Source organism: Salarias fasciatus, chromosome 4, assembly GCF_902148845.1.
Source record: "Salarias fasciatus chromosome 4, fSalaFa1.1, whole genome shotgun sequence".
Lineage (NCBI taxonomy): Eukaryota > Metazoa > Chordata > Actinopteri > Blenniiformes > Blenniidae > Salarias > Salarias fasciatus.
Genome location: NC_043748.1, coordinates 18913510 through 19054228, shown reverse-complemented (window position 1 = coordinate 19054228; position 140719 = coordinate 18913510). Strand labels below are relative to the sequence as shown.

General features: G+C 44.0%; 11 protein-coding genes across 12 annotated transcripts; 8 read left to right on the top strand and 3 right to left on the bottom strand.

Annotated features, from left to right (window-relative positions):
- The first annotated feature begins 30878 nt into the window (after positions 1-30878).
- Positions 30879-51385, top strand: tlcd4b (TLC domain containing 4b). Its single transcript, XM_030089859.1, has 7 exons — positions 30879-31226; positions 37026-37178; positions 43192-43281; positions 47162-47220; positions 49033-49127; positions 49223-49296; positions 50567-51385. The coding sequence occupies exons 2-7, from the start codon at positions 37033-37035 to the stop codon at positions 50889-50891; spliced, it is 789 nt and encodes a 262-aa protein (XP_029945719.1). The 5' UTR covers positions 30879-31226; positions 37026-37032; the 3' UTR covers positions 50892-51385.
- A 10414-nt stretch (positions 51386-61799) lies between these two features.
- cnn1b (calponin 1, basic, smooth muscle, b) lies at positions 61800-72923 on the top strand. Its single transcript, XM_030090465.1, has 7 exons — positions 61800-61956; positions 69006-69127; positions 69211-69277; positions 69638-69775; positions 70007-70123; positions 71214-71360; positions 71449-72923. The coding sequence occupies exons 1-7, from the start codon at positions 61897-61899 to the stop codon at positions 71707-71709; spliced, it is 912 nt and encodes a 303-aa protein (XP_029946325.1). The 5' UTR covers positions 61800-61896; the 3' UTR covers positions 71710-72923.
- A 219-nt stretch (positions 72924-73142) lies between these two features.
- elof1 (elongation factor 1) lies at positions 73143-76038 on the bottom strand. Its single transcript, XM_030090466.1, has 4 exons — positions 75901-76038; positions 74264-74386; positions 74124-74194; positions 73143-73833 (listed from the first exon to the last, which is right to left on the bottom strand). Exons 2-4 carry the CDS (start codon positions 74377-74379, stop codon positions 73769-73771), a joined length of 252 nt encoding a protein of 83 aa, XP_029946326.1. The 5' UTR covers positions 74380-74386; positions 75901-76038; the 3' UTR covers positions 73143-73768.
- Positions 76039-76664: 626 nt separating this feature from the next.
- On the top strand, positions 76665-79907 carry tmem205 (transmembrane protein 205). The gene is made up of 4 exons (XM_030090628.1): positions 76665-76765; positions 78231-78337; positions 78412-78575; positions 78698-79907. Exons 2-4 carry the CDS (start codon positions 78238-78240, stop codon positions 78998-79000), a joined length of 567 nt encoding a protein of 188 aa, XP_029946488.1. The 5' UTR covers positions 76665-76765; positions 78231-78237; the 3' UTR covers positions 79001-79907.
- Positions 79908-83440: 3533 nt separating this feature from the next.
- rab3db (RAB3D, member RAS oncogene family, b) lies at positions 83441-99545 on the top strand. The gene is made up of 5 exons (XM_030089084.1): positions 83441-83679; positions 87454-87690; positions 96223-96341; positions 96931-97055; positions 97133-99545. Exons 2-5 carry the CDS (start codon positions 87454-87456, stop codon positions 97318-97320), a joined length of 669 nt encoding a protein of 222 aa, XP_029944944.1. The 5' UTR covers positions 83441-83679; the 3' UTR covers positions 97321-99545.
- Positions 99546-99710: 165 nt separating this feature from the next.
- epor (erythropoietin receptor) lies at positions 99711-107187 on the top strand. The gene is made up of 8 exons (XM_030089080.1): positions 99711-102060; positions 102311-102446; positions 102676-102842; positions 103690-103841; positions 103927-104083; positions 104171-104258; positions 104331-104418; positions 104654-107187. The coding sequence occupies exons 1-8, from the start codon at positions 101955-101957 to the stop codon at positions 105392-105394; spliced, it is 1635 nt and encodes a 544-aa protein (XP_029944940.1). The 5' UTR covers positions 99711-101954; the 3' UTR covers positions 105395-107187.
- swsap1 (SWIM-type zinc finger 7 associated protein 1) lies at positions 107143-112396 on the bottom strand. 2 transcript variants are annotated; one of them, XM_030089083.1, is made up of 3 exons: positions 112305-112396; positions 108381-108609; positions 107143-108057 (listed from the first exon to the last, which is right to left on the bottom strand). In XM_030089083.1, exons 2-3 carry the CDS (start codon positions 108600-108602, stop codon positions 107497-107499), a joined length of 783 nt encoding a protein of 260 aa, XP_029944943.1. In that variant the 5' UTR covers positions 108603-108609; positions 112305-112396; the 3' UTR covers positions 107143-107496. The 2 variants fall into 2 exon arrangements, with proteins under 2 accessions (XP_029944943.1, XP_029944941.1); XM_030089081.1 differs by lacking the exon at positions 112305-112396 and having other exon boundaries at positions 108381-108655.
- On the top strand, positions 108988-116003 carry znf653 (zinc finger protein 653). Its single transcript, XM_030089079.1, is given in 11 exon segments — positions 108988-109382; positions 110534-110574; positions 110851-111168; positions 111248-111349; positions 111352-111740; positions 112387-112564; positions 113433-113517; positions 113619-113730; positions 113799-113913; positions 114025-114124; positions 114992-116003. Coding segments are annotated over 11 exon segments (1914 nt in total). The 5' UTR covers positions 108988-109086; the 3' UTR covers positions 115170-116003.
- A 3046-nt stretch (positions 116004-119049) lies between these two features.
- Positions 119050-125541, top strand: tspan34b (tetraspanin 34b). The gene is made up of 8 exons (XM_030089928.1): positions 119050-119221; positions 123129-123206; positions 123819-124034; positions 124289-124363; positions 124471-124578; positions 124653-124790; positions 124877-124969; positions 125078-125541. The coding sequence occupies exons 2-8, from the start codon at positions 123150-123152 to the stop codon at positions 125135-125137; spliced, it is 747 nt and encodes a 248-aa protein (XP_029945788.1). The 5' UTR covers positions 119050-119221; positions 123129-123149; the 3' UTR covers positions 125138-125541.
- Positions 125542-127258: 1717 nt separating this feature from the next.
- On the top strand, positions 127259-136151 carry LOC115387551 (tetratricopeptide repeat protein 39A). The gene is made up of 17 exons (XM_030090310.1): positions 127259-127535; positions 128106-128222; positions 128666-128797; positions 128895-128953; positions 129921-129988; positions 130305-130369; positions 131419-131518; positions 132390-132455; positions 132556-132664; positions 132805-132872; positions 133023-133082; positions 133160-133413; positions 134148-134268; positions 135030-135141; positions 135236-135350; positions 135432-135548; positions 135756-136151. The coding sequence occupies exons 1-17, from the start codon at positions 127498-127500 to the stop codon at positions 135862-135864; spliced, it is 1710 nt and encodes a 569-aa protein (XP_029946170.1). The 5' UTR covers positions 127259-127497; the 3' UTR covers positions 135865-136151.
- Positions 136152-136171: 20 nt separating this feature from the next.
- Positions 136172-139020, bottom strand: gadd45gip1 (growth arrest and DNA-damage-inducible, gamma interacting protein 1). The gene is given in 4 exon segments (XM_030090311.1): positions 136172-136741; positions 138620-138635; positions 138638-138715; positions 138718-139020. Coding segments are annotated over 4 exon segments (672 nt in total). The 5' UTR covers positions 139007-139020; the 3' UTR covers positions 136172-136452.
- Positions 139021-140719: the final 1699 nt, after the last annotated feature.

Genomic DNA, 140719 nt, shown 5'->3' with positions numbered 1-140719 from the left:
CGCCGCGCCCCTTTGACCACGCTTCATTCGCAACAATGGGAGGACAGAAGAAAGAGAGAGAGAGAGAGAGAGAGGGGAGGAGGAGGAGGAGAGATGAGGAGAGAGGAGATGAGGGCAGAAGCAGAGCCACAGATTCCAGGATCTAAAAGGGAGGATAAAGGGTGGAGATCGGATCTTTTTCTCTCCTCATTTACCTTCATGTTTTTCTTGCGTAAAGAGAGGATTTTTTTTTTCTCTGGAGGGAGAAAAAGAAAAAGAAAGATAGAGGGAGGGAAAGAGAGATTTGGAGAGGGGGGCGTTTCCCCCTTCTTCTCGTCAGTGTGATTTCCACATATTGCCAAATGCGCCGCCGTCGACTTGAGAGAGGAATTGACAGACTTCCAACAATAGGGTGAGTATATGGAATAAATCCTCCAGAGATATGCTGCTGTTGCTGCTTCTGCCGCCTCCTCCGCTGCTGCTGCTGCTGCTGCTGCCGCCGCTGCTCCTAATTCCGATTCTGCTGCCATTCTTCTCATAATCCGCCTTACTTAAATGCTGTGTAATAGAATTAATGCATAACCCGTAATGCGCGCAGAAAATGTGCGGCCAATATGGCTACAGGGCAGTGTGAGGAGCTGTCAGCTCTGCCAAGTGGGTTTATTCAAATGTTTGACCATCGTGTAGTCTCTCCATTAAACACACACACACACACACACACACACACACACACACACACACACACACACAGGGTGGAGGGAGGAAAAAAAGCAAAAAAGCGCTCAGTGTGTTCAAGGCGCATCACAAAGCCAACACTGGTGTCATGGCACAACCTTGTAAGAACCCCCCCCCCCCTTTTTTTTCTTTTATAATTCATTCAATCTTTTCCAACTTGCATCAAAGCTCATTCTCTTCTCTTCTCTTTTTATTTCTCCTTCTCTCTAAGTCAGATGAAATAGTTGGACGTGACTTTGCTTGTTGCTTCTCTCGGGGCCTGCACGCGAATGCGGATCACTGTGTCTCCCTTATCAGTAAGATTCAGAATTTTAAAGTAAAGTAGGACCCCCCCACCCCACCCCACCCCACCCCCACCTCCACCTCCTAACCCTCCCAAAAAAAAAGTGCCAATTTCCATTTTCTCCTGTTCATTTATAAACTGACCATCATTCAATGTGCCTGAATTTCAGCATCGTCTGCCGTTACATCTGGCTGATATTTTAGTGGATCTATAGTTCAGGCTCTCAGGCCTTCATTTGACATTCTCTTTTATGGGTTCTTTTTTTTTTTTCTTTGCAGCAAACCAGCATAAGTTTCCATGTCAGCATCTATGTGGGCTAAACACTCACAGTGTTAACTCTCCAGAAGCCGCGATCTGCTGGTGTAACGCCACGTCCTCTTCAATTGATTGGTTTCAGCTCACTTTAATGAAATATTCAAGCTTTCTCTTATACCAGCAGCCCCCAATCCGACCCCCCCCCCCACCCCTTCCCCTTGCTCTCTGTGTAATTCAATAATCAGTGAATTATTATTTTAATGTGTGCCAAAGCAAATTCGGCCGATAGCTTGTATTCGATTGGATTTACAGCTGCTGGTTGATTTCTGCAGGTTTGTGTGTTTTCGTGAGGGCATGTGGCGGCTTGGATGGGTGCATATGTGTGTGTGTGTGTGTGTGTGTGTGTGGTGTAGAGAAAGAACATCAATTTGAATGTGTGTGTGTGTGTGTGTGTGTGTGTGTGTGTGTGTGTGTGTGTGTGTGTGCGTGCGTGCGCCTGTGCTCAGCCCCTCAGGCACGTTGGCAAGCATGAACTCCCTGAACTCAATCCTTGTCCATTAAATTCCTATTGATCAAGCAGCAGAGAGAGACATAAAGTTCCATCTCCTCGGTTTCATGTGGGCTCGGCTCGTAGCTGGCGCTCCTTCTTTTAGACCCCCCCCCCCCCCCCCCCCTTCCTCCAACACACACCCCCCATGATGAGGAGAAGGGGAGAGGCAGGAGGAGGAGGAGGAGGAGGAGGAGGAGGAGGAGGAAATACAGAAAAGATTGGTTGAAGCCTGTGGAATCCATTAGTGGAGATGGATGAAGAGGGGAAATAGAAATGAGCTAATAGTTGATTACTAAATTGTTGTTAGAATCTCTCCTGTGTGTGTGTGTGTGTGTGTGTGTGTGTGTGTGTGTGTGTGTGTGTGTGTGTGTGTGTGTGTGTGTGTGTGTGCACGTGATTGTGCTTTAGCGCAGTGTGTGAACGTGCACGTGTGTATGAGTGGAGGAGACTTCCATTTAGTAACGCAGTAAAGCGGCACATATCTCTCCACTGGGAGCTGTCCTTGGTGCTGATCTGTGGCCTATACACTCCCCCTTCCCACTGCCTTCATGCTCCCCGCCCCCCAACACACACACACACACACACACACACACACACACACACACACACACACACACCCTGTTGATTGACACCTACACCCGTGTGTGCACGGGTTGGCGAAGGTGTGTTTTTCGGGCGGTGCAGGGAGGGAGGGAGGGACCGGGCCATCCTCAGAGGGCCTTGAGCAGAGAGGATGCTGGGTAGAAAGGAGAGGAAAAAAAAATAATAATAATAAGAGGGGGGGAAGGAAGGAGTGAGTGGAGGAAAACAAAACATCTGTGTGGTAATTGGGCTCCCCTTAGTATTGTAACGCATACATTGACATCTGTTTGATAATTGGCTACCCCGGCTCCGCCGCGTGTGTCATGCTAAATGCCGGTTTGGTGGAAAGGAAGAAACACGTGTGTGTGTGTGTGTGTGTGTGTGTGTGTGTGTGTGTGTGTGTGTGTGTGTGTGTGTGTGTGACACACACACACATACACATGCACAGGCACACACACACATCCATTTCTCTACCAAAAGGGGGAAGGGATGCTTAGATTTGTTAGTATTGTAAAAGCTCCACAGGTCTCTTGTGCACACATTTACCGCCACTGTCTCTCTCTCTCTCTCATAAAAACAAGCCGTGCAGCTGGGGAGGTGTGCATGCAGGCCCGCGTTTAGCCCCCGACAGATCAAAAAAATATATATAAGTGCTAAAGTGTCAAGCGATTGTTTACAGCCTCTCCCGCTCTGCCTTCTGGGGCTTTCTTCGCCGGCGCTGCTGGTTTGGAGCCACAGACCCAGAAGCAATATTAGCTCGCTTCCGCAATTTGTTCAGAGCTTCGGAAAGGGGAGAGGCCGTCAAATTGCATAGATAAATATGTTGAATAATTGATGCGGCGCATAGTGGGGAGCTGTTTGGGAGCACACCAGAGATTGCCGGTGATGCCTGCTGCGGCTTCGCAGACAGCCGTGTCTGTTTTCCATCCTGCCAGGGTCGAAACATTACAACACTCTACTCTTATCCTCCGAGTGAGATCCGCTCATTCAGACCTTGTGAGACTAACACGCTGAATCTTTACATCATCTTCCAACTCGTATCGCCAAGGAAAGGAGCTACTTGTATCAATAGGATTAATATTTAATCCTCTCTGTGTTTTCGCAGGATAGTTTAATGCTTTAAAATGCTAAAGAATAAACCACGACCAAATAACACAAACCACAATTTGTTGCTTGAGAAGTCTCTAAATTGGATGAATCTTTGAATCAACAATAAAAAAACTGAAAAATGCTACTGAGCACCAGTGTCTTGCTCCATAACGATATTATTGAAAAAAATAAGCATCCTGAATAGGATTTACTCAGAGTTTTTGGACTGTTTCAGCTCAGCAGCAGTTCTCTTCTTGAATATGTGATTGTCATCAACATATTGGTTTAAGAGGAACAGGAGGAGCTGGGCGAAGAGTGAAAACTCCTCTTAGTCGGCCATCACCAGATGTGAGGGTTTAAGCCGCCGCTTTAAAAAAAGAAGAAGAAGCAGCTAATTCCTGGTAATGCCTCATAATACCTACCTTCTTTATAATCCGGCCGATCTATACAAGAGTGTCAGAGCTTATCGTAAATGGGGGGGAAGGATTAATTTGGGGATTTCTCCGGGATGACACGAGGGGAAAGTGGTCGACTGGAGACCGGGCCGAACGGGCCACCGGGACGGCGGAGAGCTAAAGATGTTAAGTCCTCCCGGAACCCGACACGTCGGGGAGGCGCTCCTCCCCGCTCCATCTCCCCGCCTAATGCCGTCTAATGTGAGAGCTTATGGCGAGTGCAATGGGAAGAAAGAGTTGTAAAGACACAGGGATTTGAGATCTCAGGGCCTTCGGAAGATAAGGAGAAAAAAAAAAAACCCACAAGGGTGCGATCAGGCTACAACCTCCTATGAAGAATGCTAACATTTTTAAACCCAGTCTAGTTTTCTCTCTGTCTCTGTGTCTCTGTGTCTTTTCATCCCCCCCACCCCTTTGAAAAAGTGTGGTATTTCACATGCAGAGGTGTTTAGAATAATAGCAGGAATCTCTGCTTTCATGTAGTCTCTTTTCAGTGCAGAGGAGCGCGCGGCGGTGTTCTCCACCGTTTGATTTCCGGGGCCTTGAAGATGCGAGGGCAGAGGGATGTGAAGACTGCTTATCTCTTCCTGACACAGCCAATCATGTCGTAGAATGACAGTCCGAACCCAGCCGATATCACCTCCCTCCTTCCATTTCTTCCCTTCTCATCTCTCTCGAAATTCCTTTGTTGCCTTGACATTTTCCTCATTTCTCCCTTCCTCCGTCCTCTCCCCGCCGCCGCTCCTCCTTCCTCCTCTGTGTTCTCCCTCCTGGCGGAGGGAGGCTGGGGTGGTTTGCTCGGGCTGGCAGCACTGCGGGGGCAGCCCTCGCTCTCCTCAGATGTACGCCGTGCGACTGTGGCGCTCGCTGATAAACACGGGGATGGCAAAGAGCTCCCGTCTCCCAGAATCCTCTCAGTCAGGGGGTGGCGGTGGAGGTGGTGGTGGGGGTGATGGAGGGAGACAGAGGGGGGTACCATGCACTGGAAAAACCAAAAACTTTATTGCACCCCGGTGTGCGGTGACAAAATGACTATTCATGTAAGCGCGGCAGTCCATCACATCCCCCCTCTCTCTCCTCTCCTCTCCTCTCTTCTCTCTGGCTGCTTCTCCTGCTGCAGATACAGACGGCGTGTTGCAGGAGTGTTTACGGCGCTTCGACTGTCGCACTGACGGCGTTTAAAACACAAGGGGATATTTGCACCAATTAGCCAGGACTTTGACACACACACACACACACACACACACACACACACACACACACACACACACACACACACACACACAAAAGACTCACCCTCCGTTTAGACAGATAAAACTCCTCCGTTTTCCTTTTTTTTAATTAGTAATTGCTCAGCATGCAGCATCTCCTAAAACTACTTTAATCTGCCTTTGTGGTTTAGTGATTTTGCCATGGAGATAATTAGATAGGGTTTTTTTTTTTTTCTCTCTTGGAGCTGAAATGATTAGGCAAATATAAATTAGTTTTTCATTTCAACTCTTTAATAAAAATTGTGATGGAGAAATGCCACATGTGAGCATTTCCCACTTTTCTAAGCTGATTATTAGAAGTTCGTCGGTGATTTCAGGATAGAATGCAGCACTTTATGGTAACAGATATTGTATTGTCTCGTTTTCCTCTCTAATGTCCTACAGATGAACAAAAGCAACTAATTAAATGAGGAATTTGTTTTATCCGCTCCAGCATCGTGACTGTACTTAAACTATTTGACCATTCAGTCCCTTAAAAATTGTCCTCTCTAATGTTTTCATGCAGAATCTGTAAAGTTTAGACATCCTCTGAACTTGCTGACATCGGAGCTGTATTTCACCTTATAGGCTGAGATGTTGCACCAATTAATTACCTCTGTGTCTCAAAACGGCCCACAAATCCAACAATGTCAACACAGCCTCTGGAGAGTCGATACTTTTCACTCCCATGAGTCATGCATGAATGAAAAAGAATAAATTACAGATGATTTAATGTAAGAACTGTTATACTTTGATATGTTTGTAAAGCTCCATCCTGTTGTGTCATTATTATGCATGATGCATCGTATCCTGCTGTGTTCTGTCTTGTTCGATTTGTTCCATCAAGCCATCACATCAAGCATCGTGTATCGTGACGTATTGTGGAGCGTTGTCTCATTTCATGCCGTGTGTGTTTTGTCGTGTCTTGTTAAATCACCTCGTTTTGTGTCGTAGCGTAACATTGTATTGTGTTGTATTATTTCGCATCAGATCGAACTGTGCGACATAGTTTTGTATCATCCCGTAGCGCATTACATCATGATATAAGCAATTGTATGGTGTCATCGCACTGTGTTGTCTCACATTGAATTGTATTGTAATACATCATATCATATCCCCCCGTAATGCAGTTTAGCTTATTGTGTCATATTGTATCAGGTATTATATTCATATCAACTCTGTAGTGTATCATGTTGCATTGTAAAGTGTCATTTTGTGCTGAATCCACTGTATCGCATTGTATCACTTCATGATGCATTGAGGGATACTGTGTATTGTTTCACAATATATTGCATTTTGTTGCATGTCATGTCATGTTTCATCAAATTGTATCATTTTAAATTGTGCCGCGCATTGTATTGTATGACATTGTTACGTGTCATTATGCATCATCTGTATTGCAACATATTTTATTCATCATGGCATAACATCACGTAGTGTATTGCGTCAAATCGTATCTTAGAAGTCGGCTTCCGCCCCGTTGTGTCACTATTGTATTGTGTTAACTGTGTCATGTTGTTTCACTCTGTGTCATAATATCATATCGTTTTGTAAAACACTGCATCCTAATGTTGTAAAGTGCTGTTTATCACATTGTGTTTTATCACTTTGTAGCATTTTGCAAGTTGCCACATATCACATAACATTGTAGCATATTGTAGCGTATCGTTTCATATCAAGTCATAGTGCATATCACCGTATTGTAACCTACCGCATAGCATCACGTCATAACCTGCGATGGGAGGAACTGCATTAAAGTAAACGGCGTTACTATTTTAGTTACGAGTAAATTAACTAATTACTTTTCCAGCGTTACCGTTACTGACAATAACATGCTGCGCATTTCTGTTACTAAAATTCACCACATTCAGCTCGGTTTTCACTCCACTGGAGAGCAGCTGAGCCAGTGGAACATGGAGTTTGTGCAACGTTATTGGTGCAAAGTGCATCACGTGACGTGACCGAGATACAGTCATAGAGACACCTGGTCATTCAGAGGCAGCTTTTAAATGGAAGTGTGTATGTATAGATTTCTATGTCATATATAGACATATATCTATGTCAATAGATGTAGAAATTCTATCCAAGGTAAGGTTAAAAAAAAGTAATAATTTTATTATAAAAAAAGGTTCAAATATTATCGTCTTTTTCCCCGTCATTGAAGAAACATTCCCTTCAAGGAGTCTGTCGTCTTTATCAATAATGTCTTCATCAAGTTTTTTTCTTTCAAACTGAGTTGTTCCACGGCAGAACAATGAGGCTGCCAAACAAGCGGCACAACATTCTGTATTTTAAGAATGCGCTGTCAGTCGTGCACCGCCGTGCATGTGTGACACACGTGCACCGCTAGGGCGACACACCTGAACTGTCTAAACTCGCTTTGTCTCTCACAACCTGCACAACGCTCTCTGAAGGGGAGGAAGGAGACAGCGAGTACGTTTTGTGACGTAATATTACTTATTGCACCTTAAAGTTCCATTAAGAAAGGACCCAATTCTTTGACATATTTCAACACATTTTTCTCTAAAGTAACTCAATACTTACTTTCCCTAGTAATTAGTCACTTTTAGAATATTGCAACTCAGTTACTAACTTGGTTGCTTTATTGTAAATTAGTAACTATAACGAACTGCTTTTTAAAAGCAACTTGCCAACACTAATCACAACGCATTGTACTTTTTTACAACATTTCACATCACATCGATGCACATTGTTGCAAATCGCAATGTAACAAATTTCAACATATTGCATCCCGACATGGTGTATTTGGAACATATATTTTGTCACATTGTGGCGGATTGTAACATATTGTGTCACATTGTAAAATATCATATCACACTGTATCTTACTGTAATGTAACATATCATATTGTATAATATATTGCTTTGTCCATATCTTGGCTTATATCATGTTGCATTGTTGCACAACATGCCAAGTTGTCTCACGCCCTGTTGTGTCGTCATGTATCTCAGTTTATTTTAGAGTGTTGTATCCCGTGGCATCTCATTATCCTGTTTTGTTGTCTCATTCTGTCTTATATCGTATCGTTTTGTCTCACATCATATCCTACCTAATGTATCATGTTGTATTGCAGCAGGACACGTTGTGTTTGCCTGAATCCCGTCATACTGTACAGTAACATCTTTCATATGATTTAAATGTGTTTTGCAACCTCATCATGCCGTAATGCATTGTGTTGTATTTTGGACATACAGTGTTGTATGATTAAACTGTAATGCACCATTACAAATGGCCTCAAAACGTCTCATACCATATTCTGTTGTCACGTGTTAACTCATCAGACTAAAAAACTCCTGAGTCGATTATAAAATTAGCATTTCAGCCGCAGTGCTTGATGAAATGACGGAGATAGGAACAATGATCTCATTTCTCTTTGCTGAACGTGGACATATTTGAGCAGATTACGAAATCTTTTGCTGTCTCAGCTTTCCTCCGTCACACAGACATCATGTCTGCGTCTCCTCACAATTGTGTTTCACTGTATCGAGAATCAAAATGACCGACAAGCCGATCGATCGATCAAGACGATGATTACTTTGGCTCCATTTATCTGATGAATCATCCATTTAAGAAATGTTCTCTCTGTCTTTTTCTTGCAGATTATGGACAGTTTGATCAGCTTCCGAGATCCCCACCCTTCCCTCCAGCTCTCTCCTGCTGTACAGCATCGAACCGGGGGGGAGTGTGTTTGCGTGTGTGTGTGTGTGTGTGTGTGTGTGTGTGTGAGGGATGGGAGGAGAAAGCGGAGAGGAGGTGGAGGGGAGTGAGGTGGCGTGACCGTTTGCTCCCGACTCGACCACGGGTATTCTTGGGTTGATAATACAGATGTCGATGTTATTGCTTGAGAATACGCGTAGCTGAGCGGAAGCCATTATCGTCGGCGGCAACAGACGCGAAGGAGAAGCTGTGATGGTGGAGGAGGTGGCGACGGTTGGTCTCCCCGACTCGCTCCTCCACCTGGAGTCCTCTCGGGCCTCTGCAGGAAGTAAGCTCCTTCCAAGCGTGCATCACACACCTTTTTAGCTCTGATTGTTCATCCGCTTGACAGATGCCCTTATCAGAGCGCGTGGTGAAGAGGGGAATCCAATAAGTGCACATGGCGGAGCGGGGTGGTGGTGGTGGGGGGGGATGGGGGTGCAGCCACCCCCTCCTCCCGCCGACCGGCAGGAAGACACGACTCCTCACGACAGGATAGAAGGTCCAGCAGTCGCGGTAGCTGCAGTGGCTCGCCATGTAGAAGGTCACAGTCAAAGAGCAAATCCAATATCCAGACAGGCTGGTGGGCAAACAGGCCGGCGGGCAGGTAGGGGCACGGGCCAGGAACACATTTAGAAAGTCAGAGATAAATCTCAGTCTACTCTCAGCTGTTCTGTGAGCTGCCAGGGCAGGAAGAGGAGGAGGAGGAGGAGGAGGAGGAGGAGGGGGGCAGACAGGAGAACACAGACAGGGACAATAAGACGAACAAACAGGGAGCAGCAGGCAAATACAATATCTGAGAAGAGGAAGTGTCTGGGTCCAGTGCTGGAAAGTCACATGTACAGGGGCATTTTCTCCATTTCTGCACATCTGAAGTACTTTTCTGAAATATTTTTTGACTTCCATGTGACTTAATTTAGATGGAAATGATACCAAGTCCAGTCGGGTTCAAGTCGATTCTCATATAAAAATCAGAAAACTCTCTAGAATGAAATTCTTACTCTACCGTCGACAGTGCACGTGAAAGAAATAATGCAATTTCTAAAAGCTTTGTACAATATGTAGAGCAAAATTAGATAAAGAAGTGTTTATGTAGAAAGAGGAAACAGCATGAGAGCAGCGTGATTCACAGGTTTAATTCAGAACGTCCATTTAAAATCGTATGGATTTATTATTTCTATTCTGATTGAAATATGATAATCACACACCTTCTGTGTCTTACTGCTTTGGTAAAGCTGCACTCATTGTATGCAGTCATGCATTCCTTAAACTGCATAGAGGTCTTTTTTTTAACTAATGCTGGTATTTACCTGCAGAATGGACTCAAAATGTCTTGAAGCACAGTGACACAAATGAATACTACTAAGACTTAGAGCAAGTGACTCCATGCTGAAAAAAGTCAAGAATGCCATTTCTAGGGATTTGTATCTTTTCATACAGGTTTGGACAATTTAATTTACAATACACAACAGAGAATTGAGACAGCTAATTATCAAAGAATTGTTTATTTCACTGCGTTTTTCATATCATTATTGTCACGTTTATACATTAGACACAGTTCACTACTGTATGAAAAGATGCATTCTAAAGTGATCCAGAGCTTTAAAAATAGAAATGCTGAGTCTGTGTCCTCCCCCTTTTTTTTAAAAATTTTGGCGAGAAACCACTAAATATTTTGAGCTTTTGTCTTTTTTTTAGCCACTGTTTAACATGTGGATCTGTGAATCCACCCAGTCTCATTTAACTATTTATTAATCATCCTGCTTCCATTATGTGTAGCAAAACTATCAGTGGCATTGTGATAAATTTCTAGATTGATATAATTCACTAAAGTTGATTTCAAATAATGTTCAAGAGACACAATCGCTTCAAGTATAAAGTGTGTGTTTTGGGCTTACAGTGTGATTATTGCACATTATGTTGATGATTAAATTGCTCCTTTGCTTCTTCATGTTTTCTTTATGCAGATGATTTTAACTATTTTTCTTCGCCGGTTTACATTTGAAGCACAAAGTCCCATTTTTCTTGCATTGTTGCATGAGATAATTGAAACTGAGAGAACATTAAAGCATCCGCACTCGATCATCAACGAGCAGAACAAACAAGCCTCCATTAGATTTTGGTCTCGTCTGTGTGAAATAATGTACTTCTGTTTCTGTGCCTGGAGAAGTTTTCATGCAGTGTTTTTGCACAGCTGCACTGCGCTTCCCACCTAAACTAAAGGCTCTGATAATATCTTCAGCTAATTATGTTTTTAGAGCTGAAATGTTGGTTATATGCACTCATAAAAATGCTACTTCTCTAATGATATTTTCCGGGTTTTTTTTTTTTTTCCTGATTTACTCGCCCCGGCTCCGGTGCCGTGCGGGGTGGTCAAATTGTTCAATTTCCTCCCTCTAGTGTAGTTTGCAGGGCATTGGATCATATTAGTGTTATTGTAATGGGGTGTAATAAGATTATTCAAATCCCTCTATTTCACAGTGGGCGAATGTGATGCTGGGGCTCATCCATGTAAAGGGCCCTTTGACAGAAACTGTGTCTGTGTGCTAAACCCTGGAAATTCCCAGCCAAGAGGATTCTCCACGCCACTCCCCAGAGACTCCACTCACATCAGCGCCACTGTCTCCCCGTCCCCGTGCGTGCATCGGTGTGTGTGTGTGCAATTTTCCTGTCTCTTCTTCCACACAGCAATTAAAGATCCAATTGATTTCCCTGCCTACACTGATTACCTGCTTCACTAGTTTGGTTTTTCCATGATATCTGATTAATAGTGTGAGTGCTTACAGGGAGCCGGCGATGCAACACGGGCGCCTTGCTCTCAAACAGCTCCAAAAATATCACTTTACACAGCTCCTACTTGAGTAAATCTGCTAATTTAGCACAAGTAACATGTTTTCAAGTTGTTGTTCATAACGAATGGGATGTTTTTATTCTAGAAATAATAAATATTGACAAAACAAATATATGGTCATTATTAACGGTGGAGGTTTTAAAGCTTCTATAGAAACGCATTGGATTCTATCCAGTCCTCGCTGGTCTTCTGTTTGATTTTCTTTGCTCAAAATTAAGTCACATTCGTGTGTTAATAGTTTTTTTCACATCTGGATTATTAAGCACCATATTTGTTCTACAGGAGAAGTCAGTGATGCGAAGTTTGTTATTCATAAAGCTGTCTAAGTTCTCAGGATAGTTAATGCAGAACAACTAATGTCAATGTCTCCAAAAGAATGTATCGTCTGCAAACCAAGAACTACTCACTTGAATTAAATGCTCATTCATCCAGAAAAACTAAAATATGCAAAAATGCTGAAAGCGATGTAATTAGCATGCCAGGCATCCAGTTGGCACTGCTTGTTTTTGTAATGAAACCACACACACATGCTGCAGAGAGCAATACATTATAAACTTTAAAATGTTAGTACACAGACATTTAAATGGACAGACGACCAAGTTGGTTTGTTATTACAGGGCCTGTCAACTATAAAGGACCAGCTGGATTCTGTGAAAAACAACTGTAGAAGTTAAACAACCGATCATATAAATATTAGCTCATATTTCAATGATGTGATACCATTAGTTTCCTCTGAAAGTGGGGGAAAAAAAACACAAGTGAAACGATTACAGCATTGGTCAGCCTAATGTTCTGTAAAAGAATGCAAAACACCACTGGTCCGTCAAATGCCACAGGAATATCTAAAGAAGCAAGAACGCTGGTTGACCGAGTTCTCACCAACCAAACCTTTGAACTAAAGCCACTGGTCAGCTGAACGCTACATTGTCAAGTTAGAATATTAATTCACAAAATGTCGCGTGACTGACCCAGAGGGTGGGGCACCGGTCAGACGAAGGTCGTGTAAACATGTATAAAGAAAGAGCTCCATCACAGGTCAGCTGAATGAAACATTACAGAATGATCAAGTTCCACCACTGGTCAGCCGAACTCGACATGTTTCCAGTTATAGTCTGATCAACAGACTGTCTCATGACCGCCTGATCAAGACTGATCTATAGGTCAGCCGACATACCTGAGTGGCGACATCAATCCGTTGGTCCACTGAGCGCCATGGAAACAATAGATTTATTTAATTTGTCAGTGGAATACTGTTCCTGACTAGAGAAGTTAAACCGCTGGCTGATCAAATGCCATATGACTATCTCACAAATTCAAACCATTGGCGAGTTGAAGGCTGTGAATATATGAAAAAATAGTACCACAGGGCAGCTGAATGCAACGCAACAGAATGGTAAAGTTACACCGTTGGTCAGCTGAATATTACATGAATGCAGTTCGTCCACTGGTCAGCTGAGCGCCATGGCAACAATAGATTAAGTTACACCACTGGTGAACGGAGTGCTGCACTACTGACTGGAGGAGCTGGACCACTGATTGACTAAATATCGCATGACTGTCTCACAAACTGAAACCACTGGTCAGCCGAATGCCCTGTGACAGGAAGATGAAGTCACAACGTTGGTCAGCTGAATGCTACATGACTGACGAAGACGTTGGATCTCTGATTGACTAAATTACATTTAACTAGCAAACTTAAACCATTACTCTGCTGAAAGCATTTCTATAGTGTTATGCACACCAATGGTCAACAAAACACCAAAACAGAGGGATCAAACTGCAATAATGGTGGGGCAAACACGATAACTTTTAAATTTGGATCAAATTAAACAGATCTTATTCATCATTTGAACTGGCTGGCCAGCACACTATAATCGTTGGTTCCTGTTTTCTTTTTAAACATATTTAATTCAAACTGCTGCTGCAACACTACCTACACACCCAACACTCAAATCACAGCGTTGTGTGATTTTCATGCAACGCTTCACATATTTTCTATATGCCACAGTAGTAACCCACCTCTGAGAGGAACGCAGAGCAACACGGCTGACCAACAACCCAACGTCACATCTGTGCGGGGACCAACATGGTCAGGTGAATCCTTCTCTCCTCAGTCCCTTCTGCTTCTTCTCGCTCATCCGGTCGAACCCCATCACCCCCACCCACCCCTTATGCTTCCACCGCTGCAATAAAGCAAACACAGACAATAGACCCTGAATGAATGAGTATGTCTTGGATTTGGCCACACGGTGATAGCGGTAATTTCCTCCTCGATGGGTCACTCCATGACAATTACCCTGCAATATTTATCCAGACAAACAAAAGGTCTGGTGCATGCAGGAGTGGCTGCAGGGATCTGATAGAGCGATGGAAGGAGGGAGAAGAGGGGCCGTAGGTAGCGGAGGGTGGATGTCGAGGTGGATGGAGGGACGGAGGGAGGAAATCACAGTGCAATAAGAGCCCTCTCATTAGGGCCTGTCTTTATCACTGTGCAGCTCCTGTGAGACGTGGCAGATGAGAGGAGGGAACAGAAGGCCAGGAGGAGAGCAGGGCTCAGATTAGGATCCTTATTGCTATGATAATCACTGTTTGTCATCCAGCGCGCACGTATCGCACCTGTGCTAAATGCAGATGGGCGAGTTTGTTAGCGCAAGGATCAAGTGTGCGTATGTGTGTGTGTGTGTGTGTGTGTGTGTGTGTGTGTGTGTGTGTGTGTGTGTGTGTGTGTGTGTGTGTGTGTGTGTGTGTTCCCACCTCATTCTGAGAATTAAAACACAACAGCTCCTCTAAGCATGCGTACAAAAGTGACAAAAGTGAGAAACAGAAGAGCGTAAGCGCAGTGTGTGTGTGTGTGTGTGTGTGTGTGTGTGTGTGTGTGTGTGTGTGTGTGTGTGTGTGTGTGTGTGTGTGTGTGTGTGTGTGTGTGTGTGTGTGTGTGTGTCCTTGCAGAAGAAAAGTAAGCGCACATATGAGAGTAACAAAAAGAGTTTGAGAGTGACAACTGTGTGTGTGTGGTGCGTTCGCGTGGTGCACGGTGGGTGCGCACGTGAGCGCGAGCGCGGACGCATTTAGAATGAACAAATAGATAAAGATAGAATTAAATAAATAACAATCACATGCATTGCTCTCGGTGCCTGGCAACCGGATCTCTCCGTTGCCTTGGAAACAGTTGCTGCTGAATGTGAGGTGATTGGCAACCGTGACAACGAGGAGGGAATAACATTTGACCCCGCTTGCTGACGAGGGGAGGCAAGTTGAATGGGGGAGGCTTTGAGGTGGGGTGAAAAAAAAAAAAAAAAAAACCGAGAGAGGGGAGGAGTACAGTGGAGAGAAAACGCAATCAGATACGAGCACGTTTCAGAATTCAGCCTCTGAAGCTGCTTTTACTCTCACTCCTTCCCGAACACACACGCACACGCACACACACACACACACACACACGCACACACTGACTGCAGCACCATGCTTACGGACATGCATGCACGTACACACACCCTCATTGCTTTAACATACCAGCAGCACTTGTGCCAACCCAAAACTCACACTCTGCCACCCACCAGCAGCACACACACACACACACACACACACACACACACACACACACACACACACACTGTTTTCATGCCGTTTGAGGACATTACATTAACTTCCATTCATTTTCTGCAGAGTTTTTCCAGATTCAGCCTGAACGCCTTGTTTTCTCATCCTCTCCTTAAATTAAATTTCACTAAATCATCATGTTTAAATATTCCTTCTGCTAAAATTTGCTGATTTCCTGAATGGTTTCCTCCACAGTTGCATGCAGCTCCTCCAGGCTCGCTGTAAACCGTCTGCACCTGCCTCGTCTTCACCGTCTTGCTAACCTTTAACTAACCACTGTTTATCTTTGGAACTTGGCTTCAACTAAAAATATCACAATTTCACTTGTTCCTCAGTTATTGTTGCCACGGTGACACCACATATATAGGATATCATTCTGCTCTTAGTTATTCTTTGGTTTGGCATGTACACATTATATATAAGTTTGTGCTTCTATTATGTTATCTAATCATGTGATTGGTTTCATATATGTTATATTCGACATACATGTTACTTTTTTATGCCTTCTGTGTAAATTGCATTGTAAATAGTTTTCTTCTGCATGTGCTGCTCAGTAGATGGGCAATAACAATGCTTCCTCCAGAGTGTCATGACTCCCTACATGCTCCCCACATTCTCCTGGATTCGGTAGATTTTGAGTTCAGAGTCACAGAAATAATGCAGCTTACGATGTCTGTGTACTCCCATTAATGTTTAAACTGTATTGTTCTCGTATGTGGATTGTTTATTAAAACAACCAACAGCGCCTGGCACTGCTACACTGTTACTACTACGCCGTTTTCAATATCAACATGTGGAAACAGGCCGTTTTTAAAATGTTTCTGCGTAAATGCAAAAACTTTCCTTTTCAACTGAGACGCTGTCTTGTGAACGGGACCATGCTTTAAACTGATCCAGGTTTGTTTACCTCTAATCCTGACTGTAACCATAAATTAAACCTTAAACATACGTCTTTATTTCTTCATGTGTTCATTTTTGTTTTATACAGGCTCCTTAAAAGGTGAATTTTCTCTCCGCCTGCTGCGTTTTTCATTCATGCATCCATCTATCTATGAGTGCAATGAGGTTGATGTCTCCATCAATTTAAAAGAACAAGGCTACACACACACACACATACACGTACGCACACATACAAAACCCCCTGTTCAGCACACACAACCAGCCAAGCATTGTTTTGCTCTATGAGAAACAGAAGGCGGTGTGAAATCGCAGCCGAGAGGAGAACCCCTTCCTCTTCCCCCATCCCTCCTCCTCCTCCTCACGTTCCCATCCGATTGCACTTTCCGTCTTTCCATCCCTCTCCTCACTCTTCCCCTCGCTCCCTCCGCCTGGCTAAACTAATAAGGGTGTGATTAATGGTCTGCTAATTGCTGTAATCTCAGTTAATTAGAGTGGAGATTCTTCAGTGGTGGAGTGCTCGGGGAGAAATGCATGTTGCACTGATCCTGAGGTACGGAACTGGCTTCGCTCCACCAAGACGGAGCGGCGAATCACAGTCTCACTCCAAGTCTGCTCTTCGCTCATCTTTGTATGAGAGAGATTCAGATTGAGAGGATCTGAAACAACAACGCGATAATGCAGCTGGATATTCATCGCTCTCTGTGGGATGCTTTTTGTTTCCTTCCAACCTCTTCGTCAATTAATCTGCTTATTTCATTAAATTATCCTTTCTTCCTGCTTTTTCCGCTGAAAACTTGAATCGAAGCCATCAGGGTAGAATAATCCAACTAATTCCAACAAAAGAATTTATTTCTTCGAGTTTTTTACCCTGAAATCTGAATTTACGCTAAATTCTATGTTTTTCATGCATGTAATGCAGAAAAAGAGCAGTTTTTCCTGACTCTCTAAATGCATGTTTACTGCTTCAGAACCAGATTTATCAGCTGTTGCTTCTGATTAAGATAAATTCATGAAAAAGAAACTGTGGTTGGCCGTCTTAAGCGAGGGTAGTGGCCTCATAAAGCCCTTTTTCAAGTGAAAACGCAAAACTTTTGTTGTGTTTTGGCGGTAAAATTTCCTCTGAAAAATGGCTCCCAAGGTTAAACTATTAAAAAATGTTTTGAATCAGTCATCATGTAAAAGCTTTTCTGGGAACGCTCATGCTCCATCTCTGTGAAGACGGCAGACACACTTGAAGCGCGGCAGTGTAAACGGCCTCAGTTGGGCCTGACCGGTACAACGATAGTGTAATGACTCTTAATTAATATTTAGTACATTTTTACACCTTTTCAGAGTCAAGTCAACAGAAATTAACTTCTTTGCGGGCATTTTTGACCATATGTCTTATGCCAGTGGTGTAAATATCGATTTCTGAGCCTAAACATGCAGGAAAAAAATTAATTTTGTTTTGTCTTTTTAACAATTTCTTCATTTTTTTTCCTTCTATCTCTGTAGGTTATTTGCCTGTGCACCACTGCACAGAATTTAATTACAACTCACCCAGATGTGTGCAGAACAGGGAGATCCAGAACAGGTCAGAGGGTTTAGAGAGCGACAGTGTATCCAACGACAGGAGCAGGAATCGAACCGGGTATCTGGATGTGACTTACTGCTTCCCCTCCGTGTTGATTATCCCCAGGCCTGATTAGTGTGTGTCTATAAATCACCGCCTTCTGCAGTGTGTTTGTTCCTCTGTGTTCCTCTTTCTGCTCCCTGTTACTCTGTTTGTATTTTTCCAGCTTTGGTTTTTGTTTTCTTGTTCTCTGTTTTTGTTCCCTTCTTTAATAAGTTTTGAGCTGTGTTTCTGTCCAACAGAACGACTGTATCAGAGGTCCATCTCCTCCCTCCTGCAGGCTGAACAGCCGCACTCTGATAGAAACTATTACACGGAGGCATGTCGACCTCTTTGTTCTCTTTTTTTCTGGACATCAACATCATTTGCCGGTGGAGGCTGCAGAGTCTGGAAGAGATCACGACGATACACAACCGACGTGACGCCGAAACAGAAAGAACCCTGCAGACAGGAAGCGGCGGGTCGTCACTGGATGAGTCAGGAGAGCGGCGAGCCGATCATTTGGGCTGCTTCTACTCTGGAACCAATCAAGACCAGAGGATCCCAGGACCAAGACAAGACCAAGTTCGACGGACTGAGACTGAGTCGACTCCAAGACCTGGAAAATGTCTTCTTGAGACCAGAACTGCTTTTCAGTTCTACACCACTTCTCAGAACTGGCAGATAGAACCTGTTTTTTGGATCAATGAGGATATTATTCTCTGTGAGATTGTCATTCGTGTGATAATTTATGAGTATTTAGCGTCATATAAGCTTTTATAGAACTCTCTGTTAATGTTTTATGGTGCTAAAGCAGCAGATTGTCTGCTGGGCGACTGTAATGAACATGAAACATATTACATCTGTGAAGCCTGTGCACAAAATTACCACTTGTCATTCATTACCAAGGTATTTTTTTTGAAAATTGTCCTTTTTGCATTTCTATTTGGAAGTAATTTAAATGAAAAAGCTGAGTTTTTCATTTTCAGCTCATGTAATGTGATGCTATTTTCTGCCTTTGTACCTTTTCGAGCCCAAAACTGATGAGGACTTGCGTGACTGATATTTCGGGCTGCTTGGTGGTGTAGTGGTCGGCACTCTGGCCTCTGAGGGATATTATCTCTGGTTTGAGGTAGTTTCAGTGCGGAATGTGTGAATTCTTCCTGGGTTTTCCAGGAGTTCTCTTCCCACAGAACACAAACCGGTGAAATTGGTGTTTTTAAACTGCCTGTTTGTGTGAGCGCCGTGCAATCCACAGGTTGGATAAAGATGATGAACAGTGAGAGTGACTGTGAGATGAAGAAAGAAAACATTGGGAGCATTTTCACCGACCCATTGAGATTGTCCTCAGTGACTCCGTCCTTTCCAGACTCCAGCACATTCACAACGTCACCGTCTGACAGCTCTCCGTGTCCGGCTGAGGAGGACAGATCGACAAGGTTTAACCTTCACTCCTCTGACTCCCTGTGAGTTGATTTTAATTATCACTCCCGAGGTCAGAGTGGGACCGGCTCCTGGGTATGAGACTGAATGTTTAACGCACCGTGAGTCCCTGAGTAAGCAGCCGTCCTGCAGCAGGTCACCGTCGCTAATTTCAAGATCATGATTAAAAACCAAGGGTGACTCTGTCTCCAAAGGAGGAGCTAAAGAATCAATTTGATTGTCTCTCAAATCTGTTTTTTTTTTCTTTTTTGCCTTGTTTTTCCACTTTATGAATGAGGATTACACCTTGTGGAATAATCAGAAGTCATTATAAACACATCCAAAGAATCAGTCATATCTACATGCATGTGTGCACGAGAAAGTTCATGTGTCTCAATGTTTCTCCACAAAATCACATCAGTAAGAAAAAGTTTTAAACACCAGAGAAATTGTTACATAAATTCTACATGTTGATTTTTGCCAAATTCATATGAGAACCTCTGATTCCCTGTAATGTTTTTATACTATCTAAGAGCTTCAAAACATTCATGTAATTCTTTATTTTCTGAGAAAAGGTTTCTTTTTCAGCTTCGTCTTGCTCTTGTCTCAACATTTTTAAGAAGTGCTGCTTCCAGAAAACATATAATGAGCTAATATTTCAAATGCAATGTTCCCAGAGGCATAGAAAATACAACATTTAGCTTTTTTATGTAGTTTTTTGAAAGATTTGGAACACCTGTCTTTCTTGAGGGACTCTCCATTTCTCCAGAAAGACTCACATTACTGATCTGATTTGGTTGCAAAATGCATCCACTTTGATTTGATCTACTTTATCAGCCTTCAATTTGCTTTTTTTTACAGTACTGCATTACATTCAATATGTGTCTGTTTCTGGGTGTCGTTTCACAGATTTGTTCTTCTTTCTCTGCTTTCTTATGTGAACCTCGTCAACTCTTTTCACACTCATTTACTATACTCAGCCTGTTAGTTGGTTACAAAGGGCTTCTCATGGTATTTTTGTTCGCTTCCTTGCTTTCATTTTTTCCCCCTGCTTTTTTAGTTTTTCTGAAAATGTTTTCAAAACGTGTTGATGTTATCAAATTCAGAATGAACCCACATTTTCTATGCAATTTCCCTGAAAATGAAAAATCAGAGAAGACTTTTCCTAAAAAAAAATTTGAACATCTTTGTATTTCTCCACCTGAGACAACTTCTCTAAAATGTTCCTTTTTAAAGCAGGAATTGGTTTCTCCTGTCTCAACATAGGAATATTCTTTTTATTTAACAGTAAAGGAGAGAATTATTCACGTTGCTGCATCCTGTTTTCATTTGAGGATGAAATTAACATTTGCATTCGTAATTGTGGTAGATATTTTAAAAAAAGATACATATCTTAAAAGTATATTTCTCTATTCCCCGTTTGCTGCTTTTTGAGCTTTAAAATCTCTTTTCTGAGGCAGAGGCTTTGACCCATATAGGCTGAGTGTGACTGCAGTGTGTCTTTCTGGGTGTGTTTTTAACTGAGAGGTGTGAAGACTGGAGCCTCAGCCCCGAGGATACACATGTACCCGGTGTCACACACACACACACACACACACACACACACACACACACACACACACACACACACACACACACACACACACACACACACACACACACCGTCTCGTACACAAAAAAAAAAAACGCAGATGCGTCGTCGCCGTGCACGCGCGCGGCCCCAGCGTCTCGCGCCGGCTCGGCGGAGAGGTGGGCTTGCAGGTAACCCGGAGTGACAGCTCGGTGTCTGCAGGACGGCTCGCGCAGACGTGTGAAGAGCGCGCGACAGCTGGGCCGCCTCTCCCAGATGTGAGGCGGCGGCGGCGGCGGCGGCGGCGCCGCGATTCGTCAAAACCCGCGAGCGCACCGGCAACAACACGCGCCCCAGATGTGGCGGCGGCAGTCACAACACAGAGGGCCCCAGATGTTCACACGTCGAGAAACAAGGAGGACCAGCGCCCCCTCCTCCACCCCCGTCCTCTGATGGCGCCTGTCAAACTCCCCTGGATGGAGGACAAGTGGGGTCAAATCATCCTGACAATAGTTTACCGGCGCGCGTAAAGACTGACAGGTGCGCGTGAATTTCTGCTTTGTTTACTCTCACAACAACCAAAAAGCAGCAGAAGAAGAAAGCCTTCCCTTCTTGTGTTTTCTTATTGTTTTGTTGTTGTTGTTGTTCCAGGAGTTAGTTTAGCCGTGTGTGGGTGTGGAATGGAATAGATTGCGCATGGCACCACACTAACTTATGGCACCCTCCCTCCGTTCCTCACGCCTCCGCGCACACCCTCGCACACATGCTGAGACCTGGTATCAGCTGCTGCGCTGCCCGCTCCCTCCTCGCTGCTTTACATTAGTACCACCAGCATTACGTAATGTGGCACCGAGCTCAAGTTTAACCTGCGCGTTGCACGAGATGGGCTGCGTCCGATGAGATTTCCAAGTTACGCACGCTTCTCTTACTATTTTACTTAATTTATTTGCTTCTTTTCTTTTTTTAACATTTCCCTCCTGTTTTCTTTCTAACAAATGCAGAACATTGAGCTGATGTAACTGCCTGGGAGTACCAGTGGGTAGCATCAAGTGTGCCATCTTGCGTTCATTGTCAGAAGGACAAGTTTTAAAAAAAATTATTTCCTGCTTCTTAACATTTTTACCATTGTGTAAATATGAGTAATACACTACACTACAATATGTGTTTTATTCTCTCTATGTCTACTCATACTCCAAATCAGGAGTGTGTAAAGAGACAGCCCGTTCATTATACTTTGACATTTAAGGGTTTATTTGATTATATATTGCACATTTCATGGTATATTATACTAGATATTGCAAATTTGAAGGTTGTTGTCATATCTTGTTCATGTCAGGGGCCTATTGTATTATATATTGGAATCTTGTTGCTCTGTTTCAGTATCAATCAGATGTCAGGGTCAATCAAGTCTCTCCATTAATCGATCGATGTTACTTATTCCATTACTTTTATCTCAACAAAGGTTTTACTTATTTATCGTGCTTTCAAATAGAAATCCTTGAGCTGTGTTGATGTATTTATTTCCTTTTAAGGCACTGTGATTAGAAGTAAAACCATTAACAATGAAGATGAATTTCTTTTGTTTCCCAAAACAGTGAAAAGAAAACATCTCAGAAGTGTTGTTCTTACTCTTTCATGCGGTTTTGCTTCTTTGAGTTTGTAAAAATATTAGGAATCAATTTCTCCCTCTTTTTCTTTACTACAAGTTCTAAAAAGTGATTTTAAAAAGAGCCTGAAGCTCTGGCTCTGTATCATTAGCGTTCTCTGTTTCAGCCACGCTCCTCTCCGGCTGGATGTGCAGCAGTTTATATTACTCACGCTCCATTAGTTGTGGAAGCACTTTTACTTCCAGGAATCTGTCGCCCGCAAGAAAACCAATTAAAGTGAGCCTAAACCAGTAGAATTTATAGATATATACATTCATATGAATTTTAAATCCCATCCTCCAATATTGCACCCAACATCGTTATTACAGGAAGCCTTTTGGGAGATGTGTAAGATCTGTGTCAAGCTGTTAAACGCTGCACTTAAACCTGAAGAATTCAGGCCCATTATTGAGAAAAAAGAGGCATGTTAGGTTTTGGATCTATGTGTTTATAAAAAGCTCAATAAAGAGAAATAACAGGATAATTATGAGAATTAGATCTAAGCATATACGGCAATGATTTCAAATGAAAACAGGAAATATCGTTGCATTTTGTCCGTCTGTTGACTTGATAGTCCACAGTCATTTATCATGGATACGATTCCTCACATTAACAGAATCCTGCCAAAAAAGACTAAACTTTCAGGTTGTTATCATGCATGTCAAGTTTTTTTTTTTGTAATTTTATTCCATCTTGACCTTCTCCCGCTGCTCAAACTCAACCATTAAACTTAAGACCAAATTAAACTGCATGTTTATTTGTTTGAATAATCGCCGCCCTTGACTTCTCTACCTGCAATGCAGTGCTAATTAGTCTCCTCCAGAGATAATTAAATATTTTGAGCCTTGGTAAGTTCAAACACTGCTCAGAGGGCCCAGGGGAGGTTAATAATTATTGTAATTGACTAAAGACGGCAGCAAAAATGATTTATTCTGCCGAGTGTTTTCCAGGGATTACAACTTCTTTCATTGTTGGAAGAAAAGCGCCGCTTCAAACTCTCCTCACACACACACACACACACACCCCCGAGATTTAAGAGGCATTAAAATGTTAATGCATTTTGTACTCATTCTAATATTTCATGTTGAAAACATGAAGCAAATATATGTATCATGCTGCACAAACACGGCTAATTTGTTAAAATATTTAGGTTTGTAGCCGGAGGCGGTTCGGTGGATTTTCTCAAACAAATTCTCCCAGGAACAGATGGCTCAGTATTTCCTCATTATTCAGAATCTTCATCCACGTCAGATGTGGTTCTCAGCAAACCCCTCATCACTCTCTCCTCCTTCCTCTGCTGCTTTATGCATGCTATTAAGATAATTTCATTATCCTTCATGGCCTTCTCCTGGTGCCTGATTGTGTTTTATAGGTTATCTGAGAAAAAGATCCAATCAGGGCTCCGAATGCCCCCAGACCTCGGGGGCAAAGCCGCTGACATTTCCTGTGAGTCTGCAGCTCTGTTTCATGACTGCGTCGATTTCAGAGAGGGAGGCTGCTGCCCTGCTTTGGTCCATTTCCACTGGAGGAGGGAAAAAAAAAAAAGAGGAGCCGAGACTTTCGATTATTTAACAGTGTTGCATCAGATGGAGAATCAAATCTCAAGCCCCGACATACACCGCATGAGCCTGGCGGTGCAGACACACAGCTGCAGAGCAGCAACCATTTTCAGATGGAGGGTCTGCAGTTTTTACCATTTCATCAAATCCAGAGAGGGCGGAGGAACTGCTCAGATTTAGATCTTTATGCGTACAGTATAAGGCATCAGAGGAGGAATCACAGTTCATGATCACAGTAGATACGAGACGACGCAGTGCCAAGCTACATTTAATCTGATTGATGTTGTACAGATTTAAGGAAATGAAGCAAGAATTTTACCAGAGATAAAAAGGTGAAAGCCTTGAAGGAGGAGGGATTTGCTCAATCATGATAGTTTGGGACACCGGTGTCTAAAGTTTCCAAAATATCTGGCTGGAATCAAACAAATTGGTTTGTCACCTTATTTTTACAGCGCAGCATACAGTGGCGAAGGTTTTCACGTGCCAGAACAGTGGGGACAGCTCGACATCTCCATCCTGGTCTCTTCTCGGTGCAGGCGGAGCACCCGGTCTGGTGGTAGTGCGCACACACCACCGGAACGTCACAAGCAAGTTTCCAGAGTGTCCTTCTTTGTGGCATGTTACCTACTACAACTACGGGGGACGGCTGGTCTAGTGGGGAGCACAGTCCTCTTACAGTCGGGAGGTTGTTGGTTTGACTCCTGTCTCCCCACTATCTGCATGTCGCAACCCCCCAGCTATGGGTAAAATAGCACCACTGCCTTGTGGTTGTCATGGGAGTGACAAAGGCTTAGGGAGACCCCCCCCCCCCCCCCCCCCCCCCCCCCCCCCCCCCCCTACAGAAAAATCCGGAGTGGAGCCCCGAAGGTGGTTGGTTCTCGCATTGCAGCACCATCAGGCAACTCCTGTGGCCAAACTGGTACCAACTGTTAGGGCCAGCGAGGCTGAGAGGGGGACTTAAGCCAGAGAGACACTGAACTGCACGGAGCCGTGGATGCTCTGCTCTGCACTGTTCACCAAAATTGCAAGATGCCCTGGACACACCCTGCCGGCGCTGCTCTTACGCCTGGTCCACCAAAATAGAGCCCTTGTGTTTCACTGGTTCAGTCCCAAGTAGCGTTTTACCCTGAGATTGAGTTGAGAAGCTCTTCTTAGTGTTAAAACTCTGATTTTCAGAAGTAATATTGGATTACTTTAGAGTCTGTTGGAATGTTGCGTCGCGTTAGCATCCTTTAATGTTAGTTTTTGTCAGCTCAGATCTGTTGAAATGGTCGCTTGTGGAGGTGAATATGTTATAAAGTTACATGAAATATTCCCAAAATTGAATTATCTCTTTTGATTAAATTACTTTTCCCAAGTATGGAAGTAGAATTGGAAGATATTACTGATAAAATCTGTACAGCCTGAGTGCTTTTGACCCATTTTGTGAGGCTATTTGGTAACTTCAATGGTGCATCTCAAATTCGTATATCTGTTGAGCCGTTGTCACATTTTCTGAGGCATTAATGTGTTTTCAGAGCTCGGTGTTACCCGACTGATGCACGCAACTTGGAAAAAATTAAAACAATATGCCAGACAGTCTGCTTGACATTATACACTGCGCACATTGAACAAGTGTAATTGACACTAAACATCCAAAAAAGTCCTGTTTGAGACAGATTATTACACATAACAATAAGGCTGTTAAGATCTGCTTTCATGGCACCAGTTACAGCAGAATCCATTACAAACCCAAAAATCTGTGCTTCAAAGAAAGTTAAAAACAACCTCTTGCAATGAGTAAATGAAGATTGTAACTTTGGCCTCAGTCGTGTTCAGGAAACTCAGCAAAGCTGTTTTCAAGTAGTTTAACTCTGAAAAACGAAGCAAACATGAACTCAGTGCTCTGGTGAAGCTCTCCTTTCGCTGAGATTTAGGTCCAGATGTCTTCAGCTGTCAAAAATAGCAACCGGCACAGCTCCTGCACACTGAGGATTGTTGTTTTTTCCCAATGATGTGCATACATGAGGCTCCGCAGGCTGTTTGCTCACTCCGCTGCATCTTCTCCTCCTGCGCAAGCAAGTGTTTCACCGGCTGCCCCTCGCCATAAGCAGAGGCCACATCTGATGCGCACCACACATTTTATATCTCAACTTTATATATATATAACTTGCCAGGCTCAGCATATGGACATCCGCAGCAGGGCTACTAAACCAATTGCCTCTTTGTCCTGGGCGACAAGCCAACCGTCTTTCTCCTTCCAGCAAATGCCCTCAAGGTTGAATATGAAAAAAAAAAAAAAAAAAGAAACACTCCGTCCAGACTTTATGCTTCAGATAAACAGAACCAACAGGAGCGAGGCGGCCTGCAGGCTTCTACTCTGCCCTGCTGTGGCCTGCCCTTCGTCCTGTGATGAGAAAAACCCTCCGGCCGGCGCTGAGATGAAGCAACCCGCTGCCTTAAACCACCCTCATCATTTAATAAACAGAGTCACTGTTGTTCTTGTTACCATCATGATTAAAGGTTAATTACAGGAAGTCATCGGAGATGTGAAGCCTCCATGTTGGGGCTGATTTAATGTCTGTTCAGCTTTTTACAGGGTTCCCCACAAATCCTAACAATTTCAGGACTGATTGTTTTTACTCCAGATGTTGTTCCTTTGGAGCGTTGAACTTTAGACCCCGGTTATACTCTGTTTCAAGTAAAAAAATCAGCATTTTTGTGCTTCCGTTTCAGAAAATTTTCGCCTTTACACAATAACATTTTGAAAACGATATCTGATTACACGATAAAAAATGATGTTGTTTTCATATGAGGCCACTAGAGGGTGCTACTGTTTGTTTTTGTAATGAAACCACACACACAAAAGTTAATTTTTTCCCTCATTGTTAATAAAAGTGCATCAATCAATTTCAAATTCTAGAAGTTAACTTTTGGTTGCAGACAGGAAGGTACAAAGTACGGTGTTCGTACCCTACACTTCGACCCTTTAAGATTAATTTCTGTACTTTTAATTCCTGGTGTGCAGAAGAGTTGGTGTAAGTTGTGTAACCAGGAAGTAAGATAGATGGATGGAAGATGGATTTATATGTCGCTGCATTTTCTTCAAATTCCTAGAAAAGATAAGGAGTTTAACAGTATGTCCTTCTAAATTAAATTACCCAGTGGAGCAGTGGCGGCGTGGAAAATCCCGCCGAGGGAATCAGGTTGTGCCGACCCGAGATTGAAGCAGTCGTGAGGCGATCGCTAAATGAGCTGAATCCATTCTGGATTTGTTTGTTGCATAGTAAACAGCCACCTTCTACCCGTATTTCAATCTGGCATCAAAATAATTCAAATTACCGTCATTTCACACCCGGGTATGAGTCACTCTGGGCAATTTCACAGCCAAACGGAGAAGCTGTGTTTCACACACAATAACACAACAACACAACAGGAGTGAAAGAGACACACGTGGAAAGAATCAATCCAAATAAACTTTAGGGAAGGGTTTCTCTTTTTACGGAGATGGGACGATCTACGGGTCAGCTCTCAAGCTTTTATCAGTACTGAGTGATACAAAATGCTAGCCTCAATTCATCAATCAGTGACTTCATATAACATGAGACAATGAAAATAAAAAAAATATTGTCTCTACATGAGATATTGAAAGCTCGTCTGTTGTGCCTGTTGTGGTCGTGTCCTGTTTGTCAGTCGTCATTTTGTGGGTTTTCTATCATGTTGTGTTTCCTGGTAATGATTAAGTGACTTTTGATCTTTTGTAATGTGTCTCTCTGGAATCCTTCTGTAAACTCTTTGTGATTTTTTTAGGGTTCATTTATCATTTTTTTCCCATTTCATAATTTTATTACAGTTAGTTGCTGTTAGTCTTTTTTATTGCATTTTGAGATTTTTTTTTTTAAATCATTTTTTTGCTTTTTTATTTCACTTTGTAGCCTTTTTTGTGGTTGTTTTGTAACTTTTTTGTGCATGTTTTTTAACCATATTTTATCCATTTTTCTCTCTTCAACAGAAAATTACAAGATTTTTTTCACATTTTTTGGTTGATTCATTAGTTGGTTTTTTAATGTTTTAATTTCTGACTCAGTGTCGATAAATGCAAACAGAAACAACTGAATAACAAAGACTCAGTTTGGCTATTTAGATTTTTTTGCTGTCTTATTTGGTTGTGATATTTACTGCTTTGTTTTTTTTTTTTGTTGGTTTTTGTCACATTGAGCTGTATGCTCTGAAGTTTATATCACTTAAAGGTTTTATTTCATTTGTCACTCTTTGTCTCTGTTGCCTTTTTGTGTCTTTTAAAAGACTTTTGTGTTTCTTTTGCGTCTCTTTGGCTGTTTTATTCCCTCTGTGATTCTCTTAGTGGACATTTTGTCTCTCATTGTGGTGATTTTGCATTTTTCTTTGGTCTTCTCATTCAGAAATACGTCAGCAGCGGTAGCTTTGTGCACCAAATGCACCAATTACCACCAGAAACTTCAGTCGCCTACTAAAACTTGCAGAACGGGCCATTTGTTTGTGTTTGTAAGTGGAGGAACCAGACAGACGGCTCTGATTCAGGCCTGTCGCTCTGAAGACTGAACAAAGAGGTCAATCTGTTTTCATGACTCGGTTGAGAGACTTATTAGCTTCCTGTAATGATCTGGAAGTCTGAGAACCTGGGGGAACCGTGGTGGATCTGAGGGCTCCGCGGCTTTCAGGTGAGCCCATTTCCTCCTGCATTCCTCCGTCTGCCGTCTCCACTGCATGCTGGGACATAATAAGGGCTCCCATCAAGCTGCAGGACTTTCAGATGTCAAAGAATTCTGCTCCACCTGCTTATTTATTGATACTGCAGGTATCAGTCACAGTGATCATCCAGTCATCTCCTCATTCAAATGTGTTTGAGATTAATGGATTGAATGAAACTTTACTTGTCATGAGCACAGATCATTTAAAACATGTTGTCACTGATGGTCTACAGCTCTGTGATCATTGTTGGCTTATAGTGATTATTTTTTTTCCATCTCTTGATCAATTTTGATCATTCGTTTTGCATTTTTGTGGGCATTTTGTTTTCTTTATGGGTGATTTTGTGTTTTTCAGCCACTTTGGGCCTTTTTGTGTTGTTTCTGGTCATTTTAAGGATTGTTTTCCTTCTCTGTGGTTTCTCTTTTGTGGTCATTAAATTATATCTTGTCTTATCGTTGTGTTTTTGAGGACATTTTGTGTTGCTCTGTGGTCTTTTGGGACTTTTTGTGATCATTCTGTGATTATTTTCATGCTCTGTTATTCGTTGAATAAGAGGATTCTCTGTGCATCTCGGTTATTTGTGTATATTTAAGATAATTTCTTCTGTGGTAATTTTGGGCCTTTTCGTTGTGTGTATTTATTTTGTGTCTTTTCCTGTTTTTATCATTGGTCCACATCTGTGTTCATTTTATTCCTGATTAAACTGTTTGTTTTCAGGTACATTGAGGCTGTTTTTGATCACTGGGTTCATTTTGAAATTGGAATTGCTCTGTGATCTTTGAAAGCCTTTTTTGGGGTCTTTGTGGTCATTTAGTAGATTCAAAACTATTTTGGATTACTTTTTATCTTTTTGTGACTATTCAGTTAATTTTGAAGTTGTTTTCGATCTTTTTGTGGTAATTTTCTGAAGACTTCTCTCATAATATTTTGTGGGATTCTTTTTTTATTCCATCTTCATCACTGTGGTCTTTTTGTGCCTCTCTTTTGATCATCTGATCCTCTGGGGTCATTTAAGGAATTTTTTTTTCTGTGACTGGTGCTCACTTTGTATTTTTTATTTTATGGTCATTTTTGCATCTTTCTGTGGATTTTGTGTGATCTCCTTGTTTATGTCTTTGGTTATCTCACAAATATAGTCACTGTGTGTCTCTCAGTGGTAATTTTTTGACTCCTTTAAGCTGATTTGTAACTTTTTGTGGATACTATTTGTGTTTGCATTGTGTTTGTCTTTGTTTTAAGTTACTGGCCCTTCTGGCATTTATGGGGTTTGAGGAAATTCCTATTCAGACAGACCCATAAAAATGTACAGTTTTATTTATTGATTTTTTTTATGTTTCTCACGCTCTCATTTATTATGTAAATTTGAATTCTGGACCTTGGGTAATATAACAAAATATTCCAACATGGGAAAAGAAAGTAGTTTGAAATCTGTAAATGCAAAACAAATTGATGAGATTTAGTTTAGAAACCTTCCATAGGGTTTAATTCTTACAATTCATTTTGTTGTGGATTTGGCGGAACAGTCATGTTTTAAAGTCTTAAAAGTCTTAGTCAGCATGAGGAGTAAAGTCTGACTCTAAGGAACAAAGGTGGTAAAAATCTTTGGGTGAATTCAGTGGATTTAGGATTGGAATTTTACAGGATTGGAATTTTGCAGGTTTGAATCCCACAGGTCATGACTGCGGACCGGAGCGTCACCCTTGACCCCACTGCCCCCTGCATATAGGATAGGTTCACTGCAGAGAAGGAATTTCCCCTGAGAGATGAAACAAGTATGTGCCTAATTTTTATAACTGTAGCAGACTGTGGGATTAAAGAAGAGCACCTGGAGAATATACATGATTGCACAGAGAGAACATGCAAACTGTGTGGATGGACTGATAACAGCGGCAAACAAGGCTTGATTAAAAAATCCCGTTTTGTGTTTGTTTGTTTCTTTCTTTTTAATTCCTTCCTTTTCTCTTTAATGAGAAACGTGTCTGAAGTATTCGCAGCCACGTCCATCCATCCATCACGCTGTTACGTGCTCTTTTGTTCCTCGTGGGTGTCGCCCCGTGGCGGGTGGGCGTGTCGCACGCGGGGGTGGGGGAACGTGTCGACGTCACCGCTGTTGGTCGCGCGCTGTCAAAGCGGAGATATAGACCAGTTTTTAAAAAAAGGGAAAAAAAAATAGAAAAACTTTTCAGTGTGGAGACACATGGCGGCGGAGGGCAGGAGGCTGCGGGCTGTCGCGGAGGTCGTGTGAGCCGCTGAAGGAGGGCTGTTTTCGTCTTTTTTTTTCTTCTACCCCTCCTCTCTCTCTCTCTCTCTCTCTCCACTCTCTCTCTCCCTCTCTCTTTCCTGGGGTCGCACGGGGAGAGGAGCCAGCGGGCTGCTCCTTCACTTTAGCCGACCTGCTAGCTTAACGTCAACTTGGAGGAAAGGAAAAAAACAAAGTGGAGAAGCTTCATCCGCCGACACAGACCTATGCGACGGATAACAGGTAACACCCTGTCCCTGCTTTCACTCCTCCGGGTGTTCCAACCCCCTCCTCCTCCTCCTCCGCTCCCTCTTCCTCCACCACCAGCAGCACCGTGCGGGTCTCGGGACTGCAACAGCTCCCTGCCCGCCTGCCTCGTCCTCGCGGCGGACGCGGCACACGTCGCCAGTCCGCCCCCTTCCTACCTTAACTTCAGAGATCGAACCGGCTTCCCAGACTTTGGCCGCCCGCTCGGCTTGTTTCGACTCGTTCGGACACCTTGTTGTTAAAGAAAAGCGGCGTTTTCTTCTCGGCGACGCTGGCATCCACTTCCCCCCTTCACTCCCCCGTATTAGCTGTCTGCATCGCTTTTATTTATTATGCATGTGCACCTCCACTGCGGCGCGGTTTGGATTTAATGTAGAAAGACGCTGCACACACTCCTTTATTTAGATTTTGTTTGGTTTGGTTGCATGCTTTCACACGATCCTCCACATGCGGGGTGTGTGTCTGCATAGCTGGCACTGTGCACCCTTTTGTTTGTTTTCTTTTTTATTCATCGTGCCATCATGATTGCAACCTGCCTTGCGGAGACTGGTGCCATCAAGCCGGGCTGAGGATCTATGCAGCCACCAGCTCTGTGGTGCGGTGCAGCAATGCGGTAGACAGGAGGCCGGCTTAGATTTCCAAATGAACTGTGAGGAGGAGGAGGAGGAGGAGGGGGGGGAGAGAAATTGAACCGCTATTATTTATGTTTGGTCGATATGTCACGGGGTCATGGTTTGCTGACAGCAGCAGGATCGTCCAGGGGAACAAGGTCAAACGTGGAAGGAGGAGCAGCTCCTCCTGACAGCCCGCAGTGAGGAGGCTCTCCGTGTTGCCTCCTTCCCAAGGGGCAGCATGAACCAGGCTGCCAGGTGAAGAATGCCAATGAATTATTCAGCCACATGCTGCATATGATCAACGTGGCCCAGGAATGTGCAGGAGAAGCTTTTCTGGGGACAATAAGAGGCTCTCAGGGTGGCGTTTGTGGCTTCCCCCTCTTCCCTAAGAAGAATGGACTGCCTCCGCCATCCTTGTTGAACATGCCAGTTTCCAGAGAAAGGGGCTTTGGAAGGCTGAGTGGAGTAGGAGTCACTTTTTAACAAATTCGATTTTGAAACCAGTATGGATAACGTTGGATGTCCTTCCTGTGACGGACTTTAAAGCTGTTTACTGTGATTGTACAACAGGGATGGATGGATGGAGTTTTGGCTGTAAAGACATGGTACGGCCTTGCATCCTCATACATGTGTCTCTCATGAAATTTTGTTTTATTTATTCATTGTGCCAGGTGGTCAGTTCAGAACCAGTTCTCATTTACAATGACGACCCGGGCAAGAGCCAGCATGGAGGCATAAAGGAAAGCACTGAAAAAAATATATACATGCAGTGAAAGAGTGTCACACACCTTAAAATAAAGACAGTGATATACATAAAGAAACAAACTGAAAAAATCTCAAAGCAAGTGCAGTGATCCTTCATTATTGGCTGAGTGGGATTAGAGAAGACTGGAATGACTGTAGAAAGTTTGAAGATCTGTTGCAGATGATTCCAGTCGTTTCCAGCAGAAAACTGAAATAAGGAGCTCCCAGAGGAGGTACAGGCTTTGGGTTTGACCAGACTGATGAATCTGCTGGAATGCAGACAGCAGTTTGTGCTGTGAATATTGACAAGAGACTGTAGGTGTAAAGGAGTTTTCTCAAAAATAGTTTTGTCCATGACATGAAACCGGTGAGTTTGTCTAAGTGCATGAAGAGAAGTGCTGCTCAAAGTGTTTCTAAAAGGATTGTTAAAACCTCAAAAAAGAAGTAAGATGAACATATACACACAGACTCAGGGAGAACATGCAAACTCCATCCCACAAGCTCAGTCCAAACTCCTGACAGGTTCTCACTCTGTTATCAAATAAAGCATATAATTCAGAGTTATATAATAGAAGATGAAATAACAAGAGTTAAAATAGAAGTTGAACATTAATAAAAGAAGAGCAGATGAATGAAACATGAAGGCATAAATTCATGAGAGCATACATTGGTATTGTTTCTGTTGTAGTTATAAAAAATGAAACAACAGCCAGCTCATGTAAGGAAAGCATATTTTCATGTTCTTTTGCTTCTGTTTATCCCTCTGGTTTTAATGCAGAAGCTTCCACCCCGGCTCAAGCAGTAAAAAGGAGACAGGTTTAAAAAAAACACATCAAAGTTGGTTTCATCAAGTCATTAATTTTTCTCACCTTTGAACAAATATAAGAAAAAAACTGCCACAAAAAGCACCAAAACAAACGTGTACCAGCAAAGTTAAGTAGCTTACAGTGAAAAGAAAAAAACAAATGAGTGAACGAAAGGAGTGCTTCTGAAGCTGAAGGGTAAAAACCACTCTGGGAACTTTAATGGCAGCATGTGGATTTTTTTTTTTTCTTGCTCACGGCACATTGTCTGGAGCTCATTCTTCTCCGTAAAGATTCCCTGTGTTTTCCAGGACAGTGTGCACGCATGACATAGGACATTTTTAGAGTAAAAATAGACCTTAATGTTCTGCACATGCCTGAAGTGTCATGTGCTTCGCAGCAGTTAAACCGTCTATTGAAACAGAGCGATTCCACTTCTGATGGTGGAGACGGAGGTAAAGAGTAAGCCAAAAAAAAAAAGAAAAGTACTTTTAATCAGAAATCCTGTGAATCTGTTGGGTCAAGAGTCCAGCACAGTGCAGCGCTGACGCACTATGTTGCAACAACTGATGTTACTACAGAGCAAGTGAAAGGTTGTTATGTTAATGCCGTTCAGTAATCAGTGTTTTTCCTGACCTTTACTAATCTGTTTTGGACTCACTGATTTATCCTGCGAGGTGTTGCAGATATCCGTCATAAAAGTTGTAGCAACCAGAATAGATGAAGGCGCAAAGATAAGTTATTTTTTAGGGCGTCTGTGCACCTGATAATTATTACAGTGAAGAAATATCAGGAAGTTCAAGCTGAGGGCACTGCCCTTCGGACAAATGTAAACTTCCTAACAATTAATTCAACGGTTCAGATCAATAAAACAAAGCCAGTGCAAATATTGTAAAGTAGAAGGTAGAGCCTATGCAGGAGGTTTTTTTTTTTTTTTTTTCATGAAGACTAATTCTGAAATGTGGTTGTATTTTTATTTTTACAAGAGTGCTTAGAGCAGGGGTGTCAAACATAAGGCCTGTGGGCCAAAACCGACCGGCTAGAGGCTCCAATCCAACCCGACAAACCACTTTGTAAAAATGTAATCTTAAACAGATTTTTTTTTTTAACAAATAGCTGGAGGATAGTGAACACAACACAACACTGAGACCTGAGCTGAGATATCAGTAATGCTGCCATGAAAGTTAGCTACCAAGCCGTGCTGTTAGGGCGAGTCGGTAAAAATATGGATAATGCAACTTAGATTATTTTGTTTTGGACATTTCTCTGTATTTTGCACCATTACATTTAGCTTTATGTTGAGATTGTAGTCATTTTGGATGGCAATTGCTTTTATTTTGCAAACATAAAAATATATAAAAATAAGGTACTTTAATCATGTATGCTCTACGCCCACTCAAAATGAAATCCAGTGGTCTGTGGCCCCTGAGCTAAAAATGTGTTTGACATCCCTGGAATAGAGAAACCTGAGCGAGGCTGGGCGCTTGCAGGAAGACAATTGAGGACCATATTTTGAACATCTTAAGGGTAAACTTGCTGCAGCTTCAGGAGTTCAGTATAAATCTGACTGCACATCGTGTTAAATGCTAGCAAATCAACGTTTTTATTGATTTTTTGGGGGGGATTTAGATGATGACTTTTCTGATTCTTGTATGCAGCTTGGTCTTGAATCCTGATGTCATAATGAACTCATGAATGAAATGTCTGTAATGTTTGTATTGAGGCGCTCATTCACGCTTAAAAGCTGTTTTGAGTTGAAATGTTTTATTCACAGGGAAATGGAGTACTAGTGGTCAAAGTTAAGACATTGCTTGATCAAACTGGGTTCATAATTACCCGCAAAAATATATTTTTGAATACCTTAACCACATGTCAGATTCCCACCCCTGCTTGAACCTGGTGTTTCTTACTAAACAGTGTTTGAAAGCCACATCCCACCTGATATCTTATTGCCACTTATTGATTATATTAACTGCTCCAGTTACATTTAAACAAAGGTAAAACTAATATATTCCTGGAGGACTTTGAACTAAAGATCTCAGAGTGCTGGACCTGATCCAGACAGACTGTGGGTGAAGGCCGGGTACAGCCAGTCCATCACACAGCAAACACGGAGAGACAGAGTATCACACACACACACACACACTCACACACTCACATTCACACCTTTAAAGTCAACAATGTCCATCAATTGCTTGTTTTTCAAACGTGTGGGGGGAAAGTGAAGTCAAAAGGAGTCGGATGTTCCGGACTGTTCCTTAGGTCCCGACAGCATTTCAAGTGAAAACATTTTGCATTTTTGTTTCAGAACTGTTTGGCGTTTACACGACAACATTTTCAACTATGTCTGTTTACATGGAAATAACCAAAATGCTGAAAATAATATTGTTAGCGTACCAGACCACTAGTTGGCGCTGTTTGTTGTTGTAATGACACCAAACACACACACGCTGTGGAGATAAGTGCACTATAAACGTAACAAATGGCGAGATATGGACAGGCGAAGACCAAGTTGGATTGTTACTCCAGATGACTGTCATGTGCTGTAGCCGTGTCTCAGAAAGGTTGCGTTCTCCCCTCCGTTTCCATGGAGATGGAATCGGACCATTTTCAAAAAAAAGTTCCACCTTGGGAGCCATTTTCCAAAGTTCTGTTTTCAGTGGATCTGGGGACTGTTGTCATGGAAACGGACGCCCAAAATGCAATGAACGTTTTGCGCATTTTTAAGCAGTCGTGTAAGCTGGACGTGAGACGAGTGGCGGTTCACCACAGACTCCAAAGTTTGAATTCTTGAAGATAAGCAGCTATGAACAGCTGATAATGTGAGTGTCAGAAAGGTCTTAACAACCAGGTGAATAAAGGGGAACAAACCTGGATGATATCAGTTTTTATTTTTAAAAAAATTGTACAAACCAAGGTAATTTTGACGGATCCCCAACGATCTGCACACCCGGTATTTCACTCACTGTTTGCTTATGATCTATAGAGTTTGATTCTCAGTTGTTTAAGTGCGGGTTGGTTAAACACGGCGGTAATAATCGGGGTCGTTGTTGGGGTAAAATACAGTCCCAACACTTGTTGCGCAGCCGTCTGTGTCTCCTGACTCCAACCCGTTGCTCCATCCTTGAAATCCTCTTTTCTTTCCTCGCCCTGGCTTTGTTTGCTTCTCAGGGATTTTTGGTGTGTCCTAAACAACTCACTGTAATCCCGCTTGCAGAATGCGCATAATAATAGAGACCTTTTGTTCCAGTGGAGAATGCCGTGCTGCCGCGGTGTATTCACACCCTGTAACTTCGCTTTCTTTCTGCCACTTCTGTTATTTCTCCCCGATGCCCTCGACTCGACCGCCTCTCATGTGCCTTTCATCTGCCCCCCCCCCCCCCCCCCCCCCCCCCCATGCCCTGCATGTCTAAACCTCTCATGTCACTTGCTTCAGACAGCCCGTGTCTTCAGCTGTGTGTGTGTTGGATGAACCACACAGGGTGCAGCTTCGCCCTCCCTCCCGTCTGACTGACGTCCATCGATTGGACCTGTCTGTGCGCATCACTCCTCGGTGTATCCTCTCCTTCCTGACGGCCTCCCCTCCTCTCTGTCTCCCCTCCCGTCGTGTCTAGGTGAGTGATGGAGACGAGAGAGTTGACGGTGGTAGCTGGCAGCTTCGTGGGTTTCCAGCTCCTCTTCTCGGTGGCCAGCCCGCGGCTCTCCTCCGCCATCACGCCCGGTTATGGACAGCTGCCTCCCACCAAGCTCACAGAGTGGAACTCCAGGTGGGTCCAGTGAAAAGGAAAACCTCAGATCCTCTAACCTGCAAACACGTGACCCTGAATCAACTCTCAGGAGGGGAATTCAGGCTTAAAACAACATGTTTTTATTGTAAATATGTCTTGATACTCTAAAACCAGTCTTTTTTTGATGAATTACACCACATTGTTACCTAGTGGAACTGGAAGTGGAATATTATTGAGTAGAAGTTAGGAAAATTCATTGAGGCCCCCGTTTACACGTCAACGTTTTCACGTGAAAATGGAAAACTTTTGTTGCGTTTTGGCTGTGCAGTGCTGAGAAACACTGAAAACATGACTTTTTGAAAATGGAATTTTTAGAAAATATCCATTTTTGTCTCCGTGGACATGGGAAAATTCACATTTTTTAAAACCAACTATTTTACATTGGTTGTGGAACGGATTTGCATTTAAAAATATGTCACGTAGCAGGTGTAACAAGCATAGGTATATGGCCATAGATATGTATAAGGATTCTGTTCTCCTCTATTGTAATAAAAGGCTGCATTTCCACTATAGCCGAGCGGAACCAGGGGTTTGCTACCCGCACCCAATGCATAAGCGTTGCAGGGTCCAAGGGGGAGTTTTTATCTTGGAACACCAGGTTCCAGTCATCCGTGGCTTTACGAATCCGTCATCTTTCATTTGATTCCTGTCGCCTTGGCTGCCGTACGCGGAGAAAATAGACCTGCTATCAGATCATTTGCAACTCTGTTGCAGCTGCAGAGAGCATCAAGCCACAAGTAAAATGCATGCACTAGAAATATAGCTCATTATTAAAGTGGGGGCTAATGCTAGTAGCTATACACACATCTATGGCCATATGTCTATGTTTGCAGCTCCTGCTGCGTGATGTAATTTTCCGATGCAGATCTGATCCGGATCCAGAGCGGCTGCCGTGCGGCACGTCTCGGTGTGAGCTCTGCTCCGCATGCCGATGTTTCGAATTATCTGGTGCCCGTGTTAACTTGTGACCAATACGTGACTGAAACATGTAGTCGTTCTGGCGAACGTCGGTTATCGACAGTTACAGTCAGTGTGTACGTTTAAAGTGTTTTGTGAGTCTTACTTTAACAACTGCTGTTATCAGCATGTGTTTACACAGACCTCCGCCGTCATTCGTTAACACGGAAACCAGTTAATCCGTAACACCGGCTGGACGATCGCTTGTATTCTGCAATGGAACCAAATCGCGCAACAGCGAGTTGTATAATGGGCCATTTTCACAGCTCCACTACTTCCTGAAATTAACTGTGCACATTCATTTCCTGTCTTGCATTATTGGCCAAAATGATTAATCCAGGTGTGTCTTGTTGCAGCAGTCTAAACCAGACACACCTGGATTAATCATTTTGGCCAATAATGCAAGACAGGAAATGAATGTGCACAGTTAATTTCAGGAAGTAGTGAAGCTGTGAAAATACCCCATGAGCTCCATCTCACCTCTCCACTGTTTTATCTGTCTGGGTTTTTTGTAAAAAAAAAAAAAAAAAAAAGTTTTTCAACCACCGTGGTGTTCTGCTGGGTTTTTTTACTGTCCTGCTTCCCGTTTACTGCACACGTCACTACGTACGAGGGAACGCATGCAAGGAACAAATATTCCCCTGTTTAATCCGCTCCGCTGTCAGGCTGCCTTTATAAGGGACACGGAGCGGATTGTCGATCGGTGTAGACCGCCTCGTACAGTCGGCTCCAAAATACAATCCGCTCCGAGTGAAGCGGATCCACTCGGTCGTTTACATGACACATTTTACAATCTGCTCCACGTATAATCAGCTTATACCCGGTCCATGTAAACGTGCCTGATGTTTGCCTCCAGAGTTTTATGACTCTATTTGATATTCTCCTGGAACTTGGTAGCTTTAAAGATGAGTCATCATAATAACAACCCAACTTTTGTCCATATGAATGTCCGCTTGCTCATAGCTTATTATTCTCTGTGTGGTTTCATTACAAAAACAACCAACGGCAACTGCTCGTGATCCGGCGTGCCAGCTCCCATCATTTTCAGCATTTCTGCTGTTTTCATTGAAACAGGCATCTTTTTCAAAGTGTTGCTGCGTAAGCAGTAAACTTCTCTGAAACAAAACCACAAAAGCGATGCTGTTTTTTAAAGCATGGGGCAGAGCAGGAATAATGTAGGGGACAAGAGGAGGCCTTTCTCTAACATGATTATTCTGCACCCTTTAACAGGAGCAAACTTAGATGAGATCATATTCATCTGATTAGCAAAGTGTAGGTGAGGCGGTGACAGATTGCTCAGATTTGATTTGTTGTCAGGGAGAAGAATCGTAAGACAGTTTCACAAAGCCCCAGATTTTCATGAGCTGGTTCTGTCCTTGCAAAATAATTCTCCCAAAATCGGTCACCGCAAGAAATGATTCAGACCTTTCACATGTTGAAAACCTCTGGTTTCATTGCTCTGATGCAGAATGACTCTTCCCCTTGCCTCAGAGTGAAAGGCACCATGACTTGTTGGATACACGATACTGTTTGTTCAGTGCTGGTTTGTTTGTTTTTCGGCTAAACCTCAGGACAGTTTGACTTCATCAGACTTTTAACGGTCCTGCCATCAACATCAGATATCGCTGTTATCTAGAAAAGCACTTTTGTGTTCGCTGTGGATCGTCTTATGCATATTTTACACACACTACTGTTGTTACTGTAGTATTATGTATGTCCGATTTTACTGCTCAGGACTACACTGCTGTCTTTCTGCAGAGTTACAGTGAAACAACAGCAGTTAAATTGACTCAAAACTATCATTTGAATTAATATGAATTTAGAAAACTCCCCTAAAACAGTCACGTCAGTGAGACAAAATTACAGTGATGATGTCTTTTAAATAAACAGTTTTGTAATGTTTTGCTGGTAAAACCAACACAGTCTTTGCTTACTTGTTTCTTTCTATTTAACATCATTCCTGATTATGTGGAAGAAATTTACTAACTTCAAAGTTTGTGTTTTGGGTGGTTGATGCCAACAGTGTAGCGGAAAAAACATCTAATATAATTGAAAACGTCATGTTTTTTTAAGGCTGTTAAAATATTAATTTCTTTAATTACAATTAACTACATTTTGTTGTGGATGTATAAATTCTGTTATTTTGCAGTTCAAGGCAGTTTTAAGCCCGTAATGTGAAACATTTCCTACCATTGTCTTAACTGGGAATCAAATGAACACAAAGAAAGACTTTCCTTTTTGACCTTTTGTATTTCTGTTTTTCTGCATAAAAATTCAGGTTTTTTTTGACATTTCATTCCTTTCTGTTACCGTATTTTGATTTTTCATTTAAAAAGACCCGAACATATTTCAGTTTTTGAGAAATAAACCTAAATCATCGAGAAACAAATGAATTCGATTGTGAGAAAGAGGAGCTCTTCATTTTTCTGCCAGTAAGATGAGCTGAACCTCATGAATATTTCCCATCCACCAGCTCATTTGGCCTTTGAGGGGCAAAGTTATAGAATAATGAATTTACAGGCAGCGCCTGAAACGAACTGATAGAAACCAGAGTTTGCACGCCGCCCGGAGCATAATTTCCGTCAGATCCCTCCATGTTTTGGTAGTTTGGTGTTTAGCATTTTTATTAGAAGGGAACTTGCGGATTTGCATGCGGCGCTCGACCTCCGAGCCCTGCGAGACGCTCTCCCAGTTGTGTAATGTTGCGGAGTCGTGACATCCAGGAGCGCGCCGACCTCCGTTGAGCAATCACAAAGCGGTGGTGGGTGAAGACGAGCCCACGTGTGCCTCGGGGGCCCGGCTCGTCACTCCACGCACTCCGCAGCCGTGTGGCGAGCCGCCGGCCGAGCACGGGGCGGTTTAAAGTTTCAAGCAGAAAACCTCCGGGGTGAAGTTCAGAGGGCAGTCGTTCCAAGTTGCATAACGTCTCCCTGTGTCCTCTCTCTCTCTCTGTCTGTGCTCAAAGTGAGCCCTTCATGCAGCCACAGTTTACATTAGCCTTTTTGTCCATAATTGCAAAAGTGGAGTGCACTGACCAAGAAGTCCGAAGCGAGTCAAAGAAGAAGGGTGAAAAAAAAAGAAGAAGCCCTGACGGTTCACTTTAGCGTGGTGTGCTGTTACATAACAGCCGGCGCTCAGTGTGTCAGTGTGTTGTTTATGTAACTCAACTTAAGTGCAGGAGTGGAGGGAGAAAGAGCAGTCCGTCCGCACCCAGAACGCCAAGGAAGTCATCTTCCTCTTGTCACTCCGTCGTTTTCTCCCACATCCTTCGTCGAGTCGAAATGACAGTTAATGGGCTCCGTCCGTGGCGAGCGCCGGCCAGAATCCGTCTTCTGGCCGGGCTTGGCCCCCTGTGGAGCGGGACCGTTGTGGCCCGGAGGAGCTGCGACTCTGGCAGAGGGGAGATAAGAGCCGCTGGACCTCTGAGTATCTCTTCACAGGCCCAGATAACCACTCCAAAGGTCAGGGGTGACGCTGTCCCGGGCCTGATAACAGCCAAGTTACAGTCACTGAGGAGGCAACGTGCCTACTGTATGTCCAGAGTCACGATGAGACTGGGGGGAAAAAAAGACCTTTTACACCTGGGATGCCATTGTTTTTATTACACTTATCGTTTTAATCTTAATGTTGTTCTAGATGTGAGATTTGTATCTGCCCAGAACGGGAGATTGTTGCTTGTACCAGTAGAAGAGGCTGAAATTGAAGATTTCCTCCCTTCAGATGCTGTATCTGGTTCTCAGCGCTCGCCGGACTCGTTTTGAAATGTTTTTCTCTGAGTCTTAGGAGGCATTATGTGCTGTAATGAGCTTGTCATGCTCGGTTTTCCATCAGAAGTGGCTTGAATTGGGTTAAGACGGGCTGTAAGGGTCAATTTGACCTCTTTGGTATGCTCTCCAAGCACTCTCTGGCTGGACTGCTCCCCTGCTCTGTCTTTATAGCTTTTTCATTGATTATTACAAGTGTATTTAAGATCAATGAGGGGTACAATATGCTGTGAGGAAGGTTTTATCTGAGCTTGAAGATACAATCTTGAAGCTGGTTGGAAGTGATCATGTAGAGAGGTGTTTTAATCTTGAGATCAAATTAGTTTTTAGATGGATAGAAGAGGATATGATGGGAATATAATTTAATCTCAATCAGAATACAGAACAATAACCTGAAGGGTTTATCTGCTCCCATCTTTTCTCACCTGTTTATCCCCAGACTCTCCTCACAGTGCAGCTGAAGTCGATCTGATGCGGGGTCAGACAGGGGTCACGTTGGACAGGGTTCCAGTGCATCACATCACTAACACACACACACATACACACTCACATACATCAAGCATGTATTGATAGTCCACATGAACCCAGCAGGTGTTTTGGAACTTCAATCAACAAACTAGTTGTTTTTTTTGTTTTTGTTTTTTTTTGTTTTGTTTTGTTTTTTGTTTTTTTTTACATATTTTAGTCCCATATTTGTTTAAACCAAGCACAGAACAAGTGAGAAAGTGCTTCAAGTCTTTATTGTGTTCTTTGGTTGGATAATGCTGTAAAACATGCAAACTTCACACATGCTTTTGAGTATTTCTTCTGTTTAGACACATCATTTTCAAAAGATTGGTGTATAAAAGCGAAACTTTTCTGAAACCGAAACGCAAACAATGTGTTTTTACCTGAAACTTTGACATGTAAACGGGACCTAAGAGCTTTATTCATTGAAGAAGAAAAAAAAGGTCTTCTGCACTCATCCCTTCACCCTCGAGCCTCCATTACACAGATTTCGGTTTGAGCCTGAGCAGCCTTTGACTTCTCTCTAAATGCTGACTTGCATTTTCTTTGCCCTGTGGAAAACCATTTATTCTCTTGCTTTTAACTTGATGACATGTTTCTTTTCATGTGCTGCTCCTTTTTTTTTTTCTCGATCGCATGAAATTTTCTACGCAGGCTTTCCATGCGTTAGAGTCGTCCTGCAGGAAATATGCCTGTACAGTTCTGAATCTGATTCGATTTATATATGTGTGTGTGTGTGTGTGTGTGTGTTTGTCCTCTGCCAGGTTGGTGTCGACTGTGCACGCTTTGATCGTGGGCTTGTTCTGTTTGTACATCCTGTGGTTTGATGACGCGGTCAACGCCAACCCCGTCTGGTAAGAGACAAACGCCAAGTCTTTATTGTGATGCAAATCAAGGAGGGCAATTAAGAAAAAAAAAAGAAAAGAAAAGAAAGAATGTATATATAACATCTAAATATAGACTGACGATATTGTAGAGTTTAAAAAAAAAAAGATGATAGTGTTGAAGCTTTTGGGGAAACCTGAGTTCTCCCAGCTCTCAGGGCGGCTGGAGACAGATGAAGGGACTGCAGGGAGGGAGGGGGGAGGCGGGGGGGCAGCGCAGCATCGTCAGGGTGGGTAGTTAATACCTACAAAGATGGCGTCTGAGTGAAGGAGCGATGTTCGCGGAGCCTCCAGAGAGCCGCACACTGAGCGGATTCAGGCTTTGATTTCTGCCCGCCGCTTTCTCCCTGAGCGTCCTGAAGCTGAGAGAAACTCCAACGTCTCAATCAGACAGTTTCTCCTCAGATCATCCTTTTTTTTTTTTCTTTCCTTCTTTTAAATCTCGCACCGCTTCCTTCCTCGTCTTCCCTCTGCTTGAGTTTCGCTTCCTCTCAAACCGTCTGGTGGAGTCCACAGTCCCGCCAGTAGGACAGGAGTCCTTTTCATAGCACAACAACAGCAGCCTCAGTCCTGAACGCCACCCCCCACCCCCCTAGCCCCCTCCACCCCTCCACTGCCGCACCGCGAGCCTCCTCCTGCCTCCAGCTGCTGTCTGTTGTTACCCCCACATCTCAATGCAGCACACCTCCCTCGCTCCCTTTGTCTCCGGACAGGCATCGCTGATGGAGCGAGAAACTCAAAAGGAGGGGAGGGAGGAGAGGACAGAAAGTGGGAGTGAAGGAGGAGGAGGATGGAGGCTCCCTCCTCTTCACATCCATCTTCATCGGCCGATTTCTCCTCTCCTCCGTTTTTACAAACACCTTTCTTCCTCCGTCCTCGCTCCCGGCGTTGAACTTTTCAGCCGGCGGGTAATCCCAAATCCGCGGCGTTGCAGCAGCGCGAGCTCCACTCAATCTGATTGTGTTACAGCATCATTAAGACCCGTCACACAGCAGCATTGTTCTCTCCCTCCGCTGATTGTTTCCTCCTCGGGCCCTTTTCGGGGCGTTGCTCCCGCTCAGGCTGCCCCTGCCGCCAGCAGCCGCGGCGGCGTGGCCTCAGCCGCTATCGTAATCCACTCAGTTAACAAGCGCCGTGTCTGACGGCCTCGCCTCGGCTGCGTTTCTTGATTGGCTTATCTGGGCTTGAACTTCGCAGGCGAGAGCGGCGGGCCGCGTTGTCAGGGTCGCATCAGAGCTGAGGTCAAATCGGAGGAAGTGTTTTATGTAATTTCTCGTCAGACACTGGACTTCATGACTGAAATGATCTTAGTTTTCAAACCGTTCACCCTTTAATATGTATATTCTCTTCTCTTTTTGCATTTCTCAGGCTGAGGTCCTCAAGTTTCTTATGATTTTCAAAAACTGCTTGAGATCCAGTAAAATGCGTTTAAAGAGAATATTTTTTGTTTTTTTCCCTTCGTCCCAGATAGTAAACGTCTTTGAGCTGCTTCCCTCGGCGCGGCCTGTGTTACTCGTGATATTGTGGTGACACATTAGCTGAGCTGTCAGCACTTCGCCGGTTCACTCTGATGACTGAATCTCTCATCACTGACACAAATAGGAACTTAAAATTAGTTCGGCAGAACGCCGAGTATCACCCAGTGGAGGGGGGCCGTTTTATGAACACACAAATATCCAGTGTTGTGTAAATTACCTTACAATTACTAGATTATTGTTATTATTAATTCATTCCAGATAAAAACATATAGGAAACACTCTCGCCGCATTCATTCACAAACAGGGTAACCCCCCTGAGCTCGTAGAACGATTTCCCGTCCTCTCACAGAGTTTGAGTTGCTGCTGCTGAGTCAGCAGAGCGTGAGGCGAGAGCCTCTTCATCACTTCGTGTCTCACACCTGCAGCTCGCCATCGCTTCCCCGAACACTTCTGTGTTTTATCGCCTCCGTAAATCGTAAATCGGTGCTTATGTGTGTTGTGGTTCGGATGAGGGGGGGAAAAAAAAAGACGCTCTCTTTGATCGTGAGTCGGCGGTTCTCCAGTGAAGGTTGTCGTCGCCACATTCCAGCCAGCTGAAGCATACGTTGAGGAAGCCGCGTGGGTTTAATGTACGTTTAATTCGCCGGATCGGACTGATCTGATCACAGACGAGCCCTCAGACTTCATGACGGCACTCAGGCTATCGCTTCAGCTGGTCGAGATCCAGCCTCATATTTGAATTCCTGTTCCGAGTGAAGCGGTAAAGTGATCCACCTGATCAGCTAACGCGGAGAAGAAGCACTCTCGCGTGCGGCATGATGGGAAATATAACCGGAGAGGAGAAGGAGGAAGGCGCCGTCCGCAACCTGATGGAGCAGAGAGAGTGTTGATTGTTCAGTTCTGGACAAAGATGCTTCCTCATGATGCCGAAATGTCCGAAACATGACTGGACTTCATTGAAAACAGTATAAAAGCTGCATATTATATGGAGAAAGAGGGAAAGTGGAGATGCTTGAGAGTTCGATACCGGCATCACGTTTCAAAATCGCCGGGACAAAAGCTGGAAAACAGCTGCTGGAATGTTTCATGAATCATTAGCTGGTTTTGGCAGCGGCTCGGTAAATTGACTGGGAGTCACAGAGAGGCCGAGTCACTCACAGCGAAGATGAAGGGTTCATCAGTCACCAAACCGGGTCTGATCAGGGACTGGTGAAGCAACGCTTCACATCTTCTCAGGTTGTACTTGTCTGTCGGTGGGATTTAAGAGACAGTATGGTAAAAGCGTGTCCATGAAGTTAAAAATAGACTTAATTGTTTCTCTGTTTGGTTGTTTTCTGCATTATTTTTTAATTTGAGTGCAACAATTTAGTTGTACGTTTAAGTGGCTGTTTCCTCCAGGATTATTCAGCAGACCTTGACTGGATGATTTTGTCAGATTAATTTGAGAGACGACTTCATAAAATACATCCAAACAACATCTGTAGAACCGCAGTGATGTTCCCGGTCCGAGGACGGGGAAGTGATCAGTCAGTGCTGCTCTTTTAGAACCCAGCAGGACCGATGCTCCAGACCCTCGCAGGCCCGGTTCAGCGCTCGTCTGGAGGGATCTGGACTGTTTGCACAGCCAACGGCAGCCTGCTCAGCACCGGACAGGTGTAATCTGTGTGCACACAGGGCGTGCTGCCACCGGGACAATGAGGAATGTTTGCTCTAAACGGATCCTCCTCCGGCGTGGCGAGTCCAGGGTCGTTTGCGGCGTAAGGTGAGCCGCGGTACAGTGCGGCGTGTGTTTATACAGTACGTGTGCCGGGAGGTCCGATTACACCAGCAGTCAGCCGCTCTCCGGCCACACGATACCTGCGTCTGACACCAGGATCGGGTGTCCATCGGCGCGGAGACGCCTCCATTGTTACTGTCAACAGATGCTGTTTGCAAGGACGCCTCGGGGTCGCCGGAGCGGGTCGAGGGTCCGGACGCCGCTCCGCTGATTACTGTTTATTCAGCGGAGGGAGGGAAAGAGGAGGCGAGCCGGCGATGCTCGTACGGGCCGCAGCTGTCAACACGCCAGTGTTTTTAATCAAGACATCACAGCCGGCGCGTCAGACCGTCGACCTCAGACGACCTCAGCGAGGGCGTCTGCGCCGTCCCGTTAATTAGTCTGCAAAATTGCATCATGTTTTCTTCGCACAAGCAGGCTATCGATCAAAAAGAAGCTGTTAAAGCAAGATAATATTTTTCAGATCTCTCTCTCTCTCTCTCTCTCTCTCCCTTTCTCTCGTTCGCCCTCCTCATTCTCTCTCTCCTTGTTTACCTCGGGAATGTTGCGGCTATTCTGAACCGGTCTTTACTTCCTGTTCTCTGCTGCTCCACAGGGGTGACCCCAGCCTCGTCAAGCTAAATGTAGCCATAACCTGTGGCTACCTCCTTTATGGTGAGACCTTTGTTTCTGTTCTACTGCGCAAAATTTACACAAATTCAATCAAATGATATAAAGTGCTTAATATGGTTCACATCATCTATCACAGTTTTTTTTTTTTTTTTTTTTTTAAATACCTACATGAAAGGAAAAATAGATACGAGTCAGTGGAAATTCATGTGTCAACAGTTTAACATGAATATCAGTTCAATGTCCAGGAGACTTTCAGGAAACTTCCTGGACATTGTCAGAATCATTTGAAAACCTCATGAAGAGCGTTGAAAGAGCTTGAGTGCGCCGCACTAAAGGAGATCAGAAAAACATCTGGATCGGAGGTTTCATATCAGTTTTTCTTTGTTTTAGAGCAAGTACATTCTCACAAACCCAGAAAGACGTTTGAGTCCTTAAAAAAGCAAAAGTGCAGGTGTTAACTTATGATTTTAAACAATCTGAATGTTGTTAATGTGCAGTTTCTGCCTTTTGCAGCTTTGAACATGAGAACGTGCAGTTTTACAGATTCACTAAATACTGCTGCACAACAAATAACTTGAGCAATTAGGAAGTGTTAGTGTGCACTCTAATAAAAACGGGTTTTCTCTAGTATTAATAGTCATTAAATTGATTTTTTTTTTCTAATTAAGGCCTTAAATGACATCATAAAGTACCAAACCTAATTCTCAGTGTCAGTAAAAATTCTTTTTGAAGAAAAATATTCAGTAATACGTATTAGTAAAGCTGTAGTAGTTCTAAGCTGTGATTTACCAGACGTTGTCATCAACATAAACATGCAGAACGATGAATTCTTCTGGCTGGGACGACTCCAACATAAAAATCATCTCATCCAATAAAATAAAAACATACTTGTGTCATTTTTCTTGAGTCACGGCATTAAAACTGTACAAGAAATCATTAAATTTGACGATTCCTGCAGAAACCCCGAAAAAAAAGATTCAATTAGATAAAGTGACATTTTCAAGTGGGCCCAGAAGGCCCTTTCAGCCCGCGGGCCACATGTTTGACACCGCTGTCCTAAATGACAGATGTTTAGAGCTCAGTCAAAGTCCTGCTGCCAGATATTATTGGAAGGTGAAACAGTTTCCTTTATGTTGAGATTATAGTCACTTCCTGTCGTTTTAAAGACGTTTTCATCGTGTATGATGAAACAAGGCTGAACTAACTGAACTAACACCCCTACATGGAAGAATATTTTCATTTTGTCTTTTTTTTTTTCCAACAAAAACGAGAGAAAATTGATTATTTTCATTTCAGAAAATGGCTCCTTTTGCATCATTTTGTGAAAATCAGCAGTGCAGTCATTTCTGTTAGGCCACTTAGCGTCTCTCAGTTTGCCCTGATGTGTTTTTTTTTTAGTCCATAACCACGTCTAATGAAACAATATGAGTGAGACATTACTTTTCATGTCAGTCATGAATGTTTCCCGTCTTGCTTTCGACTCGTCTATTAGCCTTGAAAGTCCTCGGCGCTCCTCTTCCAGGGATCTCTGGTCCCCTCTGCCATTAGACTTAATTCCGTCATTTCAGACCGGGCGCATTATCCGCCGCTACGTTAATTAACAGATGTTTCATCAAATGAAAGCAGCGCGTCTGGTTGTTTATGGGGTCGAAGAGAACATTCGGAGTCGGAGCGTCCTGTTCCCGCCGCTTTTTCTCCTCCTCTGGAAGCTGCGCTCAGACTGTTTCAGAAAATTGAAGGTTATGACCACACTTTACGGCTCAGATTACACTTTTCTCCCCGACAACACGATCGTACCAATCCAGCCTTTACGTCTTCTCACAGCTCCTGTCTCTCTCTCTCTCTCTCTTCCAGACCTCGTGCTGCTGGCGTTGAACTGGAGCACAATGGGGGACAGCTTTTTCGTCTGCCACCACTTGGCGGCGCTCTACGCCTACGGATACGTGTTGGTGAGGCCGCCTGTGAACGTCCTGACAGCAGAAAGACTCTGGATGCTGCTCTCACCGCCGCTCCTCAACCTGTCCTGTCCCTTTTGCCTTTGCAGACGCGGGGCGTTCTTCCCTATTTCGCCAATTTTCGCCTCATTTCAGAGTTGTCCACGCCGTTCGTGAACCAGAGGTGAGTTGGCGTTGACCTGCAGTGAGGCTTTACGATGTGAGCAGTGAGAACAAAGCAGTGCCTCCAGATTCCCGCTCATAAAACCTGCGAATCCCCTCTCTGATCTGCAGCTTCACACTGGAGCACAGGCAGACACACACACACACACACACACACACACACACACACACACACACACACACACACACACACTCTCTAAAAGCAGGATCCTTTCAAATCAAAGCGACGTGCTCGTTTCCCTCGGGGTCTCTGACCGTCCTGATGCACCCAGACATAAATCAAGAGGCCGTTCTTCATCATGGGATGAATTAGGACCCGTTTCCATGGCAACAGTTTTTGAAGCCAACTGTCCAAAAATGTTGCTTCTGCACACGTGTGATTAGATGGACACGACTCCCATGATGCAAAAAATATGTACATTTTCACCAATATCAATATTAATATTGTGGTTAATAGCTGATATTTATCAATACTGGTATGCAGAATTTTCTATGATGATTTTCTTTTCTGAAGACCATGAATATGACAAATGTCTTTATTTTCCAGCACTTCAAATAAATAATTGTTAAAACTTGAACTTTGTTCCTCCATGAAACTCCAGTTTAAGTTCAACAGTTTTTAATCATAAATCACAAAATCAAAATACCTTGAAAAGGTTCAACTTCAAGTCAAATCTGTGAAATGGAGGCCAAGTCAGGAATATCAAAACATGTCCTGACTTCTAGATTCTCTCTAATCAAACTAATTGATAACAGACAATGCTGTTGGTGGGAATTTTCCAGCTTAAATTGTAAAGTTAAAGTAAATGTCCAAACCCTGAAACAATGTTTTGAGAAAGCAGCCATGAAGTTCAGACCAAAACAAGTCACATCCACTCTCATCTATGAAACCGCTAAATCAAAAATACAGGAACCATGACTGGACTATTACTTGTTTTGGCACATTTCCCAACTTAAATCGGCTCTAACCCAAACATAACAGTAACAAGACAGAAAAATAAACAGCGCCCACTAGTGGAACAACATGAAAACTCTAATTTTCAGTGTTTCTTCCGTTTTTACTAGAGCTATTGTCATGTAGACGGGGCAGTAATCAAATGTTACTGAGCGTTCGAGGTGCTGAAGGCAGGAGTAGAGTCACATGCAGCCGTCAGAGTCTTCTTAACAGACACCAGCCATTACATTATGACCAGCCATAACATTTAAAATTGATGTGCGCGCCTGAGCCGGGGCTGAGCTGGTGGTGATGTTCTGCCTCCGTCTCTCTGCAGGTGGTTCTTCGAGGCGTTGAAGTTCCCCCGCTCGCACCGCCTGGTGGTGCTGAACGGCGTCGCCATGGCGGCGGTCTTCTTCCTGGTGCGCATCGCCGTCATGCCGTCGTACTGGGCCAGCGTGTTCGCCACGTTCGGCACGGCGGACTTCGAGCGGCTGGGCCCCGGCGCCCAGGTGGCGTGGATCACGTCCTGCGTGGCGCTGGACATCCTGAACACCATCTGGATGTACAAGATCACCCGCGGCTGCTACAAGGTCATCACGGGGAGGGGCGGCGCGCGCAAGGCGGACGGCAAGCACCACGCCAACAACCACACGGACTGAACGCCGGGCGGGCAGACCGCGTCCTCAGGTGCCGCCGACCCCGGAGCTTTGAACCAGCAGCCTCGGCGTTTTGCTCGCCGACGGATCAGCGTCCCGCTGGGCGATCGCTTCCAGTCGACACAGGCAGAGCTCACAAGCACACTTTTATCACCCGCCTCCTCCTCCTCCTCCCTCCCTCCACGCCTCCACCTCCGGTCTCCTCTCACACTTCAGCCAAAGCCCCAATCCTCTGAAGTGCCTGTTTAAAAAAAAAAAAAAAAAAACAAAACAAAACAAAAAAAAAAACAGGAAAGCAATAATGGTGGAGGAGCAGGATCACAACCAAGTTTCATCCCCTCCAATCATCTCGCTCACCGCTGCTCCCGATCCGTCGGAGGCTCCCTCCTCTCCCGCCGCTCCTCCTTCATTTCCGTCCCGCCGGAGGAGACGCGTGTTCGTGAATCTATAGGGCTCTCGTCTGGAACTCATCGAACCTCACTCAGAAAGAGACAGGAAAAACACCACAATGCCTCTTCGACAGTTTCACCTGCTGTGGCCTCCTCGGAACAAGTGGCGCCTACCTATCTCTGTACCTGTCAATAGATCTGATGTGTGTGTTTGTGTGTGTGTGTGTGTGTCGTATCACCAGCCATGCCCCTCCAGCCATCTCTATGATTTGGATGATCGTCCAGTAGAGGAGACTCCTGGGAGACTCTATGCATGCAGCAGATGGAGAACACGCCTTCGTCTTCTCCCAGGACGAATTTGCCTTTTCAGTATTCATGACGTTGGCATCACTGTGCGCTTCGTGTGTGTGTGTGTGTGTGTGTGTGTATGGGTGTGTGTTTATTTGACACGAGTAAGTTTTGCCTCACTGGTTGGAGCTCAGCTTTCCAGTTTTCTGTTCTACCTCTCCCTCTGCCTTACAAAGACTCGGATCACTCTTCTGGTTTTTGTTTTTTTATGATTTCCTCCTAAATGTCTTCAGCTTATCGTTTTGCTGGCGGAGGATCCTCCTCCTCTTCATCATCATCCTCTTCATCCACACACCAACACGGTGCTCGTGTCAATCTGCACGCTCTCGTTTTCTGTACAGACTAAATCATATAGAGCATGGTAAAATGAGCATATTTTCTGTGATGCCTTAGCGAATAGTCCAGATAGATGAGTTAACATCTAAATATTAATTGCATTAATCGGATGCTTCAGGAGGGGTTTGTCTTCCAGAGCGTCCTTCCCTCTCAGAGCATGTCTGAACTGTGTTTTGGATTATTTCTCCTCCTTCGCCCCGCATGTCTGTACAGTGTATCCTGAAGCTATGCAGCGGCCTCCTGCGGTACCGTGTGGCGAGCTCACTCGTCGCTCCACCCTCTGCGTTCGCCGCCAGACGGCATTACTCCACTTTTTTTTTTTAAAGAATCATGAATCCTCCTCGTACAGTCTGCCGGCCGCAGACTCTAATGGCGACACAGCTGGTATCAGGACGGGCGGAAGCACGGAGGGGGGGGCGGCGCATCGTGGTAGAAAGAGACCAAGTGTGTGTCAGTATAAGTGTGTGTGTGTGTGTTTTCAAGAGCGCTCCACTGATTTGTGACTCAAACAGGATCCTGAATGTAGCACAAACCAAGCCGGCATTTCTGTCGTAGCTCGGCTGTTTCTGCCAGTTTCAGCAATGTTTGTTGTGGGATGTCAGTGAATTCCTCTTAAACCCAGGAAAAACAAACCAATCCTGATCCGTTAAACTCCGATATGATCCTCATCTGACGAGTTCCAGTGTTTCACATCAGCAATGGAACCATTTCACCTTGCTGTTGTGTAATTTACAATGTAGAAAACACACAGTTCTTATTTTAATTTGAATGTTTTACTGAATGATTGTTTAAAAAGATTGTTTCTGGTGTGTTTCCACGCCCCCCTCCCCCCCGACACATTTCAGATCAAGCATGTATAAAATAATATATTTATTTTGCGATGCAATATTCACAGTATAATGTGATAAAACCAAGAAAGAGCATGAAGTTTCACATTGTGATGTGGCAGCCCCCGTGTGAAACCTCCAGTGTAATCTATTGATCCGTTACCATGAGCTGATTTCTAAGTTTCTTCTTATGTGATACAGTTTCACTATACCAAGATTTTGATGTAATAATCTGATCAGTTCACCTCAATTTCTTTTAACTTTATTTCCTGGCTGACCTGAGCCAATTCTTCACTCATGATATTTTATAACAGATCAGGTAATTAATTTAAATCAAACGTGAAATGAACTGAAAGCATTTAATTTGTGTGTCAGTCTTGCAGCCGACCACCAGGGGGCGATCAAAACATGACACTCATTGAGAACTTAATCACATGCGGACCGGTGGCGTGACTGCTTTTGCAGCTCCAGATCGCCCCCTGGCGGCCGGCTGTCATCTCCACTGAGTGGAAACTTCCCGTCAGTCTCTCTGTTTTCCAGATAGCATCAGTTTGAGCAGCAGTTTTTCCCTTGCTGGGTCGAATCGGTGGAGTTTGTGTGTCGGACTGTCTGCGTGTGGAAATCTAAAGCACACCCCCCCCCTGCTGAGCCATCGCTCTGCGCTCTCCTTGCATTTCTGTCCGTCACCACAAAAAGGAGGGGCTACAGCATCTTGTGCCTTTTTTACACAAACGGTGGATGTGATGCAGTCGAGGTTTAGATTAGCATGAGACTTTCTAATGTAATAACCAGTGATTATCTCCGCTGTACTCCTTCTCATCTATACTCTGTGTATATATTTTTATAACCTGCCTGCACAATGAATAATCCGGCCAAGTATTATAATCCAAAGCTGATCCCTCCAGGGGGAGCCTGTTGATTTTTATTTTTAATTTTATTTCTCTGAATGAATTTGAGGAGTCTCTGAATGTTTAGTGGCATTAAGATGATGACAATGGAAATCAAGCGATATATTTTTTTTGACTCCTTCTCCTCGCTCTGTAAGGATGTACAGGTAGTCGACGGGAAGGCGAGCATCTCACATCTCCGGCCTCCGATTAAAAACAAACAAAAAAAAAAACTCCAAAAGCTGTGAATATTGCGCGGACGGCGTCGGAGGCTTTAAAGAAACTGGACTCTGGCGTTTCGGAGTCGAGACTGCACAAAGAGAAGCGCGTGGCCTGATCGCCTGCGGACAGGACAAAGCCCAGTTTTTGTACTCGTCAGGGTTTTCTACAGAATATATTTCAAGACCTCACGCCCCCGGGGCTGCTGGGACGTCAATGGATTGATGAGTGTGATCGGGCTGCTGCTCCAAGGCCCTGATCTGTATTCTGTATTCAGTATTGTTTCAGGTTCGAACAACCAAAAGGCTTCTCCACCATAATATATGACGAATATATTTAAGTATGAAAGGGGTGGAGCTCGGTATTTAAACAGATTTTACTGATTCTCATGGTACTTTTCTTTACTGTCCTGATTTCTAATGTCTAATCTAACAGATGGTTCAAGATTGTGATAATCAAATGATTTTTTTTTTTTCTTCTCCTGTGAACGACTTGTCGCCGTTTGTGGCGTCTCTTCCTTTTCTCTTTTAATGTCATGCCTTTCTTTTTTTTTTTTTTTTGTTTTTTTCTGGAGATTTTAAATGTGAAACAGCCTACACTACACGCAGCCCTCGGGGAGGCGACGGCGGCGTCAGCGGCGTCCTCTCCTCGACAATGACCACTACTAATGATCACGTACATGTAGTGCTGAAAGCTGAGACTTACTTGAAAGTGTTGCTCTTCAAATAAAGTTGAAGACGAAAGAGAAAGAGGTGGTTGACTTTTCTTTGTTTTGTTTTGCCTTTTTTTTTTTAAATTTGATGATTCATTCATTCACTTTAGTTTCAGAAACTCTTGGATCAATGGGAGGGATGGAGAGAGACAGCAGCTCTGCGACTTCAGAACCGACCCACTCATAAATCTCTCCTTTTCACATTTTACAGATTCATGGCTGTCCAGCAGAACACAGAGCTCATCGGTACTGCAAACGAAGTGTTTCCTAGAGCAAATGATCCGCTCGAAGCTGCAGAACAATACAGCGAGGAGTTATTTTTACGCCGCTGCATATTTGCAATGCCTCTTTACTGCCTGCTCTGACCGCCTTTACGGCCTTTATGAGTGTCGGTTGGCAGAGTCTGAAACCCACAGAGCTGAACGTTGACGTCAGCCTGGGAACGACCTGGAGCCAGCGGTGGCGTTTCAGACATCAGCTCTGCTCTGCTGCTGCTTCACTCGCTGCTGCGTTGGTATTTCTTGCCCCCGGTGAGAGAGCAGCTTCCGGTAGCTGGCACTGCCGCCTTTCTCTTTCCTTTTCCATTGATTTCCTGCAGCGTCCAGCCAGATGATTACACCAAAACTAAAAGAGCGAGCGCTCGGTTTACAGCTGTTGAAGGGGAATTTCTACAACGGCCCCATTTCTTTCCATGGACGTTTGTTCCAATTAGAAAGAAATGTGAACTTTTCTTTTTCTTGTAATGCAGGATGTTTCATGGATTTATTAGCTGTTAACCATTCACTGTTACAGTATTCTCTCTGTCTCATCTATTTCTTGACTTTCCAACAAAACTCTCCAGTGGTGTTTGTTTTGGGGACTTTTTTTGTGAGGGCTCGCTGTTTCTGAAAGCTTGGGAAAAAATTCATGACAGTACTGAAAGTGGGTTTTTGCATTAAAATACCCAGAACTCTAATAAAAACATGCCATTCCAGATAACCCCAGTGGGCAGTGGCGCACGATCCACTGATTGTGGACCTCTGGTTTACTGGACAGTGGTTTAGTTTGGTTTTCAAGTGAAAATGCAAAACTTCAGTCTTGTTTTGGGTGTCCGTTTACACAACATCGGTGCTGGGAGTCACCGAGATCGGCTCCTAAGGTGGGAACTTTTCAAGATTTCCGTGGAAACGGGATAAATGCTGCAGTTTGAAAATGCTTCCTCTGTTTCAGTGTAGACAGTAGAAAATGCAACTTTCCTGGAACACTCCTAAACAGGACTGCAGTTCGTGCATTTACTTTTTATTCCTGTATAAATCTAAATGAAGCCTAATTCCGCTCTAAAATGACCATGTAAACGCCTGAAAACTTTGTTAATTAAGAACTTAAGGATTAAGTTTGAATCCAACTAGACTGGCAGGTTTATTCTCCTTTGAAAGTTGAATTATTGCTAATTTCATTCTGGTCGTTCTGCGCATGCTCCCTCGTGATGACGACGCATTATTCCAAGATGGCGACCAGCTGTCTGCGTATCGACTCGTATGGAAACGATTTATTTAACGGGAGCTTTAGAAGAATAAGATATGATGAAACGAGTGGATCGACGGACGCTTAAAACGCGGACATTTTCAAAGCTTTGTGCGTCAAAGTTAATCGAGAAAGAAAGATGAGAAAATTGCTGTTTACTTCCGGGAGACGTCAGTGCGTCACGGAGCCCCCTGTCCAATCAGAACGCCTTGCAGACCCCGGTGGATTTAATCCTTAATCTTGTCCATGTAAACACAAAGCTTATGAATATAATTCTGAATTAATTAATTTAGAATAAACTAATTTCGAATTGAAAACACCATGTAACCACACTCATTGTTCGTCAGGTTTTCAGCCCGTCTCCACCCAGTCCATGGAAATGACACTGCTGGAACTGACCTGTATTTTTAGCAGGTCAGAGGGTTTATTAGCTGAGGTCACGCAAACAAACTGTGGAATCCATGAAAATCTTCAAAAAATGTCCAGGACTGGATGGGTTTGGCCGTAAATCTCGTGAGAATTTGATTTTTTTGGAGTATGTGTGTGTGCGGGGAAGAAAAAAAGAAAAGTCTGAAAAGGAAAGGCCAAGACTTTCAAAAAGAGATGAAAGGTAGAAATGAGAGGATTGCCTGAAATAGGGATGAAAGCGTGGAAAGCAGAAAGATTTGGAGCCACAGAAGGTCTGTGATTGAAACCATCTCCTGTGTGTGTGTGTGCGCACACACACCGATCGGTCAAGGGGCTTGGTCAGAGTCCGTGTCTGAGGAGCTTTACCAAACATGGTCACATAACGGAGCCTGAATGAAACTTCCCTGCCGGTACTGCGGCCCACGCCGCTGCTGCAGGCTCCGGGCTGGAGATCAGCGCCTGTGTGTTTGGTACACAGAATGAAAACACACCTGGATGTGACAGAGATACGGCTCCTGTCATCGCCCGGCCTCGGCGTAGTACACACACTCCCCTGTCGTCCCCGTGAGACCAGTGTTTACCTCGTGTCAGCCGTGTGTGTTTGAGACATTTTAACTTAATGAATTCACGTCTGCGAGCTCCGGCTCTCCGTCCGGGCCAGACGAAACAACGACAGCGTAAGAGTTACGTAAAAATAAACTGATTGCAGGGATACGGGTGTCTATTTCAGGGCGGAATTTATGCCGAAGATCTTTCCCAGACGTGGGGAAACAAAAACACGCGTATCAAAAGATGAGGAGGGAGCATTCCAGACTTTTTGGGGGAATCAAACCGGGGCCAGTTTCACAAGGTAACGCAATGCCTGGAAGCAGCTCGCTAACAAGCTGCACCTCGCCGACAACGGCGGGCCCGGCCAGAGCTGCCGGGAGCCTGTGAGCAACAACCCAGATTAGGACCTGTGACAGGGGGAAGTGGGAACATGCCTCATTTTGGAGCCTGTTCCAGTTTCTCTGCTGACACAGTGTGACTCAGTGGAGTCTGCATGATGCCGGCGTCGTGCTGCATTAGTGAAAGTACAATGAACCGCAGATTTCACTACTTCTAGTGTTGATTTCTGTAGAGCGATTCCGTTGTTCGTGAAAGTTCCCGGAACGGCGTGACGAGTTCGGTCCACTGACCAGAGGACGTAATGTTTGTCTGTGATTTTGATCTTTAAATATCAATGTGGGAAAAACTCAGTTACACTCTTCTAAAAGCATTTTATTAGCTTTATTAAGTTTCTCAACAATTTATTCTGCCATTTTCATTGCTTTGTCTTTTAACTGTGCTTTTATTTGGTTGATAACTGGTTTTATTTCTTTAATTTTATGCATTCCTTTGTCTTTTTGAAGCCCTTTGCATTCCTTTGCTTCAGAAATGATCACTTCCAAACTTTATTCTGTTTTTAATTGTATTTTAAACTAGATTACTGTCTTTTCCAGACTATAAATCACACTTGACTCGTTGTAATTGCCTCGTGTTTAAATCCAGAGGCTGTGTGTGTTTCACACCCCTGGTCTCATTCAGTAATTCCCTCTGCCTTTCTTTCATTTTCCCACATCACTTGTGGAGTCCTGAGATCATTTCTCCCCTGAAACTACGCTGCAGTCCAAAGTTGGCGTCACTCTTCGTTATTGATAATACGTCACCGGGATCCGACAGCAGGAGATGACGGACTGGCTCTGGGGTGACACTCCTGCTCTTATCCAGGTTTGTTTGCGGCTTCCTGTCGGGCGGCAGCGGCGGCGGCTTGAAGTTATGATGCCACGAACTTAAGCCTTCGGATCTCCTCTGAGTCGAGCTGATCTGGACGGCCTCCTACCATAAATAGCCCGACGGAGCGGAGTGAGGGTCTGTGGGTGGAGGGACAGGCGGCTCACTCTCAAAATGCCCTTCTGACTTTCCCAAACTGCAATAATCTCCTGCCTTTTTCTCCCCGTCTGCGTTTCATCGAAGCATCTGACATGTTCTCCTCAGCGAGCCTCCAGCTCCTGAAACATTCCCTGATTGCTCATTTCGCTGGAATATCAGTTTAAGCTGCTCATCCATTTGGATCTTGAACTCAGGCTTCTTCAGAAAACACTCATAAAACTCCAGCAGGTGCTTAAAGTTCAAAAGAAATAAATGTATATTATAAACACGTAAGGAAATCATGACAGGTTTATGGTTGTTGCATCGCAGGACAATAAATGGATCCGGGAGTCGCCCATTAGGCCGGGTGTGAGATGAAACCAGGGCCAAGGTAAACAGTGCAGCCCACCTGGCGGCGAGCATGAGGCCTGCTCTCCCCAGTCGGGTCCGGGTGTGAGGGATTCCTCCTTCAGGAGACGCTTCGTCTCCATCGCTCTCTCCGTCAGTCGGCTCAGACCCGTCCCTGCTCCCATCATGCCCAAATAAAGTGTCCAAATTCCATGTGTGTGCTTCTTCTTCTCTCCCTCGAATGTTTATAAGACCCTCGCTTGGTCCGTGTGTGTGTGTGTGAGTGTGTGTGAGTGTGTGTAAATGACACCGTCACTGCTGGAATCTATATTCCAACAGGCTGTTTATGGTCATCTGCCCTGCTTTGTTTTACATTATGAGGAAATGAAAGCCGTAACCGTCTGAAGACCAGCTTTAATCAGTTTATGACTGTTTCTTTATGGGGTTTTAACTTCTTGATGAGGCTGGTTTTTGTTTTTGTTTTAATTTTTTCCTTTTGGTGCACTGAGCTCAACAAAATTTCATAAAAATGATAAGCTCGTCATTACACCTGTGAAACAGAGCAAAGTTTTAAAGCTTTTTCTCAGTTTACAGAAGCACAGATTCAGTAGGAAGCAGGTGTGTGTTTTATCTAAGTTATTGAACTACCTCAATTTCATTTTTCTTGAACGTGACCAAGAAAAAGAAACGGTTTGAATTTTAGATGCAGGATTCAAACGTCACGTGTTTTTCTCACATGTCGTGTGAATGTCAGCTGAAGCTGTTTTACAGTCAGCATCTACTTCCTGACTTCGGCTACTTGAAAATATTTTTTCTTAAACAATTACTTAAGAGCGGTGAACACGACGCTGACCTGAGCTGAGATATCAGTAATGCTGCTCCCAAAGCGACTGAGTGAGCCTCAAAGTCATGCTGCTCGAGGGACTCTATGAACGTTTTACTGTAATTTGCACCAAAAGATTTCATTAGAATCAGGTTTATACTGAGATTACAGTCATTTCCAGTAGTAATTGTTTGATTTTGTGAAAATATGGACATTTTCTTTAAGTAGTCTCTTGAAGAGAAGGGCTTAAGGCATCTTGGATCAAAGGTTACAGCTTGGGTAACATGTTTGATCTATGGTTTATTATCTATCTATGGAAAAAGCCTCAGGCGACCTTTGACCTCTCCAAGGAGGACTCAGGTCTCATTTACAAAACAAAGTTTTCAAGTGAAAAATGTAAACTTTTGTCGTTCTTTGGGCGTCCACTTACACAACAACGATGATGAGCCAGAGGAAACTCAACTTTTCGCAAACGTGATTGTGTGTAGTTTCATTACAAAAACAGCCAGCAGCGCCACCTCATGCTCCGGCATGCTAATGACAGTGTATTCAGCTTTCCTGCAGCGTAAAGAGACAGTTTTCAAACTGTAAACTCAAAGTCAGCTCACTTTAGGTAATTTTTGCAAACTTTTAGTTTTTCAGTTAAATCCTCTGCATTGTGAGGAGCGTTCAGGCTCTGCAGGATCGATACGACTCGGCCGCAGGGCTCCATAAATCTGAGGAGATCTGCGATTCGCTTCCTGCTGAATCAGTCTTTTTTCATGGACGTCATTATTCTTCTGAAGTTTTTTACTCCGCCGCTGAACTATGGATGTATCCGGATAAAGGAGTGTGTCGCGCAGGCCGCTGCTGTGCACTAATTGCTTTGTGGGTTTAAACATGCGGCACAGATGAATTGAAGTTGCTGGGTAACAGTCCAGTGATCGCGCCCCCCCCCCCCCACCATCCCACCTCTCATCTCTCTCCAGAATGTTCCTCTCCAGCCTCACAGTGACACACAAACACAGCAGAGGGAGGAGGGGGATGAATCATGGTGACTCTGACCCCCCCCCCCCCCTCGGCTGCATTCCTGTGAGAGAGGAGCAGGCCGCCACTCTGGAGTAAAACAGGAAAACCACCTCATTGTTTGGAGTGACGTCAGGCTGGCTGGCTGTGTATGGCTGCGCTCACGGCCCAGAGTATTTTAGGATTTCGGATCCACTTCCACTAGAATTCAAACAATGGTCAGATATGATTAAACTCAGAATGGCTCACTGATGCCATCACTTTTAGCTGTTCAAGTACAAACTGAGTTTCAGTTGTTAAACACTGTCAGATCAGCACAGTGATGAAATCAACACTCATTAATAAAAACCGATGTGTTGGAATTTGCATCCCTGAAGTCATTCTGCGTATTTTATTGCTATATTTCAATTTTTTTTGTTCACTCTGGAGTAATTTACAGCTAATTTCGTCATTTCATCTCATATTTTTGTTGAACTCGGTCTTAGTTTTCAAATATTTTGTCCAATTTCACTCATTTTTTGGAGGGGGGTGGGGTCCTATCGTAACACCTTTTTCAATTTCACCAATTTTTAGGGACATTTTGTTTTTGTCCCACTATAAGCAATTAGAAAATAATTAATAGAAAAAAAATTAAGGGTTATAGGTCAGACTGATGATGAGAGACGGAGAATATCATAGATTATGTTAAAATTTATTGATAAAATGACATTTTGATGATTGCAAACTGCTCTTTTTGACACATTTTGATGTTCCCGGCTGATCTCAGATCAGCAATTAGTGAAAATGAACCGCCCTCATCCCTCTCTCTCTCTCGCTCTCTCTCTCTCTCTCTCTCTCTCTCTCTCTCTCTCTCTCTCTCTCTCTCTCTCTCTCTCTCTCTCTCTCTCTCTCTCTCTCCTCTCGAGCTGGAAAATCTGAGCCCGCCGCGTTAATACCGGAGCGATGACATCATCAGCGGCTCCCGGTGCGCACAGGACGCGTGCCGGTTGGTCCGCGCCTTGTGCGCACGGCGCGTGCCGGTTGGTCCGCGCCCCCAGCCAATGGGAGCGCGCACACATGGGAAGAGTTTAAAAAAGATTCAGAAAAGTGTCGGAAAGTCGTCGGGAAGCCTCCGGAGCGGCAGATCGGCTCGAGAAGCAGAGAGAAAAGACGTGCGGACTTTTTTTAATTTTTTTATTTTTTTTTAAAAGGGGAATTTTTCTCTTTTATTTCGGTTTCTCCTCCTGCTGCGGACAAAAAAAAAAAAGCTGTAACCAGCCTCTCCATTTTTAAAGCTCCGTTTGTAAATAATAGAAATAAATAAATCCCCCAGGATGTCAACGCATTTCAGGAGCGGGCCTGCCTTCGGGCTTTCCGCAGAGGTCAAGAGTAAGGTACGTATTTTTGTGTTTATTTGCTTAAAAAGCGAACAGAGAAGTTGTTTGCAGCTGTTCCCGCACAGGTGGATTTAATGAGGATACCTGGGGTCATCTGGGTCACACCACGTGGCTGCAGCCAGTAAATAAGGCTGGATTTGCCTTGAAATGGTCATAAATGTTCTCTGTTTCACTCTCAAGTCAGTAAATAACACAGTAAGAGATTTTTGGATAAAATCACATGATTTCTGCTGGTCCCACTGAAAAATCAGCTTATTTTGACACGTTTGCTCATTTTCTCAGTTTAATCAAAGAAAACCTTACTCTCTTTACTCAAACAGAGGTTTGAAATCTTAAGTTTTTAACTTTTTTCTTGCAGAATTCCTTTTTCAAAAAGCGTCGACGTTTTTTCTGCTTTATACATGTATGCAGACACTAAACAGCTACTGTGATTCAGCTGAAAACTAACTAAACAAACTGGTTCTAAACTGATGAAGACATTGTGGATTGTATTTAAAAGTTCAATCATTGTTGATATAATAAAGAAGTAGCCTCTTGTAAAAGATGTTTGACTTCACATTCATGGAGAGAAAAGCAATAAAAGTCCATCATACTGATACTTGAAATATCCCCTGTAGTACATTACTCACCACCTAAAGTTCACAAACAAGATGGGAAATAAAGTGCAAGGATTACTCTTGCATATCCTGCACGATCCATCAAGACGGGTAAAAAAAGCACATGTTTATATAAAAAGTGAAGAGCTGCGAGTTGATCTCAAACAGCTCCAGTGCAGCTCGGATATCGCAGTGAATCAGGCTCTTTTTGGCGCTGGAGTCTGGTTTTAGTGGCCAAAAAACGTGGCTGATTATGAAGGGTCAGGCCTTTTCAGTCTGAGGGAAGGGGGGAAAGGTCAGCTCCAGCATTGTTGGTTTATTTGAACGCTTGGCAGAAAGAAATCAGAGAAACAAATGACTACATTTAATGTGCTTTTTAAACTATGGCTTATGCAGTCAGATATTGTAGCACTTATTCTCCTCCTTATGTTTTTAAAAAAGCATTTTCAACCCACAATTCACTGCAAAAAGAGTGTTAAGAACATTAAGCCTCATTATCAGTTGATTTACTATTAAGATTTCAGAATATGGTAGGAAAATACTCCCTTGTGTTGCCCTGTTGAGCACCCTTACAGTTGCCTTTCTGTGTGGAGTTTGCATGTTCTCCCTGTCCATGTGTTTGGGTTTCCTCTGGTGTGTTCTAGTCCAAAAACATGCATTTCAGGTTATTTGGTGACTCTAATACCCTGTGTGTGTGTGTGTGTGTGGTGCTGACCTGAACCAGTTTGTAACCTGCCTTCATCCACAGCCAGCTGGGGTGAAACATAAGGCCCGCGGCCCAGGACATTTTAACCAATGTCTCAAGAGCAGCAACACTGAGACTTGAAGTGAGATATCAGTGACTCTCGCGAACTCGTTGCCATCGAACTAACCTCGTGCTGTCAGGATGAGTTTGTAAAAAAACATAATGCAACCTGATTTTGGACGTTTCACTGGATTTTGAACCCGAAGGCATCATTAAGATCGTCTTTATACTGAGATTGTAGTATTTTTCAGTAGCAGCTGTTTGAGTTTTGTGAAAATATAGAGGATTTTCATCATGTATTCCCTGCACAACATAGAAAAACATCTAAGCTTAAATTTCAAGGTTGTGGCATGATGTTATCAGTCTGGGATTACTTCTTTCCCACAAATGAATCAACAACTCGCTTGTCGATGTTACAGAAACACAGTCAAAGCTGAAGCATTTTATTCAATAAATGTGAGCAAAACTGGTTTAAATGATCCTGAAAATGAACCACAGATAAAAGAACAATCCAGTTGTTGCTGAGATCTAAATGAGTCAGGTCCATGTAATCATTTGATGTCCTCTTCAGTGAAGAAATATCATTCAGACCTGTCAGTTTGTCTGATTGTGAGGTAAAAACTGAACGAGTTCAGTTATTCGTTCATCAATATTAACCTGTGAAACATCTGTAACTCCACTCACTGTAAATTCCTTCCCAAAACAGTCATTTGTGAGTATTTTTAATTTAATTGTAAAAGTTGGAACAAGTTATGAACTATAGTGCATGATTTGATTTCAAATATTAGCGTTTTGATAAACGACATTTAAATACTGAGTAAAAATCATCATTGTTTTTCTTTTTGCTGAGTTGATAGTCCTGAGTGGATATTGAACCAATGCAGTCCAAGTAGCAGTCGTTTGGAAAGATAAATACGTTAAAACAAGAAAATGCAGTTTTATGCAAACCATGAAATGTCTAAATTACATTTGCAAACTTTAGAAATACCTTTTCAGTTTGTTTTCCTAATTAAAACTGTTAATGTTGTTGCAGGTATGGAAGCTGAACTCTGCAGCTTAAAGAGAAATGTGTGTCTCATAAGAAAAAGGCAACTTTAACAGTCAACATTGCAAAAACTGGACGCTGTGCAAAATAACTAAATAGGAAAATGAATTAAAAAAAAAAAATTAACATCAAAGTTCAGCTTTGAGTATTTTCTTTCTTCCCTTGAGGCAAATGGGTTTTTACAATTTAACTTTGACATGTTTCGAGCGTTTCGACTGGTATGTTGTGGAAACTGCTTGAATCAAGTGAAGAAAATGGAAACACTGATCAAGTCGGACAGAACTCACTACTGCCACCTAATGCACACAAATGGAAAGACTAGTATTAAACGTACTGAACCTTTTTAAAGGTGCATTAAGGAGTTTTTCAACTTTAAAAATACTTATTTTCCACTGTAAATATGTTACACATTTTTAATGCTGTGTACAATGTGCCCTGACATATTCATTACAAGTACCTCTAACAGCGCTAAATTGTCACTTGAAAGTTGCAGTGCCGGTCCGGCACCAGAATTTTTTGGGGGGAGAATTTGAGAGGAATGACGTAATGCGCGCTCCGGCTGGCCTGATTTAGTTAGGTTTCGTTTTGTCCGCCATTACTCCGCCAGATGCTTAGTGAGCAACAACTGAGCAGGATCTTCCAGAAAGTAAGAAAAGACTGGCTTCTAGCACTGCCACAGCTCCAGCACAGACTCCACCAGGTAAAAGAAACTTAAATTTTACTTGAGCGCTACTAAACGAGCGAGGAAGGAGTTCCCCTCTTCCGTGCACGCGAGCCACAGGGACAAGTTTTTCCACTAAGCTGCATTATGCCCAAAGCCTGCAGGGGGCGCTGTTTCGCATAAAACATGCAAACTCCTTAATGCACCTTTAAACCAAAATTGTATATTGTTCACATATCAACTTTAAGTACAAAATTCTGTATTTCCTACCTTCTTAACAGTTTTGATAATTCAAGGCTGTCATTTTTAGATCAATAAACATTATATTTACATGACTTGAGAAGTTTATTGGAAAAACTTGGTGTAAAGATCAAAGTAGAAAAGTGTGAATCGACAAGAACAATTACAAGTTGGTACATTATGTAATAGTTACTTCATTTAGGTAATTAGTCATTAGACCAGTGTTGTGCTGAAGTTAGCAGGATAACCAGCTATCTGGAAAATTGGCAGCTTTAATAGTAAACGCAACAAAAGTTTGACACACTGAAGATGGAAGAATCCAGTCGAAGGTGTGTTATGAAAACCTGCTTCACCGAGAGGAAGGAGTTCTGGAGGAGTTGAATCGGTGCAGCCTGGTCGTGTTGGAAGTGGCGCTCCGGGTTTGGTTTGCCGTGACAGTGGAGCCTCTGTGTGTCCGGATGAGTCAGGGCTCGGGGAAAAGGTCAGCTCGTGGCTGCTTCTGCACCCAGACCGCCGTCGTGGTCGTCTTTGTCCTGCGGTCACACGGTCTCCCACCCGGCAGGTTTTGCGGGGGGGGATGAAGGGATAAACGCTGAGCGGGCTTCGTTCCGTCGGGGTGACGTCGGTGAGAACGATGCTGCTCTCAGAGTGACAGGTCCACGAGAAACATCTGATGGCCTTTTAAGGAGTGGCCTCCGCCGCCGCCTCGGCCTGTGAAGCTGAGAAAGTGTTCTCCTTGTAAACAGTTTACAGCCGAGTCGAGGATGACAAAACACTGCATGTGGTGACGGAACGCAGGTGGACTCGGGAGCCAAACCGCCAGCGATGTGGCGCTCGGAGAAACCGCTGGATGGTCACTTCTGGCTCGTCCTATTATGGTAGTGAGATTGAAAGATCTGCGAAGACATTGAGTTTCTTGGGTTATAGTTTCAGGCGTCGGACGACCGGGGAGCTAAATCGACAGTTTTACGATGATGAACTGATACTCGCAAGACTTAAGAACAAGAAAACTCCTCAACAGGCTGGTAATGGATCCCCGAGAGTCGGCGCTGAGCCACGGCTGCTCTCATTCCACTCCGTTATTGAACACTGGGTCCACAAAAAAACCTCTCTTAAACACGTAAAAAACAATAAGCACACTGAGTTTTTTACAAAATCAGAGCCAGATATGTTTGAACTTCAAACAATTCCTCCGATATCTCAGTAGTTCTGAGTTCTTTGGTTCAGAAGAGTCTCAAGCCTGCGATCGACATGAGTTAAAGATAGGAATCGCAAGCTGCATTCTTCTGTTTGTGCCAACAAATATAACGTTTTGGGACAAGAAGGACCAGGCCAAATAAAATCCGGCCTCAGGCTGCGATGAGGGCGGTGTCAAATTACAGGTGAGAAATGCCACTGCCGGCAGGCTTCTGGCTGATTAAAGAGGCTTTTCGGGTGCATTCATCCGTTTTCTGTCACGCTGCGTCCAACTCACTGCCTGGAAGAGGAGTGAGCTGGAGGTTCACGGTTCAAATCCCACAGCCGAGGTGGGGGTAAAGGGGGCATTTAACCCCAAACTGCTCCTCAGGAACAATGGAGGAAATGAAATCTGTTAAATGTTGTATATGTGGGTACACAGGCACACCTGATGGATGATCAGAGACACACTGAACATTTTCATTCATTTAGTTTAGATTCTCTAAATGCATGTTTTCCGTTTTTGCTCAACAGCCAAATTCCAACCAGCTTCATCTTTAGTGGGCCGGATCAGTAAAATAGTGCCTTTAAAAACCTTTAAAATTAAACTTATGGGTTTTCTATAAACAATTACGATGGAAAATAACAATTATCTCAACATAAAGCCACCAATAATGAGAGATTCTGGTTCAAATTACAGTGAAATGTCCCAACAAACACTTCTGTTTTTAGAAACAGCCTGGCTTTGAGGCTAATGCTAGTTAGCTAGCTGTTACTGCAGCATCTCTATCTCAGCTCTTTTCTCAGCATTGTGTTATGGCTGCTACTCTTATTTGTTTAAAAATCGGTGTTCCAAAATCTTTTACATTTCTTCAATTTTCTTCTGTTTGACACTCCTGTTTTAGACACTGTTGTGACTGAACCGTTTCAGAGTAGAGTGAGCGGTCAATAAGGAAGATTACAGTAAAATCCCCCTCTCAGCCTTACTTGGTTCTGTGACCCGCTGGTCGCTGCGTAATTCACTCTGGGCAGTTTTCATATTTCATATTTACTGTCTTCTTACGCTCACGGTGTTACGTAATGGCAGCCGCAGCGGTCGCTGTGAAGCTCTGTAAGTAAATAACTGGAGCCGCGGTTCTTGAGCTGCGTACAGGAATCTCGGAAGATATTCAGAGTTTGGCTTTTCTGGTTCAAAACGTGGCTGGTCGGAGCTCATCTCCAGGCAGAACCTGTCGGCGTTGGCCCGTCTGTGTGGGATCTGGTTAGCCTGGATAGTAAACTCACTGTAAAAGGGCAGATTGTGGAAAGAAAGTGACAGAGGGGGAGAAATGTGAGCCGGGGGAGGAGGGAAGCTGTTTCTCCCAAGTTTGGTGTGATGGACTGGAAGCCCAGCGATCCCCGCTGCTTTGAAATACTTGTTTGTGTTGGCGGCCGATCCCAGACTGAAGACTTATCTGCAGAACATTCAGGAAAAAGGGGACGTGTGTGTGTGTGTTCACGCAGGCATTATGAGGAGGGAGAGGGGGTGTGTGTGGCCTCTAAACCCAACGCCAGTATTCCAAGTATTAGGGCAGCGTGTTTCTGCCAATAAGGAAACGCATGGAGAGAAGAAGAAGAAGAGGAGGAGGAGGGGAAGAGGGAAGAGTGTGTTTCTGCATGCAGGAATGTCCACAGGCCTCTTTCGTTTTTATCCCCCTTGTTCTTTTTATGCTCTTCATCTCGGAGTATTTTTTTATTACGCCGTAAGACTCCGGAGCGCCCTGAGCTTATGAGACAAGAATGTGGCTGAAAACCTGAAATTGAGCACAAGAGAAACTATTAAAAGCGAAGCGGGGACTTTCCCGTGTGCGAACATTTATAATAGCCTGATATTTATGGAGCACGTGTTGGAAAATCATGACTACAAGGTGCTTTGATGAAAATAAAACACAATAGAGGGCTGAAATCAAAGATCTTAGAAAGCGAGAGAGATGTTCTGATTTCAGTTGTGATTATTCAACTAGCAGTAAACTCTAACCAGGGAAAACTAAGATAATTGAAGCTTTTTTTTTTTTTTAAAGTAATTTAAGAGAAGTTACTGAAACCCATTTATTTCAAGTGAAAACACACACTTTGTTGAGTAATCTATTAATTAAAAAAGACTATTCATTAAAAAAGACACTGGAACAGAATACATGTTTATAGTGCAGATTTTCATTTCTATTCGCAGTATTGAACTGTTGGATGTTTAATTAGCCAAGAACAAGAATTCAAACGGAGTTGAACACGTTGTCGGGATTTCTCAAACTTTGACACAAGATGTTCGTTTGTCCCAGATTCGTACAAAGAGAGAACAGAGGACAGTCCTTGTTTTTGATGCATTTCAGGCATAAACAAATCAGGATTTGACATAGTTACCAGTCTAAGCTTTCTTGGTTTGGAGGTAAACTCTGGGATCAGTTACTTTTTCTCAGTCTTCTTAATCTTTTCTGAAGTCGGAGATGTGAGGAAGAAACACGACGTCAATGTTAGGACAGGTGAAGATGAGAGACGAGGACAAAGGCCTCGTTCAGACCTGACCTTCGCTTCGTTCCCCCCCCCCAGCTGGCGGGAAAGTACGACCCACAGAAGGAGGAGGAGCTGCGGCTGTGGATTGAGGACGTGACGGGGAAACGCATCGGGGACCACTTCATGGAGAGCCTGAAGGACGGCGTCCTGCTGTGCGAGTGAGTGAAGGCCCGGAGTCCGGACTCTGCCCCGCAACTCCCCGGAATGACCTTTTAACCCTCCCGTCTGCCGCCCTCCGCAGGCTCATCAATGTTCTGCAGCCCGGCTCCGTGAGGAAGATCAACCACTCCAACCAGAACTGGCACCAGGTAGGCGAGGTGCCGCGCCGCACGCCGTTTCGCCGATAACCTCCCGAGCTCGTATTGACGACTGCTGGCGCTTTTTCATCCGCGCTCATACCCGACAGCGTCGTGCCCAGATTGGTGCTGTAATCTCTCCGCTCGGCTCAAACAGCTGCTTTGATATGTGACATTTGAATTTCCAAGGCTACCATCAAAACAGAGCCACAACAGCGCAGACGTCTGTGAGCCGGACTTCTGACTGTTTGAGGGAGACTCTGGACCGAAAGGGCAGATCTGACTCCTCTGATCACTCTGAAACGGGCATGAATCGATCCGATTGTGTCCTCGGTGACTCTCGTCAATGCCGCCTCTCTCTCTGTGTTTCAGCTGGAAAACATCGGGAACTTCGTCCGTGGAATCACAGAGTACGGCCTGAAGCCACACGACCTCTTCGAAGCCAACGACCTGTTCGAGAATGTCAACCACACGCAGGTCCAGAGCACACTCATCGCCCTGGCTGGAATGGTGGGCACACACACACACACACACACACGTACACACACACACACGCATCTGTTTACATCTGCGCCTCAGTGTTCTCACAGTGGTGTTTAATTCTGCGAGTCGATGCACCTGCGCGGCGGCGATGCGGCGACACGGCATTAGCACGGGAGTCAGAAAAACAACACGGCGGTGAAAAGTTCTCTCTCTTACCGTAATTTTCGCCCTCCTGTCTTGGCCATTTGTCTCCGTCAGGCCAAGTCCAAAGGTTTCCAGTCCAAGTACGACCTGGGAGTGAAGTATGCGGAGAAGCAGCAGCGGCGCTTCGCTCCGGAGAAGCTCCGAGAGGGACGGAACATCATCGGCCTGCAGGTCAGAGCGACGCCACCACGTCTCCAGGCCTTTAGTCTTTATGAATTCTGCTCCACCGTGAAAGGTTTTCTTGTCAAACTGTAACTCTCCAGTTCAATCATAAACGTTTTCTCTTCTTTCTCTCTTCACAATTTTTGAATATTACCCAGTAATAAGTTATTCTTTGCTTTAGTTATTGTCTGAATAGTTTTAGGGTTAGAAACACTAGAAGACTGGATTGGTGTGTTCAGGAAAACTAGCTTTGGGCAGAATTCTTATGACTCTTTTTAGCAGAATTGAAATCTCTCTAGTGAATTAGCTTCAATGTTTATTAATTCCTGCACACAGGAAGTTAGATAAGTTTAAGGTAGTGAGTTCCAAACAATAGAGATTTTATGTCCAGCTTGTTATTAGTTCTGTTCAGGACTGAGATACTTCTGAATATTTTATTTTAAACATGTTTACTTGAGGTTTTTCATCAATTCTTACTGATTAAAAATAGTTTTGATTCTTCCTTTCTCTCTCTATATCTTCAACATTTACCTGGTTCTTTTACATTTTCCAAAACTCATGATTTTTGTTTCACATAAATTTAATAAGTTTTTTTTTTTTTTTTTTAAATCAGTATCTTATTTCAAAACACTACAAGTTGATATCGTGGCAGATATTTTTCTATTCCGCCATTCAAGAAGTGTGTTGAAATGAGGCGATTGACAGCCTTAGGCCCCTTTTACACAGCTACATTGCAAGTGGAAATTCATTGTTTTTATGTTTACATTTTGAAAAAGTTATCTGTTTCCACGGAAACGACAAATACAGAAAATTATGCCATTTTCATGTACAGCCACAGAGAACACATTACAAACGTTAAGACAGACAGACAAGTTGGATTGTTATTACGATGCCGGTCAATTCTAAAACAATCAAGTCCAGGAGACTCTGGACCGGGAGTCGTGACACTCTGGAGGAAAGCATCGGTCTTATTGTGCATGTACAGGAGCAGCGTTTCAGAAAAGTTGGGTTTTCTTGTTTTTATGGAGACCAATTTGGACAACTTCTCCTTTGAGTTAATTATTCCATGAAGTGTGACTTTATCTGTCTCCGTCTGAAGATGGGCACCAACAAGCTGGCCAGCCAGAAGGGCATGACCTCCTACGGCACGCGGCGCCACCTGTACGACTCCAAGATCTGCATGGACAGCCCGGTGGACCAGTCCACCATCAGCCTGCAGATGGGCACCAACAAGGGCGCCAGCCAGGTGAGAAGGGATCCGCCGCCGTCTAACGCCGCCCCACGCCGCGCCTCTCCATCCTGCTGTCATTAACTTCCCACCCCCTCCTCCTCAGGCCGGCATGACGGCCCCGGGAACCCGGAGGCACATCTTCGACAAGAAGCTGGAGCTGGAGAACTGCGACACCACCACCATCAGCCTCCAGATGGGCACCAACAAGGTGGCGTCCCAGCAGGGCATGACCACCTACGGCCTGCCCCGCCAGGTCTACGACAACAAGTACTGCTCCAACGCGGCGGCGGCGGCGGCGGCCGAGGGCTACTACAACAACGGCAGCGAGGCGGAGTACGACGGCTACAACCAGTACTCCGACTGAGAGGAGCCGGAGCGCCTCCGCCTGCCCTCCAGACCGCCGGCCACCGCGTCCTCCAGACCAGCGGACTGTTATTTAACGCCCGTCGACGTCGCCGCCGTCTTTCTCTCTTTTTTTAAACATGTCGTCACCCGTAGAATCCACTGTTTGCCTTTCCACCAGCGAAACCAGAAATGGTGTTTACGCTGACCTTGCGTCAAAAATGCAGCCCGGCCGCCAAGTCCAGCCAAAAATACCCCTCGGAGGTTAAGATTCATCCACCGTTGCTATTTATAGAATCCTTTTTGTTTAATTTCTGCAGCTTTTATGGGTAGTTTGCATCTAGAGATTCTGAGCTGTCACTTGACCTCCTCTCCCCTTCGGTCCAGTCTGAACGGTGAGGATTGAGAATTCGAAAGCTTCCCGAGAGGAAAACCCGCGTCGGTGCTATAAAACTGTGAAAACTCAACGAGTCCACGTCTGCAGAGCTCCAGGATTCCACGCCGCTCCACGACACTGAAGCTGTAGATCTGCATGAACACTGCTTCGCTTCCCCACGTCGACTCCGATGGAAGCGTCTCCTCTTTTCTCAGAAGGTCTCAGAGTGGCTGCAGCTGTTCTGGTTTCTGTTTTAGTTTTTTTTTTTCCACTCATTCGGAGCCCTGCTTTGGACACATTTCTGCTCCTCGTGTCTCAGCTAAGCTTTCGGTTCAGTGTTGCTCCATTTGCACTTTACTCGACTGAAAGCAGCGAGTTGGATCCGGTTCTCCAGTAGCCATGCGTCGGTCGAGTCGCTCGGACGGGATCGGTCTGGTTTCTCCAGCGCGTCCCACCGATTCACTCTCCTGAGGAACTCTCCGTCGCCCTCGTCTTTCCTGCGGTCACGGTTATCCAGACAGGTACAAGTTCAAGTGGTATTTGTATTTATTTTTAATCACAGGGGGGGATATTCTCACATTTGTTCAGCGACCTGGTGAGTAGCTCTGTCCAGCACTGTCCGTCAGATGAGACCCACCGTTCCATTTCTGAGTATTCTGAATGTAACACTCCAGGGTTCGAGGTGTCGCTCACCGTCACAGGATTCAGCCTTTCTTGTTTTTTCGTGGTGCATGCTCTCACTCTGCTCCCAACTCCACCACAAGCAGCCAGTGTTTAGGCCTTGTAGTATTGTGCCACCTAGTGTTGGGATGTATTTTATACTGTATTTTGTTTTTGTTTTTTAAATCTAACCTTCCCTTTATCAAAATCAAATATAGTAATGTAGATTTTTATTTTAAATTAATTTATCATGAATTACCCTCCGATGAGCAGAATGGCACTGATGTTTCACCTTAAAGTATATAAACATTGTTCTAACTGTAACGTCTTTGCTAATTCTTTTTTTTTCTATTTGCCTTTCACTAAATATGGCATTTGTGCAATAAAAACACTTGGAAAAACAAGAAGTGACTTACAGCTTTTTTTTTTTAATTGTCAGCACCTCATAAAATACACTAAAGCAGCATCGTAGAAATGCATGATTGTGACTTTTAAAAGGAAAATAAAGTCCAGCACTACAAATCATGATATAAAAAAAAAAAAAGGTTTCACTGCATGTTATTGGTCAGAATATAACCCTACGCCACACTTTTAGAAAGTTAATGGGGGAGGATCTCGTCTTCACATAGAGGGGTTTTTACATTTTTAAATACTGTTTTCACTCCAGACGACTGACTTTTGCCGTTATTCATAATACCAGCTCAATTTTAAACATTTCTAGGGAGTAGGAAAAAAAAACTATTCAGACAAAATGGAGTGATGAGGACAAATTTGAAGAATCAGATCAAATATCAGGACAATACAACAAAATTTGCATTTCAACTTAATTACACATCAGTTTGGTCCATTAAAAAAACAAACATGATTTTGACACAAGACATGGAAAGTGTGAAAACACAGGATGACTCCGGCCCAGCCAGAGGTCGGTTCTGAGGAATGTTCGGCTACTGTGCACCAGCTCAACAGGAAGTGATTCACTGGGGCAGAAGGTGAGGGTGAGGATGGGGCATTAGGGGGGTGTGGGAGGTGAGGATGGGGGGGGGGACTACTGGTTGGCTGCTTCACAGGCATCGATCCAGTCGCTGTAAACATCCACCGGCTCTGACAGGTCTGTGAGGAGGGCGAGTGAAGGAACAAACACCGATCTCATGGGGGAGCAGCTAATACTCCCAAAAGGGAAACATGAAAAATGATCAATTAGCACTACTATTGAGGGTGATCGCTTCATTAAAAGCCTTTTCTTCATCGATTTTTGTAAGCATCGGGTTTTTTTAAAAGCATCGGTTGCCCTGCATCACTTTTTCTTTCCAAGTCTTTGTCTGAAAATCGAGATTCAATTTTTCTCCATTTCAAGTTTCTTTTTTCATTAACCCCCCCCTGACGTTGTTTGAGAAGGATACAAGTTATGGGAGTCTGGAACTCCTCCAGGCAGACGCTGCACGATATGATCCCCGTGTTCCGGGTCCGTTCCCTGGAAAACACTGGAGTTCAGTTCATGCTGATGGGGCAGCAGGCGCAGTTTTTACACGGAGCGACTCACATTTTCACGTCACAGGATTTCTCGTGGTTGCAGAAGGGACACGTGAACTGGGTGTCCAGGTTCCCCGTCATCTTTTTCTTGGGTGGAGGCTTTCGCTTGGACTTTCTGCGCCCCATTGTGTCCCTGCAGACAGAGAGTGGGGAAGTTCATTCATGGAGACATCACTGATCACACACAAGAGGTCAAGGACTGAGTTATTTGTCTGTTTATTTACTTCCTGATTGCTTTGTTTACTTTGTGGTTATTTAAGTTAATGACAATTGAACAATTTTTAAAAATTAAGATTTATTAGGCTTATGCTTCTTCCTGCTCCTTTTTTGAACATTTCTGCTGTTATTCGATTTTCTTTATAATGTTTGAAATAAAATAAAACAAATTAACAAATGTCTTACAAAGATTAATCCTTTTTTTGATTTGGATTCTTTGAGAGAGCTTTAGCATCGTTCCTCTGCTGCAGAAATACTTCCTCGCTGCCCACATGCTGCCTTCTCGACAGTATTTCATACAAAAAAAGTCTCAATCAATTCTTGAAGCTTTAGATTGGAGTTATGCTCACTGAGCCTCAGTTCAGTGTGTTTGATTTCTCTGTTAAACAGCACAGCAGCAGTTTTCATTACAAACTCAATATTTAATGATGTGGAGTATTTATAAGTACTTCAAATAATATTGTCTCCAGCAGGAAGCACTGAGCACTATCACTGCATTATTACAGAGTTCTGAGCAGAATGTAACAGCTTGAATACAGCCTGAAAGGCTTCCAAAAAAACATATCTTAATAATCCCATATGCAGTGGATTGCACTGATCCTTGGCCATGCAGGCTGTTATGAAGAATCTTTAAACCCATTCATAAAAATGCCAGTGTGACTACACCACAACTACTAGTATTTTGCTCCATATCAGCAACTAAATCACAAGTTTGAACCTCGCCCAACATGAGAGAAGTGGACTGCTAAGAAAAACACACAAAATGACAGAAAGTATCTTAAAGTATGGCCAGAAAACAATAAACACAGAACTGCGGCGGGTCTTTTTCACGAAGGTGCCCGGTGTTGCCGATTAAGTGGTTTCCATGTTAACTGGTGACGGACTTCCTCGAAACCCCATAAAAATCCGTGATTGTCCTGGTGAACTGCCGTTGAACCTCATTTACATCACAGTTCCGAAGTGAAGGACCTTTTTATGAGTCTAATTTTAACATGTGCTGTTACAAGCAGCTGCAACGACGGATGCTAAAGGAAACCGGTCACCAGTTAACAGCAAACCCACTTCATTCGAAACACTGGGGAGCTCCGCTTTTATTGTACATCGGCGTCTCCATCGCCATCATGTATGAGCAAATAGCGTCTCATTGTCTTTAAAACTCCACCGCACATATATGTCCTTAATTATCTAGAGATATAAGATAAATTATCCCTTCAAACAGTTTAAATAACGATAAAGAACGAGTGAATGGGACTAAAGCGCCAAATGCTAAGTGCTAGCAGCTAACACGCTAAAACACTTGGATGAATCTATATATCACGTAAACAAGCAAGTCAGGAATATATCGGGGATAAAAAAAACTCCCGTTAGAAGTGGAGTCTCAGTACACTGCAAAGTTTATTGAGATATTGTGTTATAATCTGGTACTCTTACCTTCAAGACGCTTCCAGCGGTGGAAGATGCTGTGTTTTGTACGACTGTTCCTGAACGCAACGTTTGGTCGAGGCCGCGTCTCGTTGGACAGTTCTGATTTTGGTCGGCTTATGATTGGTCAACAAAGTTTGAAGTCCCGCCTCTAAAATAGACAAACAGATGTGCAAGAAACGATACAGACGTTCCAAAAATAAATAAATAAATAAATAAATAAATAAATAAATAAATAAAAATAAATAAATAAATAAATAAATAAATAAACAAATAGAACTGTATAATAAAACTGTTTGTAGTTCTCAGTTGTTCGGGAGGCTTGTTTGACAAGTGAGAAGCATAATATCTGCTTTATTCAAAACTGCTTCATTCAATGCTGGCATTTTAATAGGTTTTGCCATTGCTTTTTGCTTTGCTCATACTTACCAATTCATTTTGTAATTCGGAAAACTCTCACGCAGCTCTTGAACCTAAAAGTTATGAAGTAAAACCTCAAATTAATAGTTTATCTGTTGATTTGAAATCTTGTATTCAGTTGCGTAACCTTATGTTTACATTATATGTAAACATTACAATACAGCCAATTAAAAGAAAGGAAATGTAAGCTTTCAGTTCCATGAATCTGATTGGTTTCTTCGTTCCTAATGGGCGGGACTTTTGGCTACGGGCGGGACAATAAATGTAAACATCACAATGTAGCCAATCAAGAGAGATGAACTGTGACGACTTTAATATTCATGAATCTCATTGGTTGGTCTCCACCGGAGGGGCGGGGCTTGTGATCTATTGACATGACAGAGGGAAAAGGTGAACTTTGCACCGCGCTCAGGGTTTAGATTTTCCCCGAATAACGCGAGGGTCAAGACACTCGGTGAGTCGGCGTTTGTGTTTAAGTGTTTGGGAACCGTTATCTGTCTCGGAGAAATATGAAAATGACGCTAGAACCGCTGCTGGCGCGTTAACGCTGCTGTGACTTTTGCGAGCTCGCAGGCTAAAGATGGCTGAAGTGTGTGTTTCATCACCTCTCTGTCCTGATGTCCTGACTTCGCCTTTCACGTCTGTTCTTAATCACATTTAGCTGGATCATAATGGGAGATTAATTCGTAACTGTCCTTCCCCAGCTCTGCCTCTGCAGCCTTATCTCTCTCCCTGGACTTTATCAGGCCTGCTGCACATGTGCAGGATCAGCCCGCAGTGATGCACACACCAGCTATTATCTCCAAACTGTGAACACAACAGCTCCTCTAGCCAGCAGGAACAGGTTCGCTGGGTTCCAGCTCTGAACAAACAGCTCCTTTATTTGCAAAAAAAAAAAAAAAAAAACAAGAATTTCCGACAAATTTACAAGATGAAGTCCAGCTGTGCAGCAGAGGAATGAGGCCTGATGTGAAATCCTCCCCATCAGTAGACATTATCTAAGTGGAAAATAACAATGGATGAAGGAACAGCGTTTAGTGAAAGGAAGAAGCTGTGAAATGTAATTAATTATTAATGAATTTACACATAAATATGCAATTTTTTTAGAGCATTAATAGATGAAGCTGTCTAGGCACAGGTGCATTTGAGACTTGACCTCTGGTGTGAGATCAGTCTTTAAATGGAGAAGGCTGCGATGCACTGCGGACAGTACTACAATTTGTTATGTATGGATGCATTAAAGTATGGTACTATGACAGACTTACTGATTAGATTATATCTCCTCCTGGGGACTTTATTGCAGATATACTGGGTGGTTTCCCCATCAGTGTCTCATCGACTGTTATTGGCATTTCTTATAAGAGAAACAAAGTCAGGGTGTGATGTGACAAAATTAGTGTTGTCAGCAAATAAAATAGGGAAGGTCATTTAAGTTCTCCAAAAACAGGATCACTTTGTTTCTCTTGCTCTGTCTGTATTACAGCAACGTTCCTGTCTAATTCAAAATTGGCCCACTGGATCCATATTCGAAGGCAACAGTTTTAAATTGGACTGATTTTAAGTTAGACTCACAGATAAGTACAGGGGTTAAGTCCACCTCCTTAGAAAGCTGGCAAAGGTGAAGCCAGTTTTTGCACGTCAGCACTTTGAATCAGCAATTCATGCTTTTATTACATCTCTCGATTGCTGCAATGTTGGAGTCTGCCAGTCTTCCCTCTGACGTCTCCAGCTCGTTCAAAACGCTGCTGCAGGAATACTAACTGGTACTAAGAGGGAACACACAACTCCCATCTTGGCTTCCCTCCGCCGGCTGCCTTTGCATTTTAGAATTAATTTCAAGAGTTTTTAGATGAGGCCAGAAAGAGACGAAGCATTGTTGGTGTGTTCTCACCGTTTGCACATCGATGTGTGTTTCTCAGTGACACCATGGCCACAGAGGGCGAGCCGACAGACCTGGTCAAAGTGCTGCACCTCCTGGTGCTCTCCTTCTCCTGGGGCATGCAGGTCTGGGTCTCCTTCATTGCAGGTATGCAGGAGTCACAGCAGCGCCGTGTCGCGTGCTTCCGCCTCCGATGCGACACTCGGTTTGATTCCCCGCAGGTTTTGTCCTGGTGGCGCGGGTGACGCGGCACACCTTCGGCCTGGTGCAGAGCAAACTGTTTCCTGTGTATTTCTACTGCCTGCTGGGGAGCTCCATCTTCAGCCTGGCCGTGTACGCTGTGTATCATCCCAGAGAGCTGCTGGACTGGCACGAAACTGTGCAGGTGAACAAGTGTTGCTGTTTTTAACATTTCACTCCATTTTGCACCACAAAGTATCATCAAAATTGTCTTCATGTGGAGATTGTGGCCATTTTCAGTGGTAATTGTTCATTTCCTGTTCACAGATGGGTCTGTACTTCGTGGCGCTGGTCACGGCCGGGCTGAACGGTCAGTGGTTCGGTCCGGCAGCCACCGAGGTGATGTTCCAGATGAGGGAGGTGGAGAAGGAGCACGGCCTGGGCGAGCAGGTCGGCCTGGGCAGCCAGAAGGAGGAGTTCGCCAAGCTCCGAGAGCAGGACCCCAAATACAGAGTCCTGAAGAGCACGTTCGGGCGCTACCACGGCCTGTCCAGCCTGTGCAACCTCATCGGGTTCATCTGCACCACCACCAATCTCATCTACACCGCCCTGAACCTATCCACCATTTAGAGGAGGGTCAGTCCATCGAGGGGCCAAAACAATCATCCACACATTCACTGAGATTTACAGATCTTTTTTTAGCTTTCCGTTTTAGAAATCAACTCTCAAGACCAAGAAATCTCTGCGTAAGCATGTCTTTGTCTCTCCATTGTGTTATTTTTTCAAAGACATGAGTTTAAAATGTGAAAATACAACAGTACAGGTGCATCTGAATAAAGAGAATGCAATGGAAATGTGAAAATGTCAACCATTCCCATATTTTAATTCAAATAGTTAAACTTCCATGTCTTTTTTAGATTTATTCCACATAAACTGAAACATTTTAAGCCCGTTTTTGGTTTTACTCATTTTCAATTTACCTTCTACAAAATGGTATTCAAAAATACATGGCTCAAAATATTGAAAATATTCAAAAATATAATCTCAGATAAAATCAACTCTTTTTTTTTTAATCACAAACCAGTTTGTGTTGGGATAATACTGACTTTTCATGGATATTCTCATTTTACATGATGCACTTGTACACAGTTAAGGAATGTGAATTTAATCTCACAACTTTTTTTCTGTGTTTGAAGTGTCCTGATCTGCCAGGATGAGAAACACACCGTTACTGGCTGATTGTATCTAAAAGTTGAGTTTTTGATCTATATTTGAATGATGTGAATCTCAAAAATGAAAAGCTGGAAAGCATCATTTATTTTCGTTACTTCTGTTTTACAACTCTATAAATTGTAGAGCACTTCCATGCTCGTCCAGCAGGGGGTGCTGTTCGGACGTCATTCATTCATTTCTGAACACACTTTTGTAATTGTTGAATGCTGTTTTCTAACAATGTAACAGAAATGTGTATTTTAAATGTCACCTGCACTTTCTTTGATTAACAATGTGACATTAAAGCAGGTATTTTTAAATTTTATTGGAGTCTTCTCTTTTATCCGGTTCCAGCTGAAGGTGGACTAATTAGGAAACCATAATATTCTAAGATGTGAAATATGCGAACAAATGATAACACCTTTAAAATCAGGTACAAAAGCGGGAGGAAATATATTTGTAAAATGAGATTTGATTTATTTTCATGTAGAATGAACAAATGTTTACAAGCGAGTCCTAAAATTTCCCCTCAGTGGAGTTTATTAAAATTGGCCCTTTTCAAGCGATGAGTGAAGCCAGACCTGGTGGTCGGTGTCTGGATGGGAACAGGCAGGTTTTCCTTTATTTAATCAGTGGTGACGCAGTTTTTGAGAGGAGCAGCCTTGAATGCAGGGAGCAGCGATGGAGGCTCCAGGACCTGCACTAATGCATCGCACCGGCCTCATTTCAATATAAAAGCTCTGAAAGTGAAGAGATGAGGTTTGCTTAAACACTATTATCTCCATCCCTTTCAAGGCTGCAGCTGGAATGTAGATTTTTATCTTTTTTGGGGGTTTTTTTGTATTTTACCCCCAGCAGGGTGAACAAACAGTTTTCAATAAGAGAGGATGGTTATATTTTACTGATCTGTGAATGCGCCATGTTGAGAGAAAATACAAAGAGGCTGATGAACATGATGGGAAATATAAAAGCAACAATACAGAAAAATCAAAATACAAACACTGAAACTACAAGATAAATACAACAGCTAGAACTTTATAGAGATTTATTCATTTATGTTAAAAGAAAAAAGTTGAAATGGTGTGGAGGAGGTGACTGCTGCAACAAGGAAATTGGCTTTGGATAAATCTCGAAGCCCAGATAAGATCACTCAGAGTTGATGCGTTGCCTCATGTTTTATTGGAATGTTGATGCATATAGTACCACACCAGGTGGAACGTGTTCTGTCCGACTGGAACCAGGAATTACAGTTACAACAGGGAGACTGTCCAGCTTTGACAACTATCGGCCTGTGGCCTTGGTGTTTTGATCAGTGATGGAAATGAAAAGATTTCAGCAACATTCTGTCACCACTGACGAACAGCTTGGTTTTAAAAGTAATCATGGAACTGATGTGTGTGTTTGCGCTCTAAAAGAGGGTGTAAGCAAACACCGAAGGCGCTTTGTGATGGTTATCACATCAAAAGCAGCATTGTAACTAAACTAAACTAAACTAAACTAAACTAAACTAAACTACACTAAACTAAACTAAAGGAGCCTGCTGTATGCCACCGAACACTGCCCCCTGGTGGTGTCTTTACATGACAGCAGAGCCAGACTGAAGGAGCTGCAGGTTCTGTATCATGATGGACTGTCTTTGTTACTGAAGGCTCCAGGTGGACCAGAGCCAGCCAGCTGTTTGTGCTGAATAGCGTCTTCACTCTCAAAGCTCTCATCAGAAATACTGTGTATAAATATGAGGACAGGCTGGAACTGTCCAAGAATGAATCATACAGGCTTAGAGAGCGGTATCAGACACTCATCTGGACTTCAGAGGCCTTGGAGGCAGCGTTTCAGTGATTTTATTGTTTCCTGTGTTGTTTGTTTGTCACAGTTTTTTTTCTCTTCTTTTCTGTCTGTTATTCCTTTTATGGGTACAAGAGGCTGGAATAAAGATCGACTGATCACAACATGAATACAGGGGGTGTCGTTGATGTTCATAAGTGTCTTCTTCTCAAACTCCTATAGTGGCGTTTGCATTTGTATTTTCTATGAACGTTGGCCTTTATTTTCATGTTGCAGGCTCTGGATTACCTCTTGTTGGATTTTTCACTCTAACCGTTGTGGTAATGGAATCAGGAAATTCAACTTGTTATCAAAGAAAACATCCAGTCTTCCCCTCATGACATGACAGATTAAGGATAAAAAAAAACCAGATTATAATGTAAAGGTTTGTGTCTTTAATACAGTTTGAATGTTGGACCGAGGCTTTAAAAACGGAATAACTCTGTGTCAGAGGAATTTGAAGAAAAGACATGTTTAAAGCTGCCTGTTCAGAGTGAAGCACGAGGAAGTGAGGAAACTGGAGGAAGCGGTGGAGGCTTGCAGCAGACTTCTTCCTCCATTCCTGACCCACACCAGGAAATAACTTTCTGTTGAGAGTCCCTGCAGCAGGCTGCTGCTGCCGCCGCCGCCGCCGCCCATTATTTGGAGATGTAGCGATGCTGCAGAGCCTCCCTGAAGTAATATGCTCTGTTACATTAATTATGAGTCTGGCCGTCTGTAACGTGGAGATGTGCAGCTTGGCTGTGGCTGTCTGATGTGGGTGATGGATGACAGAGCACCAAACAACCTGCAGTTTGGAGCGTTTATCAGAGAGAAGATGTGCTGGGTTTGATCCAGATGTTATCCAGATAAACTGCAAGGCTCTGCAGTGGTTAGTTACTGTCAGTGTGTGTGTGTGTGTGTGTGTGTGTGTGTGTGGTGCAACAGAAAAAACAAAACTATTACAGCTCATAAAGAGGAGCAACAATGGCAAAGATATGAAGGAATGTTTGAATCAAAGCAGATAAGAAGAAATAAATCTTGCTGAGCTTACTCATACCAGGAAAACACATTCAGTGTTTATTTCAGAGCTTTAAAGAAGTGTTTTGATTTCTATAGTGAGACTCACAGAGCAAACAAGTAAAACAAAGTTAGAATTTCTATTGAAACACAAAGTTCAGACTTTACAAGCAATCTGTCATAACAAGACAAAGATTAATTGAACAACGTTTTAAACAATAATACATTAAAAATAACACAATAGTGAAACAAGTGTTTTGTTATAAAAGAAAAAAAACTAATTTTCTCAGATACTACAATCAATAGGGTATAACAGGCAATATGTCATTTTGTTATTATCTTTCAGTTTGCTAGGTTTATGTATGTTCTCTTCATCAATATCCATGATCTTTCTAAATCTGACATCTCCATCAACAATCTCCCTGTGCTTTGTTTTTAAATTTCTATTTCCTAATTTAAAGGATTTTGTACATTTTGAATGAATTAATTTTAAAAAAATCTTTTTTTTCACTGAAAAGCTTTTTCCCAATACACACTTCTTTCGTTTTGTTTTAAATTAAAATTAAATGCATAAATAATTAAAATAAAATCTTACTAAAACAACTTCTCCCCAGTTAAGGTCAGAAGCCATACATCTAACGAAGCTTGTAAAATGAGCACGGGTGTTACGTCTTCAGGGGTAAAAATGTGATAGTTTTGACTGGGAAGAGAATATTAGTGCATGTTATTTTGAGAAACAAACAGAAGTCAAGCCTCATTTTGATCAAGCAATGTGACCAATCTCACAGATTCTCTTTGTATTTGCAGTTGTTTATGTATCTTACATTTATATTTAAAATCTATATATTCTTATTGTTCTGTTCTTCTTTACGGATGTAAAGCTCTGGGCTGAAGTCTGATTGTTTTTCCTCTAACGCCTTGATGCAGGTTGTTTTTAGCGCGTGCGTCGGCGCGGTGCAGGAGCGCTCAGGGAGACGCACGCGGCTCTTGCTGCACGCGCCGCGCGTCGTGCGTCGTGCGTCGTGCGTCGTGCGCGCGGCGGGAGTCCCGGCTGCGCCGTCAGCTCTGTACACAGCGAGATCCGGGAGCCGCTCCAGCCCCGCAGCACGGGAACGAGCAGGAAGAGAGGCGCCGGTCCCGCCGCTGCTGCTGCTGCCGAAGAAACACAAACAGGAGCGGGAGAAAAAAAGGATATTTCAGCCGCACTTTGTGAGGATTTGTCGTTTTTCCCAAAAGAAAAACCGAGACGGGAATCTGCGCTCCTCCGTCAGAAGGTGAGTTTCTGGATCCAGTTTGTTTTCCTGCCTCTCACTTCCTCCATGTCGGAAACATCAGCAAAACTTACATCTTCTTCCGTTTTAAGGCTCGGTTTTGTCATTTTGTTCTAGTTTCTTCTCTTCGTGCCTCATGGTTGTCTCACCTCACAGAGGGATCCTGGTTCGAGTCCAGGCTGGAGTTTCTGCGTTAAATTCATCAACCTTCTCAGATTGAAAAAAGAAAAGAAAAAACCAATCATATCATATTTGTTGATTTGTGAAGAATGAAGCGGCCGAAAGCCTTCGCCAGTCACTGACACTGCTCACTGCATTCAAGAAGGAAGAATCAGGATTGTGACAGAGCACTGGGGCACAGTGGACCAGTGGTTTGCACTCTTGTGTCACACTGATCTTGGGGAGCCTTCTGGGTTTAGTTTGCATGTTCTCCCTGGGCGTGGGTTTGTCTTATTCCTGGTTCTCCAGTACAATTTGAGGGGGGATTCTGAGCAGTGTGAATGTATAAACAGAATCACCTGGGATTTCCTCAAGCCCCTGGCAAACCTGATTTGGATGAAGAAACACAGAAGAAGGACTGATCAGTCCTCCAGGGTTTCTGATGGCAGGACAGATGTGACGGCTAATCATTAGTGGTGATTTCCCGTCGGAGCAGGCGGCCTGCTGGGCCCCGTCTGCACCACCTGCACCAGGCCCCGGCGCTGTAATGGCCTCTATTTGTTTTGCTGATGAGATAATGACGCCCTGCTGTGCCATAAAGCAGTTCCCACCCCCGGCTGGCTTCACTCCACCGGACGACGCCTGTCGTGGTTTGACAGCAGGTGCTGTCCTGGGACTCCGTCTGGGCCTGCTCTGGTGGCTCTGAGGCGTTTGAGTCCGCCTCTCTGCGTGCAGGAACCCAGAGCTGCACAGTAAACACAGCGAACATGTGACTGGCTTTAACCCCGGGCTCAGGAAGAGAGTTCATGTACCAAAATCATTTCTCAGCAGGCCGGTCGCCGCTGTGCGTCCTATAAGTCCACTGGAAATGTTCCTCATGTGATTCAGGAATTTATGATATGGCTTTAGGGATTAGAAGAACATGAGGGTGTAAAAGATTCAAGTTTAGAGTAAATGAGACCAAGCAGGGAAAGAGAACTGCATGATTACCTGACATGGGACAGGTAGATGAGGAGGAAAAGTCTTGATTTAGTTTTTGTTTCAATCCAGATCCACAGAAAAATCTCTACTTTGTGGTTGGTTTGTTGACTGAAATAAACTCTTAAGCCTCTCATTCTGCAGATCTGAGGGTCGGAGTCCCAGTGTGAACCCCTGCCTCAAACGGCTGAATGTAGCGGACGCTTTCGCTGCTTTTTTTTAAAGAGTGTATTCAGCTTTCGTCTTCTTGTCGTCTGTCATTTTGACAGAATCGCTGCAAAGATCTGCCCTCTGTAAACCGGTCTGTCGAAAAGACAGAGAGCTTTTAAAATCCTCTGCCGAAAACAAAACAAAACAAAACAAAAAGAAGAGGTCAGTGATGCAGGCAGAATTTAACCTGTGCTATTTCTGCTTTATTTTTGAGTAAATACAGTATAAAAACAACATTTTCCTGCAAAATAATGTGAGGCTAGTTAAGGGAAAATCAAAACAAATGATGAAAATAGACCAAAACCTGATGTTTGAGGCCTAAATGAACTCAGAATCTGTAAACACAGATCAGTTCTACATCTATAAATGCAAGTTGAACCTCGGGACTAAACCAGAACAAGGATACAGAACAGCTGTTTTTGAACCGCAGAACTTTTCTGGAAGGATAAACGACACGCTTTTCACTCGAAACGCTGCGTAAACGTCGACCTTTAACCCCTCCCTGATGGCAGAGATGGAGTTATCCTGCAGATGATCAGATCATTCACGCTCGTCATTTTCTTGACCCTCTGTTGTTATTGTTGTGAAAATAAACTCCTCATTCCTGCTCTGTTCATCCCTCAGTAATGATCGTCCTCCCTCTCTCTCTCTCCCTCCCTCTCTCTCTCTCTCTCCTGCTGGTCAGATTTATATCTCCGCCTCGCTCTGAGAGGAACCTCCATCTCTATCAGTTAAAAGCCGAGCGAACTGCCTGCTTTGACCGCTAATGGGTGTTGGAGCCCGGTCTCCACGGAGACGGGTCCCAGAGCGGCGGCCGGGCCGGGCTGCAGCGATTGATCAGCTTTGTGTGCGTTTTGAAAGGGAAGCCACGCTCTCCGCTCTCTCCTTTCACACCCCGAGCTGCCCGGCGACTCGTCCTCGCCCCCCCCCCCGCTGTTTGGACGGCCCACAATAAAAGGCTTAATGGCAGGTAATCTCATACCTGCCCCCCCCCCAGGAGAGATTACCCTCTGATGAGGCAGATGGTGGAGTTTCCCCACCAACTGAAAGCTCCGCTCTCAGATCCTCCAAATGAAACTTTGATTATTTTTTTCCTTCAATTCAATTAGGATTGAACCGAGCTCATTCGGTCTGCGACGGACGTTTCTAACATCTGTTGGTGAAGTCAGAAGCAGACAAAAGGGGATTGGACTTTCCCTGTAAAACTAATTCGTCTCCTTCCTTGTATTTGCCTAAATCATTAACCAAAGTTACCACTAGCAGGCGCTGTTGTGTGTTTTATATTCAAACCACACATTGGTGAGTGACGGCGGCCGCCATTGTTATTGTCGGAAGAACTGAGAACCGCTGTGTTTCCACCGTCTACATGGAGATGGAGTCAGTGTTTTCAAAAAGTTCCACCTCGGGAGCCGTTTTCCGAGGCTCCGAGCACCGTTGTCATGGAAACAGACCCCAAAAAACACAATGAAAGTTTTCTATACTCTCTTGAAAATGCTGTTGTGTGTGAATGGGACCTTAGATTGGACACATAGGTCAGCTGTGCTCAGAAATCGTCAGTCGTCGCCGTCGTCTGTCTTTTTTGGTCTCACTGAACATGGATTTAAGTAGGGCAGACAACTACGGTGTCTCAGAAAGGTCAAATCAATCAAGCTTACACACTGATTTCAGCCGTCGTGGTGATAATCGTGTTATGGTTTTCACCTTGTCACCTTGTCGTGACCCTGCTGGAACACTGCAGTGAACACTGTGCCCTGGATCCTGATGGATTCCAGTTTTCAAACTGTTTTGTTCTGGTTTTTGGAAGAAAAAACGATTCTCATGTTCTCTGTGTTTGTGTCGGTTTCCTCCAGCTGATACGGCTCGACGCTTAAATGAGTTACCTTTAATTGGCCTCACGGCTGAATGTGTGTGTGAGTGATTGTGTGTCTCTTTGTGTTAGTCCGGCTGTGGATTGGTGAGCTGTCCAGGGTGTGTCCTGCATTCATCTAATGTCATCTCCTGCTCCTGTTACCAAAGTGAGATCTAGATTCATCTATCTGGTAGATATACCAGCAGCACGTCACCAAACTGTCTTTGTAATGAAACACTGAGTGTTGATTTGTGTCATTTTTGCTGGTTTATTTGAGTCTACGTTAAATCTACATTCAGAAATTTGAGCCGTGATGAAATTGATCCAACCGCTTAACCTGCTGCGTGTTTCCCAGGAAGCTGCTTCCACTCAGTGGAAACTAGAGTGAGCTGAGGTTTGCTCTCTTTTTTTTTTTCACCAATAAAGACATTAAACAATGAAAGAGCTGGTTGCCGCTGTGCCTGATGTTCCTGACCGGCCTCGGTCCATCTCGGTGATGAATCGCAGCCGTGGAGCGATTTCCAGCAAACACTTTATACCACTGCAATCTTTTCTGACTGATCTCTCTTCCTGCTCGGCAGATGGCTTCCAGCGACTCGCGGCTCCAACAGCAGCCCTCGCAGAAAGATGCTGCCGACCAGAACTTCGACTACATGTTCAAGCTGCTGATCATCGGCAACAGCAGCGTGGGGAAGACCTCCTTCCTGTTCCGCTACGCCGACGACTCCTTCACCTCCGCCTTCGTCAGCACCGTGGGAATCGACTTCAAGGTCAAGACCGTCTTCCGCAACGACAAGAGGATCAAGCTGCAGATCTGGGTGAGTGCACAAAAGCTTTACTGAATATGGTTTCCATTTTGAATTCTGCTGGGTAGCTTTTTCCTTCTGGAAAGTTTTCATTAAAGTGTTATACAGTGTCATGTGTTGGTCCAAGATGATCCATATATTTTTGATATATGCAGCCAAACAACTAAAAACAGCTCAACTTAGAATTTAGAAAATACTGTAATCGACCAATTTCAGACGGATTCTGCAAACAGAAGCAGGAAGCAGGAAGAGAGACATTCGCTGCCAGATGAATATACTGAGTTTAGTCCCCCAGCAGTCGAGGACCCCGTTTATACGACGTTTCCAATGAAAATGCACAGGATCCGACATTTTTGTCATTGTCCATTTACTTGCCCGTGTGCTGAAGAACAGTTTACCACGGCCGTGGAGCAGGAGCTTTTCAGAAAAGTTTCATCTTCTTCCGTTTCCATGGAGACGGAGTGAGAACAGTTTCAAAAAGTTTCGTTTTCAGCACCACTGTCGTGTAAACGGGCCCACAAAACACAACCGAAGTCTTTCGTTTTCCCCTGAAAACACCGTGAAAACAGGACATAAACCTAGAGCAGTTTTACACAGAAAATGCTCGACAGTCAGCCTGAACGAAAACTATCATCCTAATCAAAGTTATCTAATCAAAGTTTTACTGGAGCAGAACGGTACGAACAGCTCTCTCAGATGTGATGGTGCCTTGTTCAGTTTGAAATGTAGTTTTGGACGATAATCTGGATTTTACATCAAACCAATGAAGAAATAACCTACTGTTTTTTTTTTTTTTCCGTAGTGCTTATCATTTTCCTTTGTCTCCGTCTGCCACAAACTTCCTGGTTGTTATTGTTTAGAAAAGGGAAGCTGAAATTCCTTTGAGATTTTAGCGCTTTCTGTGTATTTAGAGGTAAAACGAGCCTATCAAGAAAAGTAAAGTCAGTATATGAGAGGCTTTCTTCGCCCCAGCACCGTGTGAATGACCACCCATAAAACCTTGACTGAGGCCCTTCTTGTCTCACTCTGTGGGTTTGTGCAAGTTCAACCTGGGAATTATGCAACGTGAAGAAAAAAATAAAAAGCATAACTTCCTCATAGTTTTCATGCACGTGGAGGACTGTCTCTTCTTATCAGACATCTACTACAAGTTTGAAAAATATGTCAAGAAGATGAGATTACAAGGGTTGAGGTTTAGGTGAGGTTTTGAATGTCAGAAGTCAAGTGGAGATCATTGCAATGCTCTTTCTGTTTTTTGGAATGAGGATCCTGTCACCTCAGCAGCTCGACCGGACACTTTTCAGCAGGTTTCATCTCAGTGAAGATCTTCACGTGTCGGTTAAACCCTTTTTAAAGCCGCATTTTGTTGTGTTTGAAAGTTAACATCATCACCTGACGCCCCAGAGTTCCTCGGAAAGGTTTTTGCTTTGTGAGCTAAAACTTTGTTGCTGGCACATTTCATGAGTTTGTGACTATTCTTTTTTTTAAACCTCTGCACAAGAAAAGCAGAGGTTTCCAAGAATTATAAACACTTTTTACACAAGTAACAAAAGAACTGCTGACTGGATGCATTGATTCAGTAGTTTTGTATGTGTGTGTGTGTGTGTGTGTGTGTGTGTGTGTGTGTGTGTGTTTGTGCAGTCAGATGTAAGGATTCCAAGCACAAGTGATGTCGGTGAGTGTAAAGCAGAAGTGACATGAGCATGATTTTACAAATTCTCACAGTCCTGCCCAAGTATCTCCCACCACAGTAGTTTTCTTCGGTATCCTGTAATTCACAACAACTTGTCAGTGTTGGTTAATAACGGCCACGTACAGCCAAATTTCCTCTCGAGTGGGCCGAATCAGTGAAATAGTGCCATAATAACCTTAAATTCTAAACTTTAAAGTTTTCCTGTGTGGTGACACAGAGTGTTTATCATGAAAATGTGTAGATTTTCACAACAAACAAAGAATTATTTTCAAAAATGATTACAATCTCAACATGAAGTTGATTTTAATGATTTTTTTTGGTCCAAAATACAGTGAATTGTTCAAAAAGCTTCTTACAGCTGTTGCACTTTGTGTGTTTGTCTATAAACTCATAGTGACAGCGGGGCTTTGAGGCTAATGCTAGTTTGCTAACTTCAATGGCAGCATCTCCGATAGACTGTGTTGTGTCCACTACTTTTAAGAAATTTGTGTGGCGGTTTGGCGAGTTGAGTTGGAGCCTCTTGCAGGCCGGTTTGGCCCACAGGCCTTATGTTGTACACCTCCAGTTTAGAAGTTATTGGGAAAAAAAAAAACATGGAATTTTCAAATATGTTTACATAATGATAATGTTTTATTGACACATTTATTGACAGCGTCCACTAGAGGGAGCTCGTGTCTCACTATATGTACCACAGTTTTATAAGTAATTCAAAGCTGGAGGATTTTTGGAAAAGATTAATTTATGCTTATGGCGTCCTATAAAATATTCCACTTTTTAAACATTTTAAACAAGAGTTTATTTACTGAACACTGCAAATTAGCTGCAACAACAGCTTTGTCAGTCTCCATGAATGTTCACACACCGGTGTTCACTGCAGGGCGTTTGTGTTTTTTGCACTGTGAGGTGTATCCTTAAATTCTCCGTCTGCTGGCGTATTCCTCGCCGCACGCGATAAATCCCTTCGATATACGTTGTTAGGGCTGCTCAAACAAGATGAGTCAAGTCGGCCAACAGACTGATACACAAACTGTGACCGAAATGAATCAGCAGCACACACCAAAACACACACACACACTCTTACCTGATCAAACATATGTCTCACATAAATGTCACACAGTGTCCGTGGTGAGAGGGATTGAGGCCATGCTGAATACATTCTGTGTGATTGGTGGGATCATTTTTTTTTTTCTTTTGGGGAGACTGGGCTTTACTTTGACCGAGCTGGTATTTCCTACGTCGTCCAGGAAGCAGAGGAAGTCCCCTATCAGCGTCTGACGGGGACCTAATGAAGGTCTGCAGCAGTGTGTTTGAAGGGCTTTTGTTCTCCTGACATTGTGTTAATAATCAACTGTGAAATATCTTGACTTGGAAGTCCCAATCTTCTGGATCTGGGTTTGTTTTGCCCCTCTTGCAGTGATTAAAGCTACTTTACTGTAAAGCATATCAGATAAGTGTATTTGAACGAGTGTGCAGCTCAAGCATTTTAAATGAAAAACATCAAGTTGTAATGTTTTCGCAATCGATGAGGATTTTTTGAAGCTTGAGCTGTTTTGTGCTGGGTCGAGGGTTTTACCCTCTGGGTAAATGATATCAAACAGCAGCCGTCATTCCAGCAGGTTTATTTCCAGATGTTTGAGGTTTTCTGAATAAGGATAGACCGATACATCGGCTGCTATCGAGTTTTTTACTTGTATTGGTATCAGCCGATTCGCGCATGGATTCGCAGATTTATTTTTCCGTGGCATGATTTACAGACAGGCATCCTTGGGCAGCTCTATAAGTTTAAGTATATGCAATACTTCAGTTGTTTTAAAGGTGCATTAAGGAGTTTGCACGTTTTATGCGAAACAGCGCCCCCTGCAGGCCTTGGGCGTAATGCAGCTTAGTGAAAAACTCGTGCCTGTGGCTTGCGTGCACGGAAGAGGGGAACTCCTTCCTCGCTCTTTTAGTAGCGCTCGAGTAAAATTTAAAGGTGCTGTAGGCAGGATTTTGCTAGTCAATGCTAATTTTTCTGTGTTTTATTTGGATTAAATGTTAGAGTATCCATTGATAATCCTTTAGGAGTGTAGCATAATTGCACTACCGCGAGGGCGCAGCGTTTCCATCTGTCTCTGTTCTGAGCTGAAAAGGAATCGCGACAGCTCCAGGTATCTTTGACCAATCAGAAGAGCCCCGGAGGCTCTAACCGTGATTGGTCGAGGGGCGTTTGTCGCACCTTCTTGTGGGAGGGGCTTAGCTTGCGTAAGGGCGTGATGTCAGAGAAAAAAGGACAGGATTGGCTGTGCTGGGTTTCAAATCGCCATCTTAGATGGGTCAAATCGCCATCTTGCTTAGGTAAACCTAAGCAAGATGGCGGAGATGCTGAATCCTGCCTACAGCACCTTTAAGTTTCTTTTACCTGGTGGAGTCTGTGATGGAGCTGTGGCAGTGCTAGAAGCCAGTCTTTTCTTACTTTCTGGAAGATCCTGCTCAGTTGTTGCTCACCAGAGGAGTCAAGAAAGTACTTTCCCATGCCATGTTTTTGTTGCGCCCAGTCAGTTAACAAAGGGCTGGGCTGATTTGAATCACCTGCAACAAACAGTTCTGGGCCCAGGTGGTCACAATCAGCCCAGCTCTTCGAGAACTGACTGGGTACATGGAAAACATGGCATGGGAAAGTACTTTCTTGACACCTCTGTTGCTCACTAAGCATCTGGCGGAGTAATGGCGGACAAAACGAAACCTAACTAAATCAGGCCAGCCGGAGCGTGCATTACGTCATTCCTCTCAAATTCTCCCCAAAAAAACTCTGGTGCCGGACCGGCACTGCAACTTTCAAGTGACAATTTAGCGCTGTTAGCGATACTTGTAATGAATATGTCAGGGCACATTGTACACATCATTAAAAATGTGTAACATATTTATGGTGGAAAATAAGTATTTTTAAAGATGAAAAACTCCTTAATGCACCTTTAATGATGTCTAAATATTAGTTTTATTTTATTTTATTTTACAGGCATTATTTGATTAATTAAAAACACCGAACACTTTTTGTTCATTTTAAAGTATGTTGCATAAGGTTGATCAAAGCTGTTAAAAATTTGACTGTTAAATAAATATTTCTTATTTTCAGCTTGAGACCTGTAATATTTGTTATCATTACGTAATTTTTTGATGTAAATTTTAGGGAGCAAAAGCAGTATTGGCCCCAAATATCGGCTCTAGAAAATCGGAAGTTCATAATCGGCCATCGGCTAAGGGTGATGGGAAGAAAATTGGTATCGTAATCGCCCCTAAAAAGATTCATGCCGGTCTATCCCTATTTCTGAAAGTGCTTTGCTCGAGTAGAGTTCATGCTGCCACGTTTTCATTTCCTAGATGTAAGTATTTACAAGCAGTGCTGGTTTTCACGGAGAGGAACGTATTGTTTCTATGGACACGTTTGTGGTTTCACTCCACAACCAACAGCACCCCTAGTGGCTCCCGATGAAAACTACACTTTCTTTAAACACCGTTTTTTCAAACTTTCCTCAGACTAAAACAGAAAAAATGGTACATTCTCACTCGAAACATCGTCGTGTAAACGTTGCCCTGATGTTCTGCGCATCGATGAGCGTGCTCCGCCAGCTGCCGGCCTCCCTTTGTGTGAAATGGAAACACACTGATAAGGCGCCACATGGCCTCCCTCGCCCTGCAGCAGAGCTCAAACACGCCGTATGTGTTCACACTGTGTACACAGGCCGCTTACATGCTTCTTCCTTTTTTTGTGTGTGTGTGTGTGACGGAAATACACCGTGTTTCTGATCTGAAAGCAAACACACACCTTCGGCACACTCATCATAAATGCGCATATAGCTCACGACTCCCCGTGTGTAATTTAAATGCAGGTGACGCAGGTTTAACGAGGAGTCTGCGTGACGTCAGGGTCGCTGACTGAGCAGGAGCCCAATTTAAACGCCTCCCAATCCATCATCCCACGTGTACACACCGGGGAGAAGCTTTTGTTTACAGGCTGGGCTTTATTGTAGCAACCCTGGAGACTGTCTATTTGGTTAGCCGTCCCATTATGCCACCAAATATTTGATCATCTCTGCACAGATGAGATAGAGACGGACCTGGAATATTTCACACGTTACTGTAACCAAAATAAACCACAGTGTTTTTTTTCTTCAGAGCAGCGATCGAGCGAACAGACGAGTCTGAAAGAGTGGACGTGCCAGCTCCACGGACACTGACCGGATCATACCGGGGTCAGAGCGCCTGCTCGGATAGGTTCTGTCTCATCAGGCCGCCTTTATATCACATTATCAATCACATTACTTTTGGGTTTTGTTCTGTTTTTTTGCGTATTTCTGGGTTGTTTTTTAAAATGAGCTTGGTAGATTTGAAAAAGAAGACTTGGCCCCTGCGTCTGTCTTCGCCGGAAGGGCTCAAGCAGCACTCTGTCTGGTCGGTTTTGTAAATTGAGAGGGCTCATCGAGGCCAACGAGCGCGAGCTGTCCTGGCTGTAATGGAACATTCATAAACCTCAATGGCCGTCGGTTCCCTGGACAACCCGCTCCTCCTCCTCCTCCTCCTCCTCCTCCTCCTCCTCCTCCTCCTCTTCGAAATGAGGGAAACATCAGACAAACACTATAAAGACACACACTCGCCGCACCCCCCGTCCCCCTGGATGCAAATGAACTCACACACGTTACCAAGTAACCGTGAGAGTGGAGCGGCCGCTACCGCACCACCTCCGGGTTTGATCTCCACGCTTTCAACCTGCGCTGCGTCCAGTCCACCGACCTCCATTTAATTAGGAGATGTCCCCGATAGACGCGGCGCTCGCCGTGGCCGGAGGGCACTGCGCCTCCTCCACGGCGCTCGGGTTCCTCTTATCTGTGTGTTTTGCTCCCGTCGGCTGCTTATTGACGACCTGCCAGAAAGTGGAGATGTGATAAGAAGTGATTGTGGCAGGAGCTGAAGAAAATCCAAGCTTCTTCTTTAGCGAGGGCGATGTTCTGAAGAATCTGAAGAAAATTTTTTAAAATAAACGAACTAGAAGAAGAACTAAAAGTGGAGAAACGAGAAACGGAAATTTAAAACGCAGGAAGGAGGAAAGAGACGAACAAGTAGGAGGACTTGTTGAACTGGAAAAGGAACTCCAAACGAGATTTGGAAGGAAAACTCAACAGTGGAAGATCCAAAGGGAGAAGTTAACTAGAAAAGGCATTTGAATAACCTCAAAGAAGAACTGCATGGATGAGGAACTTGTTGAGGTTGAAAAAGAACCTCGAAGAACTTGAACAAGGGTAACTTCTAGAACTCATAAAGCTAGCTAAGTAACTTCAAAAGAAAAAACTGAGTCAAGTAAGATCTCATACAGCTGTAGGAGCTTGAAGAACCTAAAGAACAAAGGAAAACAAATTAGAAGATTACAAAACGCTTACAAGAACGGCTCCGGCCTACCTGGATTCCCTGATCCAGGTCTGCTCTCCTTCACGCCCTCTTCGCTCTGCATGTGAGAGACGTCTGGTGCTTCCAGCCCAGCACGGCTCTAAATCTCTTGCCAGACTCTTCTCCTCTGTTGTTCCCAAATGGTGGAACGAACTACCGAACTCGGTGCGTTCTGCCGAGTCTCTTTCTACTTTCAAGAGACAATTGAAGACTCAATTGTTCAGAGAACACCTAGGGTCCTAATCCGACCCCATGTTCGGGGAAGAATAGATCAGGTGTTCTAAAACCCAGCACTTATGTACCACTGACTAAGTTGACACACACAAAAAAAAAAAAAACAAAACAAAACAAAAAAAAAAGGGGGGGGTAGTGGCTCCTCTTCTGCAACTTGATGGCAACTCCCTTGACCAATCGCACTTGAAGCAATTGAAGCATTTACTAAGGGTTTCTTTCTTTCTTATGTCTGTATTCTTGCTTGTGTTGTACGTCGCTTTGGACAAAAGCGTCTGCTAAATGAAATTGTAGAATTGTAGAAGTACAACTCAAGGATGACTAAGAACAACTAGGTGAAGAACTTACAGCGCTGAAAAGAGAACTTGAACTCAGAAATGAACTTGAGAAGAAACTGAAAGAATATTTAGAATTTGGAAAAACGAGAAGAAGATTTTGAGATGGTAAATGGACTACACTTGTATAGCGCTTTACACTGCATTGTCACATTCACCCATTCACACACACATTCACACACCAGTTGAAGGCGGCTGCCATGCAAGGCGCTCAATCCATCCACTGGGGGCAATTTGGGGTTCAGTGTCTTGCCCAAGGACACTTCGACATGCACTTCGACGTCTCCCCACTGAACCACAGCCGCCCCTGATAGAAAAGGAACCTGAAGAACTCAAAGAACAATGAGGGGAAAATAACAAGGATTCAAAGAAATAAGAGCAGAAGATGATCTGGAAAAAGAATCATTTCAAGAACTCAAACAACTAGAAAATGAGCTTGAATAAAGAAAAATAACAAAAGACAAGTTGAAGAATACATGTAAAAAGTGAAAGTGAGCCTTTTGAAAATGGTTTTTATGTGAATTCTGATTCAAACGGAGCTCCATCAGACTGAGAGGTCAAAGCTCGGGTCTGTATTTTGGACAACACTGCCCCCTTTTGGCTTAAAGTCATGCTCAAATTTTTTTAATGCCTTTTTGTGTGAAGAGGTCTGACCTGTGTTTGTGTAAATAAATGAATCCTCCCTCAGACGTGTTTCCAGGTTTTGTGGAGGTTTTGGCTGCGATTAATTTAACACATGTTCTTGTTCTTCTACACTAATGGGGACATCAGCCTCATTGCAGGACAAGCTTAAAGGACATGTGATACAGTGGAAACAAGAGTGAAGACAGTAGTGTGTGTGTGTGTGTGTGTGTGTGTGTTTTCCAGGACACAGCAGGACAGGAGCGCTATCGTACCATCACCACAGCCTACTACCGAGGAGCCATGGGCTTCCTGCTCATGTACGACATTACCAACCAGGACTCCTTCAATGCAGTCCAGGACTGGTGAGTCCCTCTAAACCTGTTTTAGGTTCTGCTATTTGATAATGAAATACTGGAAAATTACTCTTCCACATGTCTTAAAGACATCCTTTTAGGAATTGATGGGAAAATTAGAAGCACTGAAGAATGGACGGACGAAGATCTGATTTATTTGTGCTCGTATAGCTCCACCATGTGGTCAGTTGAGTCATAACAGCAAACTGGCTCATGTCTGCACACACTCCTGTGATTCATGCGTTCATACGTACTTGGGGGGGAAACGTGAAGAACATTCAAACTCCACACCGAGCTCCATTGTTCGAAAAGTTGCATCTTGGCAGCCGTTCTCAAACATGTGTTTCTTCTCAGTGAGCACTGCTGTCGTGCAAACAGACACCCAAAATCTAACAAACGTTTGGTGTTTTCTACTTGAAATCGTTGCCATGTGAAGGAGAGGCCATCATACTTGTTCCCTTGCAGTTATGTTTCGTTTAAAATGAAAGCTTTAGCGCTCCGGCCTGCAACCTGTGACGTGTTTTACGTGTTGAAGATGAAGAGAAACTGGAGCAAATGCATTTTTTTTCCACTTGCTTTTAATCTGTTTGTCATTCAGGGCGACGCAGATCAAGACGTACTCTTGGGACAATGCTCAGGTGATTCTGGTTGGGAACAAGTGTGACCTGGAGGACGACAGGCTCATCCCCACGGAGGACGGCCAGCGGCTGGCGGAGGAGCTAGGTCTCACCGACACCCAGACTCCCACCTGTGGACACACGACTGTCCGCTTCAACCCCTTTCTCCCACCTCCTCCTCAGGTTTTCAGTTCTTCGAGGCCAGCGCCAAGGACAACATCAACGTCAAGCAGGTGTTCGAGCGCCTGGTGGACGTCATCTGCGAGAAGATGAACGAGAGCATGGACGGAGACGCCAGCCTGGTGCCCAACCACCGGAACCAGAGCCTGAAAGACTCTCCCTCAGAACACCAGGGTGGCTGCGCCTGCTAAACCGTCTCACTGCCTTCTTGCTGTACCAAGTTTCCCAATTCACACACACACACACACACACACACACACACACAGATACTCGTGCGTTGAACTTGTCCTCCGTGCCTCAGCCGTGAGCGGCGCCGCCCCTTTTGCCTCCCACTTTCCGAGTTGTTGTTTTGTCCGCTGAAACCCGACCACATCTGTCTGAGATAATCTTCATGGGGGCTGTTGGAGCCTTCTGCTGTCCAGGCCTGGTAAAAGACCCCCCCCCTCCCCCCGTGGTCCGGAGCCATCAGCTCTGTGGCCAGCCGATAGTCCGCTACAACTGGCTCCACTCGCCAGCCGCCGCGACCACAGCTGCATTTAGCTCACTGAGCCGTTCGGCGGTTTCCAACGCATCGCCCTCCTTTTGTCGTCTCTGCTCGTGTTTCCGCGTGTTTGCAGTGTGGAAACCTTTAATGCGGCGCTGCGGCGAGGATTGAAGGAAATCCACGCTCAGATTTCATCATAAAGTCACGTGCACACAGAGGAAATCGACCAATGTGAGGCAGACCTGCTGCTTTTACACCTGCGCCACTTCTGCTCTGTTTTTCTTTCACTTATACAGTCAGACAGCCGTATCCAGCAGCATTCGGAATGCCGTGTAAGAAAGTGATTAAGGCATCAGTGATTGATTATCCTTATGAAAATAGTAACGCGTTTATTTAATTCGCCCGTGAAAGCATACAAAGAGCTGCAGAGCCGCTGTCTCTCCTTTGTGAGCATTAGCATTACCCAAAGCCGGTAACTCCGTCAAATAGAAGCTGTGTCACGATGTTGCTAAACTCCTGTTTGCTAAAGGTGGAACGCCTTGAAGGCAAGACGGGAAACGTCAGTAACTTTATCCACAATCACGATTATGCATCAGCAGCCTTAAGTAAACATTTCTGAGAAGGATTACATTTAAAGAGTCCATCTTATAGAGGATCTTCCTCCCAGTAGATCATGCAGCTACAGCTGAACTGATGTGTACACATCTGAGAGCGATCAGCAAACGGTAGCGCGAGTTGAATTCCCAAGAGCGTTTCTTCTTTATGGTAATTAGTGAAGTAGCTGGATAAATTCCCACTTAAATATGTGATTCTTTGAAGTGACAAACTCCTCATTTAGTTTCGATTTAACCCTTTTTTCCCGCTTTTCTTGTGTCGGTTGTTGAGCCACACGAGTAATGTGTGGGTGTGCAGAGGTGTGTGGTCACATGACCGCCGTGGCTCGTCCTCAGTTGCCCCTTGTGCCACCGTCTTGCTCCTTCACGCCTGTTAAATCACCCACATGCTTTCACCATGATACACACACACACACACACACACACACACACACACACACACACACACACACACACACACACACTGCTGCTCTCACCACAGCATGGCAAAGCTACCGGCATGATGGACCTATTATGCTTGAGAAGTATTTACGACGTGGTTAATCATATCTGTTTATTACTGACACAATGACTGTTTTGTAGCGGCGTGTGTGTGTGCATGCGTGTGTGTATGTGTGTATTAAAAGGGAAGAACTCAGCCCTCTGTAAAGGGTGAATAAAGGCCTGGAGTGCATTGCTAAACCTTAACAGGAGGAACGTTGAGCTGTCACTGCAATCAAGCTTTATAATCTGTCCACATATTTTGCCACAACTTGATCTGACTTTACTACTTGCTGGATTTTCATTTGTGCCATTTTAGTCATATCGCCTCCTTCTTTTAAGTATTTACTGATGGAAAAACTTAAAAAGGCAGAAAGCATTGGCAGGAAAGACGACAGATCTTTAAAATCCCAGTGCTGACACAGTGCACCAGTGGCTGATACTGCAGCCTCACAGAAAAAGGTCCCTGGTTGGAGGATGCTGGTCAGCAGCTCTGTGGAGTGTGCAGGTTGTCCATTCATTGATAACACTATGCATACATCGCTGGATGTTTTGGTCCTCTGATTGAGTCCACTTTAGACTCCTTTCCCGTTGTGGTCCTGCTCTGAGACGGACGGATGAGTCCGTTTTTGCGTTTGATGCCAGTAACGCGTTTCAAAAAATCATTAAAGCTGCATGTTTAGTTTGAAGTGTGTGGCAACTGATTTGGGAAAGTCCAACTTTTAAATTTGAATTATTGTGCCAAATTTCAGTCCATGCTGTGGATTGTTGGTTGCAGATGTACGGAAAAAAAAAAAGGAACCTACCTGAAGAAGAACTGAAAAAGCTGTAAATATCATGCGGTTTATGCTATTATTGAAACTAAACACTGAACAATTTCAACAAAATCTACCTAAAGTAGCAGCTTCATGTCTGCCACTTGTTTTGTGTTTTTTGGTTTTTTCTGTTCAACCAAATAAATCATATCTGATCACCGCTAAAGATTAAGGATGGATTCTCCTCATAATCATAACTTTCAGGCCATTTCTGTTGTGTGAAACATTCAGAACTTTATCGGATTCCTGCAGAGCATCAGACATTCATCATCCTGTCACACATTTACAGATATTGTAGTAAAAGTCTTCAATTGTGTTCATTTAAGGTTTGACTTTTGTCAATTTGAATATACATTTTTTTCATCTTCAGAACTTTTGGATCATAAAATTTTCATCAGATGATGAAATTCCCCGAAGTCTTTTCATGATCAATCTTTATTGTCCACGTTTTGTCTGTGTGGTCGTTCATACTTAGTGTCTGAGGACTGAGCCTCACTGGGAGCTCTTGTTTCTGACTGCTTTTCACTTAACATTTAAATTCTAGTCCATTATCGAATCCGTCCAAACATCTTTAAAACACATCGCTTTCCGCAAACTCAAAAGCTTCACACCACCAAATTCTGCTGCACCTTTCAGTTTGGATGTCTGACATGAGTCTTTGTGCTTTTCTATCCTGTTAGTTACATTTTTACACAACTTTTTCATCACAAGTTGTCCTGAAAACGCGTCATGTTTGGTTCGGGCTGCTGTGCTTGGGATTGGAGCGTCGCCGTCCACGAGCTCGCTGTCGGTTTGCAGTAACAGTTTCACGTTGGCTCCGGGCTGGATTTGAGTCACACACAGTGAGTGGTCAGTTGGCTCGCAGGCCTGCGCTCACCTATCTCTGCTGCCAGTGTGTGCTGCTGAACGGTGATAGTTTTACTCATATCTGAGCTTTAGAGCTGGACGGTGGGGGCCAAGCGTAACGAAGTCTTTTTTTTTTTTGCAGTTTCTTGAGTGTTAGACCTGCATCCAGAGGTGTGTGGAGCATGAAGTCTGCCATTGTTTTAGTAAAGATGGAAAAGAAAAAGTTGCGGCTGCTGCTTGAATCCATATTTATGTGCATAGAGAAGCGCCTGCCTGCGTCCAGTCTGAAACTCTGCTTCATCCGACGCTCTCTGCAGCATCCAGACCTCTCACTGTGGGATGTCTGCTCTCTCTCTCTCTGTATGTTGCATCCATTTAGATCAGTTTGCTCCTTTTTTGTTCTGTTTAAAACGTCGGATGAAAGTGTTGTCTAAAAAGCGCATCTTATAAACAAGGATAAATTGAATGTATTTGAGTGTGTGTACATGGAAATAAAAGATGTATTCATTCTAAAAAGGAGTGCAGTGAAGCCAATCATTGACCATGTTTAGGATCCATTAAGTCCGTTTTTTTTAACCACTTTGACATTGTTTTCACGTTTCCTCAACCTCTGGTTCCCGTTTCCACGGTCAGTGCCGCTTCTGCAGGGACTCGGCTCCATTTCCAAACATTTACTGATTTAGCACTTCAAAAAGAGAGTGATTTAGATTTTAGCTCAGCGGATCCAAGAACTCAAATCAGCCATCCTTGGCATTGATCACCGTTCCGCTGCTGGTCAGGCTGCCTCAGCCGCTTGGCCAGTCGTGCTGAGACGCGCTGACTTGTATTGAAACTGAGCGGAGAAGGGCGGCTGTGGACAGGAGCCCCGTCCTTATCGCGGGGGGAGAAGCAGAGTTGCCTTCCAGCTCTGATAATGCTGGCAGAGTGAGGAAAGTGCGCGGGTGCAGCGCACAGATAAGAAACCGTTTGAGATCCGCTTCTTACAGTATGAGTGAGTGCGGTTTCCGTTATGTGCGCACGAGCAGGGATTAATTTTTTTTTTAAATCTATCTATAAATCTATCTATCCATCTGTCTATTCATCTTTGTATATAAATATTCATATATGCATCCATCTATCTATCAATTCTTCTGTGCATCCATTTATCCTTCTGTTCATCCATCTGGTGCGCTTTTACGCACCGCATGTCCAATTTTGAACCATATGCATCCGTGAGCGCGCGCCTTTCACGCCCATCAACACATTCACAAACTTTGCGCCACGTTTCTGTTGCCCCACCTCTTTTACTCAACCACTCACTTTTTTTGGAGGACGTAAACACCTCGACCGTGCGCCTTATCGCTCCGCAGCAGGCGCGCAACCGCGTTGCATTATACCCCGGCACATCCAAAAAAAAAAAAAAAAACACACACACACACACACAACAAGCGCCCCCCCCCCCCCCCCCCCCCCCCCCCCCCTTCTCCAATCAGGCGGGCGAGAGCTGCAGCGGCGGCCGTGTTTGTGAACAGGTTGTCGTTCAGTGATGCAAGGTGGACCACGGCAGCGATCCGGAGTCTTTTTCTGGCCTCAGAGAAGACAAAAGGATGACATGTGATCACTTGAACCGGCTGCTGGTGGCTCTTTTTCTCGTCTTCTGGGGCGCGCGACCTGCGTGCGTCGTCCAGAGCGCGCGGGACTTCGAGACGAAAGGTTGGATGAGTTTTCTGCTTTCTTCCAAACTTAAATTCGACAGTTAAATCAGTTGATATATAAAATGCAACTAGAGTGACTGATTAAGAACAGAAAAATCTGAGAATATAAAAAAAAATAAATCTAAACATGAGAAAAAACTGGGTTGAACTTTTATCTAAGATAACAAGTGTTTTTATTCAGATAGTGTCAAATTCCTCCACATGGGCCCCTCATGTTGTCTCTTTGCCAACTCATTTCACTCCTTCAGCCTCCATCCTGCTGAGAGAGGAGCCAGAAAACCCAAAATGCTTCGCTGAAAGCAAGAATGACTTCACGTGCTTCTGGGAGGAAGATGAGGAGAGGGCCGGCTCTGTGGATCAGTACACCTTCACATACGCCTACCAGTGAGTCCCCCGTTCACATCCAGCCTCTGAATCCAACTCCAGCTGACGGACAAGTCCAAAACAGGAAAAACACATGGAGACAGCCTGGCACACACAGTGGGGACTGTTCTATTTCTGAACCCAAAGTAGAAACAATGGAGAGGAAGAATTCAGAAGTTGAAACCTTCAGTGTTGAGTGTAAAAGCTGCTTCACCCCTCCTTCTCTTCCTCTTCTTGTGTCCCTGAGCAGGAATGAGAACAGCAGCAGGTGTCCGCTGAGGGTCGTCCCCGCGTCCGGCGGGAAGAGACACTTCGTCTGCCACCTGGACCGGACTCAGATGTTCGTCCAGATGGACATCGAAGTTCACCGCGAGGGGATGATGATCCACAACCGCAGCCTCATGGTCGACCTCGTCTGTGAGTCCTCTGCTGTCAGGCCAAGCTTTGTTTTGGTGCAGCCAGCTGAACTCTGTGGTTCAGTCTCTCAGCTTAGTGCTACCTGATTTACTCTAAAAAACAGGAAACCGCTTCAAAAAATATGGAGAGCCACAAAAAAAAATAAAAAATAAAAACATTTTCTTTAATAAGTTTACCAAGAAATTTGTCTTAGTGGTGATTTTACATTTTAAACATGCAGCCCTGTGTCTCAGTTGAGCGTTGCAACAATTAATACAACATTAGAATTTTAATTTATTTAATCATAATGAAGAAAAAAACTCTGAAAACTCACCGTCAGATCTGGCTCAGTATCACTTTATCAACAATTAAAAAGAAAAAGGTTACTTATATATCAAAGTCCAGAAACAGGAACATGTTCAATTGGGGGAAAACATGCAAACCTTTGAAATAAGAAATAAACGGATGCTGTTTGTGGAGAAACTTGTTCGTACACCCTCTAACCTAACAGTATATTTATTTTTCTTAAGTGTTAGAGCGAGCATTGTGTCCCTCAGCCTCTGTGAGACTGACGGATAATTCTCCAATTTCCAGAACAACATAGACGTCTTGCTGTAAGGACGTTACAAGCGATTATATATTTTTGTGCAGGTGTGAAAACAACAGAGGCACTGGGAATCCTGAATCCAAGAACAGTGGATACGATATTAAAATAACTATTCTAAAAATCATGGAAATTAGAACAGGGAAAACTCTTCTACTTCTGGATACATTTTGTACGACGCCAACTCTAAGAAGTGTCTCTATACGGGCTGTTTGCTGCGACGTCCTTCATAACGAAACGATCTCCTGTCCGTCGGTCTCTCAGTGCTCCTGGACCCTCCTGCCAATGTGACGGTGAGAAGCACGAGCCAGCAGGGCCAGCTGAACGTCAGCTGGATCCCCCCTCCTCTCAAGTACATGGACGACAGCATGATGTACGAGATCCTCTACGGCCCCGCGGACGGCCAAGCCAAGCAGGTACGGCCGCCGTTTGAACCGTCTTACTGCGACGGGTTTGTTTCTCGGGAGAAGCTGTGAGGATTCAGTCGCCGCTGTCTCGCAGGTGAAAGATGCGCGGGCCAGCTCGCAGGTGATCCTCAGAGGCCTGCAAGCCAGCACCAAGTACAGAGTACAAGTCCGTGTGAAGCTGGACGGGATCAGCTACAGCGGCTACTGGAGCGCCTGGAGTGACCCGGTGTTCATGCAGACTCTGCCGGCAGGTGGGCTCATGATCATGCGACGTACGGAGGAGGATCTACAAACCCAAGATGTTGAGTTACATTATTGTTATTTTGTGCCTCTTCCAGAGCTTGACCCGCTCATCCTGTCCCTGATGCTCATCATCTCCTTCATCCTCCTCCTGCTGTCCGTCGCGATGCTCCTGTCGTTCCAAAGGTCCGTTAATCAAGATCAAAGAAGCGCGTCAAGTTTTTCCCGGCAAAATTCTCAACGTGTGCTCCTTTTCAGGTTAATAACAAAGAAGCTTTGGCCCACCATTCCAACTCCTGACGGCAAATTTCAAGGTCTTTTTAGTGTTTATGAAGGAGACTTTGAGGTGAGTCCAGCTGAGGTGTGGATTCTTGTTCCTGCGTGTTTCTGATGTGTCCCTGGTCCAACAAACCTGGTTGTAGAAGGCCAGGATAGTGAAGTCACATTCTTTAGATCCAGGTGTGGTGGAGGAAGGAGGCATTAGAAATATGTGAGGCAGCGGCCCTCCAGGGTCAGGAGTTGACACTTAAATTGCTTTAAATTGTCAGATTAATGTGATTCTTTGCCGTCTCTGTGCTCAGGAGTGGTTGGGCCACACCAATGGAGGCTTCTGGCTGACTCCAGCTTCCGTCTACTCGGAGGAATGCCCCTCTCCTCTGGAGGTGCTCTCAGAACTCAGCGTTTGCCCCGACCTGTCCTCCCCGCCTCTGCCGCCCAAGATCTCTCGGGCTTCGACGGGCGGCAGGAAAGATGATAAGGATGCAAGGAAAGGGCTGGATGAACGCGCGCCGCTGGAGAGGGGTGATTCGGGTCTGTCAGACGGGTGGAGACCCACAACGCATGACCCCTGGCTGATGGACCGCTTGAGGGGACTGCACCAGCACCCCGTCCCCCGCTCCCAGTCCTCCCTGCTGGAGTCTCACGACGCCTACGTCACCCTCAACGGCAACAACCGCGGCGAGGACGAGCACCTGGACAACATCTTCGAGGAGAACCTACCCCTCGAGGTGCTCTTCGCCGGGAAAAAGGCAACGCTGTGCGAATCCCACTCCGACCTGGGGTCCGTGCAGCAGAGCTCTGGGTCAGGCCGGCTCTCGTCACAGTCCAGCTTCGAGTACCCGAACCACGCCTGGCTGTCCAAAGACCCCGGGTACACCTACATGGCGGTGGCGGACTCGGGGGTCTCTATGGATTACAGCCCCATGAGTCGGGTCGACGACATCGGGAAAGTGGTCGTTTATGCCAACGACTACAAGAATGAGATCCCTGCACAGAGAAGAAACTTTCTGCCAAGGCAGTACCCTGTGCACCATGACGCCTGAGAGCTGAGGCGGTAACCAGAGGTGATGGGGGCGAAGTGGGGAGCGTGGACCCTCATCAACTGTTTAGAAAAAAGAACCAGAGAGCGGACTGATACCAAGGCCAAAGCTCAAAGTCCCTGATGTGTGCAGGACACCAAACAAGAAACGGCAGCTATGACTGACGACCGATACGGATATTCAAAGCAAAGGTTTGCATTTCGAACCATCAGCATCGTACGCTGCAGATTCCAGCGTGAATCTTAGCTTTACGATGAGGAGATGAGCTCTGTGTTTCCAGAATGAGATGTAATTACTTCTGTTAGATGTTTATTTTCGACAAAACACTTTCTTGTTTTTCTGATATGTTTCTCAATCCTCCACCCTGAGCATCTCATGGGTTACAGTACTCCAAGTGTCTCCTTTTCCAACAACCCTCATTGGAATGAATGGAGGTTGTAGAGCTCCTGATTTAAATCAGGCATGTTGGCAAAAGGAAGCGTCAAAGACATTCTGGCCATGAACCAATTAAAGGGGCTATTGGAGAGTTTGTTCCATAAATATTACAAATAGACTGAAACCAACAATAATTCCAACCTTCCTGAGAGCAGTACCTGTTTATCATCCAGGCATCGAGCCACATCTGAGTCAAAGGGGAACATCCTTAGTTTAAAATTTCCAATATGATAATGGCACGAGGCAAAACGTTGACCGAAAGTATCGGACTATCGTCGGTGTTCGAGCTCGTCATGTTTGGTCTGGTTAAATGAATCCTGGTAAGGATGTTAAGATCGCCCGCTCTTTTATAGTTAATGACTTGATGGGCTTATGAAAAAATTGTAACACAGTATGAAGTCTGAATGGTGCACACACTGAAGAACCAAACACAGATGGAGACGGGTTTCAGAATTGGTGTATCTGCCTGAATTAACCTCATTGATGTGCTTGTTAAAGAATTATTGCACCTGTTTGACACATTTTGCCAGCTGTTGGGAATCACACCACGATAATCCAACAAACATCGGATATCAAGTGTAACAGATATAACAGATATAGGCCTACAGCATTGTTGTGGAAGCTGTGTTACACAATTATTCAATTTTAGAAATACTGAAAGGAAAACAAAGTAAATAAGATTAAAACAAAGCTTTTTGTGACCAGACCTGCAGCACAAGTGTGAACACCACTGTAGAATAATCTACATTTTAATCTGTGAATAAAAAATAGACTCAAAAGTCTATAATTAACTTCGACTTAATTAAAGTCTCTCAAATCGCTAAAGAGCTTCATTAAAAATTTACTCTAAAGTTACAAACAGGGAAGTCAAAAGGTGGCTGAATTGTTGGTTTTGTGTCTTTTGGTGGGATTTGTAAATAAAAAAATATGATCATTTTAACCCTTTCAAACAGTGACTGGACATCTACAGCCTTATTTTTTCCGTATTTTTTTCCAATTCTGAAACTCACTGTATTTGTATATAAAACTTTAACTTCTGACTTTCATATCTAATCACGATTATTGAAAGAACACTCAAATCAACACAAAGTCCTGAATTCCATGAAGTCACATAACTTCTACTGTAGACTGTGAATTACAGATTTAATGCAATACTCATTCTCACTGTAGTCGTTATTCACTTTTATTACAAGACAGAACACTTAGATTTAGAACACTTAACTCCAAATTTTATATTCATGCTTTTTATGCTTGTTTGCATTTGTTACTCTTGAAATTGTAGCTGATATACAACTTTCCAAGTTGGTGTTTGATTGTTTTGACTTTAATATAAATGAATAAAGTAGTATTTTTCATCCTGACTCCATTTCTCTTAAATCAACTACTTTCTTGGTTTCTGTCTGACACTTAAAGCAGTGATATCAATGAATTCAAGATCAGAACCTGTCTCATATATAAAGTATATTTTTATTTCAGTTTGAAAAAGCAAGAAAAATTCCAGAAACCACATCAAATTCCTTTACGTTCATGTAAATAAATATGTATGTGACCAACCTCTGTACCTCAAGAAACTTTTACAACTGAAACATTTGCTTATGAACTGATACCTGACAGTAGATTTCGGTATTTGAGGTAAATATGTGAAGCTTCTTTCCATTGATTCAGTTCTTTCACACTAATTGAAACTCCATGAGTCCGTCGGGAGAAACGAAGAGCTGCCACTCTTGCACCACACCCATCCCATCCTCCCCCTCGCCGGCCTCGGTGATGCCCCTCCCGGAGAGATAAATGTGCCACACCTCCTGTACTCCGGCCGCAGCAGCCTCGTACCCCCGGTCCTGGTCCAGCGTGCAGCGTACCTGGAAGTACCGGTCCAGGACGTCCAGGATGGGGTCAGAGGCGTAGGCGTTGCCGCCGCCCGGTGGCGCGTCCTCTTCCGAGAGGTACGAGGCGATGAGGCGGCAAGGGCCCGAGCTGGAGCCCCGCTGCTCCAGGACATGTGAGAGGAAGGCGGTGGTGTCGCTCAGCAGTGCAGAGATGTGGGCGGTGCTGGACTGCTCTCCTGGGTGGAGGCCACTGTCAGATCCAGCTCTGGAGCCTCGCAGGAAGCTCTCCAGTCTGTCCACGATGATCAGGGAGGGAGGCGTGGGGCTGATGTGAGGGGACTCATGGAGGCTCGCCACCTGAAGGAGAAGCTCCTCCAAAGTTCTGGGATACGAGAACCTAATTTTCTTCCCCAAAAAAACAGAGAAATAAATAGTTACAACAAATGGACTTCACTGTTAGTGTTTTCCCAGGGCTGTGGGCCCATCAACGATGATTGGCCTACACAATACAAGGATGAATATTCAACAGAGTTACAGTTTTGAGGACTTTTTATGTCAACCTAATCTATTTCGATGAGTGAATAAACTTTACGTCATTTATTTTAGATCTAAAATCACAAATACAATGAGCAATAACTGATATGTAGTGTAATTTTAAGACACAAGCCAATTCAAATCAGGAACTCCTGGTCTGTAGTTCAAGAAAAAAAAATGGTAATGAAGCGTACCTTTAAACTCTCTGGACTCAGGCTGGGCACACACCTCTGCAGGGACACTGGCAGGCTCTGGATCTGACTCTGGGTGAAGAACACCACTTTAATCCCCATTTCCGAGGCAGCTGTCACGGCTGCCAGAAGCAACACGGAGCGGCTGATCTCTCGATCCCCCACCACTAGAGCGCTGTATGCACCCTGTGGCGAAGCCTCCTTCTTTACACTCGTTTGGGACATAAACGCCCTGAAAACAAGTGTTAAAATGTCAGTCATGTCTCGTCTTTTTGATCGTTTTTCGCCTTTTTTCTAGTGCTATAAGTCAATGTTTACAGTCATGCTTCCCGCGAAATAAGCTACAGAGGGACCACCTCACTCTGTCTGTGATTGGATGACTTTATAAGTAAATGACCAATTACAAAACAGTACGTCTCAATGTAGCCAATCAGGTGTGAAGGAGGGCGGGACTTAGCTTTTCTGTGTGTTTACATGGAATATAGTAATGTTCGTGAGAAACATTTATCAAACTCGAAAGTTCCGCCTCGATTTTTGCAGAGTTTTATTATCCCCCATATTCACCTGGGACAAATGGATACGTTCATTTAACTCCCATAAAATTTTTAAACCTCCAGTGTTGGAGCAGACAATCTCAAACCACATTTTTATTGGCGCTTCCTGTTAGGTCCGTCACGACTTCCGGCATGTATCAGCTGTCAGGGCCAAGATGGCGCACCGCCCGGCGGAGCTGCACGGTCCTCTGGACGTTTCTCCAGCCGAGGACCGAGGGAAGGACGCTCTGAGGCGCTGCAGGGGGCGGCCGAGGCTCACCGACTCCGACCGAGCTCAGAGGCGCCTCGAGTCCCGGAAGAAGTACGACGTGAGGCGGGTTTACCTCGGAGAGTCGCACAAGCTATGGAGCGAGCTCCGGCGGCGGACGAGCCTGAGCGACGCCGGGCTGGCGGAGTACCTGATCCTGCTCAACTCCACGTACGGAGAGAAGTACAGGCAGGAGTACAGCGGGTAGGACAGGACACGAAGCACCGGAATGTGTTCACAAGAAGTGTGATGGGCTCTGTCAGGTCCTCGTGCACTGATCATTGTTCTGCATGAAGCAAATTGCACAGAGCAATCTGCACGATGAACACTGTGCAAACTGAATTTGCACGTTTTGCAAAATCACATGCAAACATTGTTTCTGATGAGATATGGCTTCATTTTCATCTCACAGTGGAGAAGTTCAGTGCTGTTAGCAGCCGTCACAGAGATGCGCACACGAAACAGAAAACTTGACATATGAAAAACTGCAAATATAAAATACACAGAATAGTGCAAGCACGGAATATTAAAAAATGCAAGTTCAGGTATAAATATAGTGAACAGTGCAATTGCAAAATACATACATACATACCCTGAGAGAGCTAATAAAACCGTATTGGAGTTTTTTTTTAACTTTTGTCAGAATTTCTGTGTTATTGTTCTCTACACCAGTTTTTTCTGTCTTTCCTGTCTGGCTGGCAGACTTTTTTCATCAAAAATTCCATGTTCAGTAAAATAAAATGTATTTTCATTTATTTTATTTCACTGAACCACCAAATTTGTAAGGTAACAATTCTTTGTTCTGCCAGACACAGTATGCGTACAGCAATCAGTGATGCAAAAATGGACAACAACAAACACATTTTGACCATTTTAAGCAGTCAGTTTGGCTGTGACGCCCTGCGGGCCGATCAAACAGAGCCGAAGGGCTAAGTTATGATGCCCTGGTCAGATGGCAGCTGTCTGTATTGATCAGTGGGCGTGTCTGCTTGTGTTTGCCTTCACTGCAAGCAGAAATTCAAAAGACATTCGTAATGTTAGGAATATATTCCATAGATGTTCCTGCTGAGTGTAACTGAGTGTTCCTGGTTGGTTTGATATGACAAAGAAATTGTTTTAAAAGCATCGTATTTTGTAAAAAAAAAAAAAAAAAAAAAAAATTCTATTGATGAGTGCAGGAAATACATTATTTACTGTTTTAGGTTTATGTTTATATAATAGTCTCAGTACTTGTTATGTTATGAGGCAATATTTATTCTCACACACTGGCGATTCAACAAGCTTGATATGTGCTCTTATAAAAATATTAGTATGATTGTTGTTCTCCTCCTCACCTGCACAAATCTGTGTTGCAGGAAGAAAACTGGACCCGAAGTCTCAGTAAAGCAGAAAGCAGGTTTGTGCTCCTACTGGCTTCAGTTAGTAAATATTTTCATTCATATAAGTCATTTTGTCCATTTTTTTTTTCCAGATATTTTCATATGTTTATGTTTGACACTGAGAGTGTCAAATATAAGGCCCATGGGCCAAAACCAGCACACATGAGGCTCCAAACCAGCCTCAAAGCTGTGCTGTCAGGGTTAACGAATAATTCACCAGAGATTCAAGTCTGCCAAATTGATTTCCATGTAGATTCAGAAACTGTCACATGCTTCTTGTTTTGCGCCCACAGGCAGCAAGCCGCAGGTGTCGAGCCTCCAGAGTTTGGTGTGCTGGTACCAGGAGCACTCGCGGTCCTGCCCGCACGAGCCGCAGCTCAGAGCCCTGGAGCCGCACTACAGCTTCTCCACCGCCGCCATCTGGCAGTGCGACTCCAAGCACTCCTTCGTGCAGTACCTCGTCCCGCCGCCGCGGGAGGCCAGCGACTCGGAGCACGAGGACTCCGCCGGCGGGGACGGCGACGGAGAGTCAGCTGCGAAGACGGACGGGTCGGTGGGTCAAGGCGCAGCGACCAGGAAGAGGAGGAAAGAAGCCAAGAAACACTGCAAAGGTTTGTCTTCATGGTTGAAGCTGAAATTTCTGTTTTTTAAGCAGAAGCTCAGCTTGTAAATCCATCTGTCTCTTTCTAGGTGTCGGAGAAAACGATGTCTGTGATGTGCAATATAATACCGAGAGTCCTGGAGAGGAAGTCTCAGCTCTGCAGCATCAGCTCAGCCTGGAGGAGCCGGCCAAGACGCGCCGGTGTGGGAGATGGAGCTGGAGATGGAGCGGCAGCAGAGCTCGCTCGCCGCCGCCTTCCACCCCCTCCCCACCGAGGAGGAGGACGCCGAGGAGGAGGAGGCTGAAGATCTGACCCCGGGGAATGACGGGGGCGAGGGGAAAATGGGGCCCGCCCATCACGACTACGTCACGGTGACCGTCAGCGACCAGCTGGCCAAGGCGGACGAGGACGGCGTGTTGACGCAGAGCCTGAGCGGCTCCGTGCCGCTGGGCGCCCGGCCGGAGCTGGGGGGGCCGCCGCCCATGCAGGAGCAGGCCGAGCTGTTCGACCCCCAGGCGCTGCAGACCGTGGTGACGGGGTGTGAGATCCCAGACCAGAGGACGGCCCTGGAGGGGTCGCAGGTCAGTGGAGCAGGTCGGACCGGTGGGTTCAGACTCAGACATGTAAATAAGAAGCTGTCAGCTCTAATCTCAATGTCAAGAGAAGAGTTCGTCTCAGTAACAAGCTGAACAGCGTCTCATTAATGTGGATTAATTTTTCTTTTGAGAAAAAGAAGTTTTATTTGTCAACATGAACTTTGAAAGGTGTTTAATAAACACATTGGGTTCAGATATATTCCCTCACGATTAAGAGGTAATGACTTGTAATAATGATTAATTGAAATTTATCCACAGCAACACCGTGATTAATCTGATTAAACATTTTAATCGTTGACAGCACTGCATTAAAATATGTCTTTGTGTGATGAAAATGTCTTTAATTTCACAAAACTGAAGAATTATTACAGAAAATGTCGACAATCTCAATGTACGACCTATTTGAGCCTGTTGTGTGCCACTTTTGGCCCACAGGCCTTATGTTTGACATCCCTCATCTAAAAGGACTCCACAATTAAAGGAAACTACTGGTTGAATGACGAATAAAAACGAATTTAAAGTCAGTCTTCATAACTACTCTGTACTCACTTGTTGCAGTAACTCTTTAATCCGCTCCTCCGTTATTTTCTTTTCTCAAACGTTCCCACCGTTTCCCCCGGCTTCCCTCCAGCTCATCATCATCACGGGGCCGAGCTACGAGGCTCTGGCCTCGGAGGGAATCCAGCTGAACATGGGCGGCGGCGGCGTGGAGGAGGTGACCTGCACCGTCATCGGAGGCGTCAGCTACAACCCGGTGTGCACGGCGGAGCCCAAACTCCCCGCAGCGGAGGACGACGACTCCATGACAGGCGAGATGCTTCTGCAGAACTTATGGAAATGGTTCATTTTCATACGACATTTGCATTTGGAGATGGAACGTGATTCTGCTTGTTGACTGCTGTCGAATCGAGTGGCTCAGTATTTACAGCATCAGATTTCAGGATGATGTTGCTGGGATTTTTTTTAATATGACTGAATACTCAAACGTAGAGTGATAATAATAAATCGAAAACAATATAAATATGGGGATTTTTTTCATATTTTAAGTTGGTTTTTTTTGTTTAAGTTAAGAAAAAAACAACAGATTTCTTTTTCCTAATAGATCAAGCTAAAACATGTAATTCATTTTTTAGATTTGTGTTTCATTCAAAGCTTGACGACAAACCAAAAAAGACAAAAAAATAAAGATCATAACCTTATCAGAATGACAAATGGAAATAAAATGGAACTGAAAGTTTCAACACTGATTGATTAAAATCAAGTGAAAAAAAATTTGAAGGTTATTTTTTTACTTTTGAAGATGACAAAGCAGAAAGCAGTATATATACATATTATCACAGTATTTCAGTGTAGTTTAATTAACTAACAATCTTATAAAATAATTACATTTTGATGGAATTTGGCTTTTCAAATTTTTTTTGGTCTTTTTCCTTCATCAATTGAAAAAAATTCTATGATTTAATCAGTAATTGGTTTGTGGTTCAGATGATAGAACACCAAATATAAATATGTGTAATGATATAAACACAGCCTCTGTGATGACAGATTGGAAAACAAAACTACAAAGTGACTAATAATGAACAAACGGTGCCCAAGAATACAAAGTGAGTCATTTTGATGGTCAAACATAGAAAGAAAAAATATCATTTTGATCATTTTCTCTCTGTTTCTCTGCAGGTTTGAGCGACAAGCAGCTGCTGCAGCCCGCCGTCGGTTCTCTGGAGCTGAGCAGCAGCAGGGAGCTGCAGAGGAGTCTGAGCAGGTCTGTTGGTCTTCCCGGTTCCCCGGGATCCAGCTCCCGCTCTGTGCAGCCGGACGGGCCACGGGCCTCATGTTTAACCCCCCGACCGGGTGTGTCGGCAGGTCGAAGCGGAGCCGGCGGGGGCCGGTCATCGAGGCCGACGGCATGCTGAAGATGTTCCACTGTCCGTACGAAGGCTGCAGCCAGGTGTACGTGGCCATCAGCAGCTTCCAGGTGAGGAAGCGTCTGCGGTTCTCCTCGTGCAGCGAGCGCGCACGAGACTGAACCCCCGCTCTGCGCAGAACCACGTCAACCTGGTGCACAGGAAGGGCAGGACGAAGGTCTGCCCGCACCCCGGCTGCGGCAAGAAGTTCTACCTGTCCAACCACCTGCACCGACACATGATCATCCACTCAGGTGGGCTCACACACACACACACACACACCCAACACACACACACACACACACACACACACAATCCCAGCATCTCTGCCATGCCGCATTAACGTGAGCTGCTGACTTCTGCAGGGGTCCGAGATTTCATCTGTGAGACGTGCGGGAAGTCGTTCAAACGCAAGAATCACCTGGAGGTTCACAGACGGACGCACACGGGAGAAACGCCGCTGCAGTAAGACACCGAGGGGTTCTATTTTTCTGAGTTTGCCAAACATAATAACACGCACTGCAAAAAGACATTAAGATAATGAAGAGGAATACATAAATGTCATTTTCTGCCTTCAGTATCTGGTACGGGGGGAAAAATAACAATTTTTTTTCCTCTTGTTTGTCAATTTCTGCAATATTCTGCAAAGAAAACCACATACAAATCTGTACTTTTTGCCCATAAGATCCTGAAAGCTTTGTATTTTTTTTCTGGTTCAGATCAAAACTGAAATGACAACAAAATATTTCCTTTGAGTCCAATTTCCTTCGTTACTGACCATCGAAAAAAGATTTAAACGTATCGAAGGTCTTCATGATGTGAGACAAAAATTTATCATTTCTACTGATTTTTTTTCTTCCTTTTTTTAAATCTCACTTTCTTCTCCAGTTTTCAACAGCAGGGTTGAATTTTTGGTAAATTTTGGTCATAACTCTGCCCCTTTTAATGAATTAATCACAGTATTTGTGAACACATTAAACACACTTTCCTTTCTTTGAAGTGACTCATTCATCACATTGCTGCGCAGTTTATTAAAAAACAAAATGAGATACTGTGACATGTTGCAGAAGAAACAAAGAAATACAATGAAAATCTAATGAAGTCAGAAAATGAGTTGGATAAAGCAGGATCTCTGTGAGCTTTACACAAATTTGACATCAAATGACCTCTCGAAAACATTTAAAAACTGAACTTTCAGTTCATTTCTTTTGGAGGGAAGTAAAACAAAACCTGCTCATGAACATATGAACACACTACATGTGAAAATCAGGGAAAAAAAAAAACCATAATCCTCTCCGTTTTTTTTATTTTACCCCCGCCGTCGTCCTTCAGGTGTGAGATCTGCGGCTACCAGTGCCGCCAGCGCGCCTCGCTGAACTGGCACATGAAGAAGCACACTCCAGAGGCGCACTACAACTTCACCTGCGAGTTCTGCGACAAGCGCTTCGAGAAGCTGGACAGCGTCAAATTCCACAAGCTGAAGAGCCACCCGGACAAGCTGGCCACGTGAGGCCGGTCGCGGTCCGAGAGCCGCAGCTTGGAAACCAAAGAACGACGCCGCGTTCGTCCCGTCGCGCAGGCGGAAGTTGTTCGGGACGCAGACGACGTCGGAATCCAGGAGGATCGTGGATTCAGAATAAATAATTCCCATGGAAAGATTCCTTTTTCCACATTTGCCCGTCCTGACAGTGGGGGTCAAAGGTCGTGCTCAGGGAGCCAGAGTGGCGATCTGTCTGCCGCGGGATTCGCACCTGCGAACTGCCGGCTCTCATTGTTCTGTTCGATCTCAAGAATTGTGTTCATCGATGTTTTTCCCATGTGCTCGTTGTGGTTTTGTGGGCCGTATTGGAGCTCGGTGCGGGCTCGGTTTTGGTCCACAGGCCTGATTTTGGACACCACTGCCCAGTGCAGTGAAGAAGAAAATCTCTACTGAACGTTTGCGTAGCTTTAAGGTACAATCACTTTAACGAAGGCTTCCTGAACTAATCGCCTCCACGGAATCACTACTTTGTGGAAACTCGGCGTCCCTCGACGCTCCAGTGTGGAAGTTTAGCCGGATTTTCTGGTCTTTGTTCTCCGTTGAGACAGTTTACCTCGCAGCAAGCCCTGCTGATGTTGCTCACTGAGATTCGGTAGCTGCTCCTCCTCCTCTTCCTCTTCCTCCCTCTAATGGTGCTTTTCCTCTCGTCCCTCCAGCCGAGTGTTTAAATGTATCTATGCAGATCGACGCAGCGTTTACAACGAAATGTGTGTTTTCAATGTTTGATCTCCTGAATATCAAAATCACTGAAGAAAAGACGAACTAAAATGTTTTTCCTGATGACAAGATAAATTTATACGAGGAACAATACTGTTTTGTCTCTTCTTTGATTATTAATTAGATTTGGAGTCTTAGAAATATGACCTCAAAGAATCAAATGAGTTGATAATCTTCTAATTTAGCAAAATAAAAAAATGGAAAGGTTGCATAGTCGGGTTGTAAAACAAAGCCAGTTGTTTTACATATATGAATGAAATTTGTCTTGATGAGGAAGTTTCTATCAGTTAGTAGTAATATGTTGAAGGGCTGGATGGTATGAAGCTCGAAGCCGGTCTTTGTTACTGTTCCTGTGCTGAGCATGTGCAGACGAACTGCGCACCACAGCATCAGTGTTTCAGAAAAGTTGCACTTTAAACTGTTTCCACGGAGACGGAGTGGGAGCGCTTTCAAAAAGCTGCGCTTGAAATGGTTCTGATCACTGTTAACAGACCCCTAAAGGCAACAAAACGTCGTGTAAACGGGGCCTCAGCTCCGGTCTGGAAGGTTTCCCCTCCTCTGCGGTTCTTCGTCAACTTTCCTCCACGTACGTCGTGGGTTTTTTTTTTTTTGGCGTTTTTCTCTCGAACAGAATGAGTCAGAGATCTTATCAGGACGGATCGTGACGCGTGAATCTTGAATTCTTACGTGTGAATTTAGATGATCTGTGGAAGCATCTCGGTGATTCACCTGCGTGACGATCACTTCGGTCAGATTTAAGAATAGCTCCCGCTTCCTCCGAGGGATTGACATCGTTCTAAATGAGGCAGCAGATCTCATTTCACCTTCGACTCCCAGTGTCGAGAAACTTCACTCTGGATCTGGAATGGCTCCGTATTGCGTCATTCAGCGTTTTCAGGATGCCCCGCTGTGTTTTGACGAAGTGTACCCAGATAGAGTGGCTGCAGCGGCAGATATCCATATCACTGAGCAGAGCGCTGCGGCTTTTGGCCCGTCGCCCCTCGGAGTCCGTCTGCTGCTCTGAACACAGTTCTCAGCCAACTTTTTTTTTTTTTTTTTTTTTTGTTACTCATCTGATACCAGCAGTCGGTGGTTGTTGCTCACTTCAGAAGGTAAACGTGCTCACACACTGTGAGAGAACATGCAGTGCTCAGGCCGAGGGGTGTGGGAGGAGCAAACCAAGGAAAACCCCAGAGTGAAATTCTTTAATGAAGAATATTTCCTATGACTGGTCGAATCACTAAAATATGTGAGTATTTGTCCAAACACACATGATTCTAACATGCAGATTTATTTATTTTCTCTTACATAACCCGCTGATGGCGTGCTGTGTGTGTGTGTGTGCGCCTCGGTGACAAAGTGTGGGTGTGCTGAAGGAGTTGGCGAAGTGGAGGAAAAGCAGAAGTGTCCTGACGCCTCGCGGTGGAGCGTTTTCACAGATCCAGGACCCTTTGAGTCTGGACTCTCACTGGAAGCACGTCCAGGCTCCGCTCTGAGAGACGACTCGTTAAAACGTCTGACCTGCAGACGGACATCCAGGGATTGTTCCCGCTTTGCATTATTGTGTAGATTTCAGCAGCTGTTTGGGATTAATTCAGGACGTTGCTGGTCCAATTTTCAAATTGTTTGATAAGTCTGGGTATTAATAAGTCCCGACTCTATGTTTGCACATTAATCTGTGTTCTGAATGAGCAGGTGGCCTCCCTTTGTCTCCATAAGCACCGGCGAGCGAACGTCTTCTGTTCGCTGCGGCCTGAGCAAACCGGCGCGCCTCCCGTACGTCAGCAAGGTAAACAGCTGCTTTCACTGTTCCTGAGGTCCCGTTTTTATACGACGCGGTGACGATAATCTAACCGTCGGGGAAAACACACCAAGCAGATTCATATTTCTAAAGATGTAACAAACCACCTGACCGAGAGAAAATCTTCATTACATAACAGTAACTGATGGATTTCTACTCTAATTACTTAATTTCAGAGAAGAGAAGATTAATATGACCCAAAATGTCTGTTTTAATCAAAATAAATACTTTATACTTTTCCATAAGTACAGTGAATTATAGTTTTTGCATCTAAATTACCATATTTATTATAATTATTTGCAACTTACAAACTTAGAACTAAAAATGTGCTGGTTAACAATGAAAAATGTAATCAGATTTTCAAATTTTACACATGGTGGAGACCAAAAACTGAGCTAAAAGACAGTTAGAAGACAGACATGGGTTCTATTTAGTATTTCTTTCAGTCTCAAGTTTCTGTTTCGAGGCTTATTTGAACTAAAACATTAAATAAAATAAATTAATGTAAATTCTTCATGCTATACTCTTGCAGTATTTTCTCAAGCGAGGGTCGACCTGATAGCTTCGTGATATTCCATAGGCTTCCAGTAAGACGTTATTCTGCTCGCTCTGTGAGTATAAAAAGGACGACCAAATGTCCCTTTTTACTCGAATGTGTACGTCACCGGTTACATTGAACAGGTTTTTGCTAACGTGTCCCTTTGCCGTCGGCCATGTTGGAAATGGAACTGGAAGCTGCTCTGAACCCCCCCCTCAGGATTCCCACCTAAAGAGGGCAGGTATTTCATGACTTACCTCAGCAACGTGGAAACGGCTCCGATGTCGGGTTGAATAAGCATGATTCTTATATTTGGAGCAAGTTTTCCGAGCCGCTGAGCCTGTTGGTAACTAATCTTCCCTTCATTTGCATGTGATTTGACACTTGGCAGCCGAACTCAGGGGAGCTCTTTCAGTAGCTGTAATTAAGATTCACAGGGGAAACAAACCTACATTACGCTTCTTTAAATCTACTTCATTTTTGGTCATTTTCAAAGGGAAGAAAAGCTCAGAGACTGATGATTGTTAAATGATCAACTTCCTCAATTGTGAATGATTGAATCATTTCATAAATAGCGTGTGGATTATTTCCTGAATGAAGTGTTTGTGCGGCTGAAGGCTGGGCTCAGGTGAGACAGGTGACGGCTCTCTCTGGTCCCCCCTCCCCTCCCCTCAGGAGCTGCAGCTCCATGGTGATGTGTTCTTACTCAGCTGCTCTGGTCACACCCACCCACTGCTCCCCTCCCCGTGCTTATAACGCGCCGGCAGCCTTAAAATAAAGCAGAATGCCAGAAAAGTGCCTCTGCGGCTTGTTTACGTGACGCCGAGCGGCCGAACCGGAGGAAGGGAGCGACCGCAGACTGCGTGGAGGGTCTTTTATCTCCCCCGAGGACTCCAGTGAGACCCTCGCAACATCCCAGAGGAACAGAGTGAAGGAGTGAACATCCCCGGATATCTTCAGTGAAAGGTGAGCCAGAGACTCTCTGTTGTGTCTTCTTTTCCCGGCGACTTCCACTTGTGGGTATTTCTCATCCGCCGTACCATCACAGAGCCAGACCCGTCCAACAATCACCCTTTGTCTCCCGAGACCTGCCTCCGTTTATCCCGCTCAATGGCGTCCTTTGAGTCTTGTGTGTGTGTGACGGGAGTCTCTTCGTCTGAGAGGCTTTGTTGTTTAAAAGCAATGAAATGTGTGCGTAGAAATGCACCCGGCTCAGGTCTGGCCACTTCTTCCTCCTGTCAGTCCGAGGAGATTTGCGGGCTGTTAATGACTCACCGGGCTCACTCGGGGGTGTCAGTCGCCGAGTGTCAGGGAACGCTGGGAAACACTCGGCGAGATGCGTGTGTGAGGGGAGTCAAGGCAACCGGACAAGATGTATGATTAACCCGACGACAGCCTGACTCCCTCCCAACCGCCCCGGAGGGCTCGCTGGACTGACAAACCACTTCCTGGGGTTTTTTTTTTGTTGTTGTTTGTTCCCTTGATAAAGTGAGAGGTTACCACTACAGGTCCCTGAGGAACGCCCCTGACCCCAATCCGCTCTGCAGCCTCGCGGCATGTAAGGTTAACTGGGATGAGTGGAGAGCAGGGGAGTCGTTCCCTCCCGAGGGGATCCACACAGTGTCTAACATGTCTGAGGATATTTGAGGAAGATGCCAAAGAAGAAGACGAAGAAGATGACGATGAAGACGATGACGAAGACGCCTCGGGGGACGTTTGACTTCGGAGAAACTGTCAGCCTGTTGCTGCACACAATGGGGTTCTGCTCAGCTGCTGTTGTTCACAGTTTTTTCTGTGCTGTCACGCCACACAAAGGCCACTGTTCCCCCTGTGGGAGGTTTACACACACACACACACACTCACACACACATACACACTCACTCACAAACACATACACAACCTAGATGTGACTTTTAAGAATGCAAAGTGCTAGGAGAGTGTGGGAGGAGGAAGTTTACCGACAGGAAGCTGTTACTTTGATGAATGTTGGGTGTCAAACAGTTTTTGTCAGCAGGAATATTGCTGCTTCACTCAGTTCATCATCATGTTTACCAGTAAGCACACTGAAGCGGCGTGGGTTTCTCTTCCAAACTGATTTGAAATCGGTCAGTCTCTCCATGTCGGGTGAGTGGAGGGGTAATACTCTGATCTAATTCTCCCCACCCCCCCGTTTCTTCATTATTTTACCACATTCTGTCTCCAATGTATACTAATCAAAACTTATTCAAAAGCAGTGCACAATGCAAAAACAATGCACTTCAAACGGAAGAATTTTACGTTATGAATCAAGTCATGATTAATTAAAAACTCTTTTGGATGAAAGGAGTAAATTTTGACTGAATTCCTGTAACTTCTGTAAGTGATGTGTGTTTCTATGTTGGTTTCCTCGGTATGATTTGCATAAAAGAGTGTTAAAACCACTTCCTGGTGTGTATCTTCTCAGTTCTCACTTTCCCATAGATCTTTAACTTTCTAGGTTCACATAAATAATTCACTTTTTTTTAATATTGAAACTTATATTGATATGAAAGAAATAGATCCCAAAAAAAAGAAGAAAAAAACCCTCACAAATGGAGAGTTGCCTAACATCCAGGTGTGTCCTCACGAAATGGATTTCATACATCTCATATTCAAATGCAAACTTATAGCTTAAAGAACATTTATTGATCAGACATGAACAAGTCAGCCTTTGTTTGTAAATTAAACCGATTGTAACGTGTCCAGAACCTTTTTCGGAGCGATGTCAGAGGGCTATTTAGAGGGTGACAAGTTTAAATAAAGCCAGTTTCCAGTTTGCACCTAATCTGTGAACATCTCTTCATTTCCTGCACTGATCTCATCGTCGTCATCTTGTCAGGGACAAGATCATATCTGAGCTCTGTAAAGTACAGCCTGGACAAGGAGTCAATCAATCAATCAGTCACATAAAAACAGCATACAGAAAAACTGCTCATATCTAAGAAAAGAAATGCAACCGTTTCAAAAATCTCAGGGAAACACCTGAAACTCACAAATTATCCTGAAAAAAAGACACTTTTGGTTTGTCTGCCTGTAAAACTCATGTAGGAAGGAAGAACATGCAAATTATACACAGAGGCCCCTTTTCTAGTCTATCACAAAGTGTTTGTGCTTCATTTCTCAGGTTGATGTTTCAGGGTTTTACTTTTAATCCTTACATTCCAGTCACACTGGTCAAACTATGTTTTCCACACTGAAGCTGCAGACCATCAAGAATTTAAGATGATTTAAATGGAATTCATTAAACTCCTGCCTATTTTTTTCCTTTTTTTTTGTTTTTAGAAAATAATCAAGTTTCTCAAAGCTTTAATACAAGTTAAATCACGCTGATAATGAAGCAGCTGTATCCACACTGACAAATTTAATAGACTTAGATGTTATTATATAACAATAGTGACGATCAGCATGTGTGCAGATCTCACATAAATCGCACCAGCAAAATGAAAGTGTGTATTGTGTATAAATAAAGGTAGACATTCAAATCTTCACAAAGCCTATTCTCTAATTTAGATCAGAACCTTTTTTTTTAGTATTGTAACTTTAGTAAATGACAAGTATACTCTTTTCATATATGCCCACTGTCCCACTGTGTCATCCCTTGTGGAACCTCGAATTGTTCCCAATCTCTAAAGCTTGGTAAAAATTGTCTAAAAATATTCCATTTAAAGAAAATTAGGCCGAATACACCTAAAACAATACTTTTTTTTTTTAAGCTGTTTTGAGTATTTTCAAAAACAAGGGCATCAAACATGAGGCCAGTGGACCAAAACTGGCCCACAAGAGGCTCCAATCCAACCAAGCTGCTGAGAAAATTGTAAAAAAAAAATTGAAGAAAACATTAATTTCATTAAAATAAAAACTTTTTTTAAAAAACAAATTTCTTAAGAGTAGTGGACACAACACGATACTGAGAGCAGAGTCGAGATATCGGTGATGATGAAATGAATGCTAGCTAACTAGCATTAGCTTCATGTTGTCAGGGTGAGTTTGTGAAAAGTACAGACTTTTTTGGACACAATTTGCACTCTTAAATTTGTCTTTAAGTTGAGGTTGTGCTCATTTTCCAGAATTGTTGCTTAGTTTTTTCATAAATAACGACATTTGTCATTCACATACCCTCCACCACAACAAAGAAACATTTTAAAGTTTACATTTCAAGGCCGTAATGGCACGGTTTCACCCGTCCGGTCCAGTCAAGATGAAATTGTGCCGTACATTCTTGCCTCTTGAACCAAAATCAGTTTGACACACCTGCTTTAAAACCTTGGTGTTAAAAAAAAAAAAAGGGGAAGTACTTACAGGTAAAAGTAAACATTCACACTGGTGATTGTGCACTGGGAGTTTGCTTCCTCCATCAATTTGCATGCACACAAACCTTTCCTGAAAACAAGGTGAGGCACACTTCCTGAAGCTCCACCTCTGTTTGAGAAAGGTGAGGGAAAAAAAGGAGAACAGCTGGTATTTTTCCTCTTCTCCGCCTGGGACAGGAAGCGGCTCTGTTAATTCATCCACTGATTTGCATCGTGCAGCAGTGTAGTCGTGAAAGCACCGGTCAATAATTTGCTTTTTTACAAGCAGCGACTGTCAAGTACAAACAAAGCAGCGTTTTGAGCGATGAAAGCTTGACGGGTGTTTGACTTCCGGTTTTGGTGTTTCATGCTTTTATTTTGAAGACCCCGCTTCCTGTTTTCTCGTTAGGCGGGTCGCTTGACAACAGTTGAAAGACGCTCCGGAGGTTGAAGTAGCGGAACAGGCTGTATTGTATTTTTCCTGTCATATTTTGGATTTCGCGGCCCGTTTTATCCCCCTGGAGTCTCCGTGACTGTTTCTCTTTTTGTTTTTTCCTCCTCTGCAGGTCGAACAAGCAGCAGCAACAATGGGCTGTTACGGATTCCTCAAATGCATGATGTTCGTTTTCAACGGCATTATCTTCGTAAGTCAAGACTGTTGTTTTGTATTTTATTTTATATTCTGGGAAAAAAAATTACTTGAAATGGCATGTTTTTTTTTCTTGATTTTCTGCAAAAAGATGGAAAGTGCAAAGACTTTTGGTTGATGTGAGCCATTTATTATCATCATCATCGTCGTCATTATTAGTATTATTGTCATTAGCATGATTACAGTGAATTTTAAGTATTTATAAAGCTACACTTGTGAAGGTTAGGCACAATTCTTCGGGGTAAAAAACGAATATTAGGCTCAATAACTGTAGCTTCCGTTCAACTTTAATGCCTGTTATTTGACTTAACTGATGTTTACCAACGTTTTCAAGTGAAAACGGAAAGATTTGGGGCCCGTTTATTCTACATGCAGTGATCGGAGAGACTGAAAAAGCAAAGATGCATGGAAACGAAGCTCCCGTCAGTCCTCCGTGTAAACGCAGCTTTTCTGAAATGCTCCATACAGGTGGAGGTCCGAGTTGTGAAAAATCTAATTTTCACAAAATCACGAAAAGACGGAAGCAGATCTGACAAAAAACAAACAAACTGAAAAACCGTTTTTATCCATGTTTGTGGTTTATTTGGGGGTGTCCTCTGTCCTCCAGCTGGCCGGAGCTGCCGTCCTGGGCGTGGGGATCTGGGTGAAGGTGGACAGCGGCTCCATCCTCAGCTTCCTGGGGAAGATTGAAGACGCTCCGCCAGAGCTGAGCCAGGTGCTGAACGTGGGCTACCTGCTGATCGCCCTGGGGGGGCTGCTGCTCATCATCGGCTTCCTGGGCTGCTGCGGGGCCATCAAGGAGAGCAAGTGCATGCTGCTGCTGGTAGGTCACCACCCTGCTGCTTTACAGAGACTCAATTTAAAAAAACGATGAAGGTTTGACTTGTGGTCGTGTCCCACCAGCAAAATAGCACCAAAGCATAGTGCATGTTGGGTAATGCTCATTTAGGTGGGTTTAGGGCGTCTACCTCCTTCAAAGAGCAACATCAGACCAGCAGTGACTTTATGTTTTCTCATCAGGTCATCTAAACGTGCTCAGTTACCAAGTTTCTTTGCTTCTGTTCGTCTTCTCTCCAGTTTTTCATCATCATCCTGCTGGTCTTCCTGGCCGAGGTGGCCGGCGCCATCGTGATCCTGGTCTTCAGACCTCTGGTAAATTATTCCCTGCTTCACACTGAGGATGTGTGTTTGTATTCAGATCACTGTGACCATTCTCATCATTTGCAAACTAAATGCAAAACGTGCCGTTTGCATGCCAGGCGGATGAGTTGTTTTCCAAAGTGGGACGAGCAGCAGTCCACAACATCAAGCAGGACTACGGGCAGGACCCGGACATCACGGGACTGTGGAACACCACCATGACCACGGTAAGTTCCACCTGTCAAGGGAAGTGATTTTTCCTCCCAGTGCTTCGTGTAACCTCCCTTTATGTCTGGACTAGCTGAAATGCTGTGGATTCTACAACGCCACGGACTTTGTGGATTCTCCCTACTACAACGACCAAGGCATGAAGTTCCCTCCGCAGTGCTGCCGGAACACCGACCAGCCGTGTAACCAGACGCTGATCGATGGCAGCATGGTGAGGACTCCCACACTCTTCACTCCTCTCCGTTCACTCTGCCGGCGCTGACACCGCCGTGGCTTCGGCTCTTGTCTCCCGCTCAGGCAGTCAGCGGCTGCTTCCAGAAGGTCAAGCACCTGGTGGATGAGAACACCGTGGCCATCGTGGCCGTGGCGCTCGGGATCGCGGCTCTGGAGGTGAGGCGTCAGAACCGGACCAGTCTACAAAGAAATATTTTAAAACTCAGTGTTTTCTTTGAGGTTTTTAAACAATTTCTACTTCCTGTGTGCGCCTGCTGCTGCCAGATCTGCGCCATGGCCGTCTCCATGATCCTCTACTGCAGGATGGGGTCCACGAGGGCCTGAGCGCCGCACGCCGTCCTCCAGCCTCCTCTGGACCCCCCGCAGACCGTTACTGTCAGGTCTAGTGCAATCAAAAGGACCCAATAACACAACAAATCTATTTTTGCTACGTCTGAATCTAATAAATTCCATCTGTGAACTCACCCCATGTGGTCCTGGTTCTTAAGAGAAAATACACGCAGTGGCGACTGTAAAGAAGTGTTTCTGCCCTCCACACACAGTTAATGAAGTTAACTATTTTCACTGTGATCATGAAACTGAAGCTGGGCTCCATGTTGAGGGCAGAACACACTGCTGTCAATGGCTTTTCGTTGTTGTTGTATTACACCCACAGATGTGATGCTTTACGTGTTCATATGTTGTAAAGTGATTGAATTTTTTTTTAAAAATAAAGTTTGATTGATCGAGTCGGGCTTTAATGTCATGGTATCTTTAAGAGACGCATATGCATCATTAACCTGAAACTGCTAACGGTGGAAACAAGAGTTTCATTTGAATAGAAACCTGCTGTTAATGTGCAACTATCACCGTCCTGTTCAACCGAGAAGTCAGGCGGCAGGAGCCCGAAGGAAAGCTGCTTGTGTTGGACTCTGCCTTCAGTTTGTGCTCACTGTCTGGAACCGAACTTCCTTCTGAGGCTCAAAATGAGGCTCAAAGTCCAGCTCCAAGGTTATAGAGCTTCCTGGATTCACACTTTAGGATCCAGCTAAAACCATTGAGATTAAATCTTATATTATTAATGTGAAATGTGAAGGATGCCGTCTCAAAAATGGGCCTAATGTCTGCCGATCGTCAGTTAGTCTTCCAGACTCAGCCAGTAATACTCTAATCGGTATCTGTGTGCCGAAATGTCCTCAGAGCAATAAGGTTGTGTGGAGTTTTGCATGTTCTTCCTGTGCATGTGTGCATAAAAAACACCCACAATATGAAGGTTAAGATACGTTTAACATTTTATTGAGTGAAATAGTGTCCTGAGGGAAATGTTTATTTCAGATGTAACCATGTGACTCACATTTAGCTGTAATCAGGATCAAAACATGCACTTCTGTTAAAAACCTGGAGTTTCAAAAAAGTAAAATGAAATAAAAATGGATGAGACAAACAGGGTTTTGTGACTCGGAGCTCAGGCTGAAGAGGCCTCTGATGGGTTTAATGTGTTCATGCAGCTGGGAAGTTGGAAAGTTACCAAGAAACAGCCCTCTCTTAATCTATAGGGAGATGGCAAACAGTGGCGTTGTCACGAACAGGAACCAGCAGGCTGAAGGATGTTGAGAAGGTAAATTCAGGTGACTGAGTGTCCTCTTTTTATATACTAGCTTTTTTGTTTTTTTTTTTTATAAATAGGACACAACTAAAACAAAATATTCTCATCTTAGAGTCATTTGAGTTGATTAAAGTCAGTATTTGTGGATAATTTCTCTGTAAAGTGACTCCAGGACCACTGGATTCAAAGATGATGACTTCTTATATGACTGACTACTTTGTATCTTCTTCTTTTTGGGTAATTAACTTTGAATTGAAAGATGGATTATTTAAATAAATAATAATAATAATAATAATAATAAAAACCCAGCCCATTTAAAGTAATTTCCCGGTCAGTTTCACACTAGTCATTAATTGCCAATATACACATGCATACATACAGTTCAGCCTATGCAATTTTTTAAAATAATGAAACTATATAAACTAATAAGAAGTGTCTGAAATGTTTATAACTCGACTCAGAGCTCAAAATAATCTCATGGGTCATTTATACAACAGCGCCCCCGTGTGGCGAAACTAATTAATTGCATGAACTTGACAAAAAAAACTCAAACTTCACGTCCAGAATAAATTAATTTAAGTAATTGAGCTTCCTGCGTTTTCTTTTTACACACTCATCTCCCAGAAAACAAAGTTTGATCTCGTTGAACTCAGTTTATGGCATGAGATGAAACAAGAAAAGAAACATTTTTCCAACAAACAACTTTAAAAGTAAACAATAATGTCGATGACATATGATCCGGTCGAGATGGCTGTGGATGAGGAGGTGTGTGTGGAGGTGTGTGTGTGAAGCGGTGCGTAATGAGTGCGTGGCAGTGGCGCACAGAGGAGGAGTCACCGCGGCTCCGCTGCGCAAACACAGAAGTGTGTGATCCGCACAGATGAGCGCGTGCCTTCACATCTGGAACAGCTTTTTTTTATTTTTAAAAGAGAGAGAGAGAGAGAGAGACAGAGAGAGGCGGGAGGAATAAGCGTCTGTGGGCATTGATGCCCACCTCCACGTGCACGTGCACACACCGGCCGCTCTGACCGCGCGGACAGGACCGTGAACGCGTCTTGGTTTCCTGCCCGCAGCTCCTAACAGGTGTTGGAGACTAATCATGTCCAATGGGAAGGACGGGACTGCCGAGGACAACAAGTGAGTCCGCACCGCCGGAACGCACCACAAGTTTGACCTGCTCTCTAAAACATCTCTGTTTGGTTTGTTTCAACCGGGATCATCATTAGAAACATCAAAAAGAAACACCTGTTTGACTTTTCCTCCACCGTGAAAATACCAGCAGACTGTGTGAAGCTGTTCTCCTTGCTGTCTGAATGAGACAGACCGCAGTTAATACACGCTAAATGCATGAAATGTTGTGTTTTTGCGCACAGCTGCTGCACCAGGAAGTGTTTGTTACATTCTTTCAGTTGGTGAAGCAGAGGGGGGGTTTCCAGGCAGCAAAAACTCACAGAACAGCTGATTTTTATCACAAAAACTCCTTCATCATGCTGAGGAGAGGTCATTGAGTTTGCTTGTATTCCCCACATGTGTCCTCTGATGCAGCAGTCTTCACCCAGCTGGTTGAATACTTTCTCCAGAGGTGATGGCTGCCGTGGATCAGCCAGTGGTGGAAGATGACCCACCGTCCTAACCTTCCCTTTGAGTCCAGCACGTCGCTGTACTGCTTTCTGTGTATTAGTTTATTGATTTTCCACCTCCACCCAGGTGCGGCGGCTCCTCGGAGGTGGCGAGCCTGAAGGAGTGCCTGGACGAGTGCATGGAGGCGCTGGATCTCTTCCTTAACAACCACTTCAACGAGAGCCTGGAGAGGCTGCGGCCAAGGTAACTGAACCATCCGGGGTCCGGCGTCTTCCCCCCACCCTCCCCGGGGTCGAGAGGTTGTTTTTTACAGCCAGTGCGACGTGGAGCACGGCCATACTGTTGTGCTGTCAGCAGTATGTCCACCTCCTCCTCCACCTCCACCTCCGGCCCCCTGGGGCTGTTTAGAGGCCCCGGCGGTGCGAGCTGTGAAGAAGTCCCCTTCCTGACGGGGCTTCGGCTCTCCAGGATATGAAGTGTTTGCCGAAGCTGACGCCCAAGGCCTCACTGACTGATCAGCTAACAGAGCGCCGGCCGTGCAGAACAAACACGAGGCGGAGAACAGACCGGGACGGTTGACTGAGGACTCTTATCTCTTCACGTCGGGGGGGAAATGTGTGGAATGGCGTGTTTGTTCACAGTGCGAGGCGTGTCAGTCCCCTCATTGCCGTGTGTTGCCCCTGCAGGGTGAACGAGAGCATGTACCATGCACTCATCTACGCCACGGTGCTGGAAATGCAGGCCATGATGACTTTCCAGCACGAAGACCTCAGCAACGCAGGGAACACCATGAAGAGTGCTCAGGAGGTCTGCCAGAGGTCAGCAAGGCTGGATCAATCACTCGATCAGCTCAGATTATTAAGAACCTAATGGTACAGGAACAGTGTTTTGTACTTAAGATTTTTGCTGTTCCAGGTTTCGACGGAAATCTCCGGGTTTGACCAACAAGTCAATAGGAGAGTCGTTCTCTGAAGGTAAAAGGTTCAAATGTTTTACTTCACAGGTGGAAGGTTTGCTAAATGTCTGAGGATCTGATCAACATTTGTTCGATTTTCTTAATTTCTGTCATTGTTCATCTGAATCACTTCCTCAGTTTTGGTTTCTGATATGAATTTCTATCACGGCGGGCTGTTTTGATTCAGTGTGTTGGATAAATTATAATCCTAAAAAATAATTGCAAATAAAAGGTGTTTTTTTCTTGATTAAAGCAAAGAAAATTTAAGGCAAAAATAATGAGCGATGTATCAGGCTGTTGGATAAATGGACTTAAATCAGCTATCAAACCAGCTAGCCTCATCCCTACCAGTTGCAGTACCATTTTCTACCACAAGATGGTGTATTGAGTCACTGTTTTCTTAAATCTAGCAAGAAAGGGGTGAATGTCGACACGACATTGAACATATTCTTGGTTGAACCCAGCTCACTTTGAAGGAAACGGTGCATTAAATGACTCCACTTCAGACTAAGATCATTTTCTTTACTCTCCACCTCAGTTGAATCATTTCAAAGCTGCTGAATTATTAACTCTGGTTAAGATCATACGGGGCATGTACGATTCCACTCTCAGCTGCCAAGATATGTTTGTATATGTTGATATCACACTTCCGGAGGAATTTCACATTAAAGATGTTTTCGTTCATGGCTGTTGTGAAAATCAGGCGAAAATTTATCACACTGATAAATACGATACAGACTGCATTTGCACTCTAAAGTCAAACTCATGCTGAATTAAAGCGACTTTTTTTCCAAATGGTGCCAAGATTCTGAAGTGTCCATATTTCCCAATTCAAGAAAGAAATGAAGCCATGCTGGTTTCAGCTGTCTAAAACAAATTATCATGCAGTGTTGTAGCCCTGTTGCTAAATGTGGGCGTGGACGTTCCCCTCCTTGTTGCTGCTGGGTGACTGTACATCATTGATCACTTGATTTGTGTTTTTGCAGTGCAGCTTCATGCAGAAGTGTGTTTTGCAGAGTGCCAGCTGCAGAGAGCTGCTCTCACCTTCCTCCAGGTGCAGTCAGCTTCGTATAAGTTGCACAAGCAAAGTTTCAACCACATCTAAAAACTAGTTTTTGTTCTTATGGAAAATAATAATTCATTGTATCAGTGGTCTGAAACAATATTATTGATTCCTGTGATGGTGTTGTTGATTTTTACTGCAACAAGGTAAAAAAATTGTGGTATTTTGAATAGATTCTCATGCTATAATACAATAACCATTATATTGCAACAGGAAAACACCTTAGTTTGGTCTGTTTTGAAATGGATCTGATCCTGATGTAAGATGCATTAAATGATACATTTCCTCCTTTTGCACTTCCCCACAGGATGAGAACATGGTGAGTTTTATCAAAGGAGGAATTAAAGTACGAAACAGCTACATGATTTACAAGTAAGTGAACAGTCGACTCTTTTACTTTAAGGTGAAAAAAGCAGAAGTTTTGTTGTGTTTTTGGGGCTCCGTTTACACAACAGTGGTGCGCAGAACCACTGAAAACGCAACTATGTGAGAACGGCCTCCAAGGTGGAACTTTTTGAAAATGCTCCGAATCTGCTGTCATGTAAATAGGCAGAAACACAACTTTTTGAAAATGCTTTGGATCAATATATATGTATATGTATATATATATATATATATATGTGTGTGTGTGTGTGTGTATGTATATATGTATGTATATATATATATGCACCACGGTCATCGTAAACAGTGGTTCTGCACATGCTCAGTAGAAGGGTAGTGAGAAGAGTGTTTTGATCCAGAGTGTTATGACTTTGACGCCAGATTCTCCTGGTCCTGGTCCTGGTCTTGGTCTTGGTCTTGGTCTCAGGCCAGACTCTCCTGGACTTTATAGTTTTGTGGTTGACGGTCAAAGTAACGACAATAAACGGACATCATTTTTGAAAAATTCAGTAGACATGAGAAACTTTCTTGAAAGAAAAAGTTGCTGCAAACCTGATTTATATAAGCCCATGTCTGGAGTAGTGTCAAAAAAGATTGCATTGGGTGAATGAATGCCAGTGTCCTTTTTTATAGGATATGTTAATGTTACTAATATTTGAATATTGTCTTGTGACGGAGCGTTGTACCAAAAAGTCTGGGAATTCACAGTAATGTGTAGAATACTTCTTTACATTCTGGTACTCTTATGTTAATCTTAATTGTTTTCAACACATGTTAAGAGGAAATTAACGAATTGCAATATTCTCTAGAGTGATGATATGTAAATGTGTGTTTCTATATATAGTTTAAATTTGAATTTCTTGTCAGCTGATTGAAGTTAGACGAGTCTGATTCCAGTTCCAGCATCCAGAACTTTCTCTCTAATCAACACCAGGTTCTCTCTGTCGATGCTGCTGTTCCGATGATGTTTGAATATTACCGAACGTGTCTTGATGTGATGGAATGTTCACTGAAATATAGATCTGTTCTTTTCCCTCCAGAGAGGTGCATTCCTTCATCAAGTCTTACAACTGCGTGAAAGGGCCGAGCCACGTTCACTTAGAGGGGGGGATGTCGTTCGGAGTGGGAGCTTTTAATCTGGTGAGTCACAACGTCGATGTAATAATCGGGTGTTTGTCGTCTACACATGTGGTTGGAAAACTTTGTGTTAAAGGGTAATTAGACACAGGTTGTATCTGTAGAGGTCATAGGTCACAGGTAGAAGGGAAAGCCGGACAGTTCTCAACACGGACCAAAATACAAGCAGATGAACGACGACGACAACTCATGACATGAACTCTGCTTTAGAAAAGGCACAAAGCCAAACAGAAAAGAAAAAGGGCAACCTACAACAAATGAGAATAAAATACTAGAATATCCTTAAAAAAACCCTAAAGTGGCTAATTTCTATGAAACAACAAAACCAGTAAACTTAAAATAGTCTAAAATTGGACAAAGTAAAATGTAAAAGTGCTTATGAAAGAGCCCAAATCAGCTAAAATGTCAAAAATTGTCTAAAAACAAGTGAAACTGACAAAATCAGGCACCAAAACAGCTGGAAATGTGATACGAAGCTTCATAAATTCATCATAAGATACAGTTTTTATGTCAAAACTAAATACGACACTTCAGAAGCTGTTAGCCTCATTTTAAAAGTGAGGCCTGTTTGTGGTGAACTGTCACTAAAACTGCTCTTTTTTCATGAAGGCTGCAGAGCCATGAACTAAACCACAGAGAACCTGGTTGAAAATGAGATTTTTGGGTCTGCATTGGTTCACTCCTGCCCCAGCTGTGTCGCCATGGCGATAACTGGACAATAATCATTACATTCAGTCTCATCATTTTCAGACGCTGAATGGAAAAATGTTTTATAGTTGTTTTTTTTTTTTTTTCCAGTTTGAATTTGTATCTTTCTTCATCAGATGAAAACGATCAGAGATTCATGGGATGCTGTTTCTTTCTTCCCGTGCAGACCCTCTCTCTTTTTCCACCCCGGATACTCAAACTTCTGGAGTTCGCAGGCTTCTCTGGAGACAAGGTGTGTCCAACACGCAGACTTCCTCCTCTCGTCGGACGCCAGACGCGCTGATGTTTGGTGTGTGTGTGTGTGTGTGTGTGTGTGTGCGCTCCCGTCGCAGGATCTGGGCCTGGCTCTGCTGCGTGACGGCGCGACGGGGACCAACCTGCGCTCCATGCTGTGCGCCCTGCTGCTGCTCTGCTACTACACCTTCCTCACGTTCTTACTCGGTACCAACCCAAGACAACCTGCACACTTAAAAAAAAATGCATATAAATCTGTGAATATCGATATTTTCTCATCAAAAACACACAGACTGAAGTTACTCTCGTGAAGGTTTTCACGCTGCCTCTTGACTCTTTCGTCTCAGGTACGGGCGAAGGAGAGGTGGCAGAGGCTGAAACCCTCCTGAAGCCTTTCCAGCTCCGCTACCCGCAGGTAAGGCGCCATCCGGGTAATCCCATTACTTTAGCAGAAGACGATGACAAACACGGGTTTGACTCAGCATCACACGGAAACGGATGAGTCACAGATCCGACCTTTACGACCATCTCCCCTCTGAGTCACCCGGCCTGCCGTGTTTTTCAGGGAGCGATATTCCTCTTCTTCGCCGGCAGAATCGAGGAGATCAAAGGGAACATCGACAAGGTGTGTGTCTTCATACCTGAAGACGTGTGATCGGTGTAACTCGCCACTAAATGAGCTTGATGTTGTCTTTTTCCCAGGCGGTGGCGCTCTTCGACGACGGCTGCAAGGCGCAGCAGACGTGGAAGCAGTTCCACCACATGTGCTACTGGGAGCTGATGTGGTGCTTCACCTACAAGCGCGAGTGGAAGATGGCGTACTTCTACGCCGACCTGCTGAGCCAGGAGAGCCGCTGGTCCAAGGCCATGTACATGTACATGAAGGCTGCGTACCTCAGCATGCTGCCGCAGGACGAGGCCAGGCCGTTCGGGGAGGACGAAGTCGAGCTCTTCAGGTACGACTTCAGGCCGAACATCGCCGTGTGACGATGTCGTGTTCACATGGATCAATACGCTGTGTGAACGCAAAGTCCTGCAGCTTTTTATCAAGATTTAGACCAGATGTCTGCAACCTGCGGCTCTCCAGCCACATGTGGCTCAGTGGTTCTTCTGTAGTGACACTCTCTTTTTGAAAATTATATTCATCCTTTAAAAAAAAAAAATTATTTGCATTCCAGGTTTATTTTCCAAAAGACTCTTGGCTAAATTGGCGACAAAGGCTAAAACTGCTATTTAAAAAAATGGCTGAAAACTGATAAAATTGCTGAAAACCAGGAGAAAAGTGTTAGATGGAAGAGAAAAAGTAGCCAAAGTGTTAGAAAGTTTGAAGAATGGAGCAAAAACAGGTCAAACAGTTAAATATCAAACATGACTCGAAACCTAACTAAAACAAACTGATTCAAAGTTGACTAAAAAGGTTCAAAACTACTGAAAATGATGGCAAAAACCCAAAATACCAAAATAGATTCTAAATTGTGTCGTCATAAATATAAATTTGGTAAAACTACACAGAAAACAAACTTTATAAGCTGTGTGATCTTTAATAATTCCTGGTTTAGTGTTTTCGTGGCTCCAGAATAAAAACCTCCCTTTTGGTCGGGAAGGTTAGAAGAGCCCTGATTTAGATGCTCTTGATTCATTCTCATGTTTGTGTTTGTGAAATAAATGCATTTCCCTCTGCGTTGTGCAGACGAGTGCCCACCCTGAAACAGAAGATCGCCGGGAAGTCTCCACCGACGGAGAAGTTCGCAATCCGGAAAGCCAGAAGATACAAGTCTCCTCAACCCGTCCGGCTCCCCGTCCCAGTGCTGGTACTAAAAAATATATATCTCAGCCAGTACACAACACAACACAAGAAACTGAACTCAATTAAGAAAAAGAAAAAAAGAAACTTTAAAAAGATTAATTTTCTAAAACATTTTAAGCATCTCAAATTAATAATACAAAAGTGACTAAATAAGGTCATAATAATAATTACTTATGTTATTTGTATTGTAGTCCTTTTTATAGCAGGATTACTATTGCAACAACACATCATCAGTAGGGTAAAACTAACCTGTCTCACGACGGTCTAATCCCAGCTCACGTTGCTCGTCATAAATGCATAAAACACATCTTGAATTTCTTCACAATCATAAGGAAACGTGTTATTTAAAGGGATACTTCAACATTTTGGCAAATTGGCCCATTTAGCGCAATTTCTTAGTCATTTCGAGCAGCATACTTACTGTTTTTGTGAGGGCGAACTATTGTTTATTCAGAGGCGAGTCGGGGAAGGTTTTGGGGACGGACACAATGGAGGTGGATGGTATTTTTGGTTCCCCTCATCAAACTCATCAAATACAAAATCCAACAACCTAAAACACTTTGGTGGACACGTTATAATCCGCACATTCACTATGCTGTAGAACACCAACAAATAATATTGTAGCGTTACGAACTGTAATGAAATGTAATCAATCCAACAGAAGCTAAAGTTTTGCTGATTAAACATGGCATCATGTCCTTCCTTCTCTCCTTCATTTCGTTCCTTCCTCCTCCCTTTCCTCCCTCCTTCCTTCCCTCCCCCCAGGAGATGATGTACATATGGAACGGCTTCAGCATGATCAAGAAGCAGCCTCAGCTGACTGAAGGGATGCTGCAGACTCTGTCGGAGGCCGAGCGTCGGATCCTGGAGGCTCCAGGTGAGTCCGCCCATCCAGAACCCCCCCCATCCCCCGCCCCAGCCCCCCGCGGTGGTTCCCCTTTCATCACCGCCTCCTCCTCCTCCTCCTGCAGAGAACGAGTACACGCTGGACGACTGCTGCGTGATCCACATGCTGAAGGGCCTGTGCCTGAAGAACCAGGGCCTGCTGCGGGACGCCGAGGACCACTTCATCAAAGTCTGCGCAAAGTGAGTTCCCCGGGTCCGGAGAGAGGGATCCAGACGGGTTCTTCTCCCCCGTAACCTGTCGTCTGGCGTTTCTGTGCTCAGTGAGAAGAAGATCCGCTTCGATGACTACCTGGTGCCCAACTGTCTGGTGGAGCTCAGTCTGCTCTACGTCGACCAGGGCCGGAGGGAGGAGGCCATCAAACTGCTGCGCAAGGCCAAGTCCGTCACTTTATTCCATCATTTCAACTTCTGTCAAATTATTTCAATAATTTTGGCTGTAAATTCTGCAGATTTCACTCAAATTCAGAGGTTGCCTCTGTTTTCACTTCCACATCTTGAACACTAGAGGTCGCCCTCTGCCTGCCTGAATATAAACACGTTTCATCAGTGATTTCAAAGATCTCCTTTATCTTCACTTCTTTGCAGACACAACTACAAAGACTACTCCATGGAGTCGCGCACACAGTTCCGGGTTCACGCCGCTCTGTCCAAGCTGAAAGCGGAGCCCGGCGAGGAGGACGACGCCCCGCTGTAGGAGGTCCGTCTTCTCCGGTTCCACTCAGGACTCCTCGGTTTAAAGTCTGACTTCCAGCTGAGGGAGCGCAGACTTCAAGAAAATTCTTCCATAAACACTAAATATTTGAAAAGAATATCTAATGTAATTCCTTTTAGGACTTTAAAATAAGATTTATTAGACGGATGTTTGTAGTATTTCATGTGTAACTGATGGAAAACTTCTTGATTTACTGTTGTGGGTTTTGCTGAAGAAAACGGTTGTGATGTATTTTTTCATAAATAAATTAAACTTCTGAAACACCTTCATTTTGGATGATGGGCAAAAATAGTCTCGGCAGAAGTTGGATTTATTTCAACTTTTTACATGTGAAGAGCTTCAACAAATTAACCAAGTTCCTCTTTTCACAACAGAAAAACATTTCATCATAAATAGTTTTTATTTTAGAACAGAGAAATGCATAATAAAAAACAGTCTGATGGGAGATTACATTTGTTTTGACGACTTTACAAGTGTAAATCACTCGAGTTTCTCACAGTTCGTGTTTCCAGCTCAGAGGAAGGTGAGACGAGCCCACCCTTGACCTCTGACCTCTAAACAGGTCCATATCTAGGATGCTGCGGGCGGAGCCGAGCCCGCCGCCACCTGCTCCTCCCGCATTTTGCGTTTCAAGAGCTTCCTCTTCTTCTTCTCCTCCTTCTCGATCTCGGCCACCATTTCCAGGAACTTGGGGCTGCGCGGGTCGACGGCGTGGCCGAAGCGCTCCCGCGCCTCCGCCAGCAGCCTCGTGCGCCGCTCCTTCTCCTCCTTCATCTTCCTCTTGGCTTCCCGCTTCGCCCGGCGCCACTCGGCCACCATCTTGGGCATTTTGGCCATGTTGGCCGCGATCAGTTTCTCCCTGGGATGCAAATGAAGAGAAGAAGTGATTAATCCTGAGAAGCTGAGCGAGGGCCAGTTCCTCCAGCGTGGTCGGACATGAGTGGGCTCGAGGTGACGGCTTCAAACCAAACTGCAGTTCATTGAGTACTCGCGTCCATTATTGGACAGAAAGTAGGCTGAAAAAAAAACGAAGTTGTAAAATTTGTTGGCTATACTTTAATTTAAAAAAAAAACACAGATTGTACTGAAGACTTAAATAATTTAAGTTTGAGTAAAGTTCAAAACATTAATGAAGACTTAAAGAATCTGTTCTTGGATTAAAAAAAAAAGTTAAAGCACTATTTCATTGACTAAAACAGGATTGGGCCAAAATTCAAGTAACAAAATAGAAGGAATCTAGTTTACACCTTGTTCATCAGCTATAGTGGGCTTTAATGAGGTTACAGGAACATTTTAGTTTGTGTTGGTGTGTAAAAATTAGTTCAGTTTCTGAAGTCATCAAGGCTGCACAATATACTGTAACTTTATCGAGCTCCAGCGTGCACAACACTGATAGAAGCATTGCTTTTTTCATGCACTGAAGTCAAGTTGAATTTAGAAATTGAATTGATCTTACTTAATTCACAAACTGCATGATTAGTGAATTAAAAAACTCAGTGCACAGTAAACATACTTAAGCATTTCTACTTATTGAAAATCACTGTTATACTAAAAAATGGCTTTTTTTTATTACATTTTTACTCGATAGCATGCAGCCGACACCAGAGAAGAAATTAATATTCAACAGTGATGGAGGGAAGGAGCAAGAGGATTAAAAACAACTAAATCAAACAGGGTTGCAAGTGTTAAAACCTGAAAAAAGTTTAAGCTAAAACTTGATTTGACTGAGCTGTGTGAGTTGTTCTACAATCCCCATCATTTCAGTAAAAATAAACATGATGGAAAAGTGAAACGTCTTGTCCCACAGTGCTCAGATCTCAGATTAGAGAGCCATAATAAACAATGCCATCAATGCAGCTCAGCTTCAACACATCCGACTGTCACGAGTCTCATTTTTAGCACTTCAGGATGGCAAATTAAACCCAGAGATCTCAAAGCAAGAAAACTCTAGAAGCATGCAGGGCTGTCCTCCCATCGCTGCCCTTCACACCCTGGTGCAGTGTTATATAAACTTGGCCCAGTAGGGATCCTATTTCCAGCACGTTCCTGCTCCAACACACCTGAACCAAATGGCTGTGTCGAGGTTGAGATCTGAGCAGAGCCTGTTAAAGAGACTCATTACAAGCAGGTGTGCAGAAAGAAAAAGCCCTGCAGGACCAGTGAAGGACTTCAGGAAATCCCTGGAAAAGGTAAGAGCTGAATGACTCTGGAATCAGTAACAATTCCTTTGAAATGAGACAATGAAAGAACGAAAATGTAAGGAACTACATTAAAAAGGTAGCCTGGCTGGCCAAAGGTTCAGAAACTATATATATTTTGCATTGCTGTGCAATAGTTGAATATTTTTAATAGGAAACTGCGTCTTTTACTTTGAGAAAACAGCATGAAAATGGGCTAAATAGTAAAATCAGACCTTAGGCCAATAACCTGCTTGTTTATTTAATGTTTACATACTGTGAAGTAACACAACTTTAATAAAAAAAAAAAAAGTATAAACAAGGTGAGAACTGTTGAACTGGCTTCAGGTTAGATTACTAGTGAGCGTGAATGAATGTATTTCAGCTTGTTAAAGGCGTGTGTGATGCCACCGCACGAGGGGGACATGTTCATAAAACATGACTGTATGTAAACATGTCAGACGCTTCGTGCAGATCGCTCGAGAGCTCGTTACATACGCTTTGCTTGACCGCTGTCCGATAATAGGCTCATCCCCGTTAGCATCATATCTAATGACTACCTCGCCAGCCGCTTCTCGTTTGTTCCTTTTCTCTTGCTTCGATGTTCTTCAGCATCACCTCCAGCGGAGGATTCCACTCTCTCTCCTCTGCGATGATTTGTTGAGCTGATCGTGGCTGGGCCACAAAGAGGACGGCTCGATGCCCGAGACGGAGCCTAACCGGCCGAACAGCTTAGCATCGTACTTAGCCGTCTTCTGCCACTCCGGGGTCCTGTCACTGGTCTTATCGGGAATGTACGGATCGCGGATGTTCAGCTTTAGAGGTTTGGCATTATAAAAGGCTGTCTGTAATACAAAGGTTGCAGAAAGTGCAGGCTTGGCGGACGAAATTCCCTTTAAAGTTCGATATAACACGTCTGTCCTCCGACATAGCATGGACAGCGCCATTTTTCCTCACCCAAGATGGACCCCGTGTAGATATAGGTGGCCGATGCAATGCCTGTGAAAAAGAACCAGTCACACACGAGTTCAGGCAGTTTAAAAAAAATGGCTTTGTGCTTGTTTTGACTTTCTTTTCTTAAGCCCTTTACTTAAATACATTTTTCCTCTTTAATGTTAGATATTTTTCTATTTTAAAGACATTTCATGTTTAAAAAAATTGCACACATTTTGTTCAAGTTTGAAACAGTTTTTGGAGGTTTTTTTAAAGTACTATCATGTGTTGTTGTTGTATTTGAGAATAGTGTTGGTCTCAGGCCACGTCTTCAAAGTCTTGGCCTCTAGACTAGATCTCAGCCCCAGAACGTTTTTTCTTGGTCTTGAATGCAACACTACTACAATATGCATTTTTGAAGTGAGAAGATTAAGGATCAACACAAGTAAGTTTTCTAGTATTTGGAGTGTATTTTTCCTGTCTATTGTGTTGGCAGTGCCGACAGTTTAGGGACTAGGACTTGAGTCTCAGTGACTTCAACTCGTTGTACTATGTTATCCATTAAACTTTTTTCAGAATGACCCACCCCAAGAAAAGGAACTCAGGTTAAGGGGTTCTTCTGTAGTTCAAAAATAATTACAAAGCCTGAAGAGACTGCAAGCTGTCAGTGGTTTAGTCTTTCTACCCATTTAAGCGATGTAGATTAGTTTGATATTGGGCAGTCCTGCATTATATTGTGCTTTTCTTTTCTGTTCTCTTCCTACTCTTTCAAGAGTCACTCAATAAATGTGGTTGTGGTTTGGCGCCAGTTACCATAATACCAACTATTTGACATTCTTCCACATATATTCGGTTGTAAAGGAGGATTGTGATGACCAGGGGTCAGAAGGTTCGTTTCCTTTCTCTCTGACTTTGACTCTTTAGGAGTTAAATTCATTGGTGAGGGGGAGGGCCTGTTGACTTGGAAGTAATTTGTGAGCAGGTGGGCTGCAGCCAAAGCAGCAGAGCAAGAAGGGGATCTGGGACGCTTAACACCTTCTTTGAACGTGTAGGGACGACTGGGCAGCGGAATAAACCTCCCAAATAAAGGATCTTTGTTTTAACCTCCTCAGCTCTACCTCCTCCCTTCCTTCTCTCGCAGCCTCCACCCTCCCTCAACTTTTTATATTTGATTTCTTTTCAAGAAGCGGAGATAGAACAAATGAGGCTGCTCTGGAGTGCAGCACTTACAGAGACAGATGTCATCGCTTTTGTATCGTGGGAGCGCGCCGAGCTCTCCATCGTCATTAAAGATTTAGGGTTCCCATGGCAGGGGTAGCACTAGACTGAAGGTGGGGGTGGGCATGACAGGGGCTTAATTTGGCTTAGGAGCGATCCGGTGCCAAGCTCGGGGCTTTAGGGATCACATCAACGTCAGTCACAGGCAAATAGGCTTGTTAGCAGTTAGACGATAAGGGGAAGGTGGCGAGATGACAAGTCTATTTCTGAGTGAGGATGTGAGTAGGAGGGATGTTTAGGGAAGTTATGTAGAACGTGCTCACCTGAATTATGACTCAATTAGCCCTCCCGAATGGCATCCATCTTCCCATATGCTTTCATTTTTGTGGAGCTGCTCGTTTGTTGCCCTGAGAGGCTGAGGTGCAGTGTGAGATTTCTGTTGAAAGCCTAAAGAGGCAGAGATCTGAGGCTGAATTTGAATATGGTGATGTTAAACAGCTTTTTTTTTT

Bases quoted from the DNA above. Each gene is read 5' to 3' on its own strand.
- tlcd4b (XM_030089859.1), top strand. From the start codon at position 37,033: ATGGAGACGAGAGAGTTGACGGTGGTAGCTGGCAGCTTCGTGGGTTTC. The intron at 37,179-43,191 runs GTGGGTCCAGTG...GTCCTCTGCCAG, and splicing joins CTCACAGAGTGGAACTCCAG to GTTGGTGTCGACTGTGCACG. The intron at 49,128-49,222 runs GTGAGGCCGCCT...TTGCCTTTGCAG, and splicing joins ACGCCTACGGATACGTGTTG to ACGCGGGGCGTTCTTCCCTA.
- cnn1b (XM_030090465.1), top strand. From the start codon at position 61,897: ATGTCAACGCATTTCAGGAGCGGGCCTGCCTTCGGGCTTTCCGCAGAG. The intron at 61,957-69,005 runs GTACGTATTTTT...CCCCCCCCCCAG, and splicing joins CCGCAGAGGTCAAGAGTAAG to CTGGCGGGAAAGTACGACCC. The intron at 70,124-71,213 runs GTCAGAGCGACG...CTCCGTCTGAAG, and splicing joins GGAACATCATCGGCCTGCAG to ATGGGCACCAACAAGCTGGC.
- elof1 (XM_030090466.1), bottom strand. From the start codon at position 74,379: ATGGGGCGCAGAAAGTCCAAGCGAAAGCCTCCACCCAAGAAAAAGATG. The intron at 74,195-74,263 runs GTGAGTCGCTCC...AGTGTTTTCCAG, and splicing joins AAATCCTGTGACGTGAAAAT to GGAACGGACCCGGAACACGG. The intron at 73,834-74,123 runs GTATCCTTCTCA...CCCTCCTCACAG, and splicing joins GTTCCAGACTCCCATAACTT to ACCTGTCAGAGCCGGTGGAT.
- tmem205 (XM_030090628.1), top strand. From the start codon at position 78,238: ATGGCCACAGAGGGCGAGCCGACAGACCTGGTCAAAGTGCTGCACCTC. The intron at 78,338-78,411 runs GTATGCAGGAGT...GATTCCCCGCAG, and splicing joins CTGGGTCTCCTTCATTGCAG to GTTTTGTCCTGGTGGCGCGG. The intron at 78,576-78,697 runs GTGAACAAGTGT...TCCTGTTCACAG, and splicing joins ACTGGCACGAAACTGTGCAG to ATGGGTCTGTACTTCGTGGC.
- rab3db (XM_030089084.1), top strand. From the start codon at position 87,454: ATGGCTTCCAGCGACTCGCGGCTCCAACAGCAGCCCTCGCAGAAAGAT. The intron at 87,691-96,222 runs GTGAGTGCACAA...TGTGTTTTCCAG, and splicing joins GGATCAAGCTGCAGATCTGG to GACACAGCAGGACAGGAGCG. The intron at 96,342-96,930 runs GTGAGTCCCTCT...TTTGTCATTCAG, and splicing joins TTCAATGCAGTCCAGGACTG to GGCGACGCAGATCAAGACGT.
- epor (XM_030089080.1), top strand. From the start codon at position 101,955: ATGACATGTGATCACTTGAACCGGCTGCTGGTGGCTCTTTTTCTCGTC. The intron at 102,061-102,310 runs GTTGGATGAGTT...TCACTCCTTCAG, and splicing joins GCGGGACTTCGAGACGAAAG to CCTCCATCCTGCTGAGAGAG. The intron at 104,419-104,653 runs GTGAGTCCAGCT...CTCTGTGCTCAG, and splicing joins TTTATGAAGGAGACTTTGAG to GAGTGGTTGGGCCACACCAA.
- swsap1 (XM_030089081.1), bottom strand. From the start codon at position 108,638: ATGACTGACATTTTAACACTTGTTTTCAGGGCGTTTATGTCCCAAACG. The intron at 108,058-108,380 runs GTACGCTTCATT...TTTTTGGGGAAG, and splicing joins TGAGTCCAGAGAGTTTAAAG to AAAATTAGGTTCTCGTATCC.
- tspan34b (XM_030089928.1), top strand. From the start codon at position 123,150: ATGGGCTGTTACGGATTCCTCAAATGCATGATGTTCGTTTTCAACGGC. The intron at 123,207-123,818 runs GTAAGTCAAGAC...TCTGTCCTCCAG, and splicing joins TTTTCAACGGCATTATCTTC to CTGGCCGGAGCTGCCGTCCT. The intron at 124,579-124,652 runs GTAAGTTCCACC...TGTCTGGACTAG, and splicing joins GGAACACCACCATGACCACG to CTGAAATGCTGTGGATTCTA.
- LOC115387551 (XM_030090310.1), top strand. From the start codon at position 127,498: ATGTCCAATGGGAAGGACGGGACTGCCGAGGACAACAA. The intron at 128,223-128,665 runs GTAACTGAACCA...TTGCCCCTGCAG, and splicing joins CTGGAGAGGCTGCGGCCAAG to GGTGAACGAGAGCATGTACC. The intron at 132,665-132,804 runs GTACCAACCCAA...CTTTCGTCTCAG, and splicing joins CTTCCTCACGTTCTTACTCG to GTACGGGCGAAGGAGAGGTG.